Source organism: Megachile rotundata, chromosome 6 (genome assembly GCF_050947335.1).
Source record: "Megachile rotundata isolate GNS110a chromosome 6, iyMegRotu1, whole genome shotgun sequence".
Taxonomy (NCBI): domain Eukaryota; kingdom Metazoa; phylum Arthropoda; class Insecta; order Hymenoptera; family Megachilidae; genus Megachile; species Megachile rotundata.
The window spans coordinates 14437212-14581390 of record NC_134988.1 but is presented as its reverse complement, the minus strand read 5'-3'; the positions used below and the strand labels follow the sequence as shown (position 1 = coordinate 14581390).

The window sequence follows — 144179 nt, the reverse complement described above, 5'->3', positions numbered from 1 at the left end:
TTTCTGAAGCGAATTATTATTGTATAGTTTATTTATTATTATATAACAAATTCTTCATGTTGTACTAATTAATTATACAATGTATGTAACACATTCTAAAACAATATTATAATAAATTACTTTTATGTATAGTGTACTTACAATCAATTGTTAAAATCTCCGCAACGAAACAATCAAATCTATCACTAATACACAATTTACATTCAGTAAATAGTATAATATCATAGTTCGAAAGCAAAAGTTAAAGTACCATACTGTTTCCACAGCACTCCGTTCTAAAGAGCCGAACGATTCGCGAATCGAGCGTGAGTGTCGTTACCGCGTGCGCCTACAGATGGCAGCAGCCGATGGATCCGAATTTCCAGGAACACCATAGCGCCAATGAAGAAGCTATTCGAGGCCACGGCCGAACGGGAGGCCGGCAAATCGTTTGCATTCGAGGGTGACATAGGCGACGTTGAGAAACTACATCGCGACAGTTGCGCCGTCGATAACGAGAGCTCCACGCTACCGACCGTCGCAAATCAGGAAAATAAACTAGTCAACTTTTTTCCCTAGTCCTCAAACCCTACGGAACCCGTGAAAACTGTGAAAAACACAAAACCTCTAAAACAAATAAGAAACGAAATGGGTAAAAATGGAAACGATAGCAGAGGTAGTTCCATTTTATTTCCTATTTCCCAAGAAGAAATAAAAAAGCAAAACGGTGTGCACCGGCGCCTGGCTCGGTCGCGAATTAGCGGCGTTTAAAAGGGAGGACCCAACTAGTATCTCTTTTTCTTTTTTTTCACGAGTTCGTTCTCTTCCGCGCCCATCGGCCGGCGTCTCGAGTTTAAACTATACTACTAACTAATAGCAGGCCTAGAGTGTGTTTCTACAATGTGGGCACACTGTGTGCACCGCGGTCGTGGCAGTTTACCTAATCGTCGGCCAGCAAAAAAGAGAGGCTGCGTACCGCCCTAACCACAGGCCATGAGCTCACGGGGACCAGTTCCTCGCCTTCCTGAATAAGCGCACCCTCGTCCCGCCGACTTGGCCACCTTCCTTTTCCCGAAATTTATTATTACGCGTTTAATCGTTCGTGCGAATCAAAAACCAACGCATGCCGGTCACATCCTTGCGGTCCGGAGTCAGTAGGCCCAAGAATCATTCTTTGATCCCCTGTCCTTAAATTCCTAATGATTCGTCTGATTGCGAGTTGATGAGGAGGGGTTCGAAAGTTGGCTCTTTGAAGGAGTTTTTGTTTGGTTGGTTCAATTGTTATTAAAACTGTAGGTATCTCACAGGGTTGAGTTTGATGTGGACACATGAGGATAGTTTAGGTTTATTAAGAAGTTTGAAGATGTAGTAGGAAGTATGAGGCTATAGGAAGTATGAGCTACTGTATAGATTAAGTTATATGTCTATAGGTTAAGTTATATGTGTGTGCGTTATATGTTAGCACTACATATCTACATAACCTAAATACGTTTCCAATACAGTAAAAATATATTTAAGTACAGCTCTATACAGAAGATCCTTTGTCACTGGTTATAGGTTATGCACAAACCTGCATTCACAATGAAATAAATCAATTATGCAACCTGTCCAAATTCAGTGACAGTTCAGATGTCACATCCACCTGCTATTGTATCAACTTGAGATCTCCCTCATAATTTAAATTATATTATCACATTGGTGTTCACCTGCACTTGCATGAACATACATGTGCATACATATTAATGAACATGTATACACATGTTAATAAACGTACACATGTTACGTGTGCATACATATTGATGAACATTTACATATTACGTGAGCATATTAGTGAACCTCTACATATGTAATAATATAAACATCCCACATATGAGTCTACTATACATGAATATCCAACTGTGGAGTCCACCTATGATGTACGAATACAACTATGAAATCACAGTGTCTAATGAATTGTGTTCAATGTCTGAATGAATTCACTACTGTACATATTTTGTTACAGTTGAACTTTAACTCGAATAAAAGAGATCATAAGAATTAGCATTGACGCACTGTGCGTGTGGGTGAACGGTGACTCCTGGAATTCTACCGGAACCCCGGTGTACCTGTGGGACTTTGGAGGTCGCGAAGGCCCTATGACCCTTAGATAAGACTCACGCCCTAATAAGAGGGTACACGCAAGAAACTTGTGAGGGGACCATGGCAGCTACTCCTCTTCGTCTCCCTGTTGGCCACAAATCGTAGCTCGGGGCTTCGCCCGACCGAGCGATCTAATCCACCGAGAAATCTGTGGTTAACGTTTTAGGGCACGAAGGGTGAACCCTGGGGCCCTTCACGACATTCCACCGTGCTAACTCCCACAATTGCGAGCTCGCTGTAAAATCGCTACCCCGAAATCGACGTTCAAGACTGCGCCCTTGCTGAGTCCCAATTTTCTGCATTCTATCGGGGAACAAAAAAATTGCTTTACAGGGTATAGTTTACTCTCAACTGGACTCTACATTTTTTATTTTAAATTTGAATGTTATTATTAAATAATTAGAACTATAATTCAGAATCATTGTCAGAGTATTAACTCTTGATAGGTTGTGTTATGTGAGACTGAGACTTGATAGGCTGTTATGTGATAGTATTTGATCTTTTACTAGATTTTCTTGAGTCTTTTCATGCTGTAGGTTCGTTAGTTCATGTACTGTATTACAATTGTTTAATAAAGCAATTATAGCTATGAATGGTATTGCATATACATTCTGAATGGAACCATTGTTCATGTATGAATTGACTTGAGCGACATCTCTTAGCACAGGGTTGCAACTCACATGTTGCTTAACAAGATGGAAACTTTGAGAAATGCACGAATGTTGCATTCTAATGATACTTTCATTCAACCCCAATTAACATAAAACATGAATGCATATTACATAATTATAACTTTTGAAGGGTACATCAATTTTTTATTTAAAAAGAATTTCTCTTGGTATAATTTCTTAAAAAGAGAAACAAAGATAGCCTTATAATTTTTATCTAACCTTCCCTAATTTTTATTTACTGCACCTGAATGTTAAGAGGCTTAATAATAAATTTTCTTAAATTGTACCAATAATTGATAAACACGGGTAAAGGAAACAACTCTTTCTTTTTGAAGACTAAAAATATGAGAACATCCATATGCATGTCCCAATAAAAAATATTCATCAAATTGACTTAATCGTAAACTTGACCGAACATATGTGAGATTCGCAGGACTCCTGAAAAGCGACATCAAAAATCTTTTCGCAGATAAATCCAGCAGCGTCGACTCTGATATCGCAGGATAGGACAGTACAGATTGCTATTAATACAGTTATCCATAGAGACTCGTGTTTAGATCGATCGATCGCAGAAAATGATAAACACTGCTGCAGATTAGTGGGCGTTTCCCAAATAAAGTCGCAATCTGTCGTGTCATATATTGCATACATTACACGTGCAATTGATTTTGTAACGCAACTTAATTGCGAATAAATTACATGTCATCGTTAATCTAAAAAAATAGAGAGAACATTTTTTTGTAAATAAATAATCACAAAAATTAATCTTCTGATATTAACGAAGTCTTTGAAACAATTTTTATAATAACAATTTTACACGTATGAACATATTCCTTTGGAAATAAACATATGAGAAAATTTATTGTGTTGGAAGTATTGATTACTTGATGTGTTATACACATACATCATTTATAGCTATACGTTTCCTAGTATCATATGCAACTACCTGAAACACACTACCACAATCGATGCATTATAATAGAGTAATAGAATTTATGATGAGCAAAAAACGTACCTCAAAAATGACCATTACCTTTACACACACCTAATAAAAGTAATTGTATATAAGTGAAAAGGTAATACAATTTATAACCACCGAGCAATAAAAATTTCTTACTCAAACACAAGTTGGTAATTACTACTTTTCTGGCTAATAGTCATTACCAACTTATTCTTCTCTTGTCACAATAAGAAACCTGATAATATATCAAGGAAAATGGGGCTATTATTGACAATTGTTATTTAGATATACGTCTCTTGATTGCACAAATTAAAGATACAGTCTGATGACCGAATGTTCCAATTTTTATTTTGATACATTTTTAAAGTAAAATCGTTTATACGACTCTTAAGTATAGTTCACAAAATATCTCTATAAAAAATATTACAAAATGTTAGGTACAAAATACTGGAATAATAAAGTAATTCTTCATTTTTAATTCTTGCATTAAATAGTAATTCTTGCATTTTTTTAAAACCGAAGTCTCCTCAGACCAACACATAAAATAAACAAGAAAGAGTATCAATTTTCCAAAAACTTCAAAAGTCATAGATACTGGTGATTATTTCTAACCCTTTCGGTTTTCGCAAGATGAAAAGATCGCACAAATTACTTCATTGCAAGGTAATCATTAAAAACTAAATACCCAGCAACCGAGAGTTCCGAAGGCGGTTCCAAAGCAGCGGGGACTGTCCTCGATTTAGGGAAACGATTAGTCTTCTCGTGGGACAAGTCATGGAGGATTTGCCGCGATACCAGGAACCGTAACGTTGTGATTATTGTAATTAAATCGTCCCTGCGGGCACCGGTAAAGGGTACAAAACGGCTCTTCCTCCCATTTCGTATCCTCCTCCGTCTAAATAATATTTCCGTTTCTTTTTGCCTCCTGTTCCTCTTCCTTTCTTCGGCTACCTGCATCCCCGGAGCAACCTTTCTCCTCTGAACCCCTTATCGACGATTTTGAGAAGGCGGTAATTATTCTTCGCACTCTGTCCGTGATTATGACGCGATAAATCCTCGTGGTTTCGAAATTACTGTAAGAACTTTGTTGCTGAATGGAACTTGGATTGCGGAATGGGTTTTGGGGTGTAGGTGTTTTGATTGTTGGAAATTTGGGGATTTGGGGATTTGGGGATTTGAGGATTTAGGGATTTGGGAATTTGGGAATTTGCAAATTTGGGGATTTGCAGGTTTAGGAATTTGGGAATTTGGGAGCTTGCAAATTTGGAGATTTAGGGATTTGAAAATTTGCAGATTTAGGGATTTGGGGATTTGGAAATTTGGGAATTTGAGAATTTGGAAATTTGGAAATTTGGGAATTTGGGAATTTGCAAATTTGGGGATTTGCAGATTTAGGAATTTGGGAATTTGGGAGCTTGCAAATTTGGAGATTTAGGGATTTGGAAATTTGCAGATTTAGGGATTTGGGGATTTGGAAATTTGGGAATTTGGAAATTTGGGAATTTGGGAATTTGGGAATTTGGGAATTTGGGAATTTGGGAATTTGCAAATTTGGGGATTTGCAGATTTAGGAATTTGGGAATTTGGGAGCTTGCAAATTTGGAGATTTAGGGATTTGGGGATTTGGGGATTTGGAAATTTGGGAATTTGGGAATTTGCAGATTTAAGAATTTGGGAATTTGGGAGCTTGCAAATTTGGAGATTTAGGGATTTGGAAATTTGCAGATTTAGGGATTTGGGGATTTGGAAATTTGAGAATTTGGAAATTTGGGAATTTGAGAATTTGGGAATTTGCAAATTTGGGGATTTGCAGATTTAGGAATTTGGGAATTTGGGAGCTTGCAAATTTGGAGATTTAGGGATTTGGGGATTTGGGGATTTGGAAATTTGGGAATTTGGGAATTTGCAAATTTGGGGATTTGCAGATTTAGGGATTTGGGAATTTGGGAGCTTGAAAATTTGAAGATTTAGGGATTTGGAAATTTGCAGATTTGGGGATTTGGAAATTTGGGAATTTGCAAACTTGGGTATTTGGGAATTTGCAAATTTGGGTATTTGGGAATTTGGGAATTTAGAAATTGGGGAATTTGCAAATTTGGGAATTTGGGAATTTAGAAATTGGGGAATTTGCAAATTTGGAGATTTGGGAATTTGGAGATTTAGAAATTAAAAATTTATAGGATTTGAAGATTCAACAATTGAACAAGTCAACAATTCAACAATTCATTATTTTGTCAACTTAATATACTCCAACAAGAAAGAATTTCCAATTCTAAAAATATAAGAATATTAAAAGCTTGAAAATTACATAACCTAGAAACTAAATCTTCTAATCTGAAAATTTTTCAATTTATTTTATTTTGTACCATTCATTTAATAAACTCCCAATCATTATACTACATAACACATACAAGGTTATAAATACTTAAACACATATCAATATATAAAAAGAGAAATCGATCATGGATACAACAATGACACCGAGCTAATGAAAAAGAATATAGGACGAACCGCTTTGTTTACCCGGTTTTTCATTATGCTTTACGGTCGACGAGGGGTGCGAGTATTAATTAAAGTTAAACAAGGCTAACTGCCCAGCAAGCAGGTTAACTGCTGGCCATTGTCGAGAAAACGTGATAGTTGAACGAATAGAAGCAAACCTCTAACAGGGTGCACAATAAAATGGTGGTGAAAAGAAATCGTTGAATGAATGATTCGGGTCTACCTTCTTTCAATTGATTTCAGGTCACTTAATTTTTGTGAAAGCTTAAATTTATTTTATTATCGTTTTTATTATTATAGTGTTCTTTTTCTTTAAATCTTTTGAAAGTCGAAGGAAAGAGAACAATTGAAAGGTGAGGAATTTTTCTGGAGGTATTGATAGTTTTGTTAGGAGTTTTCTAGTGATATTACTTATTTATATGTACTCTGGGTATAGAAATAATAATTAGTAAAAATTATTTAAAAATAGTTAACAAATTTTGTAGAAGTGAAAGTGAATGAGCTTGCAAGAATTCATTAATCAGTAAAGTATTGATTAAAATATTAAATTATTATTATCAAGTATTGATTTAATCTCTAAAATTTTCTATATAATGCTTGATTACTAAAAGCTTCATATTAAATAAAAATTAAATATCTATAAATACTGTGTACATGAAAAAATTCTAAAAATTCAAACTTAAATTTTTTCCAATTTGCAACTTTCTTAAAATTTAAAAAATATATAATAAAGCCTAGAAATGATCAAAGTTATCAACGAAAATTTAAAGAACATGTATACTTAAAAGCTAAGGTAAAAAAAATATAAAAAAAGATTTCGAGAACCATTTTAAAAATTTTTATTTAATTTTCAGATAACAAAAGGGAAAGTTTGAAATAAAGAAGAGGAAGTATAAAATAGTCATGTTGTTCCAATTAATTTCTATTTCCAGTCAATAACAACAATATTTAAATATACATTAGAATAGACTAGGGCAATAGCATTTTTTGGTATAACTACGCGCTAACACGCTTATCCTCCATTTTTGCACATCCCAGTTCGATTACAAATACACGCTAATTACTTAATAGAAACGCTCATACAATCTGCGAATGCGTAAGAAGGTCAAAGACAAAACACTTTTCAGACACGAAATAAACGCAGCTACGAAATCTTCAACGATTGGAATCTTTAAGTGATTATCTACATTGTTCGACAGCGTCAGATGCTTTGAAGATGTTACAAATTTGTTCAAAACAATTGTAAACTAACTTAGGTTATTGTTCTAAACAATTTTCTTATGTTAAAGTCAAGAGATGCTTAAAAGATACATGATAATCTTTTTTTTTTACATTTTTTTTGGTTTGCAAGGTTAAAATAAATAATTAAGAGATAAATTAACTATCAAGAAAATTGGTTTTTCTTGTTTTAAAACGTTTTCCAAGTTGTTTGGTATTGCTTTAAACAAATTTATTTTTTATCCGCAAAGCAAATGACCTATCTTCTATTTACAACAGCCTTAAGTTAATGGTGCGGTGTCCCTTTAGTTTTTTCTTTGTATAAGATGATACTCTAACTGCTAGACTAGCTTTTCATACTTCTTGTAACTACACAATAATTCAATATTGCCATTATTTTGTATTGTTTGATATTTCTTGTTTTTATATTTTTAATTTAGCAAATTTTCAAGTTGGCAGGTTTTAAAATTTTTAGATCAAATCTAAAGATTTTTGAAGTAGCAGAGCTTCAAATTTTTGGATCTCTAAGACTTTTGGTATAGAAATTTGGAAATTTCATAGTCTCAAAATTCCCGAATTTCTGAGTCCCCAAATTCTGAAATTTCTAAGTTCTAAAATTACCAAATTCTCACGTCCCCAAATTTCCAAATCCCCAGATTCTCACGTTCCCAAATTCCCAAATCCCCAAACTCTCACGTCTCCAAATTCTCACATCCCCAAATTCTCACGTCCCTAAACTCTCACACCCCCAAATTCTCACGTCCCCAAATTCCCAAATCCCCAAATTCTCACGTCCCCAAATACCCAAATCCCCAAACTCTCGCGTCTCCAAATTCTCACATCGCCAAATTCTCAAAACCCCAAATTCTCACATCCCCAATCTCTCACACCCCCAAATGCTCACGTCCCCAAATTCCCAATTTCCCAAATTCTCACGTCCCCAAATTCCCAAATCCCCAAATTCTCACGTCCCCAAATTCCCAAATTCCCAAATCCCCAAATCCCCAAATTCCCAAATCCCCAAATTCCCAAATCCCCAAATTCCCAAATCCCCAAATTCCCAAATCCCCAAATTCCCAAATCCCCAAATTCCCAAATCCCCAAATTCCTAAATCCCCAAATTCCTAAATCCCCAAATTCTAAAATCTCTAAACTCCCAAATCTCCAAATTCTAAAATCCCCAAACTCCCAAATCCCCAAATTCTCACATCCTCAAATCCCCAAATCCTCAAACTCCCAAATTAAAAAATAAAAAACCTTCCAACTCCAAAAAACACCATACAGTTCTAACCACAAAATATTAGCACCGCACAATACAAAATATAACAACATCAGTCACCAAAGTTACATCCTAAAAAACCAGTCTAGCAGTTAAAAATGCCAACAATACACAAAAAAAAAAACTAGAAGGATCATACAATGGTAACGCGATTAAGTAACGAAAACCAGAAAGACCCGGTCTATCCGGCCATTAAATAAGAGCCACAACGACGCGACAACCTCCACGAGTGTCAGGTATAAACTACACGTATGTACAAGACATGGGTGGTCCAAGAGGGTCAACATGGAACCCTGGCTAGATTAAACGAGCGAAAAAAAGAAACGATCTTTGGGACTATTTACAGGTCACTGGTGAGAGAAGAAGATGGCGCGTGGATAACTACCAGAAGGTGTCCCTTTTGGCTTATCTGATCGAGAATTCCTAATTTTCGGGAGAGAAAAACCAAGGGGACAGAACAGGAAATTCGATTTAACGTTTCGATAGTCGAAAACACCTTGCTTCTAGGGATAGATCGTTGTCTCGGACGCATAGTGACCAATTATTTTGACGCCTCTCGAGATACCCCTTGTTAATTCACCGTATGGTGTTCGAGGGTTTCGTTTCACGACCTTATCGCGACAGACCTCTGCTAACTCTACTTCCTTCTTCTGTTACATCTTCTCCGTTTCTTTCATTTCAAATTTTCTTTTCTAAAGTTTTGAAATTCGGACAATGGTGTATTATTTGAGAAACCTCTGGAAACTGAATGACTGATCAAATTGAAAAATGTAAATGAAATACTGCTACTTAAATATTATTTTATAATTATTATTATAATTGTATTAAATATTATTATATAATAAGTAGTCTCATAGTATTGAATACTATTATATAATAATATTATTTAAGAGTTCAGGTTGAAAAATGTCTTCTGAATTGTTTGAATTTTCTGAACTATTCAAATGAATTTAACTTAATTCAATTTTTGAGAGGCAGAAAGAAATTGAGTTAGAGGATCGACTAAACCGTAATGACCGTATTGTTTAACAATAGAATACTGTAAATAACTGTCGAGATAATTAATTGTAAATAATGTGAAGGTACTCGGAAATTGTACGAAACGTAGCTTTACGAAGGGTTTTCCTATTATTTTACAATTAAATATCGATACACGACTATTTACACGTAAGAAGAAGGGGGATGAAACGCCAGGATCATCCCCTTCTTTCGATAAACAGCGCCGAATAATTTAAATGAAGCCATATTTACAACATGACGTATGATACATTCGAGATCAGTGTGCTTCGTTAGAAAACGATAATCATATTCGTTCGGGAAATCATTTTCGTACAATGGTTAAATTTTGAACGCAAGAAAAAATGAAGTGACTCGCAAGATACATGTCTTGTAGAATTATAAATAACTGTAACTGTTAAAGTTTGGAATTAATAAAATCAGAGCTGTAAAAAGTAATCAATCTTTGATCAAACATTGATGCTGTTTATATCTATCCCTGATCAAGAACTGATTGGGTGACTTCTAAGCGTGTTAGACATGAAAGATAGTTCACCCTGCAATTGTAAATAACTATTATAAACTTTTGAGTTAAATTATCTCGGATTTGCGAAAAGTGATCTTTGACCAAAAATTGATCTTTCTCTTCGGATCAATTCTTGATTAAGAACTAGTGATGGGTTTGATCAATAGCTGATCGTCCAGAATATCAGTCCTTGATCAAAAACCAATGGATCCTTGATCAAAAACTGACCATTCAGAATGATCAATCCTCGACAAAAAACTAAAAAGTCTCCAATAAAAAATTGATCATTCAGAACGACCAATCCTCGACCAAAAACCGATCTTCAAAATCAAAAACGCTGTCCTGAAGAAGAAACAAACTGTATCTTGAAACCCGAAACTATTCCAATCCCAGAACTATGCTTGAATTTACCAGCAAACTCAGTTAAGTATTTAAAATTGTACCAAATTACCCCAAAAAAGAATACTAAGCAAACCAAGAATCGCCGAGTCAAAAAGAAACTTGTGCAACGAAGCTATGATTTTTCTAAGAGTCTTTCTTAAGAACGAAGCACACTAACTCCAGCAGAGTGAGAATGTCGACAACAAAAAGGACAAAGGAGTCCCTTAACGTCTCATAATGTCTTCTATACTGAAACCGAGCTTAGGGGTGGTGGTGCTGGTCCTCTGAATCGGGATCAGTCCACTCACCCTCTCCGCCATCTGCCTGACGGTCGTAGAAGCGTTGATCCTGGATTCCGACGCGACCGGTGTTTCCATCCTCAAATCCTGTGGCACGTCCGTGTGCGTCAAGAGATGCGTCTTCAGATTGCTTCTTTGATTGAAACTCCTGGAGCAGACAGGACATTTGTGCGGCGATTCCTCCATGTGGAGGATCTTGTGCACGGCCAGAGTCCTGCTCTGACAGAAGCCTTTCCCGCATTCGCTGCATTTGAACGGTTTTTCTTTGCTGTGGATGTACCTGGAAAAGAGGAGGTCGTTTATTAGCGGCGAATTCGATTTGGGTCGCGATTTTAAGTTTGGGGAGATTTGAGGATTTAGGGCTGATAAGGGATACGTGAATGTTATTGCTGAATCAGGAACTTTGGATTGGAGAATTTGATATTTCAAATATATATGAGATGACAAGGATTTAATAGAGTTACTTTGATTTTAATTGATCTAAACATGACCCTTTGAGACCAATGTATGAGGTGTAACCTAGGGTTAATATTGAAGGATCAACATTGGTGAATTTGACAAATTTCAGTTCTCAAATGTTCATATTTCTGAATTTCTACATTGTCAAGACTTTAAATTATAGAACTTGCAATTTGCAAAATGTCCACATACCAAAATACTTACAATTAGACATCTAAACATCAAAATTCCTAAATTTACCTATATACAAATCCATAGATTTTCAAATATTCAAATTTGCCTATACTCGAATTCCCAAATACTTATACTTGTAAATATGCATACTTCCAGATTTCACATTAACAAATTCTTCCACCAGCAAATCCTTAATTTCTCAAATTCCTAAATTAGATTTTACATAGATTCTACATCTGTAAATTCCTAAATTCTTATATTCATAGATACTCAAATTCTATGTACACAAATCCGTAGACCTTCAAACTCCTATGTTTCCCAATTTCTTTACTTCCAAATATTTTGATGAAGTAACCGTAAATATACAAATCCCCAATTCACCACATATTTCAGTTCTCTAATGTCTAACCTAAATCTCTAAGCTCGTAAACTCATCTCTACACATTCAAATCTCGAAACGTCAAACAACAAACGTCTCTTTCCCCCCATCTGTCATATATTCCCCAGTTAGATTAGCCATCGTAAACTCACCGATGATCCCGCAGATGATCCTGCCTCCTAAACGCCTTCCCGCAGATATCGCAGGAGTAAGGTCTCTCATCCGTGTGCGTCCTCTCGTGAATCAGCAGATTATAGCTTTTGGTGAACTGTCTATTACAGAACTTGCATATGAACTGTTTCTTGGGCCTCTGTCCGGGCAATCTCCTGGCGAGAAAGGAGGCGGGAGGCGGTACCGGAAGCGCGGGATGCAGTCCCTGATGACCCTGATGATGATAAGGATGCGTGGACGCGGTCTGAGGGCAACAACCCCTGACGGCCAGCAGCGCAGCACCTCTCAGCCAGTTATCCAGAAACGCTGCTTGGTAGCCGACATTTTGTCCAGTCGGTTGCTGCACGAATCTGCTGGTCAATTGCTGGGACCTGATCCACCTGGGCGACGAGAGCATCTGCTGCTGCTGCTGCTGGTGCATCGATCTGTCGAGCGTGGGCGGCGTGTGCGGAGGTGTCAGCGGCTCCATCTTCGTCTCCATGATTCGAACAGAACTGTATCCTTCGGGATCCTCGCTGGCACTAGGAGAACACGAGGCTCGCGGTCGCTCGGGCAGACGGTCGTTCGCCGACTGTGTTTACCAAGCTCATGTGTGTCCGGCGGAAGACGAAAGCGCGGCCACAAGAAGGAGGCGAAAGATCGTTGTTGCGGAAAAAAGAAGAAGACGTTGCCTCGAGAGTCGGCGCGGTACTAAATGCCAACAGGCAGTCGTCGATGTTCCAGGGTCGCTAGTTACCTGGCGCCAAGGGGACACGGTGGCTCCTCCTACCGTGCCCTGAACGTTGGACACGCCGGTTGGCGGCTCGACTTCCACAGGGGCGGAGCTTCCGGGTCAGGGTGACCCCCCCAGGCGTCGCGACGCTCATCCACCCGAGAAGCTCCACCGAGCTTCTAAGCTTTGGAAGCTTGGCGGAGGAGCCGGCTTACCGGGAACCAGATTCGCGCTGCCGGTCCCCGGGCTTCGGGACGTTATTCCACCGACTTTAATTGATCGCCAATATAATTAACGGTACAAAGGTGTACGCGTGCCTTTGCCGACGATGCTCCCATGTTTTATAAGTTCGACGATACTGCAATCGAGTGGACCACTCGGGAAAGGGAATTCAATTCGAGGGGTTGTTTTTTAAATGGAATGCTTTCGAATTTCATTTGTTCGATGATGTTTCGATGATCGCTATTCTTTTTACTGGAATTTGTATGGGGAAAATTTTTACTGTAAGGGGCGTGTGTTGAGATGTACAGGGTATATCAAAATATATGAGTTTAGAGGAATATGTACTTGTAAATTAGATACGTTAATTTGGTTAAGGGTGAGATTTTACTCTTTTACACTTTTTTATGATTTTTATGACTGAAGTGTTCCTTCTATTAAAGACTAATAAACGGGTCTTTGAATAATGTGCTGTAATCCGTTTTTAAGGAATGACTGTAAAGAGTAAAAAAGTAATCCTATTACTCTTCTTAGTACAAAATGGCGGATTGTCAATTAAAAAAAACAGTCATTCAGAATAAAATGATTATTAGTTATTTAATATAATATTCAAAATAAATATACATCTATTATTTCAACTGTGATAAATTATATAACACAAGAATATTAGAATTTTCCACAATGTTATTTATTTTAATAACAAAACTATTACCGAACGCATCGATTTTCACTCTCTGCATCGAAAACTTGTGAACAAACTTATCAACAATTTTGCATACATTATCTATTGGTTGCAACAATTTGTTAAAATACTGAAAAATATCGAGCAGGAAAGTTTCAACGAAAAACACTGTGCGTGATTGAAAGAGAAATTACATTCTCGTGCTTTCATAATTTTACACGTATCGATACATTGTTTTTATAACATCGTTGTGTTTACTTCTGACGTAATAAAAAAGAATGAAGGTGATTTTAATCGAATTGAAACTTTTATCAAAGTTTATTTATAACATTTATTCTTATTTTTTTATATTTATTTATTAGTGTTAAGATATATAATTATACATTCTTTAGAACATATAATTTTTTACATCAAAATTTATTGTAAACTTTTACTGTACACTTATGAACAGCTGTGTCTTGGATTGTAATCAATCGATATAAATTTGCGAATATTGATATTGGTCGAATAAGAAACGAAAGCCGACAACTAACGCGTCATATCGTAGGCGGTATACTGTTATCGATAAGAATACGTGGTAAACCGGCTTATCGATTTATGACCGTGCAGACAGCGTGACACCGACGTACAAACTCGTGGTACATATTCGCGAGATTAGAATAAACCTTTGATGTTCACTACTTGCACTTTGGACGTTCCTTTAACTTCATCTTTGTCAGGTCCGAAATAGTTGCAAAAAATTCTCAATATTCCAGAATTCAAAAGTTCCAAACTTATAGTGTTCCGAAGACTGAGAGTTCCAAATTTGTATAGTTTGGAAACTCTAAAGATCCAAAGTCTTAAAAGTAAAAAATTTTCAAGTCCCAACTTTTCAAAATTTCAAAATTCTGGAGTTCCAAAGTCTTCAGCTTCTCAACCTCGACAATTCCGAAACTCTGAAGTCCCAGAATCTCACAGGTCCAAAATTCTCAAATCCCAGAGTTCCAAGATACCAAAATCTCAAAATCCAAAAATCCCTAAATCCCAAAATTCTAAAGTCCCAAAATCCGAAAATTCCAAAATCGCTAAATCCCAAAATACCAAAACTTCAAAATCCCAAAACTCCAAAATCCCTAAATCCCTAAATCCCAAAATACCAAAATTCCAAAATCCCTAAATCCCAAAATACCAAAACTCCAAAATCCCAAAATCCCTAAATCCCAAAATACCAAAACTCCAAAATCCCAAAATACCAAAACTTCAAAATTCCAAAATCCCTAAATCCCAAAATACCAAAATCCCTAAATCCCAAAATCCCAAAATCCCAAAATCCCAAAATCCCAAAATCCCAAAATCCCAAAATCCCAAAATCCCAAAATCCCAAAATCCCTAAATCCCAAAATACCAAAATCCCAAAATCCCAAAATCCCAAAATCCCAAAAACCCAAAATTCATCATAACTCTAATAATCCATGCATGCACCCATTCCACCATGTATTTTCACATAAATGTTCTTAAAAAAAGTTTCCCATTGAAGCCAGAAGAAGACACAGCACAGAGCAGAAGATGGACAAAGAATACTTGGGAACTTGGCTGTCGTATAATTTCGCAAAATGTTTAGCATACAAAGACAAATATAATGGTCGCCGAGATGAGGTTGCGACGAGATCACGGGCCTCGGGCAGGGATGGTTAATTCAGTTTCAAGCTCCATCAGCCAGACACATCCCCTTGCTTGCCTCCATAGTCCCTTGCTGGCTCTTCTCATCCCCTCAACGTCTTTGTACATCGCCGTCACTACTTTTATCTCCTTTTTCTTATCAATTTTTCCATATATTCTTCATCTACGGACAAACACATTAATTTCGTACAAACATAATTAAGGTTTTTAACCATTACTGATGCAATTTACATTCAGTTATTTGTAAGGTAGATTCTCGTTAACGGTAGATTCTTAGTATGGTCATAAAAATTGTATAGTGTGATTTTATAATTACTGATAAGATAGTGGAGTATTAAGGTTTTGAAGAGTTTTTAGTATTTTGAAGTTTCGAATGAAAATTATTTATCGAAATGAGTCGGATTCGTTCACTCTTGTCTTGTTGTATAAAATTTATTAAACATTGAAGTTATGAAGCTTAATATTAAATTTTGAAGTTATGAAGCTTAATATTAAACATTAAAGTTATGAAGCTTAATATTAAACATTGAAGTTATGAAGCTTAATATTAAACATTGAAGTTATGAAGCTTAATATTAAACACTGAAGTTATGAAGCTTAATATTAAACATTGAAGTATAATAATATAAAGTTTAATACTAGATATTCAAGTTCAACATTAAACATTGTAACATAACATAAATCACATCAACTTTCACATCAACATTAATATTTCTTCCTTTTCATCAAACTCTCTCTTTTATCTTCCACTTAAACCTTCCCTAAACCTAACCTATTTCTCTCTCTATACTTGAATTTCCCGCCAAGAATTTCCAAAACAAAATAGCCTACAACATCCAATTTCTTTCAATACATTATAATTATTAAAAGAGTTCCTTTCCTGATTTGGATACGAATTTAGCGTTTTCGCTTCCTGCAGAAGCAAGATAACGTTAAGCAACGGTTCCGATAATGATAAGCACACGGCTGCAATCGCGATGTTTACTCGTATAATCGAAGACAGACATTTAATGTTGCAAATTCTGATTGGCTATAAGATACAGGACGGGCCGATACATGTTCTGTATACACTCGATAAAATTATAATCTTCTATTTTTGAACTTCAAATAAAACAGACAGGCTGTCGCGCACGTTTAAGCTTCGTTTAATTTATCTTTGAGTACGGTGAATATTATCTGGACATTTTGTTATTAAGAATATTTTTAAGACACTTTACTATTAAGAATATTTTTCAGATACTTTATTATTAAGAGTATTACTGAGACATTTTATTATTAGAAATATTATTGGGACATTTTATTATGAAAAATACCATTAAGACAGATATTCAATATTCTTATATATTTTTACATTTTTTAAAAACAATTTTTTTATATTTTTTCCAAACTCCGTCTTTTATTTAAAATGCATAAAGTGTCTAAATACCTCAATTTTGAACAAATAAGTTAGCATATCTTCATCAAGATCCACTCTGTTCAATCCATACGTATAAATATAATATTTAATATGTGTACCCATAAAAATTTATGAAGTTGCAAAAGCGTAAATAAGATATAAAAAGAAAAAAAGTCCATCGAAAGGCAGCAGACAGCGTGACTCCATAGACACATGGTCTTGGTTCTTTTCTTCTTCTTGGTTGCAGCTCTTCAGCTCGAGGCACTCGAATATCCACGCCAAGGGATGACAGGCTGTTTGTAATATAACTTTCGAAGCTAATCACCGACTTCACGGTAGACTGAAAACTTTATCTCGAACGACCTCTTGTCGATCCCCAATTACAGTTGCAGACGTTTTTTCTTTCTTCTGAATTTCTTTTTTAACGAAGTGCAGGAATGTCACCCTGTGGAAGCGTATATTTGTGTCAGTGTTGTGGGAAAATTTGGTGGGACACCCTAAATTACCCTTAAAAATTTATCACCTGAAACGTTAAATAAAACAAGCACTGTGAAGTACTTAACATACTTCACATATTTATTGTAATGGACTTTGTAATATAATATATAAGAAAGTTAAAAATGTTCATTGATAATTAAGTTTACAATATTCATAGTTGTAATGGAAATATTTATTGACGATTACAAATTAAAATATTTACTGACAATTATAGTTATGACATTTATTAACAATTACAGCTAAAATATTTACTGATAACAATTAAAATTGTTCGCTAATATTTACAATTAAAATGTTACAATTGCAATAATTACTACAATTTGCTACCAAATATTTATTACAAAAGCTGTCAATTTACATCTGTTTCTATAAACTCATAAAATTTCTTTAAAAAAAGAATCTTGAACTAAATAATACACTCCATAAACCTAATTTCAGAATCTCAATATAAAATACCTATCTACCTCCATTTTCTCCATACAACTCCTTCAACAAAATGGCCGTTCTCAAGAATTACACTCCACAGTATAAATCCATATTACAAAAGAGATGTCTGCGTATTTTTTAAAGTAGCCTCGAAGGTCAAATAACAAGAACAAGGAGCATTTTAAAGTTCGTTATTTTTCAAGTTTCCAGCACAGATGTCCTCCACCGCAGGAATCGAGTTACGACAAAAACACGAAGAAAAGGACCTCGTACGTTCTTTCCGAATGCAGCCTGCTTGTCTGCAGATTTCTTTTTGGTGGCAACGATCCTTGTTCTGTTCAACTTATTTAAAAAGGGATTGTCTCATAATTTATTTGGACCACACAGGAATTACACGGTGTTAAGTATCCACTGCGTTTTGTCAATTATGTAAGCTGGTCAGTGAAATAGATGGACGGAGTTGGACCAATTATGGAAAAGTTTGGGAATGGATTGATGTTTGTTTTTTTTTTATTTTTGGGTGATTGTGAATTTCTGAATTGTGGGATTTCTGAATTTTCGAATTCCAAGATTTCCGAATTTCTGAATTTTCGAATTCCAAGATTTCCAAATTTCTAAATTCCCAAATTCCAAAATTTCCGAATTTCAAAATTTCCAAATTCCTAAATTCCCAAATTCCAAAATTCTCGAATTCCATAATTCTCGAATTCCAAAAATGCCGAATTCCAAAATTTTCGAATTCCAAAATTACCGAATTCCAAAATTACCGAATTCCTAAATTTCCGAATTCCAAAATTCCCGAATTCCAAATTTTCCGAATTCCTAGTATTTCAAATTCCAAAATTTCCAAATTCCTAAATTCCCGAATTCCTATTGTCCCAAATTTCCACATTCCCGAATTCGCAAAAATCCAAATTTCCACATTTCCAAATTCTGCCCTTCTCTACCCACTTCTCGATTTTCCAAACCTTCTAATTACCACCCTTCCAAAAGTACATTTCCTTCTAAAATTCCCAAATAATCCTTGAAATCCGCAGCTACCATTCAATCGATCCACCACCTAACCTTCTTAAGATTTACCGTACCGATAAATCGCAATCCCCCAGTCATCTGTGACCCACATGGTAAAGCAGATTTAGTCCCGTTCATAAGATGAAACTTGTATTAAACCGTTTTCATGCACGGGTTAGTACCTGCCCGTAAATCCTCTGGAATCAGCACGACTTTACAGATTGGCACCGTTTCACACAACCGGGGAATTCCCGATGTGTCGAAAGAGACTATATTTACCCGTAAAATATTGGATATTGTCTTAGCAGCGTTTCCATGAAAATCAACGCGGCTCTTCGTGCAAAATCAAATTTGTCTAGGTCGCTCCGGAAATCCTTTAGTCATTTTCCTCCTCCATCGTTCTTCTATCTCCGATCTTTCTCTCCTTCTTCGTGTTTTTTTTTTTTTATCTTTCCTACTTCTCTTGTTGCGTTTTTAGACCGTTGACTTCGAAAAGGTCGACCGGAAGCGGGTGCGGCACGAGCCTCTAAGATCCTCTTCGTGGTCTAGCAGGATTACAATACCGAACGTTTTATGATTTTATTGCTGAACGGCAATTGAAAATGAAAGGTACAACACTCCTTTTCTTCTGGGAGGCTTCGTGTTCTCTAGGTTAATAGTTTAGACCAGGTAATTTCTGACCGGGGATTTTTTATTTCGCTTGCTTGAGCTACTGATCGAAATTTTGGGAGTGGACTTTCTTTTGGAAGTTCATAAGGTTGATACTGTGTAAGTAGAGAAACTTTTAAGGACGTGTTTGGCAATGTTTATCTAGATTGTATGTGTGATTAGTATCTTTGGAATCATTTAAGATTTAGACTAATTACATAAATAAGATCGGGCTGATCTTTTAATATCATTTTTAAAATTGTAGTATTTTTTTCTAAGTTGATTTTGTGATTTTGTGATCAAAAATTGTATTGATATTTTAAAATCAATTTTAATATACAAATGATTAAAAACTATCTGTGTTAAATTTTTCTAAATTGCTTTTAATATTTAATAATGTAAAATTATAGTATTTTTTTCTAAGTTGATTTTGTGAATTTTTGAACAAAAATTGTATTGATATTTTTAAATCAATTTTAATATGCAATTGATCAAAAAGTAGCTGTGTTAAATTTTTTTAAATTGTTTTTAATATTCAATAATATAAAATTCTCTAAGTTAATTTTATTATTTCATGAACAAAAACTGTAGCAATATTTTAAAATCAATTTTAATATGCAATAATCAAAAAGTATGTGTGTTACATTTTTCTAAATTGCTTTTAATATTCAATAATATATAATTCTCTAAGTTGATTTTATTATTTCATGAACAAAAACTGCAGCAATATTTTTAAATCAATTTTAATATACATTTGATCAAAAAGTATGTGTGTTACATTTTTCTAAATTGCTTTTAATATTCAATAATATATAATTCTCTAACTTGATTTTATTATTTCATGAACAAAAACTGCAGCAATATTTTAAAATCAATTTTAATATGCAATAATCAAAAAGTACTTTTGTGTTACATTTTTCTAAATTGCTTTTAATATTCATTAACATAAAATTCTCTAAGTTAATTTTATTATTTTATGAACAAAGACTGCAGCAATATTTTAAAATCAATTTTAAGTACCTAATTTTTGTGAACTGATATAATAATCAGAAACGACAGTAATTTAACCTAAATGAATCTTAATTAGCCTTGGAAGTTTGTTCATACATGACCGCAATAGAGTGGTAGCGATAAAATTTTTAGTGAAAGCTGGTGATATTAAAATCACCGTGGAACAGCAGTTTCGAAGGAGTCCGTTACTCCTACTGCAGAGTCGTAAAAATAATAAACATAAATGCATAAACCGTTGTTTGCGGATTATAAAGTAAAAACCCGTCCTACCTAGCAGTCTACCGAAGGCCTCTGCCAACGAAACTACCATCCTGTCCAAAATATTGCCATAGCTTTTCTGTGCTTTCGTGTGTTATTGTACTAGCCGTGGAAAATAAAAGTTGCCCCATGAAATGGCTTTTCCATGGATCCTTCAAGCACTATGTTCCTTCAGTTCAACTTTCTTTGATTTTTCATTCACAGTTTTTTTAATAACTTTAAAAGTGCGACTTTAAAAGTTTGATAAATTTTTGTTTTGTTACTGAATATAAAATAATTAAAAATTAAGTGTAAATTTAAAAAATATAATAACGGAGAGATTATTGTAAACGAAAACTGAAACAAAATTCTGGTTTTCTCAGTTATTCAGAATGAAAGTGTTATTCGAGACAAATATCACCACCGTTAACTTCAACATCAACGATTTTCCACCCCCGAAAAACAATCACAGTTTCCATACCTGTCCCAGAAAAATTAGGTCAGTCAACATTTATTGGGCCCTATTAAACTTTACGATAGGATCCTGAAATCGGAGGGAACCGTGCAAGAAACTGACCAGAGCCTCTTCCTTCTCCCAACTTATTTCATGGGGTTATCCTGAACATCTTATCTGCCAACGAATAATAAATCGGCTCTGTGAAAGTAAACGGTTTTTCAAACTTTGACTACCGTTTGCTAAACGATTTCTTCAAAGGGTTAGTTTTTAGTAGTTCAAAAATAATTTATTTATGAAGCTTATTTTTAAGAAGGTTCTTTAATCTCATTGAGGTTTATGAGTGAAGACATATATCTATATTTGGCAAGTTGTTAAAAAGAAATTTTAAGTTCAAATACAAATTTGATGTAATATATTAATTTTTGTAGATATTCAATTTGTTTATTAATTAGATATGATTTTTATTTTAAATGTTTTGCATGAGTTCATTTATGGATGTTCAAAAATTTCCATCTTTCATTTAGCTTTGTTTGTACGTGTTCTTTAATGTCCTCCTTTATAAATACATGTTCTTTAATGTCCTCCTTTATATATACATGTTCTTTAATGTCCTCCTTTATATGTACATGTCCTCTAATATCCTCTTATATTTATATTTATGTTTCCTAACATTGTCTGATATTAATGCATTTATTTTCTAATATCTTCTTATGTTTTCATTTATGTTGTCCAATATTTTTTTGTATAATAAACCCACATCTTCTATCTTCTTGTTATTAAACGTTTTTTAATATCTTCTTATAGTTAACATCTTTTAAAATCTTTTTATTATTTAATGTCTTTTAATATCTTCGTACAGTTAATGTCTTCTAATATCTTCTTATTATTTAATGTCTTTTAATATCTTCTTATAGTTAACATCTTTTAATATCTTCTTATTATTTAACGTCTTTTAACATCTTCTTATATTTAACGTCTTCTAATATCTTCTTATTATTTAATGTCTTCTAATATCTTCTTATTATTTAATGTCTTTTAATATCTTCTTATTACTTAATGTCTTTTAATATCTTCTTATAGTTAACGTCTTTTAAAATCTTCTTATATCTAACGTCTTTTAACATCTTCTTACATACTTGTCTCCTAACATCCTCACACACTCCAATATTTATCCATCCAATGAAACGGTTTCGTTGAAAACAGCCTCCTCGATATCGCCATCTAAAGAACCAAATACAACCTAGAAAGACATGCAAGCTAGAAGCCAAGCCATCCAAACTAGAAGGCAGCCTAGAAGCCCACTGGATAAGAGCATAACACGAAGCAATAATTTTTCCCGAATTTCACACGACACCCAAGTAGCTGTTAAAGGAATCCTCCTGTGGTGTGCGCTCTTTTCTGTTTCTCTTTCGAACCGTTTACTGGCGATATCGTCTGCTTAGTCTCAATGGCAAGAACAGACGCCCACTGCTTCTGCTCTCCTCGACCAGGGTGTCATATGCCTCGTTCAGATAATGCTTGTGTGGCCATTTCGTTCCATGTCACGTATGTAACACCCACGGCCACAACACAACGTGCAACTTGTCACCATCTGAAGATTTTGTATCTGCTCGGGAGAGACAGAGATGGAATACGCGTTGCTATTCGGTATCAAGGTTAGCTTTGATTTTTGTATCTGAATTAGGTCTTTGGGGACTGAACTAGGTCTCTCGGGTCTGAACTGGGATGGGGGTGCTACTGTGGAGAATTGGACTTTATTTCAAAATGGAAAGGATTTTTATGGATTTTTGTGGTGTGGAATTTTTTATGGAATCTTTGTGTTAAGGAAGAATTAATAGGGGAGGGACTCTTTATATTTTAGTGAGAGTATCAAGGAAATAGGGGATGTCGTTCTACCTATACACCACTGGTAAAGAACTGAAAAGAACTTACTGGGTCTAAATAACATTTGCAGGTAGACAATAATGAATGATATATTACAACTTGTAATTTTACTACTAAAGCTGTATTGTCCTAAGTCATTGTTTTATTACTGGGTTATCAAATTATGTCATATTTGTCAGTAGACATCTATTCAATTTCTGATGACACCCATCTAGAATTATAGAGATGTATTCAGAAAAGATCTGTAAAAGAAGAAATATGATTTGAAAGCTTGATCCTCCAAACTGCATACATAGTTTTAATAAAACTTGCATATTTGATGTGACCAAGAAATATGATACATTCTATGTAACATTTGTAACATAATTTCAGTAATACAATTCTTCGATACGACAAAGATAATCTTTGACGCTAAAACACTATAACTTGTAACACGAGACACACAATTTAGATACACATATCGTGGCCTCCTACGAATAGCACTTATAACTTGTTACAGCGAAGCACTTCAATCAAAACCTATCAGACTAATATCTACGAATATTCAAGTGAGCAGTATCTGCTATATTTTTCAAAGAGAAGTTTCCATAGAATTCGCTGTTTTTTTAAGATAAACGTTTGCTATCGATCAATATTTTCTCAAGACGAAATTCCTCGAAATTTTCTATACTTTTCATTCTTCATTAATCCATGAAATTTTTGAACTTAGAAATTCAAGTTTTGAGAAGTTAGAAATTTTTGATATCATACATTCATGATCCTGATTGATTTTCAGTTCGCTACATTACAAGTTCAGTACTTAAACTTCTTAATTATATGATACTTCATCGCACAATCCTGTTTGACAAATACCTGATTTATCAGACCCCTAATTACCCCAATTTCTAAGTCCATAAAAATTCACCCTACCTGCTTTAAACCACAGTGTCGCATTATTCAAACACACCAAAGTGCAAACCATATTTCCTTCCTATATTTCCTAAAACCTCGTTCACTTCACATCGCGATTTAATCGATACGAACCCAAAGTCAAATAAAACGGGGCCATATTTGACGAGGTCAAACACGACGCATTTTCTTAGAAAAAGTGTAGATTAAATAAAACCAATAACACGGTAGCACGGATGCACGATCGGTGAATCAGCGAGGCCACGATAAGCGACGATAAACGAAGTCACCCGATATCGATAGGAAATTTAATGACGAGGGAGTGGTCCCCGATTGAATAGAAGCTGCCGTTCGTAGGAAAGTTTATCGTGGAAGGAAAAAAAAACGGCGAGCAATGAAAGTATCGATTGTAGAGGCGTAATTCTGAGATAAACTTTCGCTGGAACGAATACAACGATGAGCCAGTGGTGCTGGCACGCCACTCTTCCTAAGAAAAACAAACTCTCTTAATTGGCCCCGGTGTGAAGCGCTCGAGGGGCCTTAATTTATCGCTCTCCTCTTGTGTATACATAGGCCTTAGATGACGGACGAGGGCTGATAACGTCGACCCACTAATAGGAAATTTGCGAAAACTGTTAGAATGCTGGGAAATTAATTTTGATACTAAGCTTCACGATTTAGATTAATTTTATAATTTCTTTTCAGTACTGAATTGTTTCTGGAATTTTTTAAAATTTATTTTAGAATGAATTGAATTAATTGTAGAATTTACTGGGGTTAGTTCTTATTTCACCCCTTTTAAAATTTACTTGATACTAAGCTTCACGATTTAGATTAATTTTATAATTTCTTTTCAGTACTGAATTATTTTTGGAATTTTTTAAAATTTATTTTAGAAAGAATTTAATTCATTGTAGAATTTACTGGGGTTAGTTCTTATTTCACCCCTTTTAAAATTTACTTGATACTAAGCCTCACGATTTAGATTAATTTTATAATTTCTTTTCAGTACTGAATTGTTTCTGGAATTTTTTAAAATTTATTTTAGAATGAATTGAATTAATTGTAGAATTTACTGGGGTTAGTTCTTATTTCACCCTTTTTAAAATTTACTTGATACTAAGCTTCACGATTTAGATTAATTTTATAATTTCTTTTCAGTACTGAATTGTTTTTGGAATTTTTAAAAATTTATTTTAGAAAGAATTTAATTAATTATAGAATTTACTGGAGTTAGTTCTTATTTCACCCCTTTTAAAATTTACTTGATACTAAGCTTCACGATTTAGATTAATTTTATAATTTACTTTCAGTACTGAATTGTTTCTGGAATTTTTTTAAATTTATTTTAGAATGAATTTAATTCATTGTAGAATTTACTGGAGTTAGTTCTTATTTCACCCCTTTTAAAATTGATTTCAAAAAGAATTTAATTACTTATACAATTTACTGAAAATTAGTCTTGGCTTCACCCCTAATTTTGATTTTAATACCAACGTTTCTAAAATCCTAACTTGAAGCAGTAAATAAAATTACGAGAGTCTTTGAGGTATATCCTCCACCTTAAAGAACACGAAAACGGAAGAGGAAGAAATCTTGAGGTTAGGTCGAAGGTAAGAGGTGTAGCCAGCGCAGCAGACGTACGACACCTAGCCGGTGTGTTTCACGATTTTATGCCGGAGGTAGTCGGAACGAAGGCACATCAAAGGCGCCGCTATCGGCGCAAAGCCGCTTTATGTTCGCGTGTCATTTCTCCACGTGTGCGTCGTGTACACACTAGAAGGCGTGTGCGCGCGCGGACGCGTGCAACAACGCTCGTCCGCCTCTGCTTCGAACTGTTTCTGATATATCGTGCCAACGAATATTGGATCGTATAAATTCCAGCGGGGGTGCAACCGAGGAGAAGTTCGAGGTCGTTCGGAGACGGGCCGGTTTTATACGTTACTTTGCTATGCAAATGCCATCTTTCTTCTTCTGTGTGATATTTTCCTTTCGGTTTGAGAATGTGCGTTTAACCGTTTCTTGGGTGATTTATGGATTTTTGAGTATGGGAATCGATGTCGATATATGTTGTCGAGGATGATATTCTTAACAATTTTTCTTTATGTATGTAACCGTCGTTTGGGTTTAGTTTAGGAGATATTCGAAGAAATATCAGTACGGTACACATATGAGTATGGTAATGCTTCATGATTTTGCTTTGTAAAATGGCACATGCTTTGCCGATTTCGATAACCTTGAAATATGTTGTTAAGGATGTTACTCTCGACAATTTTTCTCTCTATATATGACCGCCGATCGGTTTTAGTTTAGAAGATATTTGTAGAAATATCAGTGTGGTAATACTACACATATGACAGTGTGGTAATGCTTCATGATTTTGCTTTGTAAAATGGCACATGCTTTGCCGATTTCGATGACCTTGAAATATGTTGCTAAGGATGTTACTCTCGACAATTTTTCTCTCTATATATGACCGCCGATCGGTTTTAGTTTAGAAGATATTTGTAGAAATATCAGTGTGGTAATACTACACATATGACAGTATGATAATGCTTCATGATTTTGCTTTCTAAAATAGCACATGCTTCACCGATTTCGATGACCTTGATATATGTTGCTAAGGATGTTACTCTCGACAATTTTTCTCTCTATATATAACCGCCGATCGGTTTTAGTTTAGAAGATATTTATAAAAATATCAGTATGGTAATACTACACATATGAGTATGGTAATGCTTCATGATTTTGCTTTGTAAAATGGCACATGCTTTGCCTATTTCGATGACCTTGATATATGTTGCTAAGGATGTTACTCTCGACAATTTTTCTCTCTATATATGACCGCCGATCGGTTTTAGTTTAGAAGATATTTATAAAAATATCAGTGTGGTAATACTACACATATGAGTATGGTAATGCTTCATGATTTTGCTTTATAAAATGGCACATGCTTTGCCGATTTCGATGACCTTGAAATATGTTGCTAAGGATGTTACTCTCGACAATTTTTCTCTGTACATATAACGACCTATTGGTTTTAGTTTAGGAGATATTCGCAGAAATATCAGTGTACTTATATGACACATATGACAGTGTGGTAATGTCTCTGTGGTTTTACTTAGATAAAATGGCATGACATGTGTTGTCAAGGTGTCTTGTTAAATGTAAAGGAAGTTGTTACATGATTATAAAAATGTTTGAGTGCAATTCCAAATAAAATACGTCCTTTGAACTGACTGATACATCAACAATAAAACAATCGCGAGAAATATGTCGAAGCTGTTTTATTATCAGCGAAGCAGTAAAATGGGCAATATACACTCGTTATCAGACGCGTAAAGAACACTTTGAAGTGAATTTTCAAAACTAAACATTTTGATGAATCATCGTTCCTTTTAACAAACCGATCAATTCTGCGTAGAGTGACAACAATGACCTCGAATGAAAAAATACGTTTTGTAATTTCAGAAAAGATAATGTAAAATATGACATCAAATTAAAGTATGTAATTTTATGAACTGACCTTTCTAGTTACAAAATGATACATTACCGTCGTTGCGTATAAATTTAGGTTACAGACGGATAGCACGTACGAGTTCAATAAAAGCAAAGTCACCAGTACCTGTTCGCACATTTTTCCTGTACCATAAAACAACGTTCCCGCTCAAATTACCACGTGATAAATATGTCGTACATTATGAGAATCAAAGAGACTTATACAGGAAATAAGAAGGTGACAGTAAATGATTTATACTGAGACACAAAGGAAATGTAGTCATTGAAAGGATAAGTTCACTTCAATTATGTATTATTATATTTTATATAAACTATAAGTGTGATGCTGTAAAATTAAATATTTATGAATGTACCGGATGTGTGATGATTTATTTGTTACGAAAAAATTAATTAATGAGTGTGATGCTATAAAATCAAATACTTATGAATGTACCGGATGTGTGATGATTTATTTGTTGCGAAAAAATTAATTAATCAGAAATAACAATCGAGTTCATCAGAATTGCTAGTTCATCAGAACACCTGTAAGTTATGATAGTAACAGTTATCGAATAGATATCATTCAATACTTATTATTAATAATATATTAACAAGTTCTAAAATATTCAAAAAATTGCTAACAATATATTTACAAATAACAAAATTAAAATAAACTGTGATTCAGTGTACTTTAATTAAGTTTTCATTTTGCAACACTTTTATGTGATACATTCTTATTTGTTATGATACATAAATATAACAAGTTAGTACATAATTAAACGAATGCTTTATATTTGTTTAACAATGTACACTATTAGACACAGATAAAACATTGCAAGATGAACAAAATAAAATATTGAAACAATCTTGTCATCAATAAATACCATCAATTCTTTATTCATTCCACTTTCTTCCCAGTACAAATGAATCTCGATTGCAAAATAAAATTGCAAAGATAAACACGTCGTAAAGAAATCAATACCATTTATACAAGGTGAAATCATGGCTTTTTTCTGCGTATAAGTGGAAAAAGATACGTGTAGAAACGGAAACGGTGAATTTCGTAGAAATATCCAGTGATGAAATCTTATCTTCATTTAAAGTACACGGTGGAAGTGTCATTAATTCAATATTTTCATGTGAACCGCGATATTTCACGCAATTATTGCTAAATATCTGTGAAGGAGATAAATTGAGTATGTAATTAAACATCTCAGATGAATTTCCTGAAGGAAAATACTTTAATTGTTGATTTTGTGTGATGGCACACTGAACACAAAATGGCGGCAGTTGTTTTGTGGAGGAAAATGGCTACGTAGGGAGTCTTAGAAAAATTTGAGAATTTGGGATTTTGGGAATTGGGGGATGGAGAGTTTGGGGATTTGAGAATTTTGGGATTTGGGAATTTGGCAGCGTGAGAATTTGGAAATTTGGGAATTTGGGAGCGTGAGAATTTGGAAATTTGGGAATTTGGGGGCGTGAGAATTTGGAGACGTGAGTATTTGGAAATTTGGGAATTTGAGAGCGTGAGAATTTGGAAATTTGGGAATTTGGGAGCGTGAGAATTTGGGGACGTGAGAATTTGGGGACGTGAGAATTTGGAAATTTGGGAATTTGAAAGCGTGAGAATTTGGAAATTTGGGAATTTGGGGGCGTGAGAATTTGGGGACGTGAGAATTTGGAGGCGTGAGAATTTAGAGGCGTGAGAATTTGGGGACGTGAGATTTTGGTAATTTCAGAATTTGGAAATTTGAGAATTTGGGGGCGTGAGAATTTGGAAATTTGGGAATTTGGGGACGTGAGAATTTGGAAGCATGAGAATTTGGGGACGTGAGAATTTGGAGGCGTGAGAATTTGGAGGCGTGAGAATTTGGGGACGTGAGATTTTGGTAATTTCAGAATTTGGAAATTTGAGAATTTGGAAATTTGGGAATTTGGGGATGTGAGAATTTGGAAGCATGAGAATTTGGGGACGTGAGAATTTGGTAATTTCAGAATTGGGAAATTTGGGAATTTGGGGGCATGAGAATTTCAAGACGTGAGAATTTGGAAACGTGAAAATTTGGAAAATAGAGAATTCCAAAATTGTAATATTTGGTTATCTTAGAAATCTCTACACATGGTTCCAAATTTCCAAAGATCTAAACTACTAATTTCCAAATTGCTCCCCTTCAACTTGATAACTTCCCACACCACATACATCACAACCCGATAACTTCCCACACTGCATCACCCAATAAACCTTCCCATCAAACACCTTTCCATAACATTCTTTTATTGCAGAATTCGAAAAGTTTCATGCACACACAGATACTTGACCTTATAGAGAGAGATAGGTCTACAAAGTACGGTCAACCGGTCGGTATCAAGGGAATCTTATCATTGTGCAAAGCACACACGAGGACCACGATGTGCCAGAGAGCCGTTCGGCACTTTGATGTGGGTGTGCTCGCCGCGATATTGCGGTAACACTGGATTCCTGGAAGCGTTTCGACGAAAAAGAGACCCGACGATCCTTTATTTCCTTAGATAACAGGTAATCGGCTCTGTCGACACTGATGATGTCAGAGCTCCCGGTTCTGTCGCAGCCGCGATCTTCCCTTCGATTCACGGAAATTCACGACATACTTACGAATCTGTTAGTACATTTTTTTTTACATGACACGCACTTATCATCGATAACCACTATCGCCGATTTTGCTGCCTCTTTTTATAGAAAGACTTGACTTTCGATAAGAAAGTTCTGTGGACACGATTTGGCTGGGAGCTTCTTGGACAACTTTGCTGTTTGAACACTTTGGGATTATTTTTAGGATATTTTGAATATTTTTAATGTTTTTAGGGAATTTGTGTATTTACTGTTTTTAAGGAAATCTCTTTGGGAAAAGTTTGGGAAAATTTTCTTTGACAGGAAATTTATAGGCAAAGTTTTAATATTAAGGGAAATGTTTGTAAATGTGTGGAAGGAAAGATACATGTACATGATCACTGGAAATTGTTTATTAATATTATTTTATTATATGTACTTTAATAATACTTTTGTTAATATAATTTTTTCATTTGTACATACATATACTTTCATAAAAAAAATAAAATAAAATTCAATGATGAGTAGATATGACTTTAAAAAATTTTAATGTGGAGAATCTTTGACTAAACGTCTTTGCTCATATTCATAAAAAAATCTCGCAATGATCTCTTGAACATGATGAAGCTTTTATAAGCCTCATTCGAGATATTGCTCCTGAATAATGTCTGTTTATGTCTGTTATTTAATCACCTCGACGAGCACTTAACTGCAAGAAGACACATTAGAGAATCTCTTAAACTTCATCATTTGATTACAATTCCAATTTCAAACCAATAAAATAATTCTCTAAAAATCTTCAAAGTCATTGATAAAATGTCAGGCACGCTACGCAACAAAGACGTAGCAATAAGTGAAAGAAACAAAGAAGAAACATGACAATAGTACGCCAGACACAGATACTCTTTTTAACAAAAGACCACTCGTGGTTTACTAATGATTTCTAAAAGCCAATAAAACATTGAAAGTGAAGGACAGCACCGATCATAGAGGTTCTTCTGAAACGAAACGTGGCTACAATTTGACATAACGGTCGGTTGCGACCCTGGAAAAAAAGAATGGAAACCAAAAAACACCATGGGGTGGGTGCTGTCTGCAGTATCTGTATCGTGTCACTCGACGATGTGGAAAAATACGACAAAAACACGTTTGCTGGATATTGGATGTATTGTAAACTGATTGAGTTGTAAACTTTCACTCTTTTCTTCGACTTTGGGTCATCATTTTTATTATTCTTTGGAAATATGGTGGACAGTTTGACTGGTGGAGTTTGGGTGCTTAGAATTTTGCAAGAGTTAGGTAGGAATTTTGGAATTTAGGAATTTGTTAGAAATTTTGAGAATTAGGAGTTTGAGAATTTGGGGATTTAGAGAAATGAGGAAATTTGGGATTTGGGGAATTGAGAGTTTGGGAATTTAGGAATTTGGGGAATTAGGGATTTGGGGATTTGAGAGTTTGGGAATTTGAAAATTGGGGAATTTAGGAATTTGGGAAGTTGGAAATTTGGAAATTTAGGAATTTGGGAAATTAGGGATTTGGGAATTGAAGAGTTTGGGAATTTGAGAATTTGGGGGCTCTGAGAATTTCAGAATTTGAGAGTTTGGACATCTTGGAATTTGGAGAGCTGGAAATTTGAGAATTTAGGAATTTGGGAATTTGAAAATTTGGGAATTTGGGAATTTGGGAAATTAGGGATTTGGGGATTTGAGAGTTTGGGAATTTGAGAATTTGGGGGCTTTGAGAATTTCAGAATTTGAGAGTTTGGACATCTTGGAATTAGGAGAGCTAGAAATTTGAAAATTTAGGAATTTGGGAATTTAGGAATTTGGGAAGTTGGGAATTTGGGAACCTGAGAATTTGGAACTTCAGCAATTTAGGAAGGTACACTTCCAAATCTACAAATCAACAAATTAAAAAATGTACGAACCTTAATAAACACAGCAATTTATAAATGAAAAAATTCTCCATATTCAAAAAACAAAAAATCACGATCAAGTTCCTATGCAACGCCCGCCACGCAGCAAACTAGAAATAAAAGGAAAACAAAGTGCCAGCACGTCCTTGGGGCCACGCGCCTAGGAAGGTGTTTTATGGGCCCTATAATGGGGTCCAGAATACCCATTCCGTCTCTTTATACTCTGGTACCTTCACCTTTCTCTCTCTCTCTCTCTCTTTTTCACTCTTCTCGCTTCGAGTTTCCTCCTCCGTCCTCTCTTCGCTCGGGATCGTTGCAATTTACTGCAACAGGGCCCAGAAAGAATGGGTAATATAGGAAAGGGCGAACAAGAGGGATAGACAAGGGCAAAACAACCTGGAAACTTTCATATTTACGAGGTCATTGCGTTTACGATGGCACAATTCTTGTTTGCGAGATTACTTATTTTCATTAAAACGGTTGCCGGTGGGTGGCTTCTCTAGCCAAGGGACTCAAGGTCGTGGGCCTTGTGAGGTAGCGACACCCGTACCGTTGCTCGTGCGCCGAGCTGATTCACCCTAATCATCAGGTCTGTCTTCTTTTCAGGAACACCGTGACGAGAATTATACGAAATATTGCGTGATGAATGTTCTATGCGAAATCTGTCATTGTACTTCACTTTTAATGCTCGACAAAATGGCGGTACTTTTTTGAGACCGAACAACATGGCGGTGGGTTTTTAAGACCGAACAAGATGGCTGTATTGGGGATTTGAGAATTTGGGGACGTAAGAATTTGGAAATTTGGGAATTTGGGGGCGTGAGAATTTGGAAATTTGGGAATTTGGGGGCGTGAGAATTTGGAAGCGTGGGAATTTGGGGGCGTGAGAATTTGGTAATTTCAGAATTTGGAAATTTGGGAATTTGGGAGCGTGAGAATTTGGAAATTTGGGAATTTGGGGGCGTGAGAATTTGGGGACGTGAGAATTTGGAAGCGTGGGAATTTGGGGGCGTGAGAATTTGGTAATTTCAGAATTTGGAAATTTGGGAATTTGGGAGCGTGAAAATTTGGAAATTTGAGAATTGGGGGGCGTGAGAATTTGGAAATTTGAGAATTTGGGGACGTGTGAATTTGGGGACGTAAGAATTTGGAAGCGTGGGAATTTGGGGGCGTGAGAATTTGGTAATTTCAGAATTTGGAAATTTGGGAATTTGGGGGCGTGAGAATTTGGAAATTTGGGAATTTGGGGGCGTGAGAATTTGGAAGCGTGGGAATTTGGGGGCGTGAGAATTTGGTAATTTCAGAATTTGGAAATTTGGGAATTTGGGAGCGTGAAAATTTGGAAATTTGAGAATTTGGGAGCGTGAAAATTTGGAAATTTGGGAATTTGGGAGCGTGAGAATTTGGAAATTTGGGAATTTGGGAGCGTGAGAATTTGGAAATTTAGAAATTTGTAAGCGTAAGAATTTGGGGACGTGAGAATTTGGTAATTTCAGAATTTGGGGACGTGACAAGAGACCTCAAAACCAAATTTAAAGAAACCATCCCTGAAAACTATCTCATTTTCCTTATCGATCATTCCGATTTCAAAGAACAAGTGTATGTAAGGTCGTCCATAATGGCCGCCCTTCCTGCAGAATACACGGCACGCGAGCAGCAGAGATGCTCGGAGGGATGACATCCTTCCAAGGATTTCTGGGAGACTGGCCCTGAGCCTCAGGGACACGGTCGCGTGGCGTTGACGAATCTGTTTAGTGCCGTCATAATACCCGTCCGACGGTGTCCTTCGAGAAATTGACAGATGGAGCTCTGTGAAGATCTTCAAGTCAGGGAGCAACTACCGTGTACGTTGTGCGGTTATGCTACGGGACTGCGCCAAGGACTTGTTCTTTTACACCTTGTATCTTCACCTTCTTCTCTCGTTTCTTCAATCTTGTGAACGTACTCTGCAGAACGCATTCTTGTAAACGAATTCTGTATAAATAATATTTATTCTATCATCATTGTTCACCTTTCATCTTGATGAGAAGAGTTGTAGGAACAAGAGACATGCATCAGTTTGTTTTTAAATTTAATGATAGAATTAAGTAGGTTTGAATTGGTTATGTACATGAATATACACATAAACATTATTATTCTTCTATACATTATATTTTTATAATTTGCCTGTACGTACAGTTACAAAGAAAGATGGTTAAAATGTGAATATATTTTGTATGATTTTAAAATACACATTTTTTCATAATCTCAAAAAGATCCACCTCTAAATAATTCACGACAGAGAACCATACAACAAAATGAAAGCTCACAGAAAATTTCAGAGTAACGTCAGAACCCGGTTTAACCGGTTCGCACTAGTCCCTAAATATCGAATTGCAGTTCGTCACCCGTTTTCGGTCCGTTTCGCCGTAAATCAAGGCTAGAACCGGGATCGCAGTTTCCCTACTGGCTGGAAAGGTCCAAAGGTGAACGGCTTGGACGCATAGGTAAATCGACTTGGACGAGAGAGTTGCGCGCGTGTGAGTCGCGTGTTCACCGGTAAACAAGAAGGGGTGCAGGCCCTCGAGGGTTGGAGGCCAGGGGTTGAAGCCATTACCGTCACAAAGCTACCACCAGATTGCCGTCGGGGCTTACGTTGTTCCTCCTCGTCTCTCCTTTGACTCTGGACTCTTCTTCTCGCTCGCTTCGTTCGTATTCATGATTTAAATTCAATTGCCTTTTATCTGCCATCCTGGGTCCCGGAGTCGTTGATGATGGAGTCGCTGAGATCAGAGAAATCCGGTGTGCCTCTGCCTCCGCTATCTCTTCTCCTACCCTTTCGACTTCTTTCCAGCTTACACATTTCTGCGTTTTCTTTTTGGGAACTGAGATTAAAGGTACGATGAGCCACGTTATATTTTGTGAACTCGACATTGAATTCTAAATTTCAGACATTCCAAATTGTTAGACATGTTTGCAAAATTTGAACCTTCTAAAATTTTATATTGACAAGTTTGTAGAGTCTCAAATTTCTAAATTGCTACATGTTTAAAGTTCCTAAATTTTCTGAATCTTCATCTCAATTTCCTGACACCTACATTTCCATCTATTTCCATTTGTGACTTCTTAAATGTGATTTTAAATCTTTGCAACACTTCTACACCCTGTACAAGTATCTCTACATATAACCACTTCTACAGCAACGATAAAAAATCTCTCAGTCTCCTGATCTCTCAAAAATCTCTCAGTCTCTCAATCTCTCAAAAATCTCTCAGTCTACCTAACCAAACAGTAATGTACCAGTTCCACATTTACCTAAACCTTCCTAAATTAAGACAACGTAAGACTACATATTTTGTACAACCCTCTACATCACGTATATAGCTACGTTTTATTTTATACGTAGAATATTTCTGATTAAAGTCCGTATTCTCGTTCACCTTTATCGTCGAAGGGCTCGAAGCAATTCGACGTCTCTCATTTACGAGAACACGTTACTACCCTCATCCCCCAAAATGTGGACAAGCAGATTGCCGTCGAGCTGATTAAGGAGCGGTCCTGTTTTACGAGGGTTTCGTTCACGCTTCAACCCCCTGAATTTTCGCTGCGCATGTACGAGATGCGTGGGTGGAGCTCGGATAGGCGTCGCGACGCCAGTGGCCGGGCTTCCATAGATACCTACATGAGGGGAGTAAAGATCGATTCAGATGTTTTCAAGGAGAAACGCTACCATTGCTGCGGGTTCCATCTTCTGTTATTTAAGATTATACTAAAGTGTTTTGGAATGGGAAATAATTTTAGAAAATGATATGGATTTCGAAAGTGGATGTACGTGGTTCTGTGAGTGAGTACTTCTCGTTAAATGTAACATGTATTTATTGATTCTGTTACTGGATAATGTAATTTATATTCACAAGTATTTATGTGTGTACATTTACTGAATTATTATACTATTTTATATGTACAACTTCTTTCACTGTTTCTATCATTATAAAATCAGTATTCTTCTAATATCAGCATAAAATAAGAACATTTGAAATTAGTATCTAAATTTTGCTTACTAAAATTGCTCACGAAGTACGTCATTCGACTCGTCATAACAGTGCAAAGGATTAATACAGTAAATCACCAAAAGTTTTACCTAAAATAAAATTATGAAGATAAAGATCAGCTGTTAGAACCGTCCAGAGGTTCAAACTTGCCAATTAAACGGCAATCGTAAAAGACTGGCAAAAGGAAGGAAAAACGTTTCGAATTGCTCGCGATTTAGGAAGCGATGCCTGTATACCTGTGCTGTAACAAGAGCACGCTACAAACGGTACAAAGGACGCGCTTGTTACAGAAGCGGCCATCTATACAAGAAGGGTGCAACAATGGATGCTCGCGATACGGTGCAATTTTACGAGGAGTAAGGTCAAGCCCGTTTCCTCTTTGCCCTCATCCCGGCTCATGATTTAGGGTATGTTTACCTGCAGTTAAGTACCTTGACGCGTCCGTGACGACGAGGCCGGGCCAATTTGGTGCAAATAAGGGAAACGCCGTAGGGAGGCTACTTCAAACGCATACAATTCCTAACAGTTTCTGTAAACACGCATGTTCATCCCTCTATTCGCTCTGCTGGCACGTAATCCGCTCGACTTTCACGAAACTGGTCCGAACAGAGTTTATCGTGACTTTTCACGAGTCTTGTTTGAACAGCGTATGCTTGGATTATGCGACTTTCGAAATACGATTTCTGTTCTATGAAGGGTGGAAAGGAGAATAAGGACACGAAAATGAAGAGAGGAAGAATTAAGTATCTGTGAAAGAGCTTGACAATTTCAATTATAAAAGTAGTTATATTAAAAAAAATTCAACTAAGAAGCAGTTCAACTAAGTTTGATTTAAAGGCTACTTCTATATGAATTATAAAAATAGTTTAATTTTTAAAAAATTTAGGAGAAGTAGTTCAACTAAATTTGATTTAAAGACTACTTCTATTTGAATTATAAAAATAGTTCAATTTAAAAAATATTCAGGAGAAGCAGTTCACCTAAATTTTATATAAAGACTACTTCTATTTAAATTATAAAAATAGTTCAATTTAAAAAAAATTCAGGAGAAGCAGTTCAACTAAATTTGATATAAAGACTACTTCTATTTCAACATCGATCTGAATTCGTCCAAGAAAATACTTAGATATATTTGAAGATTAAAACAGAGTTAAGATTTAAAAATAGCTGAAGATAAGTTACAATACTTATTCAGTCATTTAAAATGTTTTTCAAGTAATGCATTAGAAAAGTGCATTCATTTAAATAATGAGAAGTTTTTTATTAGCTCAGATGATTTTACGTAAAGAAGTCTAAAACGTAAGTGGAGTTAGTGACCTCATGCGGAGAGGCTCAGAAACTCCGATGAAAGATTTGCAACCCTTGTCTCTCCTGTGAAAAGAGACAGAATTTTGCTGTTTAAAAATTTTGACACAAAGAAGCAATATTTTTTTAAGCTTCCTTCTTTAAAATATTCTCTCTGTAATCATACATAATTGCATAGAGCAATTTAGTATTCCCTCTAAGAAATTAAAAATGTATTTTTATAAAGTTTGAAAAGTTCAACTGCAAAATTAGGCTTCGCGTGTAATTATACAAACAGTACTTTAAAAAGAAAAATTTTTCTTCCTTTTAAAATTGGTAAAATCAATTTTGCCAGTTTCTAAATTTCGCCACACGAGGTCGTTAGTTCCCGAATATTTTATCAATTTAATTTTGAAATTTTTTTTCAAACGCATAAAAATCTGATTGGTGTAAAAAAAATGTTCACAGTATATTCTAATGGGAAAATGATACATGTATCTGAATGGGTAATTTAAATTATTTAATATTAAAACAAGTATTTAGTTTGCCAATAAAATACTTATTATTAAGTATTATAGTTAAATATTATATGTACATATAAGCCAACATTACCTTTCTCGATTTACACACTTTTTGTAACATATATGTAAAAATTAAAGAATCGTCGTTCAATATTTCCTAATTTTATTATTAGTTAACAACATGACCTTTAAAATTAAAAAAAAAGTCGATTATTTTTAAGAAAACGTCGTACAATCATTAACTTTGGTTCTCTAATTACTCTTTCGAATCGAAAGTATATTATAACCGTGTAAAATAAAAAATAAAGATAACAATGTAAATACGAGGTTAATAAACTTTGCAGTATGATTCGCGTGCTCCGTTATCAAAACCTGTTTAAATTATTAAAGATAAAATTCAATAAGTCAATCAAGTTGGCAGTAAACGTTCATTATTCAAGAAATTAAATAAACAAAACAATTATATTAAAGATTCTAATAATAAAAGGTAGTCCACACTTACGAAAAGTGTTCTTTTCAATTACCAATAAACAATACTATAAATTATACATAATTAAATAACTAATTATAATTGACAAATCGATCTTCAGAACAGTTTTCCTAGCGAACAATAAATACTGATTCTCAATGCAAAAATAAGACGTTAATATTCTCGTTTCACATTACAACAGATGCACAAGTCAAAGAAGCTCGTATTTTGATTTACTTTTATTTCTTTCCTACGAGCTATCTCAGTAATGGATAACTGTGGACATTGAAAGTCAATTTAAATTTCAAAATCTGAAAATTTCTGTATCTTTAAATTTCCATGAAGGTTTTCAAACTTTTTCAATTTCCAAATTTTCCAACATTCGATGAATTAGAAAATTTGGAATCCTGAATTTTTTAACCTTGATTTACCCATCACTGAGCTATTCGATCACTGTAGGAGTAACATGAGAAAACATCATGAAAAATCTACAATTATAAAATAATCAAGTCCTCGAGTGTTTCATTTGCAAAAGAGTCTATATTTACATGTTAATCCTTAAATCAAACAGAATTCCTTTTTCAACAGTAAACTAAAAGAGTTCTTACGGCGCGATCTATTTCAACTGGACGGACATTTTGTTAATCTGCAACGAAAGAGAAAAAAGAAAAGAAAGAAATCCCGTATGCTTTGATTTAAAAAAAAAACCTTATTTCAACTAGTATCAGTCAAATGATAATCTTAAACTGGACAAATGTACATGTTACAACGGCGTTATTATACAGTAATACAAATCAACACGTCATTTCGTTTTTCTCGAGAATCTTTAGAGAAGCATTCGAAGGAATTACTTTGTAAGGATCGTGTAATGAAGAACAGCAATATACACTGCTTTATTCATCATTAATATGCGTAAATATGTATGTTATGTATACATAAATATATAATAAATACAAACAAATAAATACACAATTTATTTATTCATATTTACATATATATTTATATATACATGTATTTATAGCATTATTTAGACAATGCATATGTATATACACGATATGATATAATTTATAACCGAACTATCCTTAAACTGTATGCGAGGAGAAATATGTCATAAAATCGAACTCATTTAAAACACTGTAATATTTAAGAAATATTTTCTCTTCTATCCTCAGCAACAACATCTTTCATTAAGACTTATATTTATTTTTTACACAACCAATTATCTTTTCTTTCCGGTTGTATCTTTTACAGATTACCCTGTAAATGCGAATGTGTATGCGTATGTTACGGAACAAGTAAGTTAACGTGCGATGTATAGTTCAATCAAACGAGAGCGAAAACCGATAAAAATTAGGATAACTAGGATACGAGTAGTTAACCGTATAACCAAGAATATTCAATAATATTCACAAACGCTAGTTCTATTCCTTGACAGAGTAATTATCAAATTACTCTAATTTATCAAATTTAAAAACTCCCAAATTTTTAGAAACGTAAAGTTTCTAAAGCTGAAATCTTTCAAATAAAAGTTCGTAAACTTTTCCTTCTGTATCATTTTTCCTAAGAAAGGCTAACCTCGCGAGTCATAAGTGTCCACTCTCAAAATAGAATGAAGAGTAAGTGGAGTCACACATCATCAATTTCGCTGCTACGCAAAAGCATTTGGAAGCTCTCGTTTAACGGAACTACCCACAGACACGTGTTGCGAATGGATCGTACGAAACAGTATTTCATAGGTAGTTAACGATTTATACGGAAAAGCGTGATAACATATACGTATATATATACGTATATTCAATGCGAGTAAGTCTGTCTGAAATACGAGTTCCCTATGACCTCTGCATCGATCCAACATTGTCGAGCACTAATATTTTCCTACGCAAAAGGAACAAAGCCAATTTGCTTGCTCGCACTTAGTACTCATGTTTCTGGTAGTTTATCGTTGCGCGTGTCAAACGATTCGAATTTGCTAAAATTAACATGATTAGTAATAACATTAGCATAAATCGCTTCAACTCTTAAAAATAGATTTAAAATGAACCAATAAATACTATACTTTTCCTTTTCCATCGAATCGAGAACATTTTTTTTTTAATTTTTACTTATCAATCTACTATTCAAAGATAAAACATATTGAACTACATAAAATTTCAGTAGCTTATAGCAATCGATATTATTCTCATCAAAAAAGAAAAAAAAAAGTTAAAAAAGAATAATAAATTTACGTTTCAAACACGTAAAAACATCGAAAGGCAACGTGCAAAAAATATGCCCTGATTTCAGTAATACGCATCAACTTACAACAATGTTCCCCCATAATCGCTATCATGCGAATAAAAAATAATATCCGTTACGATATAACCAGAAGTATAGGCACTATTTTTTTTAATCTTCCGTAAAATCAGAAGTATAGGATCATGATTAAAAAATTTAAACTAAAAAAGCAGAACTGTTTGCTATCTACAGTTCGTACTCGTCAGTTTACGCACTGATTAATTTCGGCTCGAACAATGTTAGAACGATAATCATGCCCTGTTGTCCTTACGAGCCGAGAAAAGAAAAAGTAACTAAGGCAATGAGTCAATTCAGCGGTTCTAGACACGTGACGCGCGTATTACACCGGTACAGATGTTCCACCCGCATTCAAGGTAGCTTAATTTTGCTTGAGTTTGGCGAAATCGATTTCGGCGTAATTGAATCCCTCTTGAGACGCTGGAGAGACGGGCGCCGTACTAGCGACCTCTGGAAGATCGAGACTAGCGTAATGCAAAACTTCTCCGTCAGATTGCGCCTTGTCGTGGCACTCCTCCAACGGACTCGGTGTGGCGGTAGGCGTAGGCGTCGGCGTCTCATCCGACGTTTTTGGAGACGATGATTGTCTCTCGATGCTTGGCTTGAACCCAGACAACGTAGGACTGGTATTCGGGGATGCGGTTATCAAGCGTGGTTTCGACACGTGCAAATCGGAAAACTTCTTCGTTATAGCGTTCAACGGGCTTTCTTGCGAGGTCAATGAATTTGATATCACTTGATTAACTTGATTATCCTTGTCTGCCGGACTAGAAGGCCTATCGTTGATTACTTTCGACAAAGTATTGTTCGCCTCCGTTATGGAAACGGAACTGATTGTGCTCACTCTATTGTTCGCAGGTTCCACAACTGCACGATCGTTGCTTTTGGAAGTGACATTCAATTCTGAAGACTCGTCGTTAGTCTTTTGATGAGTAAAGGATTTTTCAGGTGACTGGGGACTGTTTAGGGAGAAAGGGAAGATAGTGGCTGAGGAACCTGTTGGAGTTGCTCGCGGTGGCGACGCAGGAGTACTAGCTAAACTTTCTGACTCTGGACTTCCGTTTAGGGGTAAGAAACTAGGAGTTTTTATAGGTTTATTTCCGGCTTGGATCGCGATCGGTTGGGAACGCAACTTCTCCTTGCGACTACCCGTCCGCGTTGCTACTTTACGATTGTTACGATTGCTCATGTTCATGTTTATATAGTCTTGTTCTAAACCTGATCTCGATTTGAAGTTCATGTCGACGTAGTCGGCAGGTGGACGTCGTGGAAGATCAACTGGTGCTGTTCTCGTGGCTCCTGAAATATAATTAAAATCTATAAACATTAGTAGCATAGAAACACTCTTATTGTTCTTCTTAGAAAAAAAAGAAGTTTATATATACCCGACAAGTCTTCATAATTAGACACTGAACAAAATAGACTTAATGAGGAAAATTAACTACAGTAATGCTGTTACACGTAACAGTAAACTTTAAATATTCATGTTAGATCAGACAATTTCGATGCGCCGCCATGCTCGAGGCTCGCTGGGTTAATGGGTTAAAATGAATTTTTTACCTGGTGGTCCATTTGATTGCACGCATTCTTCTTGCATAGGTGAGGAAATTAGTTTAGGACTCGTATCGGATTGTGACCAATCCTCCATTACACTATCCATTCTCATGTATGGCCCTTCTGCTTCTTCCACGGGCTTCAAAGTAGTAATTATTGGTTTATGCGTAGAAGCAGCAGACGATATATGAATATGACTATGATTTTGATTGGCAGTGATTGTATTATTATTGTTATTACGATTGATCTGAAAAATTTTAGTATAATAATTGAAACGAGCAAAAGTTAATAAACAGAAGTACTTCAACGATATAGTCGATGAATTTCAAATTCAGCTCGATTAAATTAACGTTAACGAGGAGAGCATAACACGTACGATGTTATAAACCTTTGGATACAATCTTTTCGAGTATTGTATCCTAAAGATAGTTTACGCTAAATCCATGGCTCAAACGTCATGTGTTCCCCTCGTGACATTTTCAAAAATCATTGCACCCAAATACAATTGGTTTTGGAGAAATAACAGTAATTTTAATTACATGAAAACCTACCTTATTTATGCGACTCATATCGACGTACGGGGCAGTTGTCGACGAGGGTGGTTGACCTGGAGACATATCAACGTAGGAACTGGTGTCAGTGGCAGTAGAGTATGAGTGTGACTGAGAATGCGATTGCGAGTAAGACGAAGGCGGCGAATTAAAAGTTGTAGAAATACTGGGCTTAGTGAAATCCAATTCCATCAAGTCTTCCATTCGCTCAGAATTTATGGAACAACCCGAATTATGTCCCCAAGAACTGGACAGTAATGGTGCTGAGTTTGATTTGTTGGAAGTCGAGTTTTCATATCCACCAGGCAACGGTGCAGTAACTACATTCGATAACCTCCCAATCTCAGGCTTTTTAGATCTGCTACCAACAGAGAAAGCTCGTACTCTGCTAGCTTCTTGTTGCGCGATATCCAATCTATTCAACACAAGAGAAAGACATAGTTATGTATCGTGACTTTAATGTCATACGGAGTTTAGGTAAATTCCCATACCTATTCTTACGATGCCTGTTCATCGGTTCAGGCCGAGAACCAATGGAATAAGCTCTCGCTGGTCTAGCTTGTAAATCGTCTCCAGGTGGCAGAAAACTCGCTACTTTGTCCAAATGATACTCGGAAAATCGCAAGTCTGTGCTGGGTGTACCGGAAGTAACAGAACAACTACTGCCAGCATGTGACAAATCGTCAGGAAAATGACCGTTGTGATTATGCGAAGGAACCATATCCACATATCCATTGTTTCCAACAGGTGCCATAGGTACATAACCTTCTGGTAAGGTACTCGATTCTTCGACGAGAGACGATGCTCGAGAATGCGAGTGTCCTGTTCCAGAACTCATTGGCATATAGACTCCACTACGACCTGGACTCGAACCGCAAGGACTGCACATTTCTATATAGGAACTTTGCTGAAAATGTAATAAATGATACGAATTATAATTCCATCATTTTGTGACTATTAATACTTTGACTACAAATTACTTAAAATCAAAGTATTAATATAGGCTTATATCATCGATGAGCAAATCTAGCGCCCACTGTAAGCCTGAGTTATAGAATGCGGAGAGATTTAAGCCTAGCGTGTTCTTGTGGGCGCCGTTGTTCATGAGTGATTTGGAAAACAACTTACCTGGGAAGGAGAATGAGACTTAAAATTGGGCGAATATTTATGATGCGAATGCGACGTGGACCATGGTGCGTAATCATCGCCGTTTTCCTCTAAAATAACAGGTTCATCTGGTGTTAAAGAATGTCCATATCGCGAGACCGTACCCTCTTCTAATATATTTTCACCACCATCGTCCATCGAAAGAGATGATCCCGCGGAGTCCGTGGAACAAGCTCCAGAAGCGGGACTAATAGGCATTGATGAGATCGGTGGCGAATAAGAAAGGCCTCTCACGTACATGGAATGCGGTCTCAGTACGTGAGGTATAAAATGAGTACTCCTAGGATGACTTAATACCGATGAAGGATGACTCTCGCTGGTGGTGCGAGCTCTCGACGGTAAACTGTCGCATCTGTCGCGGCCGTTTGCACCTAAAAAGATGTCAGTTCAACAGGTTACCACAGACTATAGAATGCAATGAAACAAAGTTCGAAAAGCATCCATCCTCCCAGCATAGCAGCGGTTAGTTCATTTGCATATTCAAATGAGTTTCCATCAAAATCTGTATAATATTTATACGCATATTTATGTATACAATTGGTTATTGTTCCAAACATATATATTTCAGATCAAGCAACTGGACAGTGATCAAAGAGATGATATCAAATGGAGGGAGAAATCAAATGGAAGATATCTATACGCTTAGCTGCAAACAATCAAGGAGGAAAGTGTAGCAATACGGGGGAGAAAAAAGAGGTGATGTAACGTTACTCGACTGGAATGCTGTACAAAGGTATTCCATCAACCGCTTTGCGCGACGAAAGGAACAAAAGGAAGCGTTACTTCGTCACGAAGTATCGTGCAACTGATCGCATGCAAAATAGAAGCTTGCATATCCACAGCGGCACGATCATCTCAGGTGAGAAACCGCAATTATATATGGCACAGCAGCAATGATTTCGTTTTCGAGTGTTCGTTTGCGAACTCGAACCTCGCGCGTAAGGAATGAAGTAGAAAAAACGAAAACAGAAAAACAGGTTACAGCGAGGCAGAGACACTAAAAGAGAAACAAAAAAAATATCTCTTGCTGACTTATCGTATGACGAAACAAAAATACATACAGCGTAAAACTGATCTTTTGGATGATTGCATTTGATTGATAATAACGGCAGCTAAGGGCAGCGACAGGGTTCTCTGATGGGATATTGTCGCGGTTGTGGTTGTGGTGGTCACAGTAGCGGTCGTAGTGATGGTAATAGTGGTGGTAGTTGTTGTTGTTGTACTTGTTGTAACATGAACGGATTGGGAATTATTGACGGAATGGGGATGACTCGCTACCGAATGACGACGTCTAGTGGTAGTGGCACAGTTGGTATTAGTCGAGGCAATCCCAGCAGTCCCAGCCCCGGTACCAGCAACGACTGCAAACCATACAGCTCTCACTGTCGTACAACTACTTTTGCCTTTCGCGTATTTTTTTTTATTTAATATAGTGCTGATAATTATCGAGATTTTACTATAAGAATTTTTATGGAATTTATAAAGAATTTTTTAAGTGCGTGGGTTTCTGTTTAATGGATTAATTATTGACCAATTTTACGAAGCTGAACGAATTCCTCCTTAAACTATGCAATACATATTTGTTTTTGTTCTACTTGGCATCATTAATATGTATGTCCATCAACGTCATGCGAACACGGTGTTGAAACATTGTGCAATACTAGAAACTTATGTATGAGTAGTATTAACTGATATAATTTTGTATGCTTTGCCACAAAATTGTTCAATTATGTATCGTATTCGATCTTTGTGTAAAAATTGAATGTTAAAAAAAATATTATTGTTAATTGTTCGTTCTTTGAACTTTTATATATTTATCTTATTGAAAATAAAAATTAAATAAGATAAAAATAACGAATTGTCAGTTTCTTAACAGATTTGAGTTGAAAACTTTGAAATTATAATCACACTTATAATCCTTTAATGCCCACATTTTATAAGAAATAAAAAGCATACAACTACAATGACAGAAAACAGACCCATGACTGAATTGCAAGAAGGGATACTCTGAGTCTGATTAGACTGCTCCTGTTCCTGTATTGGATCCACCTGCTCCTCGTGCGTCCTGTGTTCCTCTGTAATACCCGCAACCCATTTGTGTTATTCTAAAGCTAAGTTTTCAACTGTACATTCAGCTGATATTTCAAAGCATACAGTGTGGTGCAGTTATGGTCCAGTATAAAAAAAATTGATATTTTGGACAACTTACATATGGATCTAAAAGGAATTCGCGTAGGATGATTTCTGTACAAAGGAATTTCTGTACATAATGTTTAGTGTCCAAATAAAATAAAAGAAAGAAGAGAACCATGTACAAAGTACAATGAACATATAACAAACTTTTAGTGTTGCAAAGACTATAAACTATTTATACAACCGAAAATTTATTTTACAGATAATAATTATAAAATGAAATTGCAAGAAACCATAACTGATACTGTGTCTAGATATGTAAAGAAGATTTTCTAACAAAGATTCTTTAAAAGTAAAACTTACCTAACGGTGAGAAGTTGTTGAACTTTTGTCCAGTGTGGCGACGTTGCAAAACAAAGATTGGTTTGCTAGCTTCAGTCGCAGAAGAACTACGCCTTCTTTGACGTGGATCCACATCATCTTTGCTACTATTAGAGTTGCTCATGGCATTCATAATAGCAGCATGCATATTGTGAGCTATGTTGCTGTCTTCAGCTTCCATCCACAGTTCACCTCCACCAGTGACTGCTGAACGACCTACTTCCATATAGAAGATACGATCCATATACCCACATCGTCTGATGCAAATCAACTAAGAAACAAAAATGTGCCATTAGTTAAATACATTGAAGGGGCAGGGATTTTTTTTACACATCTCAGACTATGTCATTTTATTAAAATAGTGAGCTTACAGGAAATTCTATAGAATCTGAATTATCCTTTGCCCCAATTTTCACTAGGCTTAATGTTCGATCAGTTAAACATAGCCTATATGGACCATGAATATTCTTTCGTTCACCTAGTCCTTTTTTCTGCATCGTAACTTGCCATACATGTTCTGAAATAAAACACATTTATATCTCACTATAATTGATAATATATAACATAGTACTGTGAAACTATATTGAGAATATCAATATTTCTTGGTGTAATTTATAAGATACTATAAAGTAGTAACATGTATGGAGCGAATCAGTGTAAATCCTAGTAATGATCTGCTTTCTAATAATATAATATCTAGTAACTAAAATGATTGAATTAACCTAGCAAAATCATATTATAACCTAAATTATATGAATAAAAAGCAGATGTTCATAAGATCTCAGTTAAAATTTTCTATAGACTCTGACATAAGTCAAAATTTTTATAAAGAATTAGATGCTTTCTTTAAGATCTTAAATTTCAGACTTTTATGAAAACAGGACAAATGGTTCTTGTTTACACTTTTTACCTATAAGTCCTGAAAGCAAATTTAAAAAAATGAAGATGTGAGAACTGTTACTCTATACAAACTTATAACAATTCAAAACATTAAACTTGTTTTTCTAACAATAATTTCTTTGTTATGTGATTATTTATTCATAACAGTTATCATTTTTGTGCAATCAATTTTTTAAACAATCAACCATGTTTGTCAACATATTTTGCGATTTACACTGATGTGCTTTTGAGTCCTCTGTACATCAGGTCATTATTTACATTATTACTTTATTTTGTTTAAGATGTTATTACAAGTATAAGTCCTCTACCAGTATCATGAACCAACTCAAAAGAAAAACAAGGCCGAGAAAAATGTTTTCCGCTTTATCGAAGCAAATATACTTCGTATTTTGACCTGCAGCCTTTATTCTTTGTCACGAAATTGTAGACAATGACGCATTTATAAAAACAGGTAAATAACTGGTTTGAAAGTCCAAAACATGGTAGTTTACTGGCTCTGGAACTTGGTAAACACTCGGTATTTACCTAAAATTTCCAAGAGCTTTTCACGCGTAAAAACGTTCGTCTTCGATACGCGACCTAATTCTAATTCAAACCGTAATAGCGCATTACCAAATATAGGCCGAGGTTGCTCTCCATCGGCTACATCTCCGCTCTGAAGTAAAAGCATCGCTTTCAACCATTCGTCCAGTTCTTTTTCGCTTTCCAAAATCAAACAGAAGCACTCGTCTTTCGTATACAACGCGATGACGTGCTTGTGCTTGGTGTCCACGCGTTTATTGATATTGAAGCAGCTGTCTAGTAAGATGCTACGTTTCGGTGGCTGTCTGTTCTCGAACTTCTTTTTACTATCGTAATATTCGAGACACGGGGGGTAGCCTGGCGCTTCGCCTCGTAGCACGAAGAATTTCTTCTTTTGAGTTTTCAGTTTTTTCACGTACCCGCAAAGAACAACGGGACCTCCCGAGGGGGAGACTAAACCCCTGCCCGAAGACATCGTCGCGGTGACGATCGAAAACGCCGTCGTCGCGAAGAATCTTGCGGGTCCTCTAATGACACGTTATCCTGTACCATTTACATGGTACAGAACAATCAATTTGCCACGCGCATCTTCTATCAAAACACGCTATTCCGTTGGTTCATTGTGGGTGAACGTGTGTTCCCACCCACGTTGTCCGAAACACTTCCGATGCGACAAATTTTTATCGCAGAAACACAAAACGAATATCCGAAACAGTCCAATCATGTATGACCACTTTCACGCACATGATACGAATCCAACAAATATATTTAAAAACTGCCGAAATTGTTGTGTTTTTGCGCAACGTGTCTGCTTGTCCTGCTTTTATCGCGGAGAGGTTGTCGTCGATATCGTTGTACTCGAGACACGCTAACGGTGGAAGCACGTGTCGGGGGTAAATAAGCAATAACACGCCACCACGGTGCATGTGCACTCAATGTGTACTAAGGGCGTCGTATGGATCGCTCCTTCCTGATGCAGTTCGAGGGAAACGTGCACTATCGACTGACCACGTTTTCCGAGGTTATGAAGTTCGGAACCGCTTAATCCTCCGACGAACAACCGGAAATCCTTTCTGACCGTTTCACGAAGAATAGGGATCGCATACCTGTCCAGGTTTCTGCGATGGCGGTTCTCGATGGGTTCGGGTTCCACCTGTCACGCGGTTTCGTCTAATTTCAACCGCCACGATTCGTGGCTCTGATCACAGAGGGGATTGCTCGCAACCTGAGGTCAACAATATTTGCAACCATTTACGTATTTTGCATTTATGAATGTCTTTATCGAGAGAACGATGAAATCCTGGGGAACTGTTTTTCTGGGTTACAAGGCTCGTGCACCTGTTTATCGCGTCGAATAACACAATTTACTGCGTGGTCCACAATGGTTGGCGCGTATACACACACGGGTACGTATAAAGAAACGCTTGTATACACGATGATACAGAAAGACGGAGACACACGCGGGCGTGTTCACGTGTACACAAATACAAAGCATGTGTGTACGCGCGCGCGCTAGTGGCCGTTCGCGAGTACGTTTAGGGTGCGTTTAGACTAAGCGAGCGAATATCCGTGCTTCCCCCACTTCTGTGAAATTCAAACATGAACGAGCATTCTTCGCCGCTCCGTGATTGTTCCCTGAACCGCATGCTCTAACGCAAACACCCGCGATAGTTGAATCAAATCGATATGACTCACTTTGATGTGATTCAATTCCATGATTCAATTTGATATACTTCGATTTAACATGATTTAATTTCACGCGATTCAAATCGGACAATCCAATTCAATGAATTTTAGTTCCACGAGTTTCAATTCCACGTGTTCTGTTTGTCGTGATTCAATTCAATTCCAGACAGCTTTTTCCACGAATTTCAATTCAACGTGATTGAATTTTATAATTTTCAATTAAACACAGTTCAGCACGACACGATTCAAGTTTATATGTTTGAATTCAACAATTCGAACAGTTTGTTTGAACTCAACGAACATTCGCTCGCATTCAACGGTTTGTTATGACCGAATGGTTCGTTCAATGATCGTTCACACTAAACGAGCACGAGCGAATGCTCTAGCTCGTTTAGTCTAAACGCACCCTTAGAGGAAATACGTAGAGAGGTAGAGAAAAAGAGAGGGACGGGCGATACACACGCAGGTGGGTGGTTGAACCCCTCTTATCGTTGGTTAGCGCGGTATAAAGGCGGCTTGCTTCGGGTAAATAGGCTATTGTCAAGGGCAGGACGATTTTTTCATGCGCAATAGTAGGCACATCAAAACACGGCAGCATTCCAGGTCGATGCGAGAACGCACTTCTCTTCCCACACCCCTTATATATCGAGCACTTTGCGGAAACACACGAATGGATTTCACGATGCGGTTAACAACACTTCGCCAACGTGCACGGCACGTCCTGAACGCGAACTCCCGATTGGATACACGCGAAATCTGTTCACGACAATCACATCTGCTCGAGGTGAAAAATTCGGGTCTCCTTTCGTACCCACCATCCCTCTCTTCCCCCTTCCGCCCGCGTGCGAGCGACAAATATCGCGTCACTCGTGATCACCAAGTTGTGCGCTTTAACCGTTTTCTTCGTATAATCAACTTAAAGAACACTAAATTTCCTCGTTTCTTCGGTACACATCAATGTTCACAAACGACACGCACGTATCTTGAACTTTTTTCCGTCGCACGCCTAGACAGCTAAATAGGCGCTCGTGTCCATATTGTAAAGGTCATGTGTATGGTAAGCTCCGCAGTTGTAAACAAGATGTACGCAGGCGCTAACCGCTCGAATGGCGGCGACGGCGGCGACTCGATACGCGATACGCCACGACCGTAAATACACATACGTACGTACGTATTTACGTACACATGCGGTTGTCTCTTTTGCAGTGGCGTAACTATCGTGTCGACTAAACACCGCAATGCGGTGTATCCTTTCGGAAGTCGTTCGACTTACGCTACATCCTCTTCCAAAAATGTAAGTTACCAAGGATTTAATTTCATCGCAGCTGTATCGAAGGTGAACGTACGGGCCGTAACGGTTTGCGGTTATAGATTTCTTACGAATTTATGCTAGTTTCCTTCTTGTAGTTACAAATAATTTCATACTATTAATGATATCATATTCGTGTATAAATAGAACGATGAATGATAGGATATTTATAAAAAGTACAAATGCAATTGAAAATAACTGCGATGATGTCCGAGCAGTGATATGAATTTTCATCATTATAATTTTTGTTACGCCACTGCTTCCTTTAATGTCTCACACTGACATAGAACGTCATAATATAGAGACATGCGCTTGCACGAACACGTATGCGTGCTTTCAAGTCAAGGTGGACGACTATGGATACACGCATTTCGCTCGCGTCGTTCTGGGTATTGGATCCTCATCGGCAGGGTCGTTTGTAAACACATACGTAAGCACATAAATAAATTCCTCTAGACTAATCGGCCATACTAATCGTTTCGAACAGTGTTTAAGGAGAAAATATAGTTTCTAATAATGAGTGATGCATAATGTTGCACAACTCGGAAAAGTAAACATAGCCATGGTTAAATTTGCATGAAATCAAAGGCCAAAGATGAACGTTATTCGTGTAATTCATTGGTCCTGTTATAATATGTAAATTAAGGTGAAGTATGTGTTTCACGAAGTAGTTGGTATATTTGATATTCATGCACAAGGTCCAGAGTTCGTACTCGATTCTGAAACTTTTTCTGTGTGATTCATATTCTGTGTATTTAATGATTTGGGGATTACTAGAAACAATAGCTTTGAGATTAGGTATTATCATCTTTAATATCATAATTCGAACAATGATAACAATTAAAATTCATATAATTAGAAATAATCATTGTACTTATGAAAAAATATAAGTATTTATTTATATAAAAAAACATAGAAATTATATTGCATCCACATGATCATTAAGAAACATGTATACAATTGTGTGATGTACATATACTCTGAATTATATGTAAAAATATAGTAATTAAGAACAAAATATTTGTACTAAATTGTTACAATTTATTACTTACAATTATGGAAATGTATAAAATCTATAATAATCAACATGATACTTCACATAATACTATGAGTCTGTAACTTAACAAAAATTTCATATAAAACTCTTTACTATTGCAGATCTGTGAATATATCATTTATTTCTATGTTATAATTAAGTATAATAATACGAACTTAAATATTGTTTAATCTATATCTTACAACAAAAAGGTAACTTCATTGGTTTAATTATAATATTTTGAAATCATAAAAAAGTGAATAATAAAGATCTTACATACAAGTATTTTAAGTCTCATAAAAATGTTTGGTGTCACATTTGACTGTATATATCTAAATACAGTCAATCACATTTTAATAAGATGAGTCAGTTATAGATAAAAATAACTTACAAGTAGTAGAGCATATTAGAAAGCGATTGGTGTGGTTCCAACTGTATGTTTTGTCCAACAAGAGAAACTAATTTGTGTGCATACTGACAGGGAGCAGGAACTTTTATAGTACCAGGCCAATTGTAGTACAAGTGACATAGTTTGTATGTTAATCGTTGTATATGCTCTGGTTTCATATTTTTATTGTCGTAAACAACGACATAATGCGTCGGTGACACTGTACCCTGCCGTATGTTTTGAGATACCAAATAAAAATCGTAGAGATTAGGTTTTGTTATAAAGGAATCTACGATTGTGCCTGGTGGAGGATTTTCCAATCCTCTTTGCTAAATTTGTAAAAAAAAATGTATATGATTAAGATGCATAATCGATTATTATTCAATTTGTAACTTACAGTTCTTGCAAATAACCGAGTATTAATGCGCTTCTGAACTACTATAACAGTTAACGTCGGTTGATAACTTGGTTCTATATTTTTAAATATCGCTAACATCTGTTTAACCTCGTACTTTGCCACTATATCCAATTGCCCATCCCCTACGCCATCTCGGTACACAATAATACGATCTGGATAACGCTTATTATGCTGCAATAAAAAATACAGTAGTAACAAAAATTATGAATGCACAAGATACATATTAACACTACTTACTTTATAGTAAGCCTTTATTGCCGAAATCATGCAGATTTGCAACATATCTATTAATTCTTGGTGTTGACCTTGTAGACAAACTTTACTGTGCCAAGTTGTTAATAATTTATCTAGACTTGCTACAAAGCCTGCAACACTACCTTTTGTTGATTGACCAACACCTGCATGATACACATCTATTCCACATATCATGCAATTTTCCTAATATATTGAAATTTATTATTTTGTTTTTTTAGAAGTAAATCGTAAATAGAAATATTTCTTTCGTACCATTGGTATAGATAACGCCCAAAGTGCTCCACCCAATTTACAATTAATTTGTAATGCAATTTTTTCTGTTATGCTTTTTAACTTGTCACCGCGAGAAATAGTGCGAGACATAATTACCTGAGAAGGTATAGGCATTTCGACGCAACATACTCTAAATAATAAATAAAGTATTTATAGTACACAATTTTTAAATATCTAAAATGATGTATTACCTTTTTACTGCAGAATATCTATCTGTTCGATTACTCGGAAATACAATAACCATTAAATTGATATTTTGCTGTATGTTATTCCGTAGTGCTTGTACAAAAGTATCAATCCTATCATCCCTTAAACATACTGTTTGTGGTTCTCTAACACACATGCCCATAACTTTTGTAACATTTCTTAACATTGAAATAAATTCGTTCACACATCTTGAATCTTTTTGACAGTGCAGAACGCACCAATTATTTAAATTAGGCTAAACATACAATTGTATTAATTGTTGAGAGTAGTGCTCATTATTAAATATGCAATGGAGTATACAAATACTTACAGTCCTTAACAAAGCAGTTCTGCATGCTGTGGAGCTCCATTCTGCAGGCTTATGAGGTGGAGGTGTGAATGTTACTTCGTTACCGAAGTAAATAGTTTCCGATTCAAGTGCTCTACCTTTAAATTGTACTATATCAGTGTCTAAATGTAAACCCCATTCAGCCAATATCGTTCGCGGTATTTCATTATTTTGTATTTCTTGAACAAAATGTCTAACTACATCGCGCCGAGCATTAGGAGACATTTTAGTTACTGCATCAAGATCTTTCATTATTCTAAAATCTGAACGTATACTGTCACTCAAACTTGCTGTATGACATAATTCAGGAACCAACAATATCAACTGTTCTTGTTTCTGTACTTAAAATTTGCATAGTAAAAATAATTGATGCTCATGTTTTATGTTAATGTACCTGTATTAATAGAATAACATTACTCACTCCACCAGTAGGCAATTTAGTTTTAGCACAATGAACTAAAAGTGGTTGCTTTGAATCCTTTATCTCTAAATTCCAGTGTAACTTATAATAATTTAACAGGGATATTTTTTCATTCCCTTTTTCAAATTCATATGTTGGATTTTTGTCCCATGCAATATCATCAATACGATAAGTCTTATTATTATATCTTGTAAATACAGACATACCAATTAATTCTTTGGTAATAGCATCCTTAAAATTTGGTTTGTTTCCAAATGTAATCCTATATCATATTATTTTGTAATAACATTGAATTAATTTTATAATGTAAATGTTTAATAAAATGTATTGTAAACCTTACATCATATCGCGTACTGTTTCTGTACGCATTACACGATGGCGGGCATCTATACATAATTTTAGTCCACCTTCGTATTCATTTATGGTCGTGACATAACCTGGCCATACTTCTAGTTTATGCATGGGTATAGAATGTATCCCCTTTGGATTGAAGTTATGTTGACCAATGCGAATTAAACAAAGGGCTCGCATAACACGACCAAGTAAAACATTGAAAAATGGAATGTTCTCTGACATACTTTGTATCTTTTTGTATATTATTGTTAACAACACTTTTGTTCCATCCATGGGATGTGCAGATTCGAAAATAGTTTTCTAAATTTGCATGTTATGTATATATTTATATTTATCTATTTATACTATTTTTATTACAATAATTACTTACTTCCTGCTTTAACTTGTAAGGTAAGAAAAGTGTAACTCCATCAAACACTCTTGTTCGTCCAAGTGTTTCTAAATGTTGATTAAGAAGTTTTCTTCGCAGTGGCCTTGAATCTATGTCAGGGTTAAATTTAACTTCATAATTATACAACTGCTTTTCAGGATCTAATTTAAAATCTATGTAGTTGGCACTCAATTGTATCCTAAAAAGTTCATTATTATTTTGTAATCCATTCTACACTGTATGCACCAATCATAGATATTAATACTTACGGTTTACCACCTGTTCCTTGTCTAGAAATAGGTTGGGGAGGTGGACACGATGATTCAGTAGTGCTTGGAGTATCGTGTATTGTAATATCTGATAATTTACCTAAGACCCCTTCATCGACAACAGGTGGTACAGGAACTGTTGGTTGTTGGGATTGTTCAACAGAACTAAAAATATATGTTTTATTATGGTTTATATGTATAAATACCTTTGGTTTTTTAGTCATTCCAATTATGGAACATGGTAAGTACTTTTAATTATTAACACTGGAACTACTAAAGAGTATATTTTAAAATACATACTGAGCAGATTTAAGTCGACTTAGCAAGGATCCTCTGCCGAGATTTAGTGGTCTTGGTGTAGGGGTTGGTTCTTCTGTAGGTTTTATTCTTTTTAACACATTTAATAAACTACTTCTATCATGGCCTACAGTAGAAGGGCTTGCTGAACTCATAGGCACTCCAACAGTAGATGGAACATTTGATTGTGTTTGACTATGTATTCCAGAAGTAGTTGGCATAGATGGTGCCGTTTCATCTTTTTCAGCTTTTTCTTTTTCTTTTATTAATTTTAACAGTAGAGCTCCTCGTCCTTTACCAATTTTTTCTGGATCCATTTCTTTTTAATAATTAAGAAGCATAGTTTAAGAACAGTTACTGTTTTACCAAATTTTTTAATTAAAAAGAAATTAGATAATACATTCATAAAATGGTAAAAACATTTCATGAAGAAACATTTCACAGAAAAAAAATTAGAGGTCAACAAAACTTGAACATTCTATGCTTGTTTACAAAAATAAAATATCTTTTAAGTGCATTATTTTGTTTTCATTTTGTTTTACAAAAAATTTTCTTAAATTCAAATAAAATATTTATATATGTAATAATATCCGTTAGAGAGTAATTAGTAACAACGTAGACTAAAGTATTTTCTAAAAATTAAGTATATAAAGATATAGGTTATCTATTAATACAAGAATCTAGTACCTCCCTCATATTGTTGAAATTATTTATTATGACCATATTGTTATGATACCTATAAATACAAAATTTAAACAAGAATTAGTTTATATTTTACATACCTCAGTTTGTATACAAAAGTTCTACTTCAGGAATAAGTGACTAGACACTTGTCTGTAATTTTATTAGGAACACTTTATAATACTGTCTGTTACATACAATGTACCATGCCTACACGTGAATTTACAGAATTACCGCCGCTTTTTTGTTGTGTTTCAGTAGAAAGAGAGGAATTCATAGCCAATTACAAAATGTCCCTATACAATAGTAAACAACAAAGTAATGTTTATTTTAATAAAAAATTACACGTTTAAATGAAAAATAATAAATGTAAAACAAAAGTTGAGTTCATTTGACGATATATTATATATTTTACTAATAATTTTATATAATTTATATCAGTATACAATAGGAAACATTTTAGTGATCACCTTCTGGGAACTTTTTGTTATTGGTAGTACTGGATGTGGCGGTAATTTGAACTTCACTTACACCGATTTATATTTATTATCAGGAAGTTCAATTGTAATATATTTATTTAATTCATGTACATTTGTAAGAATAAATTTGTTTAATGCTATACAAAATAAATTAATTTTCATCCTTGTATGCTATCCTTTATATTTTTATGATTACAGGGTACATAAAGATCCGCTACTTTATACAAAATTAACAAAACGTTTGGGTAATGTATGAATGGATGTACCAAATAACAATAATTTATTACTAAGAATTAGTATTAATAAAACTTTATTTAATATCGATATACATTGGGCTTTAAGTATATAAATAATTAAATAAATAAATGTGCATACACGTGCATTTATTTATTTACTTATTTATAATGAATTATTTACAAGGGTCACATTTTCGCATAATTAATTAAAATAGAATTATTACAATAAACTATAAAGTGGATCAAACAACAATAAAATCGGACGCTAAGAATCCGTGGGTTCTTCCCGCGATATCGCGTGCACGAGTTGACGAGTTCGATGGCAAGACGTCCATTACGATTGAGCTGACTACATTTTCGTGCACGTCCTCGTGGATGATTTCTGTACACACATAACGGTAGTCGACTTTACCTTTGTCAGGTATGGCACTTGACGCATTCGTTCGCGTCTTACAATGCCGCGTTCGATTATCATTTTCGCCGAATGCGTCTAAATATTTCTCTAAATCAAACGCGCGTTCAATTTACGTTGATCACGTGTTCCGAGGCGGCGTCTGGACAATTCGTGTTTCCGATGATGAAATTGTAAGGCCAACCTCTGGTCCTCTTATCGACGGATCATTTGGATCCTTAGATCGTGTAACAGACATCGGAAGTCGTTGAAAACTTGACCTACGATGACCTACGTTCTCTTCTCAGGCCAGTATCATTTTTAAATGATGTTACTAGATAATCGTCTATACATTGTACAGTGTTAGTTTCGTTGAATAAATGCAAATAGGTCACCTTAACGATTTCTCGATCGTCTCACGATCATTCGAACATGAATTGAGACTCGATATTTTGTCCAAAAATAACGATATCTGTTTTAAATAAATGATTCAAGCGATTAGAAGTCATTGTCCCATCCTGAGACATCGTCGGGTGGTGGTGGGTCGGAATCTGGAGGGTACTCGTCGAAGTTCGCTGTGTCTGTAGGGTTTTGCACTCTTGGCATGATCGGTGGCTCTAAGGTCCTTGCTCTTAGACCTTCCCAGTTGAAACCATCGAACCATCTATGCAAAATAATTCATAAATACAATAACTCATAAAACACTTCATTTAAATAAATCACTCATACTTACTTGTGCTTTTGTATTTCGCTAATTCCACCCTTTTGGTAACCAAGACGCTCCGCTGCATTGTCCCTTGAAACAAACAAATTGACAATGTAAAAATTACTCTCAGTTATCAGATAAATTGATTAGAAGTTTATAATCATTTTGGTTTAACATGACTAATACCTGCAAAGCTTTTTGATTAACGCAGTCGCATTTCGCGTGATGGATCGTGGGAACTCAATGGCGTCAATTCCCTTCAGAATAATATTGTAAGTCTTCATTGGATCGCCTCCAGTGAAGGGTGGCGTGCCCGTAAGCAGTTCGAACATGAGAACACCTAAGGACCAGTAGTCAGCACTGATATCGTGTCCCTTATTCAAGATAATTTCCGGTGCGACATATTCCGGTGTTCCACAGAAGGTCCACGTCTTCCTTCCGTGATCCAAACGCTTGGCAAATCCGAAATCGACCAGTTTAACGTATCTGAAAAACGTATTAACGTTTAGTACACTTTCTACGTGTTATATCAAATTTTAATAGATCTGCAATTTTTTATAAATCAACCCTAACTCTAAATTACTCCAGAGGCATAAGAAATTACAGAAGGTACTTACACAACTATTTCAAGAAATATACCAAACAGTGTTAGCATGTACATTTAAAATAAGTATTAATAAAGTACAATGAAGTGCAAATAAAAGAAGGGACTTCGTATATGCATTATCTTACATGCATTAATTATCTTACCCTTGGCTATCAAGCAACAGATTCTCCGGTTTGAGATCCCTGTAAATGATGTTCCTCGAATGAAGATAATCGAACGCCTCCACAACACAGGCGGTGTAAAACCGCGTCGTGCCATCATCAAAATGTCCTTTGTCCCTGAGCACGGTCCACAGTTCACCACCAAGGCAAGCTTCCATCAACATGTAGAGGTATTTCCGGTCTTTGAAGGTCTTGAACAGCTTTACGATGAAGTCGCAATCAGCCTCGCCCATTATTCTCTTTTCGGACATGATATGTTGTTGCTGTCGCGTTTCTACGATCTGTGCCTTCTTCATCTGCTTCAGGGCGAAGGATCTCGTACCGTCGCCGGCTATTTGAACTAATTCGACTCTTCCGAAACCACCCACGCCCAGGGTGGCCAGCGGTCGAAGATCTTGCAGCCTTAAGTCTCTGAATTCCTCGTTCAACCTGCTCAGAAATTATTTCAATGAATTTTTTGGATGGTTTATTCATTACAATTGCTAAACAGATATTCTGTAACTTGAGCAGAGTCTTGTGAAACTCGGTGCAAGGTACAGAGTGTAGATAGAACTCATTTCTGAGATTGAAAATTTACAAATTTCCAAAATTTTAAATTCTATGATAATTTCCTAAGTTCATTCTTTCGAACACGTCCCACATTTCCGTAAAGGCATAAGAAAAAAAGCAACACAAGTGCCGAATCATTATCACGATGGTACCGTAACACGAAACTTACTTTGAGCCAGCACATACGCTTTACTCTCCCATCCTAGTGGTAAGCGTGAAACATAACACACACGAGGATTTAGCAAACGATTCGTGCACGGTTACGGTCGCGTATAATTAGCGTTGATGAAAGTTAACGCGGTTATTAGTAATCACGCTGTTACCAACTCAACAAGAATTATGATGCGTTAAAGCGGTTGCTCACCTTCGACGTTCGACGAGCTCGTCTTTGTATCGCGTACGAATTTCGTCCAGCGACGAGATTAATTGGTTAAACGTTTCGCGATCTATCACCAAGCAACTCACTCCTTCTGGATCGTCGGCGATTATGTTGGCCGTCCTCAGGTCGTCTCTGCAAAAAATATTTATTTTAATGTCTTTTAATGAGCATTCTCATCATCAAATTATAAAATCCTCAAACTCTAAATTCCCAAATTTTTAAATATCTAAAATTATTGCCTTAAAAGTAAATAAATCTGAAAACCCACTACTCAAAACCTAGCAAGTGATAAAATTTCTTTCCCTTGTATCGCCATTTTGGTCCCAGACCGCCATTACACCTCAGACGTAAACCTCAGACGTGCACCTCAGTTTTATAAACGCGAAGTGTTTCAACGCGTCAAAACAGATAACATCGGTAGTTAAAACAAGGAATAAATTAAACAAAGATAAAATCTTACCCTTGCAGTGCTTTTTCGCCAAAGAAATCACCTTTCCCTAACGTCCTGATGTACTTTTCTTCCGGAGTATCGGGTTGCTTGATCGTTACGCGAACTTGTCCTCTGCTGATTATGAAAAACGTGTCCCCCCTCGCTCCTTGTCTGATTATGTAATCGCCGTTGTTGTAGAAAGTCTATAAAACCATGTACACGTGATCCACGTGCGAATGGAAAACGATATTAAATAATCAGAATGAAGTTTACCTCCTCTAGGACGTCGGAGATCTTGATGAGAGTCTCTTCGGGTAAGTTTTTGAAGATCGGAACGCTGGAACAAAATATTATACAATTTTATTTTTGATCGAACATTAGCATATTCTTATTTCTGATTTTTTTAAACGAGGTGAAATAAATTGGATGAAATTAGAGTTCGTAAAATTTATTTATTCTGAAACAGTTCAATTGAGATTTATTCGTTTTGATTGTGATTAATGGATCTCGTTTCATCGTGCTTCGCGAAGTGGGCGAAGAAAATAGGGATTGTTAACAAGAAGCTGGTAAAGCCATTCATCTTCTCTACTATTTATGCAGACGCCAGTATGTGCGAACTATTCATCAATTTAAACGTTTATTGTATCTACTAGTTATCCCTTTGTTCTGACGTAAGATTTTAAATGTCATTTTCTTTTGTAATTACTTTTCAAAAATTTATGTAGCAATTTGGTGCGAGAAATATAGTATGTTCTATGTTTGTAACAGTTGCTTTACCTCTTCAAGAAGTCCGTGTACTCGGCCTGCCTCGAGAGGCCGGTTCTCATCATAATTGTTTGGAAGCATTGTCGGTCGATGGCCCATAGTTGGCAATCGGTAGCAGCTGTTATGGTTGCTGTTCTCTTGCAGTTGTAGAGAATTGCTAGCTCGCCTAGTACCTTTCCTGGTGCCAGAGTGCTCAAGTATTTGTCATCGCGCGACACCTCCACTTTACCCTCTGTAATTTCAAAATTAATAGTGTTATTCAAGAATCACGTACAATTAAACAAACTAGATATAACACAATTTTTCTTCCTTTCTCAAGGAATTGAATAAGGAAGTTCTCAAAATAATTACGTTTTATACAGGTTGTCTCAAAAGAAGTATCATCTATTCATTGTTTTGAATAATTTGTACCAAACAGACAAGAAAGCGAATTAATAAAAACTTGATAAAATTCTTATTCTTTTTTTCTAATATGAAACTTGATTATTTCATAGAGTAAATTCTCGTGACTGTTTCTGAAACGTTATTTTGAGGTTAATCTACTTTGAGGTTAATTTTTGAAGGAGCTATACATTTTTACGTTTTATGATAAAATGAAGATGGATGTACGAATGTTTCTTTATTCCTGTAGCTTTGTTATTAGGTCAGTAACTGCAGTTATTAATACAGTTTTAAAGCATGATTAAATATTGAGTACTCGGTGACGAGCAACAGAAGTGTCCTGGAATGTCTTTCCTAATACAGATTCATTACATCCGGGTGTCATGAGAGGGAATCGTGAGGAGAATGTGTTAGAATAATTGTAGATGGTTTATTCGTCCAGGGTACAATATTATAGCGACAGGGAATATTCTGTCACATCTAATATATTTCAGGAACTACTTTATACTTGGAACTACATTATACTACATTATATTAGGAACTTAGAAAGGCAATGATTCAGAATTTGCACAGTTACCCAGTAATGTCTCATGGTTTATAATAACATTAACCTGTTTGCTGTTAAACAAGTGGCCTATTCACGAACTGTACCTTTTTAGTCATTTAAACGTGTTACAGGTTGAACCAGTTGTATAGTTGAAGGACCACTGACATTTCGACTGTAACCAATTAGGTCAACACGGTTTGTCTAATGTCGTGAACAGTTTTAATTGCAACGTGACATTTATCAGGAACGGTCTTCGAGGAAAGGTTATTCCGGGAGACGGGGTTTTTCTTCAACTTTAATGGATGGAGATTAATTTGTAACGTAGAGTTTTCACTGTTTTAGCTACAGATGGACAGATTGATTGATAGATAGATAGATAGATAGATAGATAGATAGATAGATAGATAGATAGAAAGATAAATAGATAAATAGATAGAAAGATAGACAGCTAGATACACATAATAATATTTCAATTCTTAATTACAAGTATCTGAATGAAACTGAGGGTGCTTTTCTTCCAATTTCAGTACAGAAAGTCAATGGTTTCTTATTCGGCGATTACAGTGTTATACAACATTTCGCGTATAACATACGAGTTTTACTACAAATGTCACGTACGTGAACATCAAGAACCAAACGGAATTCCATGGCTTTTTTCTTTCACAATCCGCGATTCGTAACCGGGTAACGTTATTCCGTTAGGCATTCGTGATTATCCTCACTTTCCAAACTTTTATCTTAATTCGTGTGAAGCGGGAAAGCTTTCAAACTTCGGTGCACTTGACGTCTTATTAATGTTTTCACTGAAGGTTTACATTTCTCAAAGAAAAACTAAAAGAGAAAAAAAATGTACAAACTTAATTTTATAATTACTTGTACGTGCAAAATCTACAACAGTGTTAATTGAAAGTTATTAGGTGTTCCAAAATAATGACTGTAATTACTTTTTCCTGCGGTAATTGTTTTCCACCCATTCTTCTATGATTAGTGCGATCTACTTTACATCTAAAGAGATACGTAACGGTAATAGTATATCATTGTATTCCAACAGTATCACATTTCTATTACTTTCTTTCTCATGTACGTGATTACGACTTACATGTATCATAATCATTAACCATTAAATAATACGTATTCTTATTTAATTATTCTCTGTGATTCAAAGGTATAAGTAGTTCTAGGTTAGGTTTAGGTTAGGAATATGAGGTAGACTTCTCATGTTAACTTATTTCTTTTTTGTTTGATTATTTGCTATTGTTATTTGTTGTCATATACATATGTGTAATAATGTATGCAGTATATGTCACATATGTATAATAAAATATGCAATATGTGTCATGTATGTATAATAAAATATGCAATATATGTCACATATGTATAATAAAATATGCAATATATGTCATATATGTATAATAAAATATATAGTTCATATTATATATGTATAATAAAATTATATCATACATACATGTATAATAAAGTATGCAACACATGTATGTCACATATGTTCATTACATAATATAATAAATAATAAAAAATTATATCATACATATTCCCATCTTGCTCCTCCACATTTAATAACATAATACCTTCCTTACAACACTAAATTAATTTCCCACACAAAATAAAGAACCGCAGAAGCATCAACACCCATTTCCATAAATACACCAACCAATAAAACTAAATAGCAACTAAGTTGCATCACATTGAATTAAATTCGCCACAATCTCATTCCAAGATCCATAATAAAAACATCCTAAGATACCGGTATTGATACAAGACTATCAATTACCAGTCTGATTATAGTCGGGCGTAGCAATAGCGAATTTATGAAATTCAAGAAATTTGCATCCCGTTTGTAAACACAAACAGGAATACAGCCGTTTGCATGCAGCTAAAGTTAGCATCGCGTATGACCGCGAGCAATATTTCGATTTAAATATAGATGGGATTGCGAGTCGCATTGCAAATTAGAAATAAAGGGGGAACCTTGATTACAAGATACCGTGGAGCAACTTATGTAAATGAATAAGTTCTTATTCAAGCATTAGCGTATTGCGTTACACTATTGCATTACGCACAATAGCCAGGGCCTTGCGCTCGTAGATTTTCAATCTCCTTCCCTTTGCGAAATTTTCAACTTTGCCATTATGTATGGTAATTGAACGATTCCCCTTGCTACCACGTTATTTACATTTTATTTCTTACAGTGGATAGAAATAATTAGGGTCTGGTTACATCTTATCTTACTTTTTATTAATAAGTTTTATTGAATTGTTAGATGGTAGGTTGGGAAGCTTGGGGATTTTTAAATATAGGAACTTGGGGATTTAGAAATGTGGGAATTTGAGGATTTTAATCTTTGGAACTTGGAAACTTATGGAGTTACAAGTTGTAAGTTTGGGACAGTAATGTGACAATAATTTTTACTTTTGGAAATTTTTAATTTTGGTAACTAAGAATTTATGCATTTCTAAAATTATATCTATGGAAATTGAAGACTTCAGAAATTTGAAACTTATGAGTCAGTATAAAATTCTAAACTTGGAAGTTTGGAAACTTGATAACATTTTAGAAATTGAAAAATAAAAAATTTAATTTTAGAAACTAGAAAATCTACATCCTTGAAGATTCAAATACTCAACAAGTTTGTAAGGGAATTCCTCTTCAGGATAAATTCATCATAATCATCATTGAACTCACGTCAAAAATTCGTATCAAAAATTTCCTCCTAATCTAACCTAACCTAATAAAAGAATTTCTCTTGATCATCAGACTTCTCCTACAGTAAACCTTAAATGAACTTGATCTCACCCCCAGCAACTGCGAATAAAATATCGATCAGTATACAAGTGGTTCAAGATCGTAACGAAACTCCGTGTTTCATTACGCAATGGCTGCTCGTGTTTTTCCCGCTCGAATGTCGATGATTCGTCAGTACGCGGATATTTTAACCGAGAATTAAGAGAAGGGAATAGTCCACGGTCGTATTGTCCCGTGAACGTTGCTTTCACTTCCTCGCGTATACTTACGTGTCCTGTCAAGAACGAGTCGTACAAAGAGACTTTACGAACCGGTTTCAAACCGATGCGATCCTCCAACGTGGCTAGCATTCTTTCATTTTTCTGCGGAGCCACTTGCAAATCCACTCTTGGAATAAATTTGGGTCACATTAGTTGCGTGTTGAGGGAGGATCATGGAGACTGGACCGAGCTTAGGATTTTGTAGATGTCGTAACGATATGGGGATCGTTAACGAGGTACTTTGATGATGAACAAGGTTCGATGGTGAAATTTGGAAGTGTGGAACTTTTGGATATTTGAGGATTTGTGTGGGGTTTGGGGATGGGGAATTGTGGGAGGTTTGGAGCTTGGGAAGTTTTATAGGAAGGGTTGCAAATTTGGGGGGATTGGAATTTGAGGATGTAGGAATTTGGGAAAGAAGGGATTTGGCAATGTAAAAATTTGGAGACGTAGGAATTTGGGGATGTAGGAATTTGGGGACGTAAGAACTTGGGAATATGGAAATTTGGGGAAGTTGGAATTTGGGGGCGTAGAAATTTGGAGATGTGGGAATTGGGGGGCGTAGAAATTTGGAACCTTGAGAAATTGGGGAATGTAGAAATTTGGAAGCTTGAGTAATTGGGGGATGTAGAAATTGGGTGACGTAGAAATTTGGAACCTTGAGAAATTGGGGGACGTAGAAATTTGGAACCTTGAGAAATTGGGGAATGTAGAAATTTGGAAGCTTGAGAAATTGGGGGGCGTAGAAATTTGGAACCTTAAGAAATTGGGGGGCGTAGAAATTTGTAACCTTGAGAAATTGGGGGGCGTAGAAATTTGGAGATGTGGGAATTGGGGGGCGTAGAAATTTGGAACCTTGAGAAATTGGGGAATGTAGAAATTTGGTACCTTGAGAAATTGGGGGGCGTAGAAATTTGGAACCTTGAGAAATTGGGGAATGTAGAAATTTGGAAGCTTGAGAAATTTGGGGATGTGAGAATTTGGGAACGTGAGAATTTAAGCATTTTAGAATTTAGGAACGTAATAATTAGGGAAGGAAGCAAATTGATAGCAAAATTATCAACAATCTTGTAATACCAATGACGTACGGATCCCAGTGAAATTTCACAGAGATCGAAAGTGACAAGAGGATAACGAAACCTTGTCTTTCGGCACGTCCGTCGTAATAGTTATTTATAACTGCCGAGAAAATAACTTTCTCGAGCATCCATCTCTAAATTTTTATCGAGAAGCATGCTTTCTTCTAGGCTTGAACGTTTAACCTTCAGGTGCACGCTGGGGATCGTTTTCTCCGTTACTGCTTCACTGTGGGAACTAACTTCGAGCGGAAACAGAAAGTTTTCATAGCTGCCAGCGATTCTGGTGTGTTAATTTATTTACAGGAAATAAGATAGTCGATGCTTCCTTTTGAATGGTAAGTGAACTGTGCGTCTGGTGAGTTGGCAGTCGGATTCTATTGGTTATCAAGTTATTGGATATTAAGGTTTTAGATGTAACTCATTAGTAGCTATACATTTTGGTAGGTATTATGGTAGCTACTGAATGATTCACCGAATTCCTAAATTCTTTAATTTTCTAGGTACAAAATTCTCTAATTAACAAATTACTTAGTGCTTGATTTCCCTAGCTCTTAAGTACAGAAGTTCTCTTTTCAGTTCCAAAATTCTCAAATTATCATATCTTCAAATTCTCACATCCCCTAATTCTCACGTCCCCAAATTCTAAAATCCCCAAACTCTCAAATCTCCAACTTCTCACGTCCTCAAATTCCCACATCCTCTAATTCCCACATCCCCTAATTCTCACATCCCCAAATTCTCGAACTCCCAAATTCCCAAATCCCCCAATTCTCACTTTCCCAAATTCCCAACTCCCCAAATTCTCACCTTCCCAAGTTTCCAAATCCCCCAAATTCCCAAATCCCCAAATTCTCACGTCCCCAAATTCCCAAATCCCCAAACTCTCAAATTTCCAAATTCTCACGTCCTCAAATTCCCACATCCCCTAATTCCCACATCCCCTAATTCTCACATCCCCAAATTCTCGAACTCCCAAATTCCCAAATCCCCCAATTCTCACTTTCCCGAATTCCCAACTCCCCAAATTCTCACCTTCCCAAGTTTCCAAATTCCCCAAATTCCCAAATCCCCAAATTCTCAACCCCCCAACTTCTCACGTCCCCAAATTCCAAAATCCCCAACTCAAATCTCATCCACCAACATCCACAAGAACACTCTTAAAAAATCACAAAGAAAGTTTGAAATTAAGAACGTAATCATTAAGTAACATTCATCAAAACGCCAAGACAGTAATGGACAGTATATCCGCAAGGAAGGATCCATAAATTGCAAAGTAATTTTCACCGGAACTTTCTATGTCACGAAGATCCATACTCGAGCATAGAAAGTGCAGGGAGAGTTCATCGGAGAAAATCTAAGAATTGATTAACGAACGGGTACGTTGTTCGTGCTACGATTCCTAGAAACAATGTTCCTTCGTGACAATGGTGTCTCTGTAAACGAATCGACTTCATCTCGCTCGTTAAAGGCATATTTCGTTTCCGGGAATTGCGGGGCTGTGGCAGAAATAGCTTTAGATAGCTACGATAATTGTTAAATGAAAGCGATTAGCCAATCGTGACTGCTATAAATATTCACTGGTGGAATGATTGTTCGTGTCGATAAACTTTAATTGGAATATGCGAAGCGATTGTAATTTCCTATTCGAATTTCCTTTGTAACACTTTCTGCCTTCCTTGAAAGTCATTGTCCAATGAGTTCTTTAAAAAAATATATATAAATTAACAATGGGAGTTGGAAATAATTTATTAGTAGGAGTTGGAAGAGTTGTCTACTTATATCGATGAAAATTATTATTGGATTTATATTTATATAAAAATTGTTATTTGTAAGAGAAGATTGAGTGGCTTTATTTTAATTTATATGTTTATTATGTATTTGTTATGTATTTTTGATGTTTTGAGGCCACTGTGGCAGTCTGGTTGGGCTTACTCTTTTTAGGTTATGTTTCAAGTGTGATTTTAGGTTATCAGCCATCTTAAGCTAACCTAACCTATAAACTATCAGTCCCCATTTCCATACAAATACAAGATTTCTGATTTCTCACAAAACGCAAAAATCAAGAGAAAGCATTTTCTCAAAGTTCAACAACTCTACAAAGTTCAACTCAAAGCTCACATATCTCAACATGTAACTTGTTCTGCCACTCGGTACATCGTATATCTGTCGTGGAGGCGTGCTCTTCTCCATTAAACGAGGCCACACAAACACTTCTTTAAACAGAACGTCTCTTTTCGCGTCTTTCTACAAATATGTATCCACACATCTCGATTCACAGCTGATTCGGTACAATTTCAGTTTGACGTTAAATTCATAAAAGTAGTAGAAAGTAAATTTGTGGACTTTCATGGTAAATAAGCGGCAGTTCGACAGTCGTCAGATTTGAGAAAATTGCACAATATCGTGATGCAATTATTGCCTTCATGTAGTGTAATCAACATTTGCTTTTTTTCGTACACTGACGTGTATGTGGACCGGATGCAACGAACGTGTGCACTTATCTCAGACTCAATCCCTTCTGGTACAATGGGTCTATTCATAAAAGCATCCGGTACCTGTGCAGTTTTCTGTTCGCTTACCGTTAACGTCTTGCATTGTATTTGATTTCGCCCACCTTCTTTCGATTAGGCTATTTATGTCACTGTTACCCTCGGTAAACAACGTACCTCAATTATGCAATTAACCATGATTCTGCTTTTGTCATCGAAGTGAAAAGTCGTAAGTTCGAAGTGTGTAGTGTAGTAATTGCTGGTTTGGGAATTTTGTGGATTTCAAGGGTTAAGGTGTTATTTTGCTATTACTACATTTTGAAATTCCAAAATTCTCCAATTTCACGAGTTCCCAATTCCAAGGTTCTCCAATTTCAAGATTTCCCAATTCCAAGGTTCCCCAATTCCAAGATTTCCAAATTCCAAAATTTCCCAATTCCACGATTTCCCAATTCCAAGGTTCTCCAATTTTACGATTTCCCAATTCCAAGGTTCTCCAATTCCACGATTTTCCAATTCCAAGGTTCCCCAATTCCAAGATTCTCCAATTCCAAGATTTCTCAATTCCAAAATTCTCCAATTCCAAAATCCCCTAATTCCAAAATCCCCCAATTCCAAAATCCTCCAATTCCAAAATTTCCAAAATCCAAAATTCTCCAATTCCAAAATTCCCCAATTTCCAAATTCCCCAATTCCAAAATCCCCCAATTCCAAAATTTCCAAATTCCAAAGTCCCCAATTCCAAAATCCCCAAATTCCAAAATCCCCCAATTCCAAAATTTCCAAATTCCAAAATCCCCAAAATCCAAATTTCCTCAATTCCAAAATTCCCCAAACTCACAATTCCCCAAATCCCCAAATCCCCAAATCTCCAAATCCCCAAATCCCCAAATCCCCAAATCCCCAAATCCCCAAATCCCCAAAATCCCGAAATCCCGAAATCCCCAACTCCCCAAATCCCCAAATCCCCAAATCCCCAAATTCCCAACCCCACAAATCCCCAAATCCCCAAACCCTCTTCCCTTGAAACCCAAAAAAATCTTCCTTCGCCATCCCAGAAAAAAGACCCTATCCACCATCTAATAATTAAAGCTTGCTAAACAAAATTGCATATTCTTTTGAATTCACTGGTTCGTTCAGTGAATTTCCTTAGGAACAATACGTAGTACAATACTACAGATTTGTTTACAATAATAGCGTGACTACACTTTCCATTGTCTTCGACTTCTTTATACGATAGATAGCTATCTGTTCAAAGAAATCGTCCATTCACGTTACTCTAGTTTGCAAACATTCGGAGGAAAGAAAAGCGTTTGAAATATAGGCATGAGATTGTTCTAGGTATATTACGTTGCAGGAAATCTGTAATTTTAAGCGGTGATTATACAGCACTGTATAGATCAGCTTTTTGTATTATCACAAATTTAAATATACTACCGTTTGCGTAATTGAATAAATTAATGAACAGTTATATAATTAAGAATCGAGTAATGTAACAAAGAATTATGTAACTAAAAAATTAATTAAAGGTTATCACAAATTTGTATATTTCTTAAGATATAAAATAAATGAAGTACTTGTACAATTTTTATTAATATTATTGCCATAATTTTATGTATTTGTCAAGTATTTAATAGAACTGTATGTTTTGTCTGCCCATATTAATAGCGTTTATTTAATTTAATAATTCAAATAGGAATAAATTCTGAAGCAAAATAGAAACGAGTCTCGAATCCTGTTTCTTCATGCGTGCACAGCCAGATATTCTTATTCTGATTTGTGCGCATTTGTAATTATACGTATCATGGAAGCACACATGCCTTCGAAAGTCGCAATTTAACTACTTTTTACCATTCCACTTATGTATGCTTTAACCAACGAAACAAGAGCATAACTTTCTATTGAAATTACGCAAGACACCGTGTAATTACAAGTTGAAGTAAAACGGCTATTTATGTATTCAAGGTGGAAACTGCCTGTCTGCAACCTGAGTATTAAATTATTTTCAAAATCTTTAGAGCAAGTTACATCTCTTTTAACGTCGATTGAATTTCTTATAAATTGAGAAGGTTCTAAGATTCTGAAATTCTGAGGTTCTAAACTTTTATAATTTTTATATTCTGGAGAGTTTGAGTTCAGTGAGTGTAAGGTTACTTCATTAACTTAGTTGAACTCTTTCAACTCTGTGCAACTCAGATTTTAATTTAGAGCTTCTAGTTTCTAATTTGCAGGTATTTTAGTTGTGATATATAAGTTATAATTGTAATTACCAACTTATGAAGCTTGAATTGCAGGCTAAAAGTTCCTCAAACTTAAAACTTTAACTTTAAGTTACGATATCTAAATTTGTCTACTGCGCAAGTCTACTACGCAAGTCTATTGCGCAACTTCGCTGCGCAGGTCTACTGCGCAAGTCTACTGCGCAAACCCAGAAGCTCCAAATGACTCCCTACGAAACTCCAAACTGAAACTCCACATCTAAACTAAAAACCAATACCATAAACCACATACAAATCATAAATTTCAACTCATAAACTGAACATTTCACCTAAAAACTAAATTCATAATTCCCAATTTCGTAATAACACACCATTCTAAATTCTCAGTTCACAATATTACAACACACAATTCCTGCAAAAGTGTTCCACATCATTAACAATAACTAATAAATAGGAAATTATTGCTTTCCGCAATGAACACTTAGAAAAATCGATACTAATCGCGAGGAGAAATTGAATAATGTCTTTGTACTCGTGTATCAGCTCTTGTGCGTTGTTCGCGAGATCGTAAGAAAAAACCGCGATGCCTGATTCATCGTTCGTTTTGCAAATACTGTGGCGCGCAACGCAGCTGATTGTTGCTACAAGAACACTTCAAGTCGCTACCGTGGTTGATTTTCTTGCGAGTGCACGAGAGATATCGTTCCTGTTCGATTAAACGAGCCGTGTCCTTCAATATCCGAGAAACTGTAAGATGTTTTGCATGCGAATGCAGCTCGAAAGTCAGTTGTACGGATATTATGTACTATTACTCTTTTATCGGGTAACGTAGATATTTTATGCAATCATTTAAATACTTTGGAGCATAAATGAATACAAATTGGGGTACAAAAGTACCTTTTTTATTATGCTTACAATACAAACAGTATATTAAAAATAAAATAATGCACTTAAAATATAAAATTGATTCAAAAGATGTAATATACAAATTGAGGTACAAAAGTACACTTTTCATGAAGTTTGCAGTACAAACAGTATATCAAAAATAAAAAAATACATTTAAAAAATAAAATTGATTCAAAAGATATAAAATTCAAAAGACGTAAAATAAAACAGTGTATCTAAAAATGAAAAATGTGTAAGTCCAAAAAAATGACATCTAAAGACACATGGTAAATGGTCAAAAAATAGTGTAATTCAGGACAAAGATTCTTAAAGGGAGGAGAAATTAAGAAGAAGGAATGTGTATCGCCAGGCAGGTGTTCCTCAAGGTGTAGATTTTCGAAGGGAATTATTTGAATGCTCTTGAGGTATTCGCAGATGCTCCGAAGCTATACGAAACGAGAAGAAAAAGACCACCCGCTATACCTGACCCGGCAGAGACCTCAAACGAGAGAAACTAACAAAAGAACGAAGATATACATATTCCTCGAGGCCTGTCCGGTTCACGTTGGTGCGTAGACGACCGACTGCACACGCCAGATTTCTACAGGGTGTTTGTTACAATAATTTCATTTGATCTCTGAAGAAATTATTAGCAATTTTAATGTGGTTTATGTTTAAATGGATATTTTGGTATTGTGGGATCTGGAGTGTAATTTTCTATTTTTGTAAGTTTGTGAATTTGTATGGTTGTGAATCTGGAATTTCTACTTCTCTAAATTTGTAAATTTGGATATTTGTAAGTTTGGATATTTGTAAATTTGGATATTTGAAAATTTGGATATTTGTAAATTTGGAATTTGTAAATTTGGAATTTGTAAATTTGGATATTTGTAAATTTGGATATTTGTAAATCTGGATATTTGTAAATTTGGATATTTGTAAATTTGGATATTTGTAAATTTGGATATTTGTAAATTTGGATATTTGTAAATTTGGATATTTGTAAATTTGGATATTTGTAAATTTGGATATTTGTAAATTTGGATATTTGTAAATTTGGATATTTGTAAATTTGGATATTTGTAAATTTGGATATTTGTAAATTTGGATATTTGTAAATTTGTAAATTTGTAAATTTGGAATTTGTAAATTTGTAAATTTGTAAATGTGGAATTTGTATTATTCTGAATTTGTAAATTTGTGAACCTAAAATTCCTACTTCCCTAAATTTCTAAATTTACAAAAATGGAATTTTTATCTTCTCAAATTTGTAAATTTGGAACTCCCATCTCCCTACCTTCATAAACCCCTAAACTCTCGCTTTCCATCTTCCTAAATCCCAAGTTTCTAAATATACAACCTTACTAAAAAATTTCAAAAATTGCAAGAAGTATCCTTCATGCGAGGTAGATACGGTTTCCTTCTTTCACAATCAAGTTATTCATAATGTCGTAATCGAGCTGAACACGTACTCCTACAATTAGTTACATTGACTTTGTTCGATAAAAGCTATCTCCGTGTTCGTAAATTATTGACTGATAATTTAATCGAACTTTACGACAATTCGAAATGTCCTCGCTCATTACCAAGACAAAACATCGAGGGAAGAGGTGAATTAAATTTCAAGGTTAAATTAATTAGCTGTGACAACGTTTTTTATTACTTGAAGTTCAAGAGATGTCATGGTATCCTCTTCATTACCAAGTTTATACATGTCACATACTAATACTTGTTTGACTACTTTTAAACGTGTTCAAACATAACAATAAAAAGATTACAACAGTTCAATAGTTTAAAAATACTGTATAGTATTAATTAGTAATAGTTCAACAGATTCAAGTTTAACAATAGTGAAATATTTTAAAATCGTAAAACTAGGATCTTTGCAGGAACCAATTGTAGGTGAACGCAAGGAGAAATTGTTTCTACTTGCAAGAGCTATTAACCGTTGCAAAATTTGAAAGGACAAATCGTCATAGTTGGGTTAACGTTGAATTTCAAAATAGAAACCAGTAGATGTACTCCACGGTTCATTACAGATCCAGCTGTTAATGTAAAGATCGATAGTTAATGAGAACATCAAGGCGACTTGATTGATGAAATACGTACAGAAACTTTACCTTTCATTTATCATTACTGTTAATGTTCAGTGGATGGTTTGATATCTTGACTGATGAAGTGATAATGAATATTTATTTTTATATTCTTTTTAGAATACTTTGGTGATATAATATGGGGAGGGTTGGAAGATTTGGAAAGTGGGGACGTTGGGGAGGGTTTGGAGATGTGGAGATTTGGGGATTTGAGGATTTTGGGGATTTTGGGGATTTGAAGATGTGGGGACGTTGAGGAGGATTTGGGGATGTGGAAATTTGGGGATATGGGATTTGGGGATTTTGAGGATTTTGGGAATTTTGGGGATTTTGGGGATTTTGGGGATTTGAAGATGTGGGGACGTTGAGGAGGATTTGGGGATGTCGAGATTTGGTGATGTGGGATATGAGGATTTTGGGGATTTTGGGGATTTGGGGGATTTGAAGATGTGAACACTTGGGGGTGTGGGATTTTGGGGATTCGAGGATTCGAGGATTTAGGGATTTGAGGATTTAAGGTTATAGGTATTTGGGAATTTGAGAATTTGAAGTTCTAAAGATTTGGTCATTTGGGAATTGGAAGTTTTAGAGATTTAGAAATTTGAGGATTTGGGTACTTGAGTATTTGAAGATTTATTAAACTAAGGTTATGAGGGTTTTGATCCTTGGAAATTTAAGGTTTTCAGTATTTAAGTATTTGGTCATTCGAAAATCCAGTGTTTAGACAATTTAGGGTTTGCAAATTTCCAAATTTAACAAATTGTCAGGTTTGAAGATTTATAAGAAGAATTAAAACATGTAGAGACTGCCTCTTGCAAGCTTCAAAATTTGTGGATTCAAAATTGTCAGGCTTGAAGATTTGCAAGAAGAATTAAAACATATAGAGGCTGCCTCTTGCAAGCTTAAAAATTTGTGGATTCAAAATTGTCAGGCTTGAAGATTTGCAAGAAGAATTAAAACATGTAGAGACTGCCTCTTGAAGCTTCAAAATTTGTGAACTCAAAATTGTCAGATTTGAAGATTTGCAAGAAGAATTAAAACATGTAGAGGCTGCCTCTTGCAAGCTTCAAAATTTGTGAACTCAAAATTGTCAGATTTGAAGATTTGCAAGAAGAAATAAAACAAGTAGAGACTGCCTCTTGCAAGCTTCAAAATTTGTGGATTCAATACAGAAATTTGAAAGTCTAAAACATTGTAAAAACAGTTCATAAACTTGATTAACTATGCAAATTTACGAAACACAAATCAACTTCATCGCCTGTAAAATATGTCAATGACAAAAGGGGTTCCCCACAGAATCAGATCACAGTAATACCCCCGATAATGAGCAAGTTGACGAAAGAGCGGAAGCGTATGAAGCGGAGCGATTTCAAAGTGCACACCATGTGTACGCCACACAAGCGGACCGCCTAGCATGACGACATAACAGGACAAAGAGTTTACGCCTCGCATACGATACTTCACCAGAGGTTTTATACGAGAACTGCGTAACTGAACTCCCGCTTACTTGGTCTAGCGGTCTGTTATCGTTGACCCAGCTTGGTGACGATCTCGTTTCTTCCAGCAACAGTACATTTCCTCCAAAAAAGCTGATTCAATGATCAATAACTTCTACACGAGCTAACCTTGATCAGAGAGTTCACGAATGCGGTTCGTTAGCTTCTTTATCTTTCTTCTTTGAAAGATTCTTTCTGTCCCTGAACATTAGACGATGTTCGAGCTTGAACTGGGTCAACATATCCGTTTTTTTAGCCACACCGACGTCATTAGCTGACCAGCCTGGCTACTATAGTTGAACGCGCTTTTCAAGGGTACGAGATGTTTTTCCCGTCTCGTTTGTTACGGTTAGCAGTCGAGCCAGTTTGCTAGAACGATTTTTAAACGGATTTAGTAGGTTAGTGATACGAGCATTTCTATAGAACCGTTTAACCCTTTTTACGAGCTGTTCATTTGTGATGTTTTAACTGCGTGCTTTTAGGTAGATAGATCTTGTCGTGTTAGTTCATATTTTGTCTTAATTATTACAAACAGAATTTGGATTTGCATTGTTTGATAAAATCAATTTTTCGTAGGGAGATAAATCATGTGGAACAATTATTAGTCCTAACCTTACTTTCATTTTAATTTATTTTGTTTTGTGAACGTTATTGTGTATTTTTATAAAATAGGTATTATTTATATTTTATCTTAGTTGTTACATATATAATTTAGTTTTATAGTATCTAGTAGATAAATTGTTTGACAATTTTTATTTTTGAGTTAGATCATACATGTTCAGATGTGTGACTCATCCTAACCTAACTTTGACGTTGAACGAAAACAGCATTGAGGTTAAGTTACAATTTTTTCAGACAGTTACACATAAACTTTTATTAAAAAAATCATGAATATTAATGCCACAGAATGAATTCTTTTTTTAATGACATTATTTATAGAACATTTAAAAATAGCATTTAATAAAAATCAGAAAGAGTATCATAGAAAATAATCATGAAAATTAATATTACAGAGTGAATTCTTTTTTTGATGAAATTATTTGTATAACATTTAAAAATAGCATTTAATAAAAATCAAAAAGAGTATCATAGGAAAAATCATAAAAATTAATATCACAGAGTGAATTCCTTTTTTTGATGAAATTATTTGTATAACATTTAAGAATAGTATTTAATAAAAATCAGAAAGTGTATCATAGAAAAAATCATAAATATTAATGTCACAGACTGAATTCTTTTTTTAATGACATTATTTATACAACATTTAAAAAAAGCATTTAATAAAAATCAAGAAGAGTATCATAGGGAAAATCATCAAAATTAATGTCACAGACTGAATTCTTCTTTTTGATGAAATTATTTGTATAACATTTAAAAAAAGCATTTAATAAAAATCAAAAAGAGCATCATAGAAAAAATCATAAATATTAATGTCACAGACTGAATTCTTTTTTTTGATGACATTATTTGTATCACATTTAAAAAAAGCATTTAATAAAGATCAAAAAGAGTATCGTTTTTGAAGCATGTTTATAGCATGCATGAAAAGCAAAATGATTGTTTACAGAAATAAATTATTTAGGAATATATTAAGCACGAAGAAATTTAACGCCTCCGTTTAAAGTACGAGGCGTGAAAGTTTGAAGCAGGAGAAAAGCATCGTATGAATAATAAATGAGACTCTCTCGAGCCGAAATAGAAACAATAAGCGGCGCTAAGTGACGCGATAAAATATAAGTTTTCTCACGAAAACGAGTTTAAGGAACAAAACCGTTCAAATAACCGTGTTTCGTGCTCCAGAAAGTGGAAAATTAAATCTGCCCGTTGATTTTCATCTCGGTTCTAAACATTATAACCCACATTCTTTATAATCTAAGGAACAAATGGCGGTCGTGATTGCTCATAAACTTTCACGTAAATTCAATTATTGTAGGTGAATAATTTATAGAGTATATTGGGTGCATTTATGTGTACATTTATTGTATATGTACAGGTATAATGATCTATGTATAGAGAAGATAAATGAGAAAGGTATAGGATTTATTTCTGTAAAACGTACCGCGTTGCATTGTATTAAATGGCGGATTTCGACACGTGACACCATTTTGTGATGCATACGCGCTTTTGATATATCAATCAGAAGATTAAACTTGAAGATGACTTTCACTGAAATTACAGGAACGATGAGAAAATAAATTACGAAGATAATTAAACTCACAAAATTTTCATTTCTGAATTTCAATAAAACATGTAATACATCACACAACGATCCATCAGTAAATTATTATTACTTCTACAAATATAGATGAACAATTAAGAAGGTATTGTTAATGGAACTTGTAAATTTTTACGTACATTTATGATTTTATTCTCATTTCCATATTTCAACAAAATACACATATGATGAAATAAAAAATTGTCAATTAAAAAATTATTTAGTCCCTTAAATATAAATGAAGAGTATTCATAAAAATTGTACCTAAATTTCAAGGTATGTGTATAATATTTGATTCTCTCATAACTCCAAGGATATGTAACTTTTTAACTTCACTGACCAAGGTTTAACCCTTCAGATTGAAATGGTGAGCCAGGCTCGTCACAGTAACCTAATGCTAAAGTATACAATGACCAATCGTACTCGCCATAACGTTTCAGGTATTACATTTCACTTGAGAAAATTTTATAATGATCGTAACACGTGTTCTTTCCCTTTCAACCACTATCAGAAACCAAGAACATCTACATACTTCGTGAAGTTTGATCTTCAACTGCAGACCTCGATACTTTATGAACAAGTAATCAGGATTCAATGTAAGTAGGTTCTTATTTAACGATTAATTGTTTCGATGTAGAAATCATTATTTATTCCGTGTGAAAGTTAATTGTTTTGATGTAATGTATCTAATTTATTTAACGGCTGATTGTTTTAATGTGAAATTGCTAATTTATTTAATGGAAGAGTTTTCAGGGGTAAATTGCTAATAAGTTTAATGTGAAAGCTAATTGCTTTCATGTAAGAGCTGATTGTTTTTAAGTGTAATCTGCAAAATCTACTGAATTTATAAAATTTGTAAAATTTGTAAAATCTGTAAAATTTATACATTTATAAAATTGATAAAATTTGTAAAATCTGTAAAATAGATAAAATTTGTGAAACTGCAAGAATTGGTAAAATTTCTAAAATTGATAAGAGTTATAAAGTTTGCAAGATTTCTGAAACTTGCAAGAATTGTAAAATTTGTAATTTATTAAGGTACCACTAATCCCATGATTTATTACAATTAAAAATTATGAGATTTTGTGATGCCATACAATATTTGTTTGATGATGCCATAATTTGTTTGTCACAATAAATGAAGAAGAAAAAAGATTAGGGTTAAGAAATATGATGTCAGGGATGAGCATTGGTAACAAGGATATATCAATTTCCTTTTTTCTCCGGTTATGAACAAAGAGAAGCAAGGAAGCTGTCTAATCAGAAAATTAGACACAGTACACACGTGGGTAGAGAACGATGTCAATTAGACGACACATATCCGAGAAGACTGGATCACTGCTGTTTCTGGTATCTAGATCCGGCTTGAATCTCGCACATCTAACAAGCTTTTGTCAGACTCAAGAAAAAGCATGTCCTTGATTCAATCGCGATCGAAACCTTGTATCCGTGAGTGAAAGTAAACTGGATATTTCTTTGTTAACAAAATTTATATCTTTACACTCATTTTTAGAATTTCGAGTCATATTTGTGGATTAGAACATTTTTTAAGTTTGGAAGGTTGCTTGTTTTTTATTTTCTAAGTCGTAAACTTTTTAGTTATCAAGTTTTCTTATTTCTGATATTTGCAAATTTCTAAATTTCCAAATTTCCAGATTTCAAGATTTCCAAATTTTAAAATTTCCAAACTCCCAAATTTTCAAATTTCCAAAATTCCAAAATTCCAAAATTCCAAATTTCTAAATTTCCAAATTTCCAAATTTCCAAATTCCCATCTCCTTAAATTCCCACCTTCTTAAATTCCCATCTTCCTAAATTTCCATCTCTTTAAATTCCCACCCTCTTAAATTCCCATCTTCTTAAATTCCCATCTCCTTAAATTCCCATCTCCTTAAATTCCCACCTTCTTAAATTCCCATCTCCTTAAATTCCCACCTTCTTAAATTCCCATCTCCTTAATTTCCCATCTCCTCAAATTCCCACCTTCTTAAATTCCCATCTCCTTAAATTCCCATCTCCTTAAGTTCCCATCTCCCTAAATTCCCATCTTCCTAAATCCTCATCTCTCTAAATTCCCACCTCCTTAAATCCCCACCTTCTCAACTTCCCAAATCCCCAAAATCCCCTTCAAAAATTTATACAACAAACTACAAAATGTTCTACTATTTATACCACAAATCATTCTTCGTTTACATTTTTATCTCTCTCCACATTTAATTTAATGGCTCTCTCCTTGTAATACATTCATTTTCGAGGTAAATCCACTTATGCTCGTTAAACGAGATCATTACTAATCATTTTTCCAACAACCTCCTCTTTATTCCACTACATTAAATTTATTATTTCGACTATGAAAACCGAAAAGGTGTTGAAACGACCTTCGATGCTTCACGATGTTCACATTTCATCGATTATCATGCTCTTTGAGCAACGTTTGACATTTTCTAACGACGAATACATTTCTATAAACTCCTTTTATTGTTCCAGTAGCCTTCGTGACATTCATACGCTTTCAACACACTCGATGTATTGTTTCCACGCTTCTTTTGATACACAATTTTTGAAGTAAACGGATGTCTGACGTAGATTCTTAGTAAACGAGGAGGTAAAAGTGTTGAGCTCTTTTCAACTTAATTTTGTGTTCGACACGAAAATATTATTGAATTTATGGCATAGGAATTTATTATTCTTTAGCAGAAGAATAATAAAGTAGATGTTATTAATTTGTTTTCTAAAAACTGACCAGTGTTTACAACAAAATTTACATATTAGGAATAACAAACAATGGTTTGATTTATGAGCAAAAAATATTTGAAAATTCCTCTCAATTATTGTCACCGAACTTGTGTTTGTTTGTACAGTAGATAATCGATTGCCACCTGCAAATGTACCGAATTCGTCAGAATATATTAACTCACAATTCGAACAAACATTAATCAACTTTATAATACTACACTTCTGTCTTAAACACCTTGGAACGTTTCTTTAATCGTGATGAATAGTTTCAAATGAAATACGGATTACATGCAAGGTTATGCACTACAAAATCCTTGCGTGTCTTATGTGCTCGAAGGTTTGAAGATCCTTGAGAAACGTAAAGATTATGCTGTTTAAGTGATTTAATAAATTTGCATATTTATCGTCCGTGGAAAATGGGATCGGTGTTATAAATACAGATAAACCAATTAGAAAACAGTTACATAAATGAATTTTGCTACAATTTGTTTTTTGATGACGTGAATCGTAGATTGTTCATTTGAAATTATCGACTACCTCTGATGAAGATGGATCTCACTATCAACTACCTCTGACAGAACTAGGCCTAAATTCTAAAGACATATTCTCAAATAATTCTGATGAAAGTAGACCTAAATATCTACTTCTGATAGAGCTAGCTGCAACTACTTCTGATGGAACGGGACCTAATATCTCTGACAAACCTAGACCTAACTATCCCATAACTCCGATGAAACTAGACCTAATTATCCCATACCTCTGATAAATTTAGACCTAACTATTCCATACCTCTGGTGAAACTAGACCTAACAATCCAAACTACCTCTGATAAACTTAGACCTAACTATCCCATACCTCTGATGAAACTAAACCTAACAATCCAAACTACCTCTGATAAATTTAGACCTAACTATTCCATACCTCTGGTGAAACTAGACCTAACAATCCAAACTACCTCTGATAAATTTAGACCTAACTATCCCATACCTCTGGTAAAACTCGACCTAACAATCCCATACCTCTGATGACACTAAACCTAACAATCCAAACTACCTCTGATAAATTTAGACCTAACTATTCCATACCTCTGGTGAAACTAGACCTAACAATCCAAACTACCTCTGATGAAACTCGACCTAACTATCCCATACCTCTGATGAAACTAAACCTAACAATCCAAACTACCTCTGATAAAACTAGACCTAATCCAAACTACCTCTGATAAACTTAGACCTATTTGCAACTACGTCTGATAAACCTCGACCTAACTCTGATAAACCTAACTATCCGATAAACCAAGATCCAACCGTTCTCAACTACCAAACCTAGACCTCGACCTACGCTGAACAAACTATATTCAGAATCTGTAGAAATACCTTGGCGTATTTGTCGTCTCCTGACAGGAGGTGGAGCGCCGGTTCGTCGTCTCCTGGCGTAGGTGTGAACCGGTACAATCAGCCTCGGTCTCGGTATAAGGAATCCACCTTGGTTATTGCTAGGCTGAGTCACCTCCGATTCGCTGTCCGTGGTGCCGGTACTGCTCGACCTTCTCGATTCCGAATCCTCTCTGGACGCGCTGACTCTGCTACCCTCCAGCACACCCTCCAGCTGAGAGATCACCTCAGCGTAGGGTTGCCTGTACTCCTCGTCGTGCTCCTTCGGAGGCTTATTCCTCCCGTTGCTCGTCCAATTTACTCCGCATTCGCGCCAGCTGGCTTCGTACAGCAGCTCCATCGCTCTTCCTCGAGTGGCGTCAGGGTCTAAGAGCAGCTCGGGGTCCTCCAGGACGGCTCGGCCGGGATAACTGCGGACCTTCATGTTTGTCGGCTGAGTCACTCCTTTTCTGCCTCTTCTTTACTGCTCGTGTAAACTTCTGTCAGAGGTTTTTCCTTTTAGGCATTCGATGATGGTTTTTAAGGTTAAAGGCTCGTTAAAGGACGTCAGTCAGAAATTAAAGTTTCTTGTTGTACGATTTAATTGTTCATCGTGATGGTCATTTTTTGGTCAACTTGCTTTTTGACGGTTCTATGATGAATCAGTTGGGATGCAGAAGCCAGGAGCTGAACAGAGATCTATCAGCCGGAGACATTAACTCGTCTCGAAGCCTCCAGTCCGTGATTTACCGTGAGAACGATGAAATTCGACACTGGTTCTTGGCTTTCTTCCAGCAGCAAGATCGATGGACCAGATCAGTTCTGTTTGACTATGCGTCAGCGCTCCAGTCAAAACTCTGCCGCGTCTGGGTCGGCCGCGTTCCAGCACTAAATCACGGCGGAAAACACGTGCTTGGCTCTTCGATCAGGGCCCTTGACACCTGGTTTTCGGCTGGACAGCAGGTTCACGGCAAGTTATATATGAAGCATAAATCTCGACCTCGACTATAATCACTGTAATTGAACGGTCAGTTTTCTCATCGCAGAGCAACTTCTATTTCGATCCATGACCGGTACGGAGAACCTTCGGTGCACTTTGCGAGGCTGTGTCTTGCAACGGGAACCCAAGGATCGGGCCAAAGGAGATCGATGGATCGGTTGCGCAACCAGGTCCAATTATCGAACAATGAGAGGGCCAGTTCCGTTTTCAGCGGCGCGAACTTTCGATTCGGAGGCGACAGGAGAGCGGAGGAACTTGTGACAAAGGAGCAGCCGGGAATCCTGGCGTCACACGAACGAGGACACCAGCAGGACCACTCCTTCGAAACTGACGCTCACTGACAGCGTTCACGACTGGTGAAAAGTACGCCCGCAAAGACTGTGCACGAGAAACTCCCTTCCCCTCCGACTGTCGATCCCCCACCAGGCGAGCCGTTAGGGAGAGAAAGGACAGCGGTTCTCAAATCATAGTGATCGGCTTGCTGCAACCACTCCCACGAATATACTGGGTGTTCCTGATATGTGCTAATAAACCCCTATCGTTTTGATATTTTGCGAGAATGATGACCTTTGTTTCATTGATTCGAGGCTCTGAATATTCATAGACTCGTTCTGTTTAGGGATATGTTGACTCAAATGTTTTTTAAGTATTTCGTAATAAAAATTGGAGCAATTTTAAATATATGTAAATTGAATGTGACGAGTTAATAGTATTTTGGCATGTGGTTAATTTGTGGGAATGTCACGCGAGAGAGTAGGGTTCGATTCTATAGGAACTTGTAAATTTTTTTTTTTATTGCATTCTTTGTTTATTGATGTAAAATTATGCAGTTTTAAGCTTGTATAAATAGAAAACGTGTTTTTGGTGATAGATATATTTTATGAGAATATTTTTTGTAAAATATACTGAAGTGTTTACAAAGAGTTGCTATATTTTTCATTGCAAAATACTGAAGAACGAAATACAAGTAAAAACTGTAGTAAATAAAATTTCATTGAAAAGTGTAGTAAATCAAATTGTCATCAAAGGTGTAGTTACTCCATTGACATATATTTAAAAAATACATTTCGAGTATTTAATTCACAGCGAATGTTCATAAAATTTGAATGGAGAATACATTTACGTAACACATCAAGGTACATTTTCGAAACACGCGCCGGTCTATTAATCAAACAATTATTCGAACTGGTAACGGTGCATTTTCCAAGATTGCCGTGATTCGTATCGCAATATGTAAATTCGTAATATAACTCGATATAAAAAGTCTACCTACATGTAACCGAGTAAATTAAAACTTGGTATTAAAAGCAGAAAGTGTAGCAAAAGAAAGGTAAAAGGTGTTACGAGTCTTAGTTTGGAAAATGTATACATAAGCATTAAAAAAAAACTTGTCTTCCACGGTTGTTGGCTTTACGAATTACTATTTCTAGGAAAATAGGCATTTAGGTATATGTATAGAAGCTGCAGTTATGAAGATGGAGAGATATGAGGATTTTTATATCTATGAAAGAGATCTGGGGAAGTGGTGATTTAGAAAGGTAGAGATGTGGACATGTAGAAATTTGGGAATTTAGGGATTTGGAATTGTAGGGATGAGGACATGTGGGGATTTGAGGTGTAGGGATTTGGACATGTGGGGATTTGGGATTGTGAGAATTTGGGAGAGCAGAAATTTGGGTTAGAAAGAGATTTGGGGATGTAGGAGTCTAGGGACGTGGAGATTTGGGGGTTTAGAGATATGGGAATGTGGAGATTTAGCAATGTAGGGATGAGGACATGTGGGGATTTGGGGTGTAGGGATTTGGACATGTGGGGATTTGGGGTTGTGAGTATTTGGAAGAGCAGAAATTAGGGTTAGAAAGAGATTTGGGGGTGTAGGAATCCAGGAACGTAGAAATTTGAGGGTATAGAGATATGGGAATGTGGAGATTTAGCAATGTAGGGATGAGGACATGTGGGGATTTGGGGTGTAGGGATTTGGACATGTGGGGATTTGGGGTTGTGAGTATTTGGAAGAGCAGAAATTAGGGTTAGAAAGAGATTTGGGGATATAGGAACCTAGGAACGTAGAGATTTGAGAGTATAGAGATATGGGAATGTGGAGATTTAACAATGTGGGGATCAGAACATATAGGGATTCAGGGTGTAGGCATTTGGACATATGTAGATTTGGAGATATGAGCATCTAGGAGTGCAGAGATCCAGCAATGTAGGAATCAAAGTCACTTAGAAATTTTGATACATAGGAATTTGAAATTATATGAATCTCATGTAGGATCTGAAAATATCTTAGAATTTAGAGATCTAGAAACATCAAGATAAATGCCCATAGAGAAGACCTAGAAACCTATGGATTTATTTATTTATATGGAACACAGATAGTACATATACTCATCCATGGTCAACATCGCAAGTCTACCAAAACCCAATTCACCAAAATTAAAATAAAACTTCTAAACAAGAATATCACCCTTTATCATTAAAAAATCCAAATATTTAACATAGAGTTATTAATTCAAACGGTGCTCAGTTAAAGCTAGCAATTAACAAACCTGAAATAAATCTAGACATAAAAATGAGAAGATCTCGAATTTGTCTGCCACATTAATTTTCTCAATAATTACAACGTGCCACATAACCTAAGTACTCGTATCTATCTCGATTATGGTAGCTGAAGCGTTCAAATGAAAAGTATGTATATCAATTACATCGAGAAACGCAATTACTGTCGTATTTACATCGTAATCTCAAAAGTTGAGAATCTGTAGAGCCGGTTCAGTGAGAACCGAATGATAAGGATAATGCCGAGTATATTTTTCCTTCGTTTACTTGTTTGCTGCCCATAAATCGCGGTGAAATAATATACCTTAATTGTGGGAACAAGATCGGAAAGGTGGTAGACTGCGGATGTTTGTAGTGGGAAGATTACACGCAAAAGTGGAGCAATCTTGGTTAGGACGGTTCTTTTTTTTATGTTTCACGGTTGATTCAGTAGTTCTGTTTTATAGTGTACCGTTTAGGTTATTTGCACCGCCATGTTGTTTTGTCGAGTTTAATAACTTCATCCCGTGGCAATTTTCAGTGTCGGTGAAAGTCTGTTTTCCTGATGTGGTACACTTTTCACCGGTGCTTTTCGTTTATCTTTGTCCCAGATCATTTTTAAATTCTAGAAATTCTTATGTTTATTGCTTAAATTAAATTTGTATAAAAATTGATTGACTCTTATTCATTTTAGTAAATGTTATAGGTTTTATGTTAAAAATTTTGTTTAAATAATTTAAAAGCATTGATCTGCTAAAATATTGGAAGAATAAATCAACAAATTTATTAAACAATTAATTCATTCCTAATATGTACACCATAGAATTATAATTCACTATATAAAAATAAATATTAATTATGTACACAACAAATTGAAAAATTCAAAACTATTTTTCATTTTATAAAAGTAAATTTCTATTAAAATTTAAATTCACGAAAAAAAGTACATATTGTACATATAAAAAATAAATACAGTAAAATTAATGAAAGAGAACAATTTCTTTTTTAAAAAGAAGAATTTGCATTGCAAGAGTTTGAATTTAAACTAATTTGTATTAAAAAATGTGAATGTGTGTCGGCAAAAGTATAAAGCGAATGAAAGTGATTTTCCCTCAATCATTTTTAAGTCAATTTTCATGTTCAAGTTGACAAGGAGACGTATCATTTTATAAATATATCCTAATCGACACATTAATTGCTATGCTGTTACGGTGCACGAACTTCCGAGAGAAAGGACAGTGGTTCTCATTGGAGCGTTAGATAACAACGTTTTGCACGCGTTTACTGCATCATTGAATTCTAAACGAGATTTTCATGTGTATCTTGCGAAAGGAAAATTCAATAGAAAGGAAAATTATGCAGGAAATCATCCGTTATTACTTCATGCGTTTTAAAATGTTCGGGTTTCATTCGCTGGGAAACGTATGTGACTGTTATAATATTGTCAAGAAAATGGTGGGTTAGGTTAGGTTAGGTTAACATGTAGTTGGCTTATTATACTATTTTATTATTTTAGAAATAGCAGTATGTTTGTCGTTTTATATTTGTTGTAATATAAAGAAAGAATAGTTTAAAAAATTAAACTACTTTAAAAATTAAAAAATTGATGGTATATTTTATTTAGTAATTTTTAATTTTATATTAGGAATTTTTTTCAGCTAAGAGAGGCAAGTGTGAGATAGTACAATGTTAAGAAAATCACGAATCGTGAGTCATTTCAAATTTTTCTGTGAAATATCATAAATTCAACTTTTGAATTTAAAATCTATCACAAACTGCTGACATGTGGTGATGTTGCGTTCTACCTATCTTGTTACGTGTATAAGATTCTGAAGTATCAGTTTACGTACAGAGAGAAAAAACTTCTATCTAGAGAACTGAGTTAATGTTAAAATTTGTGAAATTTTTAGGTTGTGAATTTAAAAAATTTCGAGGTCTCGAGTTTCAAGTTCTGAAGTTAAATAATTCCATACTTTGAGATCTTAAGGTTCAAGAATTCTAAATTTCGAGATGGTAAAGTTGACAAATTGCACTCCTCGAGATCTCAAAGTAGAAAAATTCCACTCTTCAAGATTTCAAAATTCCAAAATTCCAACTTTCAAGGTCTTACACTCCAAGAATTCTATATTTCAAGGTTTCAAAGTTTCAAAATTCCAAATTTCGAGATGTCAAATTTGACAAATTCCACTCCTCGAGATCTCAAAGTAGAAAAATTCCACTCTTTAAGATTTAAAAATTCTAAAATTCCATCTTCCCAGATCGTACACTCCAAAAATTCCAAACTTCGAGGTTTCAAAGTTTCAAAATTCCAAATTTCGAGATGTCAAAGTTGACTAATTCCACTCCTCGAGATCTCAAAGTAGAAAAATTCCACCCCTCCATATCTTAAAGTAGAAAAATTCCACTCTTCAAGATCCCAAAATTCTAAAATTCCATCTTCCCAGATCTCACACTCCAAAGATTCCAAACTTCAAGATCTCCAAATTAAAAAATTCCAAAACCCCGAAACTCCCACCCTCCAAGCTCACATCTAAAACTCCCAAACTCATAAAATTCCAAAACACCAAAAATCCCTCTCAAAAAGTTCCCCTCCCTAAAAAAACTCCCGAACCGACTATGCCGAGGATCCTCCAAACGCGTTCGCGCCCACATCGCACACATGTCCGCCCCTCCACACATAACATCACACACTCGCCAATAGACGTCACTCAATACTGAAGACGACACTCGTCAATAGATATCACTCACGATACCGACCCGAATTTTGGTAATAAGACAGAAACAAACAGAATCTACCACACGTCATTTAACACGGTAAACAGATAACCGTTTTATTTTCGTCCGACTTTTTATCAAAACACATCTCTGTCTGTTGAAACGACACGGATTCACGGCGGTAATTGTTTGCGTAATGGTTACGCGACACCGATATAAACGTTAAATGTTTACACAGTCGGTTAAACCGTGGTTGTAGCACATAAAAATTTACGTGGTTACATTACGGCTGACTCATTATGCTCGTATTTAATTGTAGTATGGTTGCGCAAAGCGTGTCTGAAACGCGTTTAACCGGAACCGGAAGTAAAAGGAAATTCACCGACCAACGAAACGTGGTTTCGTGTAATAACTACGTAAGAAAGTTGCCTGGAATTTCAGATCCGAACGTGATTTCGTTTCTGTGTTAAACGAATTGTTTGGTGACTAATGCTACAGGGTGGTTCATTTAGAGAGGTCCTCTATAATGTATTCAAATTGAAACATTTTTTAAAGTAATAATTTTTTGACGTACCTATGTTAGTGATTTTTTAACTAATGCTACAGGATGGTTCATTTAGAGAGGTCCTCTATAATGTATTCAAATTGAAACATTTTTTAAACTAACAATTTTTTGACGTACCTATGTCAGTGATTTTTTAACTAATGCTACAGGGTGATTCATTTAGAGAGGTCCTCTATAATGTATTCAAATTGAAACATTTTTTAAACTAACAATTTTTGACGTACCTATGTTAGTGATTTTTAACTAATGCTACAGGGTGATTCATTTAGAGAGGTCCTCTATAATGTATTCAAATTCAAACATTTTTTAAAGTAACAATTTCTTGACGTACCTATGTTAGTAATTTTTAGAACTATCCTATAATATTATATTTAAAATATCTCCTGAACTAATGGTTTCTCAAAATAAATAGGTTAATGATTTTTCACAGAAAATGATTGGCTACATCTATTGCAAGAAAAGATGAAGACTCCTCATATGTCCCTCACGCTTTTGTCTATAAAATATTAATATAGAATCTCCTTTCAGTTCCATTGGAAACATATTTTTGTATCATGAATAATTTTGAAGATATTCGAATGAAACACCCTGTATCTTCATCCTAAGTTATCTTAATTATTACAATGCAGTACAGTTTTTTGTTATTTTGAGTCTTTGAGTTAAACTGTGGGCAGTGAAAATTACAGGGTGTTTCAAAAAATGAGTTATCTTCAAAAGAAATTATTATTTTAATGAACAAGTAATAACAGATATTGCTTATTTTTAAACAAATAATATGGTATTTATCGTGTATCGCGTGTACTCAAACATATACATCATCATGGATAATAAAGCTTATTTCACAAAAGTGGTCTTAATAATAGCCGGCATTATAACGGCAATAAAAAACGCGGCATACCTTCAATAACATTCTATTTATAGCCAGTGGCGTGGAAACCGGTTTTTTGGAAGAAAAGGCGCGACTTGAATCACTCGTTTTTCTAAAAAAATTATGAATCATACGAGTTGCATAGCTGCGCTGAGGTCAGAGTGAAGTTGTTCAGAAAGATGTATGCGGTGAACTTTCCGGGTAATTTAAACTACTTTCACTGGATTTTTTAGTGAATTAATTAAAGGTACTCATGGTTACTCATAAATTAGTTATTTATTAATTCTTTTGCTAAGTACTATTTCAGAATATTAAACTTGATAGTGCTCTGTAAAATTGAATAAAATTCAATCATTTTCTGAAGAGAGATTATAATATTGAACACGAGTTACTTCAAAAGCTAAAAAGTATAATGTTGCAATAATTAATAACAGAATAGTTCAATAGTTAACAATGCAATATTGCAAATGAGTTTTAGATATTTGCATAATGAGACAACCTGTATAAAAATTATTTTCAATTAACAAATTTAAAAATACAACAAATGTTAGAATTTCTTAGACGATTTTATAAATAAAAATTTGAGTATCATAAAATTTACACCATGAGTGAAAGGCAATATAATAGAAATAATCTTGAAATTGCACAGAAATTTTGAAGTCAATGACTTACCTTCCATAACATATACAATGGAGCCAACATCTCCTTCTCTTATAATAGTAGACCCAGCTGAAAAAGTAACAGGATACATGCAATCCACGATCTCCCTGATTTGCGTCAGCTCCAGGTTCTTCATGAAGTCATTGTCCAAAATGGCCGCTTTGATCAGCTCACGAGACCTTTAAAATAAACACACAATCCTTTTTGTTTCATTCAATGCTTATTTTACATCGAGGGAAGATAACTGTCACAAGTAGCATAATTCATATTATTACAGGTAATAATAAGATAGCTTATTACACTCATAAAATTGTGCATATATATACTTTGTATACATTGTAAAAATTGTAAGAATAAGTGTAAGTATACACTTGGGAATTTTTGCAAGATTTGTTTAGTTTCATTGGTTAGTGATTTATGTAGGTTATGTTGAATTGTGTATTCAATTTCTGGATTTAGAAAATTGCAAACTTGCAACGTTCCAAATTTCCAAACTTGCAAAGTACCAAATTTATAAATTTCTGAATTTCCAAATTCCCAAACTTGCAAAGTCTCAAATTCACGAGTTTCTAAATTCCAAAATTTCCCAACTTGCAAAGTTCCAAATTTCCAAATTTCCAAACTTGCAAAGTTCCAAATTCCCAAATTTCCAAATTTCCAAATTTCCAAACTTGCAAAGTTCCAAATTCCCAAATTTCCAAACTTGCAAAGTTCCAAATTCACAAATTTCCAACCTTGCAAATTTCCAAATTCCCAAATTTCCAAACTTGCAAAGTTCCAAATTCCCAAATTTCCAAATTTCCAAATTTCCAAACTTGCAAAGTTCCAAATTCCCAAATTTCCAAACTTGCAAAGTTCCAAATTCACAAATTTCCAACCTTGCAAATTTCCAAATTCCCAAATTTCCAAACTTGCAAATTTCCAAATTCCCAAATTTCCAAACTTGCAAATTTCCAAATTCCCAAATTTCCAAATTTCCAAATTCCCAAACTTGCAAAGTCCCAAATTCACAAATTTCCAAACTTGCAAAGTTCCAAATTCACAAATTTCCAACCTTGCAAATTTCCAAATTCCCAAATTTCCAAACTTGCAAATTTCCAAATTTCCAAATTTCCAAACTTGCAAAGTTCCAAATTCCCAAATTTCCAAATTTCCAAATTCCCAAACTTGCAAAGTCTCAAATTCACGAGTTTCTAAATTCCAAAATTTCCCAACTTGCAAAGTTCCAAATTTCCAAATTTCCAAACTTGCAAAGTTCCAAATTCCCAAATTTCCAAATTTCCAAATTTCCAAACTTGCAAAGTTCCAAATTCCCAAATTTCCAAACTTGCAAAGTTCCAAATTCCCAAATTTCCAAACTTGCAAAGTTCCAAATTCCCAAATTTCCAAACTCGCGAAGTCCCAAATTCCCAAATTTCCAAATTCCTAAATTTCCAAACTCGCAAAGTTCCAAATTAAAACCAAAGAACACAAAGAAAATCTGTTCCCTTCAGTCCAACAGATGGCACTTAACAAATCATTTCACGAATCTTGTAACAGCGATTCGTTCTTGACTCGTATTAGCATTGCAAAAGAAAGGTTGTAACACTAGAGATATCAAGGGTTTCTAAGCGACTCTAATGGTAATTTCGAAGTCAACAACTCACGTCGTGCATTTAATATGACCCACAGTCAATGCTCCGAAGGTAATGCTCTCATTTATTCTCAGAGCGAAACATCAAAAGCGCCGAACTATGTTTATCGTGCTCTGCACCTGTTGCACATTTTGCGATACCACAAGCTGTGCTTCGAATAAGTGTTCTCTTCGACGGTCTAACCGTAGCCTAATCGTCTATTATTAAATCTTCTTGCGTTTCAGAATAATCGATTATAACAATCGTAATAACGATTATTCTCTTTACAAGCGTTACGCAATATAGATTTTTTGTCGGGAGGTTTATGTTGATTGCGGTACAGTAGAGTCTCGTTATATTGCCGTCGTTAAAATTTAATTTAAGTCTTCTTGATACTTATGCTGATGAATAGATTTTTATGAGAGAATATTTGTTTGTCTGCGATTGATTTAATTTAAAGATTTGGGAAATTTAGGAAGATTTGGAAGATTGGGAAAATTGAAGAATTTAGAAAATTTATGAAATTTGAAGACTTTAGAAAATTTAGGAAAATTGAGAAACTTGAAGAGTTTAACAAATTTGAGAAAATTGGGAAGATTGAGAAATTTGAGGACTTTAGAAAATTTGGGAAAATTGAGAAACTTGAAGAGTTTAAAAAATTTGAGAAAATTGAGAAGATGAGAAATTTGAAGAATTTTAAAAATTTAGGAAATTTGAAGTCTTTAGAAAATTTAGGAAAATTGAGAAATTTGAAGAGTTTAAAAAATTTGAGAAAATTGAGGAGATGAGAAATTTGAAGAATTTAAAAAATTTATAAAATTTGTTAAACTTAAAAATGTCAGAATCTAATCTTGTAAAATCCAGTCTGCTTCACAAACCATACATTACAATTTATATAAACTTTCAAAAAATGGTTAGAAAGTAAATGAAAAGAAGAAACAACGAAGGAGTTAACGAATCCACGTGGCATGCATCGAAAACAGTTTCACTGTAACACTTTGTCACGTATTTTTGCGGCAGCGTAATTTGTATAGGTGAAACTATCAGTCCTGTTACGCAACCAACGACTAAATTTCACTCTTAATAATAGCTATGGCAATCGCCAAGTCATCGATCTCTGTGGTTGACCTCGAATTCGAAACTTTTATGGTGTGTTGTTTTCTTTCGAATGTTTTACTAAGTCCTCCGATGTACGTCTTAACATTTTATTAACTGTTATGACATATTTATGTATGAAGTACTTTCTGTACTCTAAACAAATTTTATTCGTAGCAATCAAAGATATGTTGTTTTATTAAAAAAATTAGTGGAAGGATACTTTTGAAGGACAGGTTAATGTGACATTTATAACCTGTAAGTAGAACGTCTGTGAACAAATTTTAGACCGAATTTGCTTGTTCCTTTTTGGAGAAGATTTTTTGGTACACATATTTTTAGCTTTCTTGATAGATGAAATTACCACAGTGCATGAATATTTTGTGTCAGGGTAAGATTAATAGGGTAAGAATAATCTCATATGCTTAAGATGGTACTTCAAATGTGAAGAAATGAAGAGATGTGAAGGTATAGGGATTTAAGTATGTGAAGATATAGAGATACACATATGTGGAGATGTGAGTATATGCAAATCGAGAGATATAAAAATTTGGAGCCATAAGGATGTGGAGATATAGTGATCTAAATAAGATGTACAAAGATATATGGAGATGTAAGAATACAGATCTAACATATATAGAAATATACACTTATGTATACACTTATACATAAATCCAGAGATAAATATCTGGAAATATAGTGCATATACTAATCTCTATACAAAGATCTGAGTATACAAAGATCCAACATACATGAAGATCTCTCAATATACTAATTTGTGCATATGGAACACTTGAACACAAATATAACCATACACAGATTCGAATATACAGAATCCAAACATATGAATCTGTATCCAATACTTCACTACATTTCAAAAAATAGAGCAGAGAGTTACCAAATGTTCTAATTAAACTTCAATCTCATCAATTTCCCCGAAACCTAAAAAAACCTTGAAAACCTCCTATACCAACAGCTCCCTCGTCAGACAGAAACCGTATATTATCACAAGATGGCGACCCTGTTACGAGTCGAGTCGCGCCCTGTCCAAACATCGCGTCGCATAAAAAGGTTCGAAAAAACCGTCGTTCTATTAAAATCTCCGCCTGAAATAAACCAAGAGTAGATCACCTCACGCGATGAAACCAATAAACTCTCGGTACCTTTGAGGCTTCGGAAACTTCTGAACGATCATGCGGCTGTCTCTGGCGAGCGGCTCAGCTGAAATAGCTTGTCTCTTGGCCCTCTGGCCAGGGCCGATGCCACTGGAGGCCAAACTGAAGTCGACAATTTGTCGGAACTTGTCAATCTCGTTCTGAAGATAGCGAATAGTCGAATCTCGCTCGTCGATAGTCTTCTCCAGCAACTCGATCATCTCGTCGCGACGGCGGAGAGCCTCTGTCCGCTCGTACAGCAGCCTCTTCAGGTCCCGTATCGAATCCATGCTCCTCGGATGTTCTGCCACTGGACACTTTAATCCTTTTCCTTATAACGACCCGTTACGATTGTCAGGGGGCAAAATATGCGTGCAGTAAATCGAGTTTAAGTTTTAGATATTTTAGCGTTTAAGGAAGACTTTCTGACATTTTGTGGAAGTAGCTTTTGGACACTTATCATTTTCACTAAATCATTTTTTACTGGGTTTTGAATGTTTTTGCAAGCTCTTGCAAGTTTTAGTTGAACTATTAGCTACTTAGGATAGTATCTTTTTAAGTATGGTTATTTTATTATGATAGAATTTCTTTTTTTACGAAAAAGTTTAAGAATGTGTTTTTATTAATTCATGTTTGCTATTTAAGTATGTGGTGTTTTTAAGAAATGGTCATTTTGGTGGTGACTTGTAGAGTTTATAAAAATTTATCAATTTTTGTTATCAATTTTAGTTTTAACAATGATGTTATCTTTTTAATAATCAACTATTAATTAATCAAGTAAAAATTGAAAGGATCGTTCAGTGAAATAGGAACACATAAACAAATGTCGGCCCCCGAAAATTCTCTTCCTAACCTATAAATTTGATCGACCAAGACAAATAATCAGCTGTGGCATAACTGACACAGAGTAAACTTGAATTTCACGTCATCAAAAATCTCTGTGCATTAAAATTGATATACCAGAGATCGAAGATAGCTGATTCTAGAGATAAGGAATTATTTTCGAAATGACACTGACTTCCACGGTATCTACGGACATTTATTACATCCGTAGACCGAAATAGATATTAATAGATCATAGATCCTGTTCCGCTACTGCTATCATTTGCTTGCCAAAATTCTGCATGCTTCAGAAATAAGTCTTTCGATTATCTATTGAACGCAATTAATAATTGGAATAATAGGAATTTTAGAATGAAGTAGTTAGCGTTTACATGCATCTCGATGGCGAAGCACTTTCGAAAATGGCCGCGGAGTAACAATGACACCTTTGAGTCATGGTCTTGTAACAGAATTCCTTTTGAAATAAAAAGTAAAATACAAATGCAATTTTTTTGGATTTGAAGAATGAACTATTGTTGAGTAATTTAGTGTGTGAATATTTTTAATACTTTAATATACGTTGCGTATATGTTGAGTATTCATATGTTAATTTAGTGTTAGATTTATTTTTAAATGTTTTTAAATATTGTTTTAATTTATATTGAAAGGAAAATTAATACTGCACGCAACTCGACTAACTTTCAATTATAAAATTGATTAGTAAAAATAATTTATTTCGAATATCGTAATTAAATGTTTATCACTGAGAAGTATATTATTTTCCAAATAATTTTTCATAAAAAAAAAGTCATAGTGAATCATCTAAAATTACTACTCGTAAAGAAACCATAGAATTGAAACTTACAGTATTTTTATTTAACTGCCAGTAATATAAACTCCGCAACATAATTGATTTTTTCTAAAATAACAATTTGTTCAGGTTAAATTAAAATGTGATAATAAATATTTAAGCTTCATAGATCTAAAAAGAATTGTTCCTCTTACTATTTATCATTGAAACTACTTTTCGCTCAAAATTAAATGCAACTATAAGTTACAGAAATTTTTGAACAAGTACATATAAGAATACTTTCACATTTTTCAGAGTTTATCGAATATAGAAAATATTTTGAACACGTTTCAACTGCAACGAGTAACTCTTGACACAGATACCGTAAGCTTTATCTTTATTTCGAAATGAAATTTTCCACACAAAATCCCATCGGATAATAATCAGTCAAGATATATTCGATAATCACAAATCACTTTTCACAAAATCCTGTAACAAGTTTATGCACCAAATTTCCCTCGGTAACATTTTTAAAAAATAAAACTCGAAAATAAATTTTAATTACTTTCAAAAGTAGAAATTGATTAACAGTTTGAATACACTGAATACGCGAGGAAGTGTTCGATAAAAAAAAGAGATGTAATCGATCGATCGAGAACGAACCGACACTCGAAGCAGTCTCTGTTCAACTGACATGAAAGTCTCCTGATTTATTCGAAAGAAGTCGATGCTTGCTGATGACTGTCGATTAGCGTGGTCGTACGAGGAAAAGAATTACCTCTGTTACTATCGAAGCATGTAGTATTTGATGCATATTTAATGATACTGCAGGAATTGAAACCAAATTGCATGCGCGATTAAGGGCGGATAATTACTACACGTTCTTTCATTAGGAAATTTGTTTCGAAAAATTGAATTTTTTTCGTGGAAAATGTGAGTGGAGTGAATTATGAAAGATTCTGCTGAGTATTTTTATTCTAAATGCAATTTTATTGAACTTAATTGTAGTTGCAATTATTTAAACGTGTTCAAAAAATAAATTTAATTAAATTAATTCTATTTTAAGTTCATTAAATATGTTCAGCTAAAAATGAATTTAATCAACGCAGTTGTATTTTAAATTAATTAATGTTTAGCTAAAAATAAATTTAATAAATTTAATTCTATTTTAAATTAGTTAAAAAAGTTTAGCTAAAAAATATATTCAATCAACACAATTCTATTTTAAATTAATTAAAAAAGTTTAGCTAAAAAATAAATTCAATCAACACAATTTTATTTTAAAATAAATTAAAAAAGTTTAGCTAAAAATGAATTTAATCAACTTAATGCTATTTTAAATTAATTAAATTCAACTTTCATATTCAATTACAAAATAAATTTATTTTTGTTTATAAATAATTGTTCATAAATAAAAAGAAACAAACAAGTCACTTTGTTTACCTCGTCTAAAAAATGTAATAGAAAAATAATCGAAAGTTGTGAATCGTGAAAATACTCAACTTAACTGAAGCAGAACTGAAGAAAACGAAATTAATTGTTTGGAACGGTTTACTTAGCAAAGTGCTATATAAATTAATAGCTTTTAAAGTGATATCAGAAAGATAACTGTTTAATAGAATTTTAACAACGAAAAAGTGTTTCAATTTCACTTCACAGCAATTTGTGTAAACAGAACGATTTCACAGGTGCGCAATTGATTAAAACACATTCGTAGCTACAAATTGCTTAGTTGATTAAGAAATTGTCTTTAATTTCTGTCAATGAAAAAGCGAACCACGTGGCTCGAATTGAAAATAATTAGTATGTAATTGACTTGAATATCTATAATCGAACGAATTAATTGATATTAATTTACGAGTCTGCCGATACAATTTACTGCTCTAATATATTCGTTTTGATTTGAATTTCAGGGGAATTAATCTTGACTGACGTGGAACAAAAACGATAGGTTTATTTTATAAAAAAGTTTGAGGAGGAGCGGTGACAGGGTTAATTGATGGAATTAGGTGATTGACAGTCTAGAAAATTATTTTTAAGATTATATTCGTAGGAAATAAAATTTAAGGATAAGTAACAATAATCGGTTCACATAAATCTCAAAAAATATCTACCTCAAAATTCCATGAAAAAATGTTTATAACTTAAAGAATTTATCAATAAACGAGTCATTGATGTTCCCAAAAGTATCCATCATAAAATCACCATCTAAACCAGAACTAATTTAACAACACATTAACCTTAAGTTAAAAATTTTAATCAGCCAAATTCCTATAAATTTTAAAGCTATCTCAAAATTCCATCAAAAAAATCTTCACCACCTAAACAACTCATCAATAAACAAGTCATCAATGTCTCCAAAAATATTCAACATAAAGTCACCACCAAGATCACCATCAAAACCAAAAACAATTTAGCAACCAACCCTTTAAAAATTTCCTTCAGCCAACTCCCTATAAATCTACTTCAAAATTCCATCCAAAATCTCTACCACTTAACCAATAAACTTCAAACTCATAAACAACAAACTCATAAAATCACCACCAAAATCACCAAAAACATCCCAAACTCCAATCACGAACAGTCCCCAACTTTTGTAATACGGTACCACTCAAAAATTACCATAAGCCACAAAAAAAAAGTAGTACACGCTCCGAATTGGGAGCAGTAGCAAAAGGATCACGGACCGAGCACGACTAGCACCTCAAATGTTCACCGTCAAACTGACTGCGAAAGGACCACGCGGACAGTTAAGGCTTTGATGGTCGCGTAGGGTGGTTACGACTAACGAGCAACGAGTTCGCGCACGGTCTATTTTTGAGATATAATCGCGACTCGCGCTTCCTCGAAGCCAGAACGCGTACCATACACGCTCGAACGACGAGCATGTTACGAACAGTTGTTTCGAAAAAGGCCCCCTTTCACCGTGTCCTCCTCTGGATGGCCTAGCGAGGCACTAGCCTTACCTTGGACATCGATCGAATCGGTTCTCTTTGTGAGATATTACCGCCGTTATTCTGTCAGATATTATTCATGGCACATAAGAAGTCACTTGGGTGATACATATCTATGTTATTCTCAAGGGACTTTTGTTGGTGCATTTATATAGTTGGGTTCACATTTACTGAGCTCGTTAGATTTCGGAGCGCTAGATTACTACTTACTAGATATCGACTCGTTGGATTACTAGTTGCTAGATATCGACTCGTTGGATTTTTACACATTGGATTGCTACTTGTTAGATATCGACTCGTTGGATTCCTGCGCGTTAGATTACCACTCGTGAGATATTGACTCGTTGGATTCCTACGCGTTAGATTACCACTTGTCAGATATTGACTCGCTAGATTCCTACTCGTGAAATTTTTACGCGTGGAGATTATGCGTAGTAATTACAGAGCGTGGTAATTACGGTGCGAGACAATTACAAGGGGTGGGTATTATATTGCGTTGCAATTATGGCACATGGTGATTTCGGCGCGTGATAAATCCACGCGTAGGTATTCGACACGTGACGATTACAATGCGTTATAATCTCAACACGTGAGAATTGTAACGCGTGAGAATTTCAATGCGTGGAGATTACAACGCGCCGTATACTAACGCGAAAGAAGTTAACACGTGGTAATTTGGCACGTGGTAATCTAACGCGTAGTAATCCAGCGCGTGGTAGCCCAGCGCGTGGTAATCCAACGCGTGGTAGTCCAGAGCGTGGTAATCCAGCGCGTGGTAATCCAACGAGTGGTAATCCAGCGTGTCGTAATCCAGCGCGTTGTAATCCAGCGCGTGGTAATCCAGCGCGTGGTAGTCCAGCGGGTGGTAGTCCAGCGCGTGGTAATCCAGCGCGTGGTAGTCCAGCGGGTGGTAATCCAGCGCGTGGTGATCCAGCGCGTGGCAATGTAACGCGTGGTAATCCAGCGCGTGGTTATCCAGCGCGTGGTAATCCAGCGCATAATAATCCAGCGCGTAGTAATCCAGCGCGTAATAATCCAGAGCGTGGTACTCCAGCGCGTAGTAAACTAGCGCGTAGTAATCCAACGCGTAATAATCCAGCGCGTAGTAACCTAGCGTGTAATAATCTAAAGTATAGTAATCAAACGCACTCAACGAATATCACATAACAGCAACATAAAATCACACAAGTGAACGAATCATGTTATCAACGTGTTGGTACCTTGATTAACAAGTTACGTTTCGATTTGCGATCCGTTCCAGAAGTAATCAGGCTGCCTGCTTTATAACAGAGATTGCTACGTTGGATTCTCATTTCCTGAAAAAAAGTGCACGCTCATTCCCCTCATATTCCTTTACGAGTCCCCGATCAATTTACGAGTTTCTTTTTAGCGCTCTTGTACCGTAGGCGGGAGCCATATTTGTAATTTTAGAGCCAGAGATACATCGACAACCTGGATAACTCAATTGCTGGAGCAATAACCCGGCGAAAGGAAGGTCCGGGTTCAAATCCTGGTTCAACCAGGATAAAAAAGTAAATAAACCTTCAACTTACTTTCATGGTAAATTTGTGAGGAATTTTTGAATGTCGATGGAGTTGCAGTGAGAGGAGTTTCGATAAATAACTGTAATTACTTCGGAAGGATATATATCGATAGCTGAAAAATTAGATGCAATTTATCGTTTGACAGAACCAGTTATACTGTAGATAATTATAGTTGCGAAGGATACGCATCAATGGATGAAAAATTAGATCTCTGACGGAAAGTCTCAAGTCGGATTTGACTCGCACATCATTTTTTAAAATTTATTTTTACGCGGAGGAAAGAATAGAACTAGATGTGGTTACTAGTTCAAGGATATCTAAGAATGGATGTGGAAATATTTTGTTAATTAGATTTTACAGGAAGATGTAAAAATTTGAGACATGCTGAAAATTTCAAGATGTCTATTTTATGTCTCAAGAATTTTTAAAACAAGAAAGAAGACAGAAACATTTCTTAAGTAAAAGTGTTGGTCTTAAGTAAAATTTTCTGTGGTTGCAAGTTGGCATATGAACCAATAAGGTTTATATTGCATCCATCTGCCATCTTGTCAGACACAAACTTTATTAAAAAAAAAAAAAAAAAAAAAAAAAATACAAAAGTTATGAGAGTCCTCTTGATACCTAAATTCTACAGTCAATTTTTAAAATTTTATAACGAAATGCTTATTCAATTAAAAAAGATGTAAGACAAGCAACATAAAAATTCATGAGATATTAAAAATATCATCGCCCACAGAATGTTTCTATTTCAATTTATTGTTTAGTAGGCAATATAAGAATTATGCAACTAAAAATATTATACATGTATATCTATATATTACGTCATGGATAGTTCCAACAGCCTTTTCGAGATAAGATTGACAACTTAATTAGGATGCACGTTTGTCATAGCGTGACAGAGATGATCGAAGATAACGCATTATTTTTAGCAACGCTCAGCAGGAGGAAAATTACCATTTTTATAATAACAAACTATTAATATAGGCGATTCAAGGAAACAGTGAACGATTAGCACATCATTTTCAACCATTTTGTACGTATCAGTGTTCTATTTATAGTATATCTATTTGACGATAAATGAACACGATGCTAATAATACATTTTATTATATTTAACTTAATGACTTCATTAGTCTATTATCATGTAAGATTAGTGTATTGTTTAAATTTATTTTTCCTTCAATTTTGGGATTGTTATAAATATTGTTATTAGTGTAATTAATATTATTTTTAATTCATATTGTTACTAAATTTTGCTAAATATAAAAATATATATATATCTTTAGGTTTATGTATGAATTCCTAAATCCATCCATACATCCCTAGATTCGTATTCCTCCATAATGGATACATTTTGTTAATATTTAAATTAAATATCTGAATTAAATAATTCGTCCAAGTATCTCTATTATCTATATCTCCAAGTAATCTCTATTTTCTAGTATGAATCTCTATATTTTCAAGTAACTATATTTTCAAAAATTATCCTTCAACCCAACAAAATTAATATTTGCAAAAATCAAGATTGCTATCGAATTTATTTTACTTCTTCGTACACGAACGAATTATTCCTAAATGTCCTTTAAATCCCGAATCGCAGATTACGTTAATGGCCTCGTTACAAAGCAAGGTATATAGGGGACTATTTCGAAATTGCCCGAATCAAATTTCACGGGCACAGAACTCTATGTCTTTGTGTAATGTACCGGCAAAAAAGCGACGTTTAGCCAAGCCGCAAATAACAAATGTCGGGGTATACAACACAGCTGCGTAACTGCATAATTTCCGAACGATTATTCGTTGTTTTTCCCCTTCTCTAGTTTTATTACGAAACATCGCGGAAAAACGAATCGTTGACAGGAAATTATAGCCATTGGGTCTACGGAGATGATTAAACCAGGCGAGGAACGTACGAGAATTCCACGTTGCTATTTCTATGGAAAAATACTTCTAACTGTTGCTTTGTAAACAATTTATACACGAGGATAACGCTTTTGTTATTAGTTGAATTATTGCGTTAATGTTCTTTGATAATTGTTGGGATTTGTGGTGTGGTAATGAAGATTTTGGGGAAAGTTATTTTTTGGGGTTAGGGGTTGTTGAAGTAGTGAAATGTATAGTCACATGTGTGTAGTCACATTACTATGGCGTATGTCCTTAAATTATGCAAGCTTCTATTCCCAAATATCTAGGTGATGAAATTTTGGAAATATCAAATCTTTACGCTTGCAAAATACCTTCAACACCTGCGTTCTCAAATTCCTACGTTCCCAAATTTCCACATTTCCAAATCCCTTCTTTCTCAAATTTTTAGGTCCCCAAATTCCAATCGTCCGAAATCCCACTCGTCCCCAAATTCCTACACCCCCGAATTCCCACGTCCCCAAATTGTTACGTCCCCAAATTTCTACGCCCCCAAATTCCTACACCCCCGAATTCCCACGTCTTCAAATTTCTACGCTTCCAAATTCCAACGTCCCCAAATTCCTACACCCCCGAATTCCCACGTCTCCAAATTTCTACGCCCCCAAATTCCTACATTCTCCAATTCCCACGTCCCCAAATTGCTACGTCCCCAAATTGCTACGTCCCCAAATTCCAACGTCCCCAAATTCCCACACCCCCGAATTCCCACGTCCCCAAATTGCTATATCCCCCAATTCCCACGTCCCCAACTTCCTACAACCCCAAATTCCTACGTCCCCAAATTCTCAAAATTTCCACATCCCTGCATCCCCAAATACTAACACCCCCACATCTCTACTCTCCCAAATCCCAACAGTCACCGATCCCATCTACAATACCATCTATTACAGTACTAATACTATTACTAAACCCAGTAATCTAATTTGCACTCAATAACCTTCAAAAGACTAGTTACCCCAATACCCAAAACAAGTCCTGATTCAAAACGACTCCTGCTGCAAAATAGCTCCTTACGTAAAATGGTTCCCCATGTAAAATGGCTCCCGATATAAAATGGCGTCCAACACGAAGGATTTTAAGCGACATTTCCGAAAGTTCCGCTCATCTCTGGCACCATTCCGACAAGGATGCACGTGGTTTCCAAACGAAAACCTTGCCTCACTTTTGAAGGTATACCCAGAAGACAACAATGGATTCGCTCGTGTGTCAGCTTGCACGTAGGCACGATCCTTCGACGTCCGATTACGGGACGTCCCGTTTGAATTATTTAAACGGCGTACACCGAAACCTTCGTGTTTCTGTTTCGCAATCGGACGATACGCGTATCGCGAAGGCACATTTTAGGGAAAATCGGGCTTGTTTTGCATTCTGATTCGTTAAGGATTTTGAATGTTGTGAACCTTTCGTGAACCTTGTGCGCGGTGTGCAAACGAATGAGGGGGTTGAAAGAGTATTCTTGTGATTTTTTATTTGTTGAGTACTGAGAATGTATGGTGTTCATTAATTATACAATGTGATATGTTTTTATCATTTTTTACATCGGTTGTCGTATGTGTTTAAAGATATGTGTATGTGTATGTGTATATATATATGTATATGTGTATATGTGTATATGTGTACATGTGTACATGTATAATGTGGTGAATATAAAGAATGAGTTCAGAGACACACATGTGATTAATAAGAAATTTGTTAAAAAACCTTGTCAAGAATAATAAAAATTTTCTCTAATATTATTACAACATCCTTCTGCTTATTTTATCCTCATAAATAATAAGAATTAAGTTTGTTCACAATGTCAGAATAAAGAATATCTATTCTTCAGTCAAACTAACCGCGCATCTGCCATTTTTATTAGTTCACAAACTGACCGTTAGTGTCGCATGGTAAAATGCTTAGTAAAGTAACTTCACAATGAATTATTACATGGCTATAGTAGTCTAACTACTAAAAAATCCACCAATATAAATAAAACTATTTTATTTTTCAATTTTTATTTCGTTAAATCATCGACATGATTTCACACATCATTATCGGTCACTTATGCATTAGCTCGTCGTAAAATAAAACGAAAAGTTTAATTTGCGATTATTTTTAACAGGCCAATCTATAGATATGAATCTGTCGATGTGTCGAATCATTAAGAATGCAGTGTCGAGGCTCGTCGATTTACTTGGTCAACCGTTGAAACGAGGAGGCGTGGTCCGTCAATATAAAACGGTTAAAGATCTCGTGCATTGGCGTAGCCGTGATAAAGATAGAAATTGTTTATAGGTGACACAGCAATAATTGAAGAAATGAATCGAGGAACCTTTAATATTTTGCCTGATTTGTGCTCTTGAAATTTAAAAATTTCAGTCACTTGGTTCTTGCAAACTTAATAACAATAGTTCAAACAATTCTTTTTTACGCAAAATTGAATGTAAATCTTTGGTTCGATAAATATAATAATTATCGATTATCTCTACTCGTGTGAATATTTGTCAAACACAAATATGTGATGTTGTAAAAAGGGGAATGTTTTAGGTTGTTAAATATTAATCGCTGTGTCAATTTAACGATGCGCAAAAAATGTTTATTGTGTTTCACTGTTTTTTTATGTTAATATACTTTGCTTCCTTGTTTGAATTTTTTGAACAGATTTTATTGACGAAGTATGAAAATATGTAGTAAAATAAAACGTAGTAAAATTGTTATTAAGTAAAAATAATTCGGACTAATTTGTACAGCGAACAATTAACAATTCACATGAGAAGTAAAAGATAAATAGAAATTGATGTAAATTAAATTCACTGAAGATCTTTGAAATTCAGTATGCGTCATTCGAGTTTTTAAATTACTCGAAAGTTTCTTCTCTTCTTAATAGTTCTGCAGCATTGTTAAATTATATAAAAGCTATTTTTGTCTCGTATCCGTAACAATAAATTATATAAAAGGCATTCTTTCCAAATTACACAAGACCGATCTCTTTTATTTTAACTTTTAAATCACGGAGAAGTAATCTCTTTTTAACGGGGACTGTTAAATTACGTAAAAGCTTTCTTTCCGTTTTTCTGCTATTTTTATTTGCAGTTTTAAACCTAAGTTCTTTCACTTTTAACGTTTAATTTTTTGTGACTTTTCAATTTTATCAGTTAGAGAAAGTGAAGTAAAAATAGCGAGAGTAAATTATCGAGATCCACGCAAGTGTGATTAATCTTATCGAGTGGGATTACTAAAAGTAAAATTTTGACCTAAAATTATCAGCAGATTAGGTTTGAATAATTTCGATCGAGAGACAAGACGTTTCATTGATGTGCCAAGTGAACATTTCTATGTAAATCGACTGTTTAAAAAATATTCCACTAACAATTTAGAATATGTAAAATACATATATAAAAAATTTATACAATCTATCAAATTTACCAATTTCATCAAATCTACAAAATCTACAAAATAAACAAAAATACATAAAACAAAGAATGCACGTGTCGCAACAATTTTCCATCTCGATTAAATTTGATCGATAGCATAAAATGATATTAATTTTGCAAGAAAACAGGCGAATAAATAAAAATTTGTTAAGGAGGTTATAGCAGGCAGTGGCGTTAAAGTACCATAAATTATTTCCCTAGTCCACAAGATTTGTCGTCGAAGAATTGGCGTTAAACACGAGTCGAAATTGGCTCGTTAGTTGACCGTTCTGTTACACCGTCACCACCCTCGCTACGGCTCGCTATGACGAAAACGCTTAATTGAGGTGCAAGGTCGAATCAGACGATTCAACATTACTCGATGAACCAAAGAATGGACTAACTTCTAGTTTAATCGATGTTTGGATATTTCTTGAAAACTTTGATCAAATCATTCTTTTAACGAGCGTTACTTAAAGCAATCACTACAATATTACTCAAACCACCATATTTAACAAAAACTCTCATATTTCCATACAGGTAAAACTATCGGCATATGCACTTAATTTGAAATGAAAAATGAAGTCAAAAAATAAATAGGTAAATGACAAAACATAAATTAGTATTAATTCTCCATCTTGACGAGAACCAATGATTTTAAGAAAAATACTTTAACAAATTGTGTAACTTATAATAAGAAACTGTGTGGAAACTAAACTAAACGTTGTAACCTAACCCAACTGGCTTAGTAATCTTAGTAAATAATAAAATATTAATAATATAAATGAATATAAATTATAACTAAACAAACCTTCATAAAATAAAAATGATAATAATAATATTTATATTCGAATCAGATATGAACCTACCTACGTTGAAAAGTTGTCCATAACCTCGGGGAAATAATTGCAACGTGGCATACCATTGAACGTAACAGGAAGCGCGTCACCCCTGAAGAAATCGATTGTTTAGCGTGGCCGATGATGCGGATAATCTTACACCTTTCCGGATCATTTGGTACTGTGAAAGAGTGCAAATCAAACGTCGCGTACAATCGATTTGGTTCCGAGTGACGTACGGCCTTAATGAATGCACGAGCCCCTTGCACACAACGCGATAAAAGTCTAATGAAAACGACTGCTATTTTTATACCGTGCGATCCCTCCTGATAATCGAATATCGACCGCACGTTGCAATCGGTCTCTTCATAAACGACGTACGTTGCTCTTCAAAGAGATATGACAAATTTTTTAATAATCCTTTTGTTATTTTTCGTTTTGAATTTATTGCGATGTTTTTATTGGTGGATCTCGGTGCATTTGATTTTTATGGAGGTTTGGGGGAATTTTGGGATTTGGGGATTCTAGGGTTTTGGTGTGGGGGAATTTGGGGATTTTGAAATTTGGAGATATGAAGGTTTTGCGGATTTTAGGATTTGGGGGTTTGAGATTTTAGGGATTTTAGAATTTGAGGATTTTAGGATTTGGGGGTTTAAGAATTTGGGGGTTTGAGAATTTGGGGATTTTAGAATTTGGGGGTTTTAGAATTTGGGGATTTAAGAATTTGGGGGTTTGAGAATTTGGGGATTTTAGAATTTAGGGGTTTTAGAATTTGGGGATTTTAGAATTTGGGGGTTTTAGAATTTGGGGGTTTTAGAATTTGGGGGTTTAAGAATTTGGGGGTTTGAGAATTCGGGGATTTTAGAATTTGGGGATTTAAGAATTTGGGGGTTTAAGAATTTGGGGGTTTGAGAATTTGGGGGTTTGAGAAATTGGAGATATGAGAGTTTGGGTATTTTGGAATTTGGGGATTTTAGGTTTCAGAGTTATGAGAATTTGGGTGTTTCAGAATTTAGAGATATGAGAGTCTGGGGATTTCAGAATTTGAAGATATGAGAGTTTGGGGATCCCAGAATTTGGAGATATGAGAGTTTGGGGATTTCATAATTTGGAGATATGACAGTTTGGGAATTTCAGACTTCTTAGATATGAAGATTTGAGGATTTCAACGTTTAGAAAGTTAGCAATTTAAGAACTTTGAAATTTTTAGGATATAGGAACTTAGAGTGTGGAAAATCAGATTAACAATTTCAGAATTTGTCAAATTAAGAACATTTATACCTCGTGCATTCAAAACTTCCATAAGTTTGAAATATCTGATCTTTCGTATCAATCAAGTTCATCAAAGTAATTAAAGTTCTAAATCATTATAAATACTCATATAGCAGTACTAAAATGATACTAAATGAAATACTAAAATGGTGGTCATACATGAACTCCGAACCCTTCAGTATTACTATCCAACTTTCTGATTATCCGCATCAACCTTGATCCACATTACCTCGACCTGTACCGTATAACCATCTCAATTTGTCAATTATCGAAAATCAGAAGCGGTTAAGAAGCAACAACAACATAGCTAAATTACTGTACACCTGAAACAGAGTCACGGACTGTAGAAGGTAAAAGTCAAGATAAAAGATGTTGGTGGGAGTTCGATAGTAGATCGAGGTCAGAAGGAAGCGACTGGATCTCGTCCAGACGAAAAATTGCTCTCGTACTCTTTGGTAATCGTTTCAAGAACATGATTATGCAACATTTACACGTAGGTGGGAGAAAGGAAGTCGTTCCATTTATCCGTGTCTCGGTTTTACTAATACGGTGGGTAGGGGAGAACATTGGGGTGCCCTCGGGCAATGTATTACCTCGATTCGGCAGAAATTACGAAATAACCGTATTGGTCAAGATGGCGGCTCTTGCGTACACGTGCAGCAAATTTTCATATCGAACGATTCGAGATGATGTAAACAAGTCTACAGAAATATCATTATTTTGTTCTGTTTAACATTTTTTTAATAGCGATGTCAAAAGTTGAAGATCTTAATCTTAAGAATTTTAAAATAATTCTTTAATGTACCTTTATTAATTTACTTGGAATTAATGATTTAATTGATCAATGTATTTTTTGAGACTAACATGAAATGAATTTTATGAAACAACGTTGACAATGTTGAAACAATGTGAACAATTTTTTTGTTTATTATTTCATATGTGTATGAATATTCATAGAAAATTGTGCTGATACTAAGAAGCTATTATTTTGTAATTTAATATGATGAACTAGTTAAGAAAAATTCACAGAGTAACATATTTAAAAATAGTAAAAGAAAATAAAGTAAAAAGTAAAAGAATATAATTTATATATAAAAAAGCTGACAGACCCACAAGTATTTAAAACGTCATAAAAAACTTGAATATATTTTCGCAAAAGATGTTACGAAAAAAGATAACAGTCTTTGTGACAAGTATTTTAATTGACAAATATCGCGTTATCACAAATAGTGTTATTCTTTAAATGAATACAGCTGATACATTGATAATATATCGATAAATTTAACGTCGATAGGTAAGAACAATTGATCTGAATCATTGATCTGTCATCATATCGAACTGACAATTATAACATATAGCCTTCTTTATATTTTTAAACGTACGAATAATACTGAAATTATACGTCGTAAATGTCATAAATGTTCTTAAATTATTTTTGCTGCTAAATATAGGGTGCAAAATTGTATCCAATTAAAATAATTTTCAGAAAATAATTTCTTTAATGGACTATTAAGAGTATTTGATAAAGAAATATTTGTTTAAGAAACTCACAATGACAGACAGTAATTTTGGTCGTAAATAAATATAAATAACTTCTAATATGAATATGTAAATATTCTCCTCTAGAAACATTATAAAATATAACTCTAGTATATTTTGAGTATATTTTAAATTATTATTAATTACTGTAAATTACTCAATTAAAATGTAATAACAATTAAATTATAATTCCATATAAATATAAATGAAAATAAATAGAGATAAGAGACCTGCAACAATTTCGAATAAATCAAACAGTACTCTACTTCTACAATATTAATATTCATAAGCAAAAAATTCAATAAACCTCCAAAGACGATCATCCGAATTAATTAACATCACGAGACTTTGTAAATATACGTAAAAAATACACAGATAAGTGAATCATAAAAAAACCCAAAGAAAATTGCTTATAAATAACTACCTCTGTAAAATCCTAAAAATTAACATAATCATATGTATACGAGGCTTGTTTACAAACAATAAACCCAAATTAAAATTTCATTGCGCTAAAAAACTGAACTCCGACAGTAATTAGAACATTTTCCTCTCAAGGTAAATATGTTGCAATTTTTATAACCTACAGACGCAATTATATTGCCACAATTTTAATTTCAGATATTCTTCCAGACTTCTCCATCGTAAATTCTCTACAATCGCTAATTTATTATAATTCATTCACATATTCAGTTACTTGTATACGAACTGCTAAATTTGCAATAATTGAGTTGCTTCAAATTAAGTGGATTTTTAATTTAATTTATTTAGTTTCACAACTTTTCGAGGTTACTTGTGCTTTTTATTTGGTCCACATTAATACTCTATTTAGAGGTAAAATTTTAGAGTGAAGATAAATTTTAAAAATTGACGATGTCAGAATACTTTTGGGAGATTTTTTAATTATTCTTTGAATTATTTGAATTTGTTATGCATTAAAGTGTTGGGACCAAGGAGTGGCGATTAGAGACTTGAAACCTACATTCTGACAACATCAACCAATATAATTATAATTTAGAAGTTACTCCATTTAAGTAAACAATAATTTAAAAAAGTCAGCCAACCTCTTCTATTTATAAATTTCTCTAACTCATACTGCATAGTAAACCTAACTTAACGATAAAAGGTGTTTTGTCACAAGGTTTCATTTTGTCAAGGGTTTCATTTTGTACCCATAACGCACTTCGCATTACCGACCGAGCGAAGGTAGAAACCGATTCCCAGGAAACAACAGGTGGAGACAGAAGGTGAGAGCAGCTCGCGAGAAGGCGCCACCTACCAGTTGTTAATCTCGAGGAGGCGCTAATTCGCTCGTTCTCTCGTGGTCTCTGTTCGAAGCTCGTCGTCCGTCCGCCTGTGCGGCTTTAACTTTTTAAAATGTCGCCGATGGCCGTGACAGGGTCTATTTTTAGCCACGGCGAGATAAACGCGGCGGGAAGACGGACGAGGAGGGACCGGGAACGAGACAGACTGAGGGAACTCCCCTAGGAGAGAAAGAAACGGGGAGATATCGAGAGTGGGACAGTCAGTAGCGTAACCGGATGGCATTTTAGTAGGCACTTGGAAAAACACCTGTTTAATTAACTCTCTACTCGCACACCGTGATCGATGTAACTGTTTGAACAAAGAATCTTCCATCGTTTTTCTTTCCTTTTCCAGGGAAAATAAATAATCTCCAAAATCAACTACATTCACTGTCTCTTATGTTTAAAGACATGATGTATGTTGTACAATTCTGTGTCAAATGGTACTGATTAACTAAGGAATTATCGAGAGCTCCATTATGAATTTCTATCTTGTAACAATTGCACTTTCAATGCTATTATTTATTTTCATTGATATTTTATGCATTGGAGCTGATTTATGAAAATGGTAACTTTTGTGCTGAACACTAAGTACTGAATTATTTTCTGAACGGTCTCAGAAGTTTGTAAGGTTTTATTGGTTAATTGAGAGGAAGTTTAGGTGGCGGGTCACTAGATGTCTCAAGAGATGTACCGTTTCTCGCAAGTACTCAGGTGTTAATCGAAAACTCTAAAAGTTTTCTAAGTCCTACATCTGTTCTCACACTCTAGAAGTCTCGGTATAAATACCAAGTGCCTTCACAAGTGCATTTTACAGAAGAATCTTTGTCCCCCCAAAAAATATATAAATTTGAGCGAAAACGATTATGCAACTGTCGTTATCAGAACCTAAAACTGCTAATCTTCTAGACTGATTGAATTACATCAGTGAGTACCAAACGACGGAGTAGACTCGTTGTAATAGTAGCGACATAGAAGGTGGAGTAGGGATGTAGGGGAGCAGAGAGAACGTGCATCAGACGGAGATAAAGCGAGTGAGAGAATCAAAGAACTAATTATACGTGACGTCACTCGACTGGTTTCAACACACGGAGTCGAGTGCAACGAGTCGACTCGAGTCAAGTCACGGCAAGTGGGCCAGAGAGGAGTCCCTCTCTCTTTCTGTTGTTCCCTGGCCGTTTCTTTCCCACTGGGATGCAGTCGCGACGGAAGTCGCCGCGTGTGGAATCGTCTTGCTCCAGATGAGGTGGGAGGAGGCAAAAATAGAACTAACCAAACTTTTATGGACGGTAAATCACCGGCGCGTTAGGTTGGTCCGTTGCCACTCGCGACGTCTCTGTCCAACTCGAACGGGCTGGACAACTCATTAACCGTAATAACGCCCGGTGACGAATAGGAAATTCAATGAAGGCTTAAAGAACAATTAGGAAACGCGACGTGGAAGTCTCGAATTTATCCGGCTGTTTGCCCCTTTCTTTTTGTCGGAATACTCTTCTACTTTTCTCGGTTAGGTATCGGGATTTCATCGCTGTTTGTACACGTCGATAACATTGTTAAGGTTTACTGAGGAAGAAGTGATATCGTGTGATTTTCTGTTTGAAAAGTTCTGCTTCAAGGTCAATCTAACCTAACCTTGTAACTTTGCCTTTTTAAGTATAGTTTGAAGAGCAGTCAAATTTGGAAGATAGTGTGCTAAATGAAATTTAAATCTTATAGGTTAGGTTTGGAGAAGATCGTTCAAATCTATGGGATTTCAAGCTTGTTCAAATTAGGTTAAATTAGATTTATTCATACTGAGATAGATTAGGTTATAATAAATATAGGATCATGTTAGGTTATAATAAATATAGGATCATGTCAGGTTATAATAAATATAGGCCCATGTTAGGTTATATTAAATATAGAATCATGTTAGGTTGTAATAAATATAGAATCATGTTAGGTTATAATAAATATAGGATCATGTTAGGTTATAATAAATATAGGATCATGTTAGGTTATAATAAATACAGGATCATGTCAGGTTATAATAAATATAGAATCATGTCAGGTTATAATAAATATAGGATCATGTCAGGTTATAATAAATACAGGATCATGTCAGGTTATAATAAATACAGGATCATGTTAGGTTATATTAAATACAGGGTTATGTTAGGTTATAATAAATACAGGATCATGTTAGGTTATAATAAATATAGGATCACGTTAGGTTATATTAAATACAGGGTCATGTTAGGTTATAATAAATACAGGATCATGTTAGGTCACAATAAATATAAGATCATGTTAGGTTATAATAAATATTAGGTCCGAGGTTACGTTACATTTCATCATTGAAATCAATTTATCTCACTTGGAACTTAAAATAGAGTCATTGAGTTCCAAACAAGAAGTTTCATTTGAATGACAAAACCAGATAATGTTAGGTTCGTATTTGTCCTCGATTAAACATTCGATTCATTTCGAACAGGACTTTGAATAATAAAATTAAACGTTGCACCGGTATCGATGTATCAACAACATATTCGAAAATTATCAACATTCAGATTGTCGATAACATTTCGATATGGCTAGTTATCGATAACGTGATCGATAGCAGCAGCTGTAATCGGTATGTACAGGTTTCCCCCAGTAGGTAGAGAAAAAAGTCCCTAAATGGAAGGTTGTTTAAGGCTCCCGAACGGTTGCGTTTGATATGGCGGATTGATTTGGTATACGGTTAATGCATTCGTTTATCTAGATCGTGTAGATCATAATTTTTTCTGTTGTCGGTTATTAATTCACGAATCAGCCTGTGGCGATACCAGTCTGGAAAATGAAGAATGAAGTGAACGGCGCGGGCATGAGAATTCTAATTGAAGTGGATTCGCGATAAATCAGCAGGAAACTTGCTGAACAACTTAGCATAAGTGCTTTCAGCATTTTCAGACACGCACGAGCAGCTGATAATGGGAGAAAAAAATTCGTTGTGCCTCGACGACCTTATTCAACGTATCTATAATTCATATATTAATGTTATAAATCATTTAGATGAATATTAGAGAAGTGCATACGCACGATGTGTAACGTACGCACGGAGGATAAGATTAGAACGTGAATCATGTATCAAGGATCTGATGTGTCATTTTATCTTGAAAAATTGTGGTAGGTCTTCCGCGCTGAATAAATTCTAGAACGAAATATCACGAAAATCTGTCAGAGATAAATAATGACACACGCCTTGCTAATTGTGCATAATTTTTTCATTATATTATATCAGATACCAAATGCTTAACCTTGAATGGTAATGAGCTAAGAAATGGTGCGAATGCTAAGCTTCGTGGATACTGGTTTACAATTTTTTTACATATTTTTCTACATATAATTATAGCTACATTTTTCATTTCTTTAAAAATTGAAGAAACATGGAAATAAAATTATGAAGCAGTTCTTAAGTTTTCATCTTTCGTAACTTTAATAAAATTTCTTTGTAACTTAACCTAACTTTGTCCACATCTTTTGTTAGGCTACATAACCTGACTCAGATATTTTCCTAACCTAACCTACTACAAGTTTCTTCCTAACTTAACCTAAGTAACAAATCCTTCCTAACCTAACAGTCCAAACTTCTTTCTAACCTATCATAACATAACTTGTTTTAATTCAGATCTTTTAGTAACCTAACCTCCAAATTTCTTTCTTAAATATCCACCTTTTTAAACTAATTATTTACCAGTATCTATTATTAAGAAAATTTGACAATTACTTTGAATCATCACTTTGCAAGTTAATGATCGTGCATGAAAATAATTTTGACGGAAACTAGAAGTTTCCTAAAGACAGAGCTGGGAACCAATTCGTTCACGAGGGCTGGATGTAATTAGTGAAATTCGCAGGAAATCAAGATTCACTGCCAACAGATTAACGATGCGATCGTTCTCGAAAGCTGATCGCACTCGAACGATAAAACAACGTGTAATTAAATAAAACCGTTAACTCGTAGATTTACTACAAATGGATCTGCGAGTTAATCGTTTCCGAGAGTTGATCGAGTTTAAACTTTACACTAACGTGCTATTATAGAAATTCATAAAATCTTTACATATGTGACTTTGTATAATAGGTGGGCTAACGATTAATCAAATTTTTTTGCTAACTTAACCTAACTTTGCTAACTGATGAAACAGGTGTCTATTTTTTGAAACATACTGGCGTTCAAGGTTATGATGAACTTGCTTATGTAAGTTTCAAAATTCGATAATCCATTGTCTCATTTTAAATTTGCAAGTTCAGTGTCGAATTTCGAAGTTTTGAGGTGTCAAGTTTCAAACTTCAGAATCAATTTTAGAAGTCAGGAAAATATTACCTATCTACAGTATTCCATAAGAAGAGTTATAGTAACTAGAAACTAGGTCTACTTGTCTGATCTGAGACATCTAACTACACTAAATAATTATTCATGTCAAATGTCCACATAAAAGTACAGATTTCCTTATAATTAATTACAATTACACATCTGATCAGGTGTAATTACAATTACACTTATGATCAGATGCAATTTCAACTACACTTGTGAGTGAACTTAGAAATATTGTGCATAAAACGAGTATGCATTGTAACAAAGTGACAGAAGCCAGAACGCCTCCATGCCCGGTAGCCCGAGAGCGTATCAATAAATAATCTCGACGCGATCATTCTCGACGATAGACCAATTACCGCGGCTTAATTTCGCGCGTCACCGAGCGGATTATTTACAAGCGTTGATGGCAACTTCCATATAAATTCCGTCGGTTCCGTCGTGGGAGCTATTCCGGTTGAATAGAGGTGGCTAGGGAGGAAACCACGCGGCGGCATACAAATCTTTTTGCACCTTGTTTGGTCGTCCCTCTCCCTACGTCGGACGTGATGATATTCCGGTCTCTATAAATATTTCGCGACACGTGGCTAACTTTCCGCCGTCTTCGTTTCCCTTTTGCCCGGCCGAAAATGGTTACGATAGAACGTTAGTCCTTGGATGATGCGTTTGACTGCTCAGAAAAGTATATCATATCTATCGGATGGAGACATCGTGGAAATTTACTTTTGAAAACAACTGGACTTTATAATTGTTTAAGTGAATATCTTTGTACAACAATTTATATGAGTGACATCTATTGAACAGTCATTTAAATGAACAACATCTATCAGACAACTATTTACATTGTATAGATAATCATTTTAATGAACCACATCTACTGGACCGCCATTTAAATGAACGTCATCTATTGTTCAATCATTTAATTTTAATAGATAATTATTTAAACGAACCACATCTATTGGACCGCTATTTAAATGATCATCTATTGGACAAGCATCTCAATGGATAACATTTATCGAACAACCACTTACATTGTGTAGACAATCATTTAAATGAGCCACATCTACTGGATCGCCATTTAAATGAACGTCATCTATTGTACAATCATTTAAATTTAATAAATAATTATTTAAACGAACCACATCTATTGGACCGCTATTTAAATGATCATCTACTGGACAACCATTAGAATGGACATCTACTGTACAACTATTTAAATTTAATAGACAATCATTTAAACAGACTATATCTGTAGGATCATGAATGGATAACATCTACTGGACAACCATTTGAATTTAATAGACAGTCATTTAATGTAGCACATCTATTGGACCGCTATTTAAATGAACAACATCTATTGGCAGTCATTTACAACCTACTAGACTGGATCATTTAAGCGGACCACATCTGAAGACCGCCATTTAAATGAACATCTACGGAGCAACCTATTTTAATGGACTTAGATAACTTTGTAACTTTGTATGAACAGCTAATGGGTATTTAAATGGACATTTAAATAACAGCCATCTAAATAAATAATATCTAACAGAGAATATTTGTATGAACAACATGAAAATTTGAAGTGGGCAACAATCTTATATATTTATTCTTGAGAGAATTTGATCAGTTTCTACAAATCCCATTCGACGGAAGGCGATTCGAGCACCTGCTACAGGCGTCCCATGGCGCTGCCGAGAATCCCATAGACCGGTCTTCGTTCCCCATGCTCCTCTTCTATTTCCTTGCCACGCGTGAAACTCGTTCCCGGATAACACAAGCGGATCCTTAATGGCCTCATTCAATGCTGGTCATCGACTGTACCTTCTATTCGAGACCACAAACAGATATACGAAGCTTTTCGACCAGCATTCTTCGGCCGTTCAGAATCATCTTCGTGCCATTCACGACCCTCATCCAGCAGCCCATATATTGCGTACGGGAAAACTATAAAATCATTGTGGAGATTCTCGTATTTTGGGAATGATGGTGTAGATGGAAATTACGTGCTTATAGTAATCTTTGGAATGTAGGGTTTAGATGGGTTTGCATTTTTGTGAATTTAGATTTTTATATTTTTGGAGTTGCTATGTGGATGAGTTTGCAAGTAAACAAATTCCTGTGTTTCCAAATTCCTGCGTTCATAAATTGCTACGTCCCCAAATTCCTAGGTTTCCAAATTCCTACGCATTCAAATTCCTACGCCTCCAAATTCCTACGCATCCAAATTCCTACGCATCCAAATCCCTATGCATGCAAATTCCTACGCCTCCAAATCCCTACGCATCCAAATTCCTACGCCTCCAAATCCCTACGCATCCAAATCCCTACGCATTCAAATTCCTACGCCTCCAAATCCCTATGCATGCAAATTCCTACGCATCCAAATCCCTACGCCTCCAAATCCCTACGCATCCAAATTCCTACGCCTCCAAATCTCTACGCATCCAAATTTCTACGCCTCCAAATCCCTACGCATCCAAATCCCTACGCATTGAAATTCCTACGCCTCCAAATCCCTACGCCTCCAAATCCCTACGCCTCCAAATCCCTACGCATCCAAATTTCTACGCCTCCAAATCCCTACGCATCCAAATCCCTACGCATTGAAATTCCTACGCCTCCAAATCCCTACGCATCCAAATTCCTACGTCCCCAAATCCCACTCGCCCCCAAATCCCGCTCGTCCCCAAATTCCCACGTCCCCCAATCCCTACGTCCCCAAATCCCTACGTCCCCAAATTCCCACGTCCCCAAATCCTTACGTCCCCAAATCCCCACGCCTCCAAATCCCAATATCCCCAAATTCCAAAATCTCCAAATCCTCACACCCCAAAATTTCTGCACCTCCAAATACCAACATTCTCCTGTTGTTACAATTAGACTTGTCTGGTGCCGTGAAGGAATTCGTGAGTGCAGTGAGCGTGCAAACACGGAATGACGACAGAACTTTCCGATGAGCCTAATAACAAAAGTGCCTTGTTACGCGTACAATGTTTGCTTTACGACCATCAATTATTTCGACATAATAATATGTTGTTGCAACAAGTGGCACGGGTTATTCGTACGCGCTACAAGTATCATGTGTTCCACGAATATGTAACGCTTCGTGGCTCTTTCTTGGATGCTACATGTATTATTAGAATGAACGTGACTGCTCGTTTCAAAGGGGCTTGTGAAAACGTTACTGTGCACCACGATTTTCCAGCGAAACACCTATTTCCTCCGTTTAGTCGTTTGCTTATGGAATTAATGTTGCACGAGCGTAATTGGAGTGTCAGACATAGACACTTTTGGACACGCATAAACGTCGTTTAAATTTACTTTTATTAGCGTTAATGTCTGTTTGCTTTCCATTTATTTTGTTCTGTTTCCTTGGATAATGTAGGGAGAAATTATTATTTATTTCTTTGGTATTGCTAAGTAAAATACGGTGTATATCAAGCTGGAAGATAATTTATGTTTGGAGATAATTTGTTTTAAATGATATGGAGAAATTTATTTAAATTTGTGGCTTAATGACTTCTTTTAGTAAGTTTGAAATAAGTGGTAAAATTACTGCTTTGTGAAGACTAGTAGAGTGAAGAATGTGTGACATATTCACACATGAGAAAATAACATTAGATATATTTGTGTGTACAAACACTGTGTATTTGAATTTTGTACATTAATTTTGTACTAATAATTAATTTCTGTTTGTAGATAATTTTGTAATTAACTGATAGTTCAATTATCTTATAATTCATATATTAGTACCACAAATACAACCCCACTTAATTTTCAAAAAAATTAATATACAAAACTGAAAAATGTTTTCATAAAAAATTCTTCAAAATTTCTTAAAATAATAAAACGTAGATTTTGCTAGGTATAATAAAAAATAATGTCCTGTGTACCAGAAAGAAATAAACTGAGTTAATTAGTTTTATCACAGGCAGCAAATTGTACAGGAAACGCACAGTTCTCGAAACTGCAATCGACAATCGTGATATTAGGTGCGCGCATGATTTAATGGATCACGTTTCAAGATACAGCTTTGATCTGGCAAGCTATAAATAGGTTGGAACTTATGGGAGTAATTAGGAATAATCGACTTCGGATTGAGCTTGGAATTCTTACTTGCCAATTGTGCATAGTAATTTGTTCCGTCTGATTCGTTTATTAAGGAATTTATTCCATTGGAGTGAAAAGGAAAAATTAGAATTTTGATGCAAATAGGTTGCTTCTTTGTGTCAAGGTGACTCTAATGCTTCTTATTTAAACAATTTATTTAATTGAAGATTATGGGAGAATTTTTTAAAAGGTTGCTTTAATTCTTTAACTATAATCTCTTACATATATCTTTTACAAAGCTGTAAATTTTTTTAAACTCTTAGAGATTCAGTTTTAATTTTTGATAATATTGTTTGTATAAATTATGACAATAAGTGTCTTCTTTTATATGAAAGATTTATACAAAATGTGCTTATACAGATATTTTTATATAAAAGATAATAAGTATGTGTTTTTCTTCTTCAATCTCCAAAGAATATCTTCAAACAATTAAATTTTTATAATGTTTTATAATTTCGTTCTATGAATATCAGATATTTATTTTATTTTCCAAGGAACCTCTAAAACTAATTTTGAGAAATTTCACGTGAAATATTCTTCATAAACGTAAATGGGTATCATACAGCGTTCAGAGCGCCCTCTTAAGAACATAAGGTTGGTACGCCTAACCTAACACATAACTTTGGAAGATTGCGGAAATCTTTTAAAGAAAGTGTCTAGATGCAAATTCCTCCTACGTTCTTAAAACTACGAGGTACTTTATACTTTCGACGTTGTTTTAATGAAAAAAGGAACAATTTAATATCTCTTTTTAGGTTAACCTCAAATTTTCAGAGTCTCAAGTTAATTGCCACTAAAATTGTGAACCAACAGAACAGTTTGAATAATTGTTTTAAATGAAAAAAAATAAAAAAAAAAATAAAAAAATATATATAGAATAGAAAATAGAATATATATAGAATAAAAAATAGAATATATATAGAATAAAAAATAGAATATCAATAAAAAGCAGTAGATATTTATTTACAAATCAGTACTCCTCTACAATTACCACTACAAAACTAAACCACTTTCAATTACAGTAGCAAACATCAGTTTTTTGCTAAAAGATTAAACGCACAAAAAAGTTTAATGATGATTGCTAGTAAAATAAATTAAGGCAATTTAATATGTAATAAGAAAAGAATTAGGTTTTGCCATAAGTAAATCGGACGTTAAGAACAGCATAAACCCGTGATTTAGGTTTCCCTTTCATCAGCGAAGTGTAAAGCAGTAATTAGCTTTTTCTCGACGAGGTTCTTCATTAGCAGTGATAAAAACCTTCTAATTAAACTTGAAACCGTAACAGAGGCTGTAAGAATGAACGAACCGAACGTGTCGAATTTAACATAAAAATAATATCGAAAGCAAAAAGAATTAATTTATAGAATATTCGAGGTCGATTCACGGGAATCGTTCGATCATATAAGGGAAGTTATGATAGCTCTCTGTCGAGAAAGCTCTCGATTTTAATGGAACTGGAGCAGATGCACGGTGGAAAAATAACTCGAAGAGAAGCAAAATAAATGAATGGAAATTGCGGTAATTCGAGCACGATAGCGCTCGTAAAGTCAATAAAATAATACGCAAACCTAAAATATTAGAGCACACGTTGAAACAAGTTTATAGTACTCGATGCACTCGGATGCAATCATCGTATATTTCTTGTGAATATTTCAATTATGGATATATACAAGTTAGTTACTTTTTAGTGGAGGAATATTGAATTTCTTTGAGTTTGAATTCAGGGATTTTTGTTGTTTAAGTTGGGGAAGTGGAAATTTGCAGATTTGGGGGGTGGAGAATTTGGGAGGTTGGGAATTTGGGGATTTAGGGATTTAGGGATTTAGGGATTTAGGGGTTTAGGGATTTTGGGATTTTGGGATTCTGGGATTCTGGGATTTGGGAGTTGGGGAATTTAGAAATTTGGAAATTTAGTAATTTGGAAATTTGGAAATTTAGAAATTTAGTAATTTGGAAATAAGGAAATTTGGAAGTGTGGAAATTTGGAAATTTGGAAGTGTGGAAATTTGGAAATTTGGAAATTTGGAAATTTGGAAGAGTAGAAATTTGAAAATTTGGAAATGTGGAAAGTTAGGAATGTGAAAATATAATAGTGAAAATATTAATTACTTTATGTAGTGTGTAAAACAATTGAAAAGGTGTATTATGCGTGTCTCTAGTTACTATCTAATCAGCTCGATGAGTTTCTGCGAAATAATGGCTTCGACGTAAGCGCATTGGTATTTGAATAATATTCTGCAATGTTAAACATAATAACACGTGGTTACTTCCTGTTGACACACTTTTGAAAGTGCGTCTTATTATTTGTTTATTTTAAACATCTATTTCGTGTACTATATTTTATTATGAACTTCGAAATATTTTGGGATTTATGAATTTGGGAATTTGGGGATTTTGGAATTTGGAAATTTTGGTATTTGAAAAATTGGGAATTTGGAAATTTTGGAATTTGGCAGATTTGGAATTTGGAAGATTTGGAAATTCGAAGATTTAAAATTTGGAAATTTTGGAATTTGGAAGATTTGGAATTTGGAAATTGTAGAATTTGGAAAATATGGAATTTGGAAAATTTGGAATTTGGAAATTTTGGAATTTGGAAAATTTGGAATTTGAAAAATTTGAAACTTGGAAAATTTGGAACATGGAAAATTTGGAACTTGGAAAATTTGGAACTTGGAAAATTTGGAATTTGGAAAATTTGGAATTTGGAAAATTTGGAATTCGAAAATATAGTAATCTAAAAATTTAGAAATTCAGCAATATAATCATTTCACGAATTAAATTCTAAATTTTGAAAATTTTTTCCCTCAAGAACAATACAACTTTTTACCAGAACAATGAAACAGCTAGTTTTTCAACGTGAAATTAATTGTACTTTTATCAACAACGTGTGACTGTTTTGTAAAAGTTAGTTACTATACAATAGTATCGCAGTAGTCAACATTTACCGTTGTCGTATCGTTGATAGCTCGGAAAAAGTATGGAATTAAGCCAGATAACGATACTGATAGAATGAAAATCATATCAATGTTGTTTATAAACATAAATAGAATTAGAGATAATACTTTAATTACTAAACTTCCATTTACATTCGCTCACTAAATTTCTAAATTTATTGTTAAAACTCCTCTATTGCTGCCAACAATCTTCTACGTTTTACGCTTCACTTCAAAAATAAGAGAAACGCATAAATATTTGAGTGATCTACAAAATGTAATATATTTAAATTAAAATAATTTACGTATCAACAATATTACAGAAAATATTTTGACTTAAATATTCAAGGTCTTAAATAATTTACATACAATTTTGCAATGAAAAATAATTCACAATTATTAAAAAATTGCAATTAATTTTATATTCTGTGTAATAGTAATTTTTCTAAAAATGTCACAATATTATATATAATAACAATATATTTCTATAAATATCTCAGTTTTAATCTTCTTAAAAATAATTTATATCAAAACATATCATCGTAATTTCTCACATTTTTAAATACGATCACCTTTTCTTCGTTATCGCTTAATTACTCCTAATCTCAAGTGCCGCATATTTCACAAACTACACTTCTCAATTTTTCAGACTATTTTCTATAATCCCATCGTTTCTATGAAAATTACTTAAGCGATCGAGAAAATGTTAGACAATGGCTAAAAATATCTGTTAGATAACTCGTAATCTTCTAAGCTCAGATAATTGATAATTAAACCATATACACTTATCACGCTATTATTGACGAGTATTGAGACTGTGAAAACACTGAGAAGAATAATATGTTTCATACATTATTAATTACACTGACATATTTATAACACTGTATATCATTGCTCATAAACACTTCATTCCTCTAAAATAGAAAATTCTATTAAACGATGTAATTAATAATTTCTGTTATTTATGTAGCAAATTATGTTTTCACATATAACATCTAATAACATAACTGAATTATATTAATATAAAATGAATTATTATAAAAATTGGTATCATATATGTACCATATGATACACTAAACTTTTTGTAACAATTTTAACAAAATTTTGGATGTTTTTGATATTTTATTTGTAGAGATACAAATGCCTAATAACGAATATTATTAACTAGATTATTAATAAGAAGTATTACAGCAAATATTAATAATAAATATTATTAACCAAATTACTAATAAGAAGTATTATAGCAAATATAAATAACAAATATTATTAACTACATTATTAATAAGAAGTATTATAGCAAATAGTAATAACAAGAATTATTATATTGCATTAATAGTGAATTTAATATGAAATCTAAAGCTACAAAAGTATGGTGTCCAACCTAACCTATAAAGTATCTCTAACTTAATCTATAAAGTATCTCTAACCTAACCTTTAAAGTATCTCTAACCTAACCTATAAAGTATCTCTAACCTAACCTTTAAAGTATCTCTAACTTAATCTATAAAGTATCTCTAACCTAACCTATAAAGTATCTCTAACTTAACCTATAAAGTATCTCTAACCTAACCTATAAAGTATCTCTAACCTAACCTATAAAGTATCTCTAACCTAACCTTTAAAGTATCTCTAACCTAACCTTTAAAGTATCTCTAACCTAACCTATAAAGTATCTCTAACCTAACCTATAAAGTATCTCTAACCTAACCTATAAAGTATCTCTAACCTAACCTATAAAGTAGTCTACTACAACCGTCTCCTTACACGACACAAGTTCAATAAACATATCATATCTAACAAGTCTGGGTCAGAATTGACCCGTCCCTATCCTACAAGCGCAGCGAAGCCTGCGTTCCAAGTGCAACGACCTTGAGAATTCGGCCTCGGGTGTGAACCTCCCGAAGGTAACAGCTTCCTGCGGTGTGTGCATGCTCGTTTTGCGTGGCACACGCGCGATTTTATGAAAATGATCGTTAGCGAGCCAACGGCGCGTAACGATGACGTCAGGTCCCGTGTATACACGCGGTGTGCACTCGACAAGCCCCAAAGGTATTATCTTTCACGGTGCTTCCCACAGCCCGATAAGCAACCTGGTGATGGCTTTCAAACCGACTTCCACAGGAATATTATTCTATTTGATATCCTTGTTGTCCGACAACTATGACAGACGTTGTGGATTTTAATCTCTGCACTCGTTTAGTTGTAACTGGGTTTGTTTTGTTTACAGGGTGCTCCAAATTCAGAGGCAGTGATCATACAGTACTTGTTAGATGTGGAAGAACATTCATAACTTTTTGGATGATCACTTTTAGATTTTAAGAGACAATAAGAATTGATATGTAACATAAAATACATATAAATATATATTAACCTCGAGTACAATGGCTTTCAAACTAACCTCTATAGGAACATTATTATATTTGATAGTCTTGTTGTTGAACAACTAACCTTGCCATACACAAATTTACAAAATGACATCCACAAGTAATACTCCAAATTTAAAGACAGACATTAAATGTATATTTTTAAGTGTTTATTTAAATGTCTATTATGTATACATGCTAAAATAAAACCTTCTATGTTATAAAAAAACTAAAAAACTTTCTACCCAGAACATCACAAAACATCACATCCCAGAACCATAAAGACTACCTATTAGTCCCCTATTTACACCAACACCCATATATCAAACTCCTATAAAATTTCGTTCGCCAAAGGAACGTTAGGCCGGCGCCAACGAAAGCGTCTCGAATCGTTCGAGATTCGACTCGCATTTTGACACCGCGTTACACGATTGAAACCCAGGTCAGGAGCAGGTGCTAATTTTAGAGCTGGCCTGCCTGGTTACGAGCCTCTTTGTCACGGAGCAACGCACGCGATATGTATGACTGTTTCTGTTGTTTTTAACTCTATCGCGGCTTTTAACGGCCCGATGAGAACTTTTAAAGAACGTTGCACGCACTTGCTCGCCGCAATTAACTGGGCTCCTTTAATGGCGGCTGGCTGATGAGCCTACAACATAATGCTGAGAAACGCGATAGTACGAATCGAATTTATTGCCGCATCAACGCGCAATCATGATCCTTCAACGGCGTATATGATCCTTTAGTATGCTACTTGCGAGACGGTGCTTGTAATTTAATTTTCTATGATGTTTAAATTGAATTTTATCGAGGTTTGTAGCTTTAGGTTGCTGCATGAAAGATGCAGTTATGAATGCAGTTATTATAATTATAGTATAATAATGTAACAACATATAACAACAATATATAACAGCAACATATAACAGCAACATATAACAACAACATATAACAGCAATATATAACAGCAACATATAACAAGAACATATAACAGCAATATATAACAGCAACATATAACAACAACATATAACAGCAATATATAACAGCAACATATAACAAGAACATATAACAGCAATATATAACAGCAACATATAACAAGAACATATAACAGCAATATATAACAGCAACATATAACAACAACATAGAACAACAACATAGAACACCAACATATAACAGCAATATATAACAGCAACATATAACAAGAACATATAACAGCAATATATAACAGCAACATATAACAAGAACATATAACAGCAATATATAACAGCAACATATAACAACAACATAGAACAACAACATAGAACACCAACATAAAACAGCAATATATAACAGCAACATATAACAAGAACATATAACAGCAATATATAATAGCAACATATAACAGCAACATATAACAACAATATCTTCAAAAATGTATAAAAGAAGAATAACTTCAAAAACCTTACCAAATTCTTATCGCTACAGTAAGTCTCCCAAAGAAGGAAGAGATAACGAACAATAGGAAAAATCAGTTTCGCAATGCGTCCGAGTTTGGACGAAGAAACGAGAACAAAAGTGAGCGACAGAGAGTACAATGAACATAGAGATGCAACAAAACATAAAACGTTTGCGAGCCTGTAATGTAACGCCTACCATGGGCGCCAGTCTTAGAAAGTGGAATGCAAACTTCTGACGAGAGTGGAAGTCTAGCGCCAGCTTTAGCAACCATTTATTGACGAGCACGTTGCTCGGCTGCGTGTACTGCACTTTGAACTGAATTAACCCTTTCGCTGCGAACAATGCATATACAGGGTGTTCACACCAATTTATGACGGTCTTCAGGCTTTCACGACGCGGTTTGCATTTAAATGGTAGCTGCTAGTCTATTCTCGTTACGTAGATGCGTGGAGGTACAGTGGAGTCTCGTTATATTGCCGCGGTTGAAGAGTAGAGGATTTTTTATTGGTTTGGAGATTGAATATGTGTGGAGATTCTTTTAATTGTGGATGGAGTATGTAGATTATTTGGTAGGATATTCTGGGGATGTGTAGTGATACTCGTGGCGATATAACGCGAGAGTATATAATTTGGAGAGGTATAACACGTAGTGATACAACTCGTGGCGATATAACACGAGAGTATATAACTTGTAGAGGTATAACACGTAGTGATACAACTCGTGGGAATATCACACGTGACTATATAACTTTTAGAGGTATGTATAACACGTAGTGATACAACTCGTGGCGATATAACGCGAGAATATATAACTTGTAGAGATATAACACGTAGTGATACTACTCGTGGCGATATAACATGTAGTGATACAACTCGTGGGAATATCACACGTGACTATATAACTTTTAGAAGTATGTATAACACGTAGTGATCCAACTCGTGGTGATATAACGCGAGACTATATAACTTGTAGAGATACAACACGTAGTGATCCAACTCGTTGCGATATAACACGAGACTATATAACTTGTTGAGGTATAACTCGTAGTGATTCAACTCATGGCGATATAACACGAGACTATATAACTCATAGGTATAATACATAGTAATCCAACTCGTGGAAATATAACACGTGACTACATAACTTTTAGAGAAGCGCCTAATTTCACAGTGTATTGCCACAAGAGTTCAAAGAGCTGATTCGTCGAAACTTATTAAGTTCGAAGTGTTCGTATAATTCTAAAATCGTCTGATATTTACAGGATCCAAGTAAGAAGCAGACCCTCCATTTTTGTTTGCTAATACACCAAAGAAAAGCAAACGTTATTTTTACTCCGATAGCTTCACTCCTACGCGATTTTATTCGACGGTTCAGCGCCTCCGCTTTTTTGGCGAATAAAAACCGCGTTCAAAAATAAATAGGTGAGAATTTACATTAAATGTTCAAGATTATGTGTATAATTCGGACTCGGTAAGGAAACACTCGATAATTTATTCCTGTTTACTTCCTTTGGAGTTGTGATACATTTGACAGGATGGTTTTGCAAAATATGCATCTATATACTTTGTTAAAATTTACTACAAATTTAGTCAATATAATTTATTAATTTAGTTAAGATGTTTTACTAAATAATTTCTAATTATGATTTATAATTACAATTTTTAATATAACAAGTTGTTACTGTAACTCATAAATATAATTAGAATTACATTCTACTACAATTTAGAATTACAATTAATTTATGATTAAATTCTATAACAGTTTATAATTGTAATTTATAATTGTGGCTTCTTATTATAATTTTGATACAATTACAAATTGATTATAATTATAAAAGTGAGACAAAAAATAAAATTTCTGAAAAGCATTACAGATCACCAAACTACATCAGAATTTCCTATTTCTTATTGCTAATAAAGTACCTATAACTGCCACGTTTTAAGGTTATGTCCAACCAATCATATCGATTAAATAAACGTGCAAACAATGACCACGTGAGGGCGTTGTTCGCCTCAAGATTTACATAGCCTCCATAAAGTGTTACAAAAAACAGAATTTTTGAAATGCATTGCAGGTCACCAGATGATATCAGTGTTTCGAAAAGTTAATGGTACGCCTACCATGGCCGGCCTCCTTAGAACTTGGAATGTAAATTTACTATAAAGCCGCGAGACAGAGTTAAGCGCCAGCTTCGATACACGCGCCGCGTGTCGATAGCCGCCCGCCCACGTGTCTCCGTAGTCAAGGCACGTTCTGCTTATGCCATAAAAATTGCCGGACAAAACGTCGTATTAAGATTCGCGGGCTGAGACATCGAACAAACGTCTATTTTTATCCCCGACCGTACACTTAACGTTGCAAATGACCGGCAGATTTTTCAATTTTTCAGCCAATTTCGTGGCAACTCCCCTGTTTTATTTTAGCAACGATGCTTTGTGTGGTCCCATAAAAATCGGGCGCTAAAAGTCGGCTGATAAATCTTTCGACGTTTACGACTCTTAAACAAAGCACTTGGATATACGCTCTGTCCGCGAGCATTAGGGTTGCAACTTTTGTGGACTATGTTACGATTTGTTTGAGTTTTTTTTTACGAGCGATGGTAAATTTGATGTTAATTGTTTATTGAACGGGAGCGTTGAGAGATGTTTTTGGAGATCGTTTATGATCTTTGTGAAGTAGTTCGTGCAGTAGTTTGAGTTGGATCTTTTTTTATCTTTTTGGGTGATTATATATTGCTTTGTATTTGTGTATACATTTTTGAAAGAGTTAAATAAATATTCGAATTAAAAGAATTTACATTAAATTTCACAAGTCTACTTGTGAAGCGGCAATATAACGAGACTCTACTGTCTACTTGTGAAGCGGCAATATAACGAGACTCTACTGTAGCTCCATAAAAATGACTGAAACTTACGTTCTCACTGTAAGAAATATTCAAATAAAATTCTGTCTGTTTCTGTCTAAAAAAGTATAAAATAGCACCGTATAAAATATATCTCCTCAGATTTGTAAAATAAATAAAAATCACCGAAACATTTCATTTAAAATAAAGTAATAAATGTTTCAATAAATTTTATTTATTTTAAAAATTCTCAGCGTTGTTTCAATAAAATGTAAATTTGAGTAAAATAATTAGAAAAAAAATTTCGTAAAAGTAAGTACATTAAAAGATACAGTAAGTGGCGAGTACACAGATAAACGCAAGGGCAATAAAGCGATAGTAATGCAGGTTGTTATATAATTAAATTAAATACAAGTAGCGAATGTTAAACGTAAACACGTACGACGAGTATCAAGCGCAAATAAAAGATATCACTGCCAGCTAATACTTCGGTACATCTCTGTATGTACATACATAATAAATTACATAAGAAATGTATAATTAACCGGTAAGTAATCTTCAAATATATTAGCATTAGCTAATATCCGATTATGCAACTAGCATGTAACGAACGAAAAATCACAATCCGGTATATAAGGGAATGCGAAGAAAAATAATAACATTAACCAATATTCAATTATGCAACTACCGAGCACAAATCACTGATCGATCGGCATTGCATAAACACATTTTCTTGGCAGAATTTTGCTTCTACTTCGTTACTTTCTATTCTTACCCAATATTTCAAGTCGACATCGAAAACAAATCGAATGTAATTGAATATTATATATACCAGGGATTCTCAACGTGGAGGACATACACTTTGAGGTTATGTTCGATCAAGGTTAAATATTCGTCGGATTAAATATTGAAATGTAAATGATTTGTAATATATACATATAATTTATGAGACATGTCAAATTTTAAATATGGAAAATATGTAAAATGTGTGTTTGTAAAAATATTATATATTTGAGAGAATATAGTTTGAAATAAAGTGACCTTATATTTTATAAGATTCTAGTATATTTATTCTAGTAGATTGAGTTCTAATAAATATTGTTGTATTGAACTTTATACGAACGTAAGAACAGAAATTTATTGCGAACGTTAATTTTTATTCGGTTAAAGGCTATGAACGGATGATTGCCTCATTTTATAAGAATCGATGGGAATTCAACGCGGTGAAAGTGCGTTTTCAGAAACGCGGTGAAATCCCGCTTTTTGTTGTAACGATTTGCAGTATTGATTACGATGCACGTTTACTTGAAGTACATGTGAGCCACAGAATCCATATACAGTCATTTCCGAAGCTGTCAGTTCTTATGTGGGATTTGAAGGTTTGGAAATTTTGTAAATTGGCGATTTGAAGAATTGGGAATTTTGAGAAATTGGGACTTCTAGAATTTGGAATTTTGAGAAATTGGAAATTTGAGGATTTGGAAATTTAGAAAATTGGGGATTTGAAGGTTTGGAAATTTGAGGATTTGGAAATTCAGAAAATTGGGGATTTGAAGGTTTGGAAATTTGAGGATTTGGAAATTTAGAAAATTGGGGATTTGAGAAATTGGAAATTTGAGAATTTGGAATTTTGAGAATTTGGAATTTTGAGAATTTGGAACTTTGAGAAATTGGAAATTTGAGAAATTGGGACTTCTAGAATTTGGAATTTTGAGAAATTGGAAATTTAAGAATTTGGAAATTTAGAAAATTGGGAACTTGAGAATTTGGCAATTTAAAAAATTGGGAACTTGAGGATTTGGAAATTTAGAAAATTGGGGATTTGAAGGTTTGGAAATTTGAGAATTTGGAAATTTAGAAAATTGGGAATCTGAAGGTTTGAAAATTTGAGGATTTCGAAATTTATAAAATTAGGGATTGGGAAAATTGTAAAAACTCCAAAGTGTAAAAATTTGAAAATCTCACCACCATATATTCAAACTTTACTCCAAAATAATTCCCTTAACATCACACTTTAACATAACCCCAAAAGATAAAATATAAACGATTTAAAAGAGCGAAAAAGAAAATGGTTCAAAGACACTCGAGCAGGAAAGTAAAATGGAAGCTCGAAAAATCATGGAACTGCGTTGAGGAATTTGCTTGGCGCCAAAAGAGGAATATCTATTTTTATCGCTGCATTCATATTTGCGAGCGCGTTTTTTTCTTCCTTTCTCTCTCGATCGAGCTCGACAGAACGAACGTGTAATAATACATTAACACGTTGCTTTGTTATTCAGATAGAGCGACGTTTGGAATGTTAAATAACGAAAACGACGATCTGCATAGCGAGCGCGAAATAAACTGCTTCCAATTCGGTTGAGAAAGAAATTTACGACTGTTATTCGTTCATCAGCGGCTCTAATCTGTTGTTCCGTTTCGATTTCAAACATTTGTACAAGCGATCAACACGGATTTCGTGATACATATTTTTTTTTTAATATTAAGGTTTTGGTTAATTTTTTGATATTAAGAGATTTTTAGACTTGTAAGAAAGTTTGCGGCTTTTGGAAATTTTTGGAGAGGGGTTTTTTTAGGGAGTTGGGGAGTTTTGGGAATTGGGGGGTTGGAAGTTTTCGAGAGGGGAATTTTAGGGATTTGGAAAGTGGGGAATTGGGGAATTTGAAAATTTGGAAATTTTTGAGAAATTTTTTATTTGGAAATTTGGAATTTTAGGGATTTGGGGATTTGAGAATTTGGAATTTTTGGAGAATGGAATTTTGGGGATTTGGACCCTAGGGAATTGGGAAATTTGAGGATTTGGAATTTTTGAGAGTGGAATTTTGGGGATTTGGACACTGGGGGATTAGGGAATTTGAGAATTTGGAAATTTTGGAGAGTGGAATTTTAGGGATTTGGGGATTTGAGAATTTGGAAATTTTGGAGAATGGAATTTTGGGGATTTGGACCCTGGGGAATTGAGAAATTTGAGGATTTGGAATTTTCGAGAGTGGAATTTAAGGGATTTGGACCTTGGGGAATTGGGGAATTTGTGAATTTGGAAATTTTTGAGAGTGCAATTTTAGGAATTTGGGGATTTGAGAATCTGGAATTTTTGGAGAGTGGAATTTTAGAGATTTGGACACTGGGGAATTGGGGAATTTGAAGATTGAAATTTTAGAGATTTGGAAACTGGAGGATTTGGGAATTTTTGAGAGTGGAATTTTAGAGAAATGAACATTAGGAATTTTTAGAATATAAGAATATGGAATTTTTGAAGATTGGAATTGAAGGGATTTGAAGATTTCAGAATTTGGAAATTTGAGGTTATGTCATTTAGAACTTTAAAAATCTAAAACCTTCAGTTACTAAAAAATTTTATAATTGAAAAACTTCATTGTAAATTCATTTATTTCTAAACATTACTATTTCTGTACCTACAATTATTATTAACCACACACAATTTTGTATAATTTTCATAATTTTTATTATCCCACTACTTGTATTAAAAGCAATATTTATCAATTTCATTATAAGTTTCTCGTATTACAAGCTTTGTTTTAATTTTATCATACCACGAACTCCATCATAAATCATTAATTAAATCAAAATTGTGAAATACTCTTATTCAAGTTCAGATAGCGTTGCATTAGAGAAACGCAAAATGGCCGTGGAGATATCGGAAGAAAAAAGACTGGTGCAACGTACGATGTTTATAAATATTAATTTATAAATAAATACCGATTGGAACGACAAAGAAAAATTCTCGCCACGTTTCCTCGTGTATATCCTTATCACTCAGCAACTTCGTGTGCACGTAATTATTCAAATAAGCGATCATATATATAGCAAAAAGAAATATGCTTAGTCTGATCTATAAATAGTCACTTATTCATGGATAATGACTTAAGAGAAAAAAGCTGAGTTGTTTTTCTTGTCGCAAAAACGATATTCGAACAATTTTATGTGAAGTTAATTTCAAAATTTTTAATAATAACGATGGTAAATTGCATTCGATGTTTTTCAACCATGAATAAATACAATAAAGAAAAATATCTACATTATTTTAAAGTTTTATTTTAGAATTTTAATCAGTAATGCAGCAGTGGAATTGAAAATTTTTTACACATCCGGTGTTTAATTAACTTTGTTCTTCTTGTTAATGTTCACGGTTTAAGAGGGAAATGTAGTTATTTGTATTATGTTTTATTTCGTACATAATTTTGTCCAAAACCAAAAGGTAGAATAATCTAATAATTTAAAGTAGAGGTTATTATCATGTAAAGTACCATTATTCATTTATAATAAATCCTCTTCTTCATACTACCATGATTGTGCATTGTATAAAAACTAAAATAACGTTCCTCAATCCGATTACCATTCTCAGAAATTACAAAGCAAATTTCCACAAAAGAATTAAACTTTAAAATCACCTAACCGAAGCGTTACACTTCACAATAAAGATTCTAATTACGAAAACAGCATGTGCGTAAACGGAAGGACAAAGAAAGAACTTAACTATTTAAGAAAGAACTCAACTATTTCGTAAGAAAGTGACAGTCAATGAAGATCAGAATTGTAAAACCATTTACGTAGCGTGACAGCAAAAACAGCTATTAACATAAAGAAACAGACAACCGGTCGAGCAGTCGATGCAAACATCGAAACTAATCAGAGGCCCCTTCGAAAGAGAGAAAAAGAAAACACGAGCTGTCACATTAACCGAGTTATTGAACATCACTGATTCGCAGATAACAATCACATGAGAACGGTTGAGAATAACGATGATGTCAGCCGTGGACGAAATAAACGTGAAACGTCAAATTGTACTGTTGGATGCAAAAATGGCACCGAGACTGTTTGCACGGAAATACAATAGCTTTTCGTCGTCTTTACCTGCAAGTTTTTCTACGCAGAACTACAATTGGGCTTGTAAATTTCGTTGGGTGGCCACATTTATGACCTGTTCTGGGTTAGCGAGTATAGTTGTGTAGGCTTTTTCTTGTTTGGGGGGATGAGAGTTTAATTTTGGGAGTTTTGTGAATTTGGGGGACTTTTTATATGTGAGAATTTGGTATGTAATATTTTAGGGTGGAAGAGTGAGATATTTTAAGGTAGGAATTTGAGGATTTGGAGATTTGGGATTTGAGGATTTGAGGATTTGAGGATTTGGAAATTTGAAGATTTGGAGATTTGAGGATTTGGAGATTTGAGGATTTGGAAATTTGCGAAATTGGAAATTTGAGAGATTGGAAATTTGAGAATTTGGAAATTTGAAAGAGTGGAAATTTGAGAGAGTGGAAATTTGAGAGATTGGAAATTTGAGAGAGTGGAAATTTGAGAGAGTAGAATTTTGAGAATTTGGAAATTTGAGAGATTGGAAATTTGAGAGAGTGGAAATTTGAGAGAGTGGAAATTTGAGAGATTGGAAATTTGAGAGAGTGGAAATTTGAGAGAGTAGAATTTTGAGAATTTGGAAATTTGAGAGATTGGAAATTTGAGAGATTGGAAATTTGAGAGAGTGGAAATTTGAGAGAGTGGAAATTTGAGAGAGTAGAATTTTGAGAGAGTAGAATTTTGAGAATTTGGAAATTTGAGAGATTGGAAATTTGAGAGATTGGAAATTTGAGAGAGTGGAAATTTGAGAGAGTGGAAATTTGAGAGAGTAGAATTTTGAGAGAGTAGAATTTTGAGAATTTGGAAATTTGAGAATTTGAAAATTCGAGAGATTGGAAATTTGAGAGATTGGAAATTTAAGAGATTGGAAATTTGAGAATTTGGAAATTTGAGAGATTGGAAATTTGAGAGAATGGAAATTTGAGAGAGTGGAAATTTGAAAGAGTGGAAATTTGAGAGAGTAGAATTTTGAGAATTTGGAAATTTGAGAGAGTAGAATTTGAAACACTGAGATGTCTCTAAGAACTTCACTCCATCTAACTACATTTAACTCCCTCTCCAACTTATCCAAAAATTCTAACACACATCCCAAGTTCTTCAAACTCAAAAGCAACTAACTCCACGACTTCAACCTTCCTCCAAAGAAATCCACTGCATCCAAGCATACATGCACATGATTAAACGTCGAGTGACGTGATATGCATGTCTCTTAATTGATTAATAAAACAATTTGTCTAAAATTGGTTGCGAAAAGCCGCGAAACATCGCAAGTGGCTGAATGATGCGATGGAAAAGCACTGGTCCGTAGTCACATGGTGGTCGGTCAGTGCAAAACGAGTGTATGTGACCGTAACAATAAATATGTCGACGAAGAGTCCACGGTAGCTAAGTAACGTTAACACGTTGAATGCTGCGGGGGTCACCGGTGACCGCCGCTATAAATATACGGAATGTCCAATCAAGGAATATAAATATGCATAAAAAAATGTGTATCGTCACTAAATAAACCCTAGTCCCAAGTCTGTTATCTTTGAATATTTTGAGAAATGGTAGTACAAGTCCAAAATTATCTATTTCCGAATAATCACTAAAGAACAGTGAACTATATAGTCCCATGGTTTCACTTATCACATGTTAGCTATGTATTTGCCTACAAGTTTTATACAGTGCCGCCACAGGTTGTACAGCTATAAGTTAGAGTGTCACATGTTAGACGGACACGTGCACCCTACTGCTATATTGCCATACAATGTATCACAGCGTTCGGCCACAGGTTGCATAATTACGAGCTAAATTGCTACATGTTAGACTACCACTGAATGGTCCAGTGATACATTGTCATGTGTATAGCTACATATTCTCTACATGTACCACGCACCATGCGTTTGTTGATCTGACTTGGTCCACGTGGTCATGTCAATGAAAGTATTGCAATATTCTTAAATCGCTCCTAGCACTCCAAAGTGGAGTAGTTTGAGAGTCACTGGTACTGATACTACACGACCGTTGAAGTTATCTTGCCAAACATCTGGAAACGCGGTTTCTGGACTTGTACGTATCATCGACTCATCTATTCAATTATGCCGAGCCGTGTCACAAACGTCTGTTCCCATCGCGGCATTGAAAGCGCACGAAACGTCGAGTCCGTCGGCGGGACAAACAAAAACGTCTCGAAAACTATCGGTTCTGCGGACACACGTTAGCCGTTTGTCACATGTGGTCGTGGGTCACGTGAGCATTTTTTAGCACGTTAGTTGCAGCGTCGAAAACGCCTGTTAAATCACGGCACCGAGGAGTCGAGCGGTATCGGGTAAACACGCGCACACTTGCGCACGCATGCGCGGTGTTAAGTGGTTAACCTGCGGGCAGCTTAAGAACGTTCCGCGAGAGACGGTCGTTTCGACCGATATTCCCGTCGCGGCGACGTAATAGCCGGCCACTCGAATCGGCACGAAATCGAGCGGGTGCCGGCGAACGAGCCTAATCGGAAGAAAAGGTCGCGTGACACCAACCTGTCGCTCTTGTCGACGACCGTCAACGCCGCGAACTCCTGGAGCGGTGGTTCCGCGGAGATCCCCTGCGCTCGCTGCTTCCTGGGCCTGGGTTTGGTCGGTGTCAGCGGTGATTTGAACGGCAACACGCTCAGGAACTTGTCCAGGTGGCTCCGTAACTCTTGGATCTCGGCGTCGCGACGACAGAGGAGCGCCTCCAGCTCGGCGATCCTCTCGTCCTTGACGCGGAGTAACTCCTGCAGCTCGCGGAGGGTGCCCATCGCTGTAATCGCGGTCGCTCCGGTGACGTTCGAGATGGCCCTCTGGCCAGCCGCGACCACGGCCACGGCGCCGTGCGTCGGCAGCTGTGGAGCGTCCTCCTCGTCGGCGAGCCGCTGCTGCGTCGACGAGAAGCACAAGGAGTCGAAGCACACGCGCATAGACACGCAGGCGTCGCCGATCGGCACTCTGCACTTGGTACCCTCGTCCATTCAACCCGAACGAAACCGCCGCGATGAAGAGAACAGGAGCCGCGACGAGGAGCACGACCCGGACGGTGCGTCGTCGGCTCGCTCTACTCCACGATTCCGCGCTCTCCAACGCCGGAGGACCAACGTCCTCCACCGTCTCCCGTGACGAGCTTCAACGATCACCGCTATCCTCCTTTTTCCCTAGCCGGTTCGCGCTGTCTCTCTTTGTCATCCCTCCTCCCACCCTGACCAAAGTCTCTCTTCGTCGCTCCATAACCACTTTGTCGCTCCCTCTCCTTCTCTCCTACGCGCTCCGATCTTCCTTCTCTCTTCGACCTTCTCTCTCGCCTCTCTCTGGAGTTACTTGTCACCGTCGCTCTCTTTCTATCGCGCTGTCTCTCTTTGTCATCCCTCCGTCTCGGTCTTTCCTCTCTTTCCCTTCGAACGTGTCTGCTTTTCCTTTTCGCTGCTCCTCGTTTGTTATCTTCGTCGGGTCTCTTGACACTTTCTCCCTCCTCTGTTCCTTCGCTTTTCAATCTATGCTCCCTCTCGCTCCATCGCCGTGCGTGTTTGTCTGCCTCGCGGTTGCCAGTCAGCTGTTTCCCTCTGCTCTTGCCACGCTCCTCTAAACACGCTTCGAGCGGAGGATTCCTAGTTGGCCACGACTCCAACTATGCTGCCTTCGATCTTTTCTCTTTATCGAACTCGTTACTCCGATACTTTTCTGTCTCCCTTCGCTTGGATGCAATTCTTGCTGGCTGTTTAAATTTACTGGTGCATTGCGCCACGCGATCGACGCGCCATCTGTGACGGTCTCACTCCCCGAATGTGTCGCAGGTGGCTCTTGTATCGGCCGTTTGTACATTTTCAATGCAGGAATTTATAAAAATTAATTGTAATTATTCTTTCGAACGATAATTAATTTTTTGTGACACATTTATATCAGTTTTATTTTTTTTACAACGAAAAATTAAACTTACATTCTATTAGTTATTTGGTATTTCATTTACACATGTTGTTATTATTCTTTAATTGTATTATTTTTTGCTGTATTTTGTAGATATTAATTGTAAACTGCACACAAAATTTTCATAAGTTTCACCATGTAACTTTTGCGCTCACATTTTTCTGGTAAGTCAAAACACTGTTTTTTAATTTGAAAAAGAGTGGATGTATTTTTCAGCGTTTCTCGCTCATCACGCCACGTTGTGGCTGCGTGGAATAAATTTCATAAGCAGTGATTTTATCTATGTCGGTAATTCAGAGCGTGTCCAAGGCTAACAGAATATTTTAAGACTGATAACAGAATACATATGTTAAAATTCGAATAAACGTATCAAGATCATTAACATCTCTTCGAGTAACTACAATTATAATTTACATGTTATATTTAATTCAGTTATTTGTACTGCGATTAACATGAATTAAACGTTGCTTAACAAACTAAATAATTAATTATCATTATGCATGCGTGTAAAAGTTTACTACTTTTTATCATAATTATCTTGCAACATGTATAACAATTTGCAATGTGTATCATATCAATTCGTTCGATCGAGTTAATGCAACGTTAAGGGGAGATAAAGTATGTTTGTGTGTCATGTAGAAATTTGTAATAGATAACAGTATTAAATAACGTGACTACAGTGGAATTTTATGCACGTTATACACGATACAACGCTCGAGAGTAAATCCTGCGGTTTATGTGCGTCACATTTCTAGAGATGACGCCACGTGGTCTGTTGATCACTAAACTTATCGCCTTACATTGAAAGCGGTTATTTCTGTTGAAATGAATTTAAATGATGGCATTCAGCGTTTCGTAAATGTAGCTCTTAAATAGCAAGAATGTATGGGCCGTAAATCAACTAATGAAAACAGAATGTAATTTTATTGGCGCTAATTTATCTGGGGACGTAATGTGAAATTGTATTAAAAGATAGCAATGATCTTTATGTACTTTCTTCTTCTTTTTTGGTAGATCAGTTATGACGAAAGAGAAATGTAAACACTGAAACTGATGACTAGTACAATTGTTGTATTTGATTTTTAATAATTTTAATTTTTAAAAATATTAATTATATTCGATTTGAATTAATAGTACATTTTACAGTTTTAAAATAACGTTACAATTAGATAAAGCTTCGTGAGTAAACCAAGAGTGGCGCCACCTGTGCATGCTGACAGCGCCATTGAAATTCGACGGACTTATAATTAATTTAAAGTATGAGAATACATGAAGAATTGAAAGAAATACATGTTTTTCGATTATGTTCTGTTAAAAAAATAGGTCCAATGTTAAGCAACTTTTCCCTGCCCTAAATGTTTGAACTATAAACTAATTCATTTATTACATTTGAGATATCATTGTTACACAATTAAAGTGTACTTATAATAGTCATCTGCACTGAACAGAAAAAAAAACTAAAAATCAACGTTTTCAAGAATAATCCACTAAAGTACAAAATGTTTGTCATTACTGTACCAAGACTAATTTTATCTCGCTACCATAAAAAGCTATTACTCTTCATCTCAGCCATAAAACCGCATCGATTGAAAATAAGCATAAGATGCTAATCTAAACTACGAGATTAGAAGCATAACTTAGATGGCCGACAATACAAGCAGTTTAACCGAATGAAAATAAATTAAAAGGATAGCTCCAGGCGTTCGATCGGTATTGTCTCTGGCGTCTTGATGAACAGTTACCGAGTTATCCCGAATGGAACGCCTGAAGGGAGTCCAGGCCGGTAATAGTCCCGGCTGCTGGTCGGGGAACCGTAATGTCATAATAGAATAGCGATGTTAGTAATACCATCGCGTTGCAGCAGTATAGGCAACCGGCCGATTGACTGGTCCGTGCTGTCGGGAGAGGCCCAATTTGCATCGCATTGTGTACTCGTTACGCCTTCACTCGTGCGTCTACGTGCGTCTGTACGCGCGTTGCCGGCGTCGGCGTCGGCGCGTATCGGCCATCCCGACGGCTAAACCGCCACCGCGCCGCCGTTCCAGCAATCAGCGCCCTGGGAGAACCGTGGAAACCGCGGAAACCCCTAACTCGATTATCGTTTCTGGCATCGTTATCGTTATTAGTCGCTCCATCGGCCGGTTAACGCGTAACCGGAGAGACTAACTCTCGGCTCTCGTTGTTATTCCCTTTCTACTACTTTCCTCTTTTTCCTTCTACTGCATTTATTTCTACTCCTCTTTTTACTTTTCGGTCTTTAACTTACTGGTGCTATTGTTGTAGTTTGTTATTGGCGTTATTTATATAAATTGCTATTTATATGGAAGAGTATTAATTTCATATTTAATTTATATTCAATTGTAGATGTTCAACCGCTTTATAATTGTTCATCTGATATTTAGCTGCTTGATAACAGTACGTTCTGTATCAAACTGCTCGATAGTGGAACGCTTGATAGCCAGCCGCTTGATAATCATACACTTGATAGCCAGCCGCTCGATAAATGTGCGCTTGGTATCCGGCAGCTCGCTATCTTACAATACTTTAAAATAAACTTGTGAATTAATAACTCCGACTTGATATGAATTTCTAAAATGTAAAACTACAAATATTCCAGTCTTCAAATATTCCTACCCTATTAAATTACGAAACTGCAAACGAAACACGTTCGAAGCACCAACTTTTGCGAATAGCATTTCAAAATAAATATTTCCAAAAAAATGATCGAATGTCCATTTTCTGAACGGAACCCCATTTCGAAAGTACGAAACCATGTCAGTTAATCGCACGAGCGAAAAATTGTTCAGGTATTCCGCAAACCATCGACTTACGCGTAATTTCGAGGTGAAATGGGGCAACTTATTCTCCTGGTCTGCTCGCGTTGTATCGCGTGCCTAGCACGCGAAATATCTCATCCTCTCTCGATTCCATATTTCCATCCTGCTCGCGATGCGCCGGCACGCTTACGGAATTCTTTGAAAAACTACTCTGCAAAATTGGAGCCGCGAGAGCAGCGAACGAGGCAGCCGGATGAATAATAAATGCGGTTATCGTTTAGTTGATATTTTGAGGGGCGCGGACGGATGGAGGCCAGATCGTGGGATCGTGAAGGGTGTCGAGGGAAAGAGGGTGAAATGGTAGCCAGAATGAGTAACGGGGATGCACGAGAGAGAGAGAAAGAGATCAAAGCGTTGTTCCTGAGGGAGAGCTAGGCATATTTCCTTACATTTTTATGCTCCTTCATTGGGGATCTTATTAGGTCGTTACATATCAAATGTTCGACTTTTGACGGTAATTTTAAAGGTATTTTTATAAAATACTTCTTCGATCAAAGTGAAATATAATTACGAATGGATGGGAGATTTTTTGGATAATGTGCCAATGATTGTGAAGCACTGTAAGTTATGTACTGTGTGTAAGTTGGCACGCGGACCAATAAGATCCACATTGCTTCTGGTTGCCAACTGCAGTATTGCTATGCAGCGTTTGAAGTAATTACTTTTTCTGAACTGTATAACTTTCTGATTTAATTATGCGGTTACGTTAACTAGACAACATAAATGTTAACTAGATAAAAGTATTATTCATGTACATATTTAATATAGTAAAGAGGTTAATTGAAGAAAATTTCATAGCTTGTGCAAGAATAGAATTAAATTATTTACTCGTACAAGTATTACCGCGATACAATAATACTGAAATTACGTAGTTTTCTGGTGGGAAAGCTCTTAAGGCCTATCGCCGTCATCCTGGAAATAATTCAATCGGCGCCAGAGGATGGCGCAGTTTCATTTTCGGAATGAAGCCACCGAGCGGTATATTATGTTTAATCTTGGCTCGGTTCGTCTCAGCGAACCACCGAAATGTCTTGGAAAGCTCAACTGGGATAACTAAGATTAGTGTCGAGCACATTGTGTGACAATTCATTTCGTGAAAATATTCACAAGTTATTCCCCCATTCTCCTACCGTCGTCTTTATATTCATTACTACCTGAATATTTTTCTTTCGTTATTTCTCTTTTTACTTCGTTCACGAGAACATGAATATTCCTCTTGTTTGCAACAATTTCTTCTCTTAAAATGATTTTATTTGCCAGTGAAATAAAACGGACGAAGCGGAAGATATTTTCCTTTTCAGCCTCGGTTTATACAATTCTTTATTTCAGAATTCTTTCTATTTTATTCCGGAAATAACGCACCTTCTTCCTGCGAGTTTATTTTATGACCTTTGGACGTCAATCCGTGTCAGGGAACGTCAGTTTATGTTCTTCGTGCTTCTTCTTTAATTTCCTCGTTCTTGCCAAGAACAGCGTGCGAGACACCATTGGTCACGTTTGATATCTTCAATTTTCTCTTTCGTAACGCTTTCTGTTACTGACCAAATTTAGTCAGAAATTGTCATCATTTTTATATACGATATTCAATTAGTATATCGTAGTATCAACGTCATTCACAAATTTCATTATGAAGAATATAAACAATTTAATCGTTAAAGTTAGTAGTTGTAAAGATACTTCCCGTCGTAACTGAGCGGCTCCAAATTTAAATTACTACTATCTTTACACGTCTATCTTTACATATTTGGAACGAAGGAAAATATCAAAGATTGATACACAACAGATGTTCAAATGATATACTGTTCTTCGTAATTAGTTGCAAAAGACACCACCTCCCGCCGTAACTGAGCGCCCCAACGTATGTACACACAAGAAATTTGATAGAAGGAAAATATCGTAGGGTTGGAAATCTCTTTTCGTCAGCGAAGATTCAAGAAGAGAAACCAAACGGCCGTGAATGGACGATCGGTGTCGAATTTGATGAATTTAGTTTGTTAGAGCGTGGCCGGAAAACGCGGTGGATAAGAAAAATGACCGAACGAAGGGTGGATCCTTTACCGGTGGAATTCGAGTGTCAATCCATATCTCTTTCTCCTCTGATCCCTTCATCCTCGGGGACTTGGACACAGAGGGAACGCGAGACGGGAAGAGGATCAACGAAGGCGTCTTGGCGTTCGAGGGGTGCGAGAGATGCGAGGAGGGGTGGAATTAAAGAAGAAGCAAGAAAGAACCCCCGACACGGTGATCTTGACGCAGATTGACGTCTGAAGGAATGCGAAATGTGCCAAAAGATTGTTTGCATGAGTGATATCGGAACGTTCTTTCTATCTTTTGTCAATCTTACTTTTCTTCCTCTTGAGATTGCTACTGTTATTATAAATGAACAATGACCTTGAATGCTGTCTCAAATTCATTTATTTAATTTTTCAAATTAATTATGAGTTAGTATTAAAATATTTATTAAACAATTTAAAGTATGAATAATTGTAAATATATTATACACTTCATGTCAAGTAAAAAAATAAAAAATGATACGAATAAAATGATAAAAAAGAATATGTATGTAGTAAAGGACTTTTCAAATATATGACAGTGTAAATCTTTTGAGAAACAATTACAAGAAAGTACGAACTAATCAGATTGAAGAAGCAGAAGGAAAAACACGAAGGAAGAAGGAAAAAGCATAAGGAATATCGAAGTCCCTTTCGAGCTGTCAACTTCGCCGGATGTTTGATACAGTGACACAAGGAACACCGCGCTAAATCATCTGTCACCCCCAAAATTCACCCCTATAGCACCGGCGGGAACCTTAACTCTCGGGATGTCTGTCCGCCGTCACTCAGAAACGATTCCACCGTGTTGCGAACCAACCCTAACGTGGCTTTTCACCCTTAAAACACCGTGTTTACGCTTAATCGCATTTCTCCCGAGCAATTTATTAAAAAGACATTGTCTACGTTGACAATTTGACCTCGTTGGTAATCTCCTGATCATGGAATATCCTTCACGTTATTTTTATTTCGTTGTTGTTAACGAAGAATAAATTTTTTATTTTGGTCATCAGTGAGATTTAGATTGAAATTGAATTTTTACTTGTTTGTGGATGTTCAAGCTTTCTAATTCTCAAATTTATGCTACTCAGATACTTCCGGTCTGAAAGTTATGAACTTGTAAGTCCATGTATGTTCACATTTTTAGGTCCACAAATTCATGGACAGTTAAATTTCTTGATCTATAATTTCCTGCCGCTAAATTTGTAGATCAGCAAATTCTCAAATTCGTGTATCATGAAATTCCGTGCAGAAGTCAAATTCGCCCCACTGCATGCATCTCTGATTTCATGAGAAGTATACGCTGCACCCCTTATTGTTCTCCGCGGAAGTAAGCTAGATACCACCGCAAAAGAAAAAATAGAGGAACAAATTCCCGTTATCCCGATGCCGCAAATAAACCGCGGGACAAAGAAGATTCAGCGTGGAAGTGGATGGTAAAAAGGTTGACCCAATAGAAGGGATTATTGCGCCTGAGCCGAAGCCGAAGGTGAGGGGGATGAAAATAAAAGGAGCGGGCAACAAAGCAGTCGAAGCTGGAAGTCGATCCGACGCGTTGCAGCAAAGAATTCCACCCCCTCGCCCTTCGACGTCGAAGCTTCCATCGCCGCCACCACCGCCGCCACCACCACCATTGCCTTCTGCCCTTCTTCGTACACTTCCACCCCCGCCAACCCCTTTGGCCGTGGCAGGAAGGCTGGCTGGCGTTCCCGCAGGAGGAACATGGCTCCCAGGCAGGATCCATCCTTCCAGCCACCCCTCGGCTCCCTCTGCCTCGGCCCGTTTTCTCCGACACCCCCACCCCTGGCGACTGGTTGGCCCCTCGTTGCATTTTAAATCAAAGCCCCGGAGGTAACGCAATCACCAGGCATCACGACGCTTCCACAATTTTCTACTTTAAGCTACTTTATGTATTAGTACCCCACCCGTGGCCGCCCCCGTCTCTCTCTCTCTCTCGCGTCTACCGGGATCCGCAATAAAACCCCCCTCGTACCCCCTCGACCACCCTTTCTCGCTGTTCAAGCTGGTCCGCTACCAAGGCGAGCAGCCAGCCACCGCTGCTACATTAGCTACCCCGCTACCCCCGTTCGAGACTCAGTCTTTTACACTCCGACAGATCCTCTAACAAGCCCCGCTACCCCCGCTGCCGCCCAGATGCGCCGTAACGAGGTTATTTTATTAAACAACCTCCGCAGCCCGCTTCCCGACGCTGCTGGAATTCTTGCAGGACTCGATGAGCACTTGCGGGGTGCATCTTTGGCTTACACCCCGGAAGCGCAGTCGACGCCGCTGGAAACTGACGCTCGGTGATCGAAACGTTTGTTTATGGGACGAGCGTTTCTTGGGAGTCGGCTGGATTTTTTGGAACATGGCTTGGTGGGGAGAAGGGAACTCTTCGTGAAGAGGAGACAGGAACATATGGATTTATTATATATTATATCGTATTATCTGATTTTATAATACTACATTTTTATTTTTCACGTAAATTGAATTTATGTTTAATACATTTTTGTCACGTATTTCTTTATATTCATATCTTCTTTTGTTAGGGGTATAAGGTCTAACCATACTGCAATGGAAAAGCTTCACCCTGGTAGGTCAGTATGTGGAGTGTTGTAATCTAGTCACCACGAAACAGGATTATTCTCCTAACTCGGTCTCCTGCTCTTTCTGTC

At 35.3% G+C, this 144179-nt stretch overlaps 4 protein-coding genes and 4 long non-coding RNA genes across 21 annotated transcripts; 4 read left to right on the top strand and 4 right to left on the bottom strand.

Annotated features, from left to right (window-relative positions):
- Positions 1-7158: 7158 nt before the first annotated feature.
- odd (odd skipped) lies at positions 7159-13018 on the bottom strand. The gene is made up of 2 exons (XM_003704219.3): positions 12116-13018; positions 7159-11231 (listed from the first exon to the last, which is right to left on the bottom strand). The coding sequence occupies exons 1-2, from the start codon at positions 12613-12615 to the stop codon at positions 10877-10879; spliced, it is 855 nt and encodes a 284-aa protein (XP_003704267.1). The 5' UTR covers positions 12616-13018; the 3' UTR covers positions 7159-10876.
- A 24695-nt stretch (positions 13019-37713) lies between these two features.
- chico (insulin receptor substrate 1 chico) lies at positions 37714-50412 on the bottom strand. Of its 11 annotated transcripts, none has more exons than XM_076532800.1 (11): positions 47758-50412; positions 46617-46762; positions 46228-46516; positions 45711-45806; positions 44793-45092; positions 43860-44102; positions 43693-43781; positions 43056-43471; positions 42565-42979; positions 42020-42260; positions 38688-41776 (listed from the first exon to the last, which is right to left on the bottom strand). In XM_076532800.1, exons 1-11 carry the CDS (start codon positions 48140-48142, stop codon positions 40821-40823), a joined length of 3576 nt encoding a protein of 1191 aa, XP_076388915.1. In that variant the 5' UTR covers positions 48143-50412; the 3' UTR covers positions 38688-40820. The 11 variants fall into 11 exon arrangements, with proteins under 11 accessions (XP_076388920.1, XP_076388915.1, XP_076388912.1 ...); XM_076532797.1 differs by having other exon boundaries at positions 43693-44102; positions 47758-49005; positions 49760-50411; XM_076532796.1 differs by having other exon boundaries at positions 43693-44102; positions 47758-49005; positions 49816-50411.
- On the top strand, positions 44054-45585 carry LOC143264644 (uncharacterized). Its single transcript, XR_013038489.1, has 2 exons — positions 44054-44193; positions 44300-45585. It is a non-coding gene; the product is annotated as an uncharacterized LOC143264644 (long non-coding RNA).
- A 114-nt stretch (positions 50413-50526) lies between the features above and the next one.
- LOC143264645 (uncharacterized) lies at positions 50527-51819 on the top strand. The gene is made up of 2 exons (XR_013038490.1): positions 50527-50647; positions 50810-51819. It is a non-coding gene; the product is annotated as an uncharacterized LOC143264645 (long non-coding RNA).
- A 2-nt stretch (positions 51820-51821) lies between these two features.
- AGO3 (Argonaute 3) lies at positions 51822-56495 on the bottom strand. The gene is made up of 12 exons (XM_003704221.3): positions 56061-56495; positions 55282-55597; positions 54982-55146; positions 54713-54911; positions 54329-54642; positions 53989-54250; positions 53550-53903; positions 53224-53474; positions 53012-53162; positions 52742-52942; positions 52484-52675; positions 51822-52415 (listed from the first exon to the last, which is right to left on the bottom strand). The coding sequence occupies exons 2-12, from the start codon at positions 55593-55595 to the stop codon at positions 52086-52088; spliced, it is 2733 nt and encodes a 910-aa protein (XP_003704269.1). The 5' UTR covers positions 55596-55597; positions 56061-56495; the 3' UTR covers positions 51822-52085.
- A 236-nt stretch (positions 56496-56731) lies between these two features.
- for (cGMP-dependent protein kinase for) lies at positions 56732-135880 on the bottom strand. Of its 4 annotated transcripts, none has more exons than XM_003704357.3 (10): positions 135201-135880; positions 89557-89723; positions 60675-60894; positions 60171-60234; positions 59928-60100; positions 59453-59599; positions 58522-58968; positions 57958-58257; positions 57799-57861; positions 56732-57729 (listed from the first exon to the last, which is right to left on the bottom strand). In XM_003704357.3, the coding sequence occupies exons 1-10, from the start codon at positions 135668-135670 to the stop codon at positions 57564-57566; spliced, it is 2217 nt and encodes a 738-aa protein (XP_003704405.2). In that variant the 5' UTR covers positions 135671-135880; the 3' UTR covers positions 56732-57563. The 4 variants fall into 4 exon arrangements, with proteins under 4 accessions (XP_003704405.2, XP_012143047.2, XP_012143045.2 ...); XM_012287657.2 differs by lacking the exon at positions 135201-135880 and adding an exon at positions 105703-105722; XM_012287655.2 differs by lacking the exon at positions 135201-135880 and adding an exon at positions 93416-93923.
- On the top strand, positions 82034-83116 carry LOC105662743 (uncharacterized). The gene is made up of 2 exons (XR_013038491.1): positions 82034-82165; positions 82242-83116. It is a non-coding gene; the product is annotated as an uncharacterized LOC105662743 (long non-coding RNA).
- On the top strand, positions 109797-113432 carry LOC143264646 (uncharacterized). The gene is made up of 2 exons (XR_013038492.1): positions 109797-111040; positions 112579-113432. It is a non-coding gene; the product is annotated as an uncharacterized LOC143264646 (long non-coding RNA).
- Positions 135881-144179: the final 8299 nt, after the last annotated feature.

What these genes read in the sequence shown, in the direction of transcription:
- odd (XM_003704219.3), bottom strand. Translation starts at nt 12,615, where the DNA reads ATGGAGACGAAGATGGAGCCGCTGACACCTCCGCACACGCCGCCCACG. An exon ending in GATCATCTGCGGGATCATCG is followed by an intron (nt 11,232 to 12,115) that starts GTGAGTTTACGA and finishes CCTCTTTTCCAG; the next exon opens with GTACATCCACAGCAAAGAAA.
- chico (XM_076532797.1), bottom strand. Translation starts at nt 48,142, where the DNA reads ATGTCTTCGGGCAGGGGTTTAGTCTCCCCCTCGGGAGGTCCCGTTGTT. An exon ending in GCAACCTCGGCCTATATTTG is followed by an intron (nt 46,763 to 47,757) that starts GTAATGCGCTAT and finishes GTTTTATTTCAG; the next exon opens with AACATGTATGGCAAGTTACG. An exon ending in CAGATTCTATAGAATTTCCT is followed by an intron (nt 46,517 to 46,616) that starts GTAAGCTCACTA and finishes TTTGTTTCTTAG; the next exon opens with TTGATTTGCATCAGACGATG.
- AGO3 (XM_003704221.3), bottom strand. Translation starts at nt 55,595, where the DNA reads ATGGATCCAGAAAAAATTGGTAAAGGACGAGGAGCTCTACTGTTAAAA. An exon ending in CAAGGAACAGGTGGTAAACC is followed by an intron (nt 54,912 to 54,981) that starts GTAAGTATTAAT and finishes TGAACTTTTTAG; the next exon opens with GATACAATTGAGTGCCAACT. An exon ending in GAACTGCTTTGTTAAGGACT is followed by an intron (nt 53,475 to 53,549) that starts GTAAGTATTTGT and finishes TTGTATGTTTAG; the next exon opens with CCTAATTTAAATAATTGGTG.
- for (XM_003704357.3), bottom strand. Translation starts at nt 135,670, where the DNA reads ATGGACGAGGGTACCAAGTGCAGAGTGCCGATCGGCGACGCCTGCGTG. An exon ending in CATTGTATATGTTATGGAAG is followed by an intron (nt 60,895 to 89,556) that starts GTAAGTCATTGA and finishes TTGAAATTACAG; the next exon opens with AGGGTAAAGTGGAGGTGTCG. An exon ending in CTGTTGCTTGATAGCCAAGG is followed by an intron (nt 58,258 to 58,521) that starts GTAAGATAATTA and finishes TACGTTTTTCAG; the next exon opens with ATACGTTAAACTGGTCGATT.